The sequence below is a fragment of the Rhincodon typus genome, chromosome 1 (genome assembly GCF_021869965.1).
Source record: "Rhincodon typus isolate 14 chromosome 1, sRhiTyp1.1, whole genome shotgun sequence".
NCBI classification, from domain to species: domain Eukaryota; kingdom Metazoa; phylum Chordata; class Chondrichthyes; order Orectolobiformes; family Rhincodontidae; genus Rhincodon; species Rhincodon typus.
In genome coordinates this window covers 83,120,974-83,265,152 of record NC_063332.1, presented here as the reverse complement: position 1 = coordinate 83,265,152, position 144,179 = coordinate 83,120,974, and the positions used below count along the sequence as shown (strand labels likewise).

The 144,179-nt window shown below is 39.6% G+C and overlaps 1 protein-coding gene and 1 long non-coding RNA gene across 3 annotated transcripts; one reads left to right on the top strand and one right to left on the bottom strand.

Moving 5' to 3' along the window:
* Window positions 1-27,088: 27,088 nt before the first annotated feature.
* On the bottom strand, window positions 27,089-58,712 carry LOC125484816. The gene is made up of 3 exons (XR_007263643.1): window positions 58,649-58,712; window positions 48,745-48,832; window positions 27,089-27,836 (listed from the first exon to the last, which is right to left on the bottom strand). It is a non-coding gene; the product is annotated as an uncharacterized LOC125484816 (long non-coding RNA).
* Window positions 58,713-58,819: 107 nt separating this feature from the next.
* tmem33 (transmembrane protein 33) lies at window positions 58,820-90,581 on the top strand. 2 transcript variants are annotated; one of them, XM_020520864.2, is made up of 8 exons: window positions 58,820-58,935; window positions 63,273-63,326; window positions 70,595-70,689; window positions 74,571-74,758; window positions 76,649-76,716; window positions 80,695-80,828; window positions 80,986-81,069; window positions 89,263-90,581. In XM_020520864.2, exons 2-8 carry the CDS (start codon window positions 63,285-63,287, stop codon window positions 89,390-89,392), a joined length of 741 nt encoding a protein of 246 aa, XP_020376453.1. In that variant the 5' UTR covers window positions 58,820-58,935; window positions 63,273-63,284; the 3' UTR covers window positions 89,393-90,581. The 2 variants fall into 2 exon arrangements, with proteins under 2 accessions (XP_020376453.1, XP_048461036.1); XM_048605079.1 differs by lacking the exon at window positions 58,820-58,935 and adding an exon at window positions 59,531-59,919.
* The last annotated feature ends 53,598 nt before the right edge of the window (window positions 90,582-144,179 follow it).

The window sequence follows — 144,179 nt, the reverse complement described above, 5'->3', positions numbered from 1 at the left end:
AAGCACAGTACATCCATTGTCTCCACTTAACCCACAACATGTGACCTCTCCTCAAAAAACTCCTATTGTTTGGTCAAACATGATTTCACTTTCGCAGAACTGTGTTGACTCAATCTGATTGCCTTGAACTTTATCCAAGTGCCCTGCTGCAGCTTATTTAATAATAGCTTCTAACATTTTGCTTCTGACAGATGTTAAGTTAACTGAACTATGGTTTCTGCCTTTTGTCCCCTCGGACTTTAAACAAAGGAGTTACATTTGCTATCTTCCATTCCAATGGGACTGTCCCAAATCCAGGAGGTTTTGGAAAATTAAAATCAATACATCAATTATCTCAGTAGCCACTCCTTCCAAGAACATAGGAAGAAGGCCATCACAGTCTGAGAACCAATCAGTCTGCAGCTCCAACAGTTTTCTCAGTACCATTTCTGCGGATACTTGAGTCTTTCCCTCCCTTCCATTTCCTGTTTTATTGCTACTTCTGGAATATTAGTTCTATCTTCTATAGTGAAGGCAGATGAAAAATATCTATTAGACCATAACACATAGGAGCAGAATTAGGCCAATCAGGCAATAGGGTCTTCCCCATCATTCGATCATGGCTGATAGTTTCTCAGTCTCATTCTCCTGTCTTCTCCCTATAACCCTTTGATCTCTTTATCAATCAAGAAGTCATCCATCTCTGTCTTAGAGATGCTCAATGACTTGGCCTCCATAGCTCTCTGCAGCAATGAGTACACCCTGGCTGAAGAAATTCCTCCTCATCTCAGTTCTATAGGGTCCTCCCTTCACCCTGAGGCTGTGTCCTTGGATCCAGGCCTCTCCTAATAGTGGAACATCTTCAAGTGCACTCTTGTCATGTCTTTCAGGATTCTGTAAGTTTCAATCAGATTTCCCCTCATTTTTTCTTAACTCCATCGAGTACAGAGCAAGAGTACTCAACCACTCCTCATATGACAAGCCCTTCATCCCTGGGATCATTCTAGTAAAACTCCAATGTCAGCACATGCTTCCTTAGATACAGGGCCTGAAACTGCTCATAATATTCCAGATGTGGTCTGACCAGAGCCTCATACAGCCTCAGCAGTACAATCTGCTCTGGTATTCTAACTCTCTTGACATGAATGCTAACATTGCATTTCCCTTCCTGATTGCCAACTGAACCTGTATGTTAACCTTAAGAAAATCCTGAACTAGGACACCCAAATCCATTTGTGCTTCAGATTTCTGAAGGCTTTCTCCATTTACAAAATAGTCTAGGTATTATTCTTTCAACCAAAGTGCATGACTTCACACTTTCCCACATTGTATACCATCTGTCACTTTTTTTGCCAACTCTCCTAGCCTATCCAAATCTTTCTGCTACCTCCCTGCTTCCTCAACACTACCTGTCCCTCTACCTATCTTTCTGTGATCTGCAAACTTAGAAACAATGCCCTCAGTTCCTTCATCCAGATCATTAATGTATAGTGAATTGTTGTGGTCCCAACACAGATCCCTGTGGACCTCCACTAGTCACCAGCTGCCATCCTGAAAAAGACCCCTATATGCCCACTCTCAGCCTTTTGCTTGTCAGCCAGTCCTTTATCCATGCTAGTACCTTGCCCCTTACGTTATGGGTCTTATTTATTTAGCAGCCTCCCATGCAGCATCTTGTCAATGGCCTTTTTCAGTTCATCTGTAATTTCCTTATTTTCTAATATTAATTCTCCAGGTTCACCTTCGATAGTAGCAATGCGCACTTAGTTAACTTTTACTTCAAAACATTTACAGAAACTCGTACTATCTGTTCTTATGTTTCTGGCTTTTTTTTCTCATGCTTTATTTATTCCCTCTTTATTAATTGTTTGGTCATTCTTTGCTGATTTTTTTAAAAAAACATTTTATCCAATCTTCCGACCTGCCACCTGTTTTGCACAATTCTATGTTTTTTTTTCTTTCAGGCTGATACTATTTTTAACATTTCTAATTAACCACAGATGATGGATCCATCCCTTGGAATTTTTTCTTACCTGTTGGAATGCACCAACTTTGTATATTCTGAAATATCATCTTAAAGGTCTACCACCACATCGCTATTGACGTATTCTGTCACCAAATTTACTATTTCACTTTAGCCAGCTCTGTTTCCATCATAATTGCCCTTATTTAAATCTTAAAGTATAGTCTAATATCCACTCCTCCATCCCTCAAACTAATTGTAAAATTCAGTCATATTATGGATGCTGCTACTTGGGCATGCCTTCACTCTGGGTGAAGGATAATTCATTAATCCTATTTGTGACAATATTATGACTTTAAGAGGTGTATTTTGTCCCTTTTTTCACGAAGAGAGGTTGAGACAGAGAGCGGTCTGCTCCAAAGCCAATAAAATAAACAGCTTTTGAGGCCTTGTTTTTATTTGGAAATTGGAAGAAAAGAAGCAGCCTGAATGGGTGGGGTCAAGCTCCCACATAACCATGACTTTTTTATTTTAGTTTTAGCCTTCAGTTGCTGGGGTCTTGAAGCTGGAAGTGGAAGCTCTTATCCCTCTCTCTGTTACAGTTAAAATCCTGGGTTTTCTTCCTGTGGCTAGAATTGCATGTGAGTCAATCTATTTTACAGAATTTGCCTTTGCCAAGGGTGTGTTTATGGATGTTACGATATTGGAACTGTTAATTAGTAGTAGTATATATATGTATATTACTTTGTTAAGCATTTTGATTGAGTTAAAGTTAAGCCAATTCCTTTCTTTTATATTTAGTTTATCTTATTTTAATTATAGCGTATGAATAAAGTGTGTTTTGTTTCAAGTCTTGTAGTTTGAACAATCAATTGCAACCAAAACACAATGCCTTACATTATCTTTAAAATAAGAAAAGTTAGGATCTAGACTATCTTCTTAATATATTTTGAAGGGGTTTGGTCTGGTCCATAACAAATCACATTACGCAATACCAGGTCAAATATAGCCTACTGTCTGGTCACTTCCAGAATGTGCTGTTATAAGAAACTATAGTGAAAACTTCTCATAAAATATTCAGCTAGGTTACCTTTGCTTTTCTGACTTTTCCCGTTGATATGTGGATTAAAATCTCCATGGTTATTTTCGTGCTTCTTTGACAAGCTCTCATTATTTCTTCCTTGATGCCCCACCCTACTGTGTTGTCATTGTTAGGAAGCTAGAAAACCAGTCCTAAAATTGGCTTCTTGCCATTATCATTACTCATTTCTACCTAAACTGTTTCCCCTACTTGATTTCCTAACCTTAGGTCATACCTCTCGATTGTGCTAATACCATCATTAACTAACAGAGCCAGCCTTCCATTTTATCCTTGTTTCTTGTAATTTCTAAACGTTCTTTACACCTATTCCCACTTCTTGTTTCAGATCCAATCAATGTCATCCTGCAGCCATCTGCACTGGCTAACATACATATTTGTTTCTATTTGCACTCTCAGTTCATACATTTTGTTTTGCATACTATGTGCAATCAGATATGGAGCCGTTAGTGTTATTCTTTTACTCTCTTTGTAAATTCTAGATTTTTCTTCTGTTGGTTGCACACTAGATATGTATTCTCTATCCCTTCCTCTCATGTTTTATTTATCTTTTCACATATTAATACCTTTCTGTCTGGCATTAACTTCACTCTTTGATTTACCACATCTTCCTAAATTTGATTCCTTATTCCTATTATTTAAAATCCTTTCCAATTCCTAATTAAGCAGTTGGCAAGAAGACCAGTCACAGCACGGTTAAAATGGAAACCATCCCATTGGTATAGATTCAACTTTCTCCTGCACTGGTGCCAGTGCCCCATGAATTGAAACCCAAGTCTCCTACACCTGATGATGTGGTGAGGCTGATGTTTGCCAATACTGACCGGCAAGCTTTACCTAGTCTACATAAATTCACCACGTTGGTTTGGAATTGAGTATAAAACATCAATTAAAGTAAACCCAACATGCACCAACTTAGCTGTGGCCTGTAAAAATAAGTGGATATGGTGGCATTCAACATCCTACTCGATTAATTATTGTGTCCATTTGTTACATTTCAATGCCAATGTACATACTGATAACAGTGATAAGGTATAATTGGGGATTGCATGTTTGTGTTCAGCAGATATGTTGATGAACTACACATGACTTGCCCCTGAGACAATTACACTGCTTTAAGTGCAACGTAGTAACACTTCCATCTGTCTGACAGCGGCAATGTTGATCCTTGTGAATTGTTCAAACTCATCTTAATATAAGTGTTTTAACTTGGGTCCATAAACAACCTTTGTGGCTGGATGAGAAATATTGTTGGGGTTTGGTTGGGGAAGGGAACATTTAGATAAAGGTAATAAATACTTGCCAATCTCCTTAAGTAACCTATGTTATGAAGTCAGTGGAAATCCTGTAAAAAGTTGGACAATTGGTCATTCTGTTTGGGAGAACCCCTGTAGGAAATTACAAAATAGGCTTAATATCGCCATTAAAATAGAAAGCAATGTTTTATTACTGCAAGAATATATTTTCACTTCTTTAAAGTTTTAGTAAAGATTAATAGCTTAGGCTGTGGGAGAGGTTGTTCACTTGCTCGCCGAGCTGGCCTGTTTTAGTTCAGACGTTTCATCACCATGCTAGGTAACATCATCAGTGAGGCCTCCAATGAAGCGATGTTGTTCTACTCCACCTGGAGTTTATACTGTCTGATCCGTTATGGTGAGTTATGTCATTTCTGGTTCTGTTCTGTATGGGTTTGTATATGGGGTCCAAGTCTGTATGTTTGTTGATTGCATTATGGGATGAGAACCATGCCTCTAGGAATTTCCGTATGTGTCTATGTTTGGCTAGGGCTACAATGGTTATGCTGTCAGGGTTAAACTGATGGCCTTCATTGTCCGAGTGTACTGATATTAGGGAACATTTGTTGTGTTGTTTTGCTGCTAGCCAATGTTCGTGTATTCTGATGGCTAGTTTCCTTCCTGTCTGTCCGATGTAATGCTTGTGGCACTTGTTGCATGGTATTTTGTAAACTATGTTGGTTGTACACGTCATGGGTATGGGCTCTTTAATCCTTGTGAATGTTAGTCGTAGCGCGGCTGTGGGCTTGTGTACTAACATGTTTTGCACTGGCCGTAGGAGTCTCGTTGTCAGTTCTGATATGTTATTGATGTAGGGCAGTGTGGCCAGTGGGTTAGGGTGTACTGTGTCCTTTTGGTGTTGTCTGTTTAGTAGGCATTTGTGGATGACGTTGAGGGGCTATCCATTCATAGCAAAGATTTTGTATAGGCGTTCTTCCTCTTTCCTGCGTAGTTCTGGCGTGTTGCAGTGAGTAGTGGCCTGTTTAAATAGTGTCTTAACCACGGCTTTGTTTGTGGATGTTGAGGTGGTTGCTGTGGAAGTTAAGGATTCGGTCAGTGTGGAATGTTTTTCTATATACCAAGGTTTGGAACTCTCTGTTGGTCATATATTCAACCCTGACATCCAGAAACGGAAGCTGGTTGTTGTTTTATTCTTCACTTGTGAATTTAATTCCAGCGAATATGTTGTTGATGAGGTGGCGGGTCTCTTCTAGTTTGGTGCATTTAATAATGACAAATGTGTCGTCCGCGTACCAGATCCACAGTTTAGGTTGAATGAGGGGGAGGGTAGTGTGTTCTGGTCTTTGCATGACTATTTCTGTGATGAGTCAGTCTTGAGGTGGATGACCCCATGGGTGTGCCATTGATCTGTTTGTGTACTCGACCATTAAAGACAAAGTGTGTGGTGAGGCACAAGTGTAGTAGTTTGACTATGTTGTCATTGCCCATGGAGCTGCTGATCTGCATTCCTGCTTCCTCTAGTAATGTGGCCAGTGTTTCTTTGGCCAGTAGGATGTCAACTGACGTGAATGCTGTGAAGTCAAAGGATACCATAATTTTGTCGTCACTGATTTTTATGTTCTTGAGGATATTGAGGAATTCTTCGGTTGAGTGGATGAAATGGAGTGTACCATCAGCTAGGTGTTTCAGTCTCTGTTGTAGGTCATTAGCCAGTTTGTGTGAAGGTGTGCCTGGTAGGAAGACAATGGGTCTGAGGGGAATGTCTGGCTTGTGTACTTTAGGGAGTCCGTAGAAGTAGGTGCTGTTTGTGCCTTCTGGTTTCATTCTCATGTAGTCCATCTTGGTTATCTGTCATGCATCCTTTAGTCTCTTCAGTGTTTGGATGATCCTATTTCCTGGCTGCAGTGTTGGGTCAATCACGAGTTTCTCTCGTGCTTTTCTCTCTCATGTGTCCCATTCATTCCTCCGGCTTAGTGTGGGGATTATAGTTTGTCGGATGGCTTGTTGCATTTTGTCCGTGAGTCTGTTGTCTTGTAGTGTAGTTTCCAGGGCGGCCGTGAAGTCCGTTCTGTTCGCATCTTTGTGGTTATAGGTCAGTCCATGTAATAGGACAGCTTTCTCAGTTTCTGTGAGTCGTCTGCTGGATAGGTTTCTTATCCATGTGTCCAGTTTGTTGTTATCCTTGTCTTTGTGGTGGATCAACTTGGTAATTTTCTCCTGTAGCTTGTGTCTCTTCTTTATTTTGGTCCTGTATTGTTTGATGGTGATAGCCTGTTCTAGGGTGTAGTCCATTGCTGGTCCGTAGTGTTTAGGTACTGTGATTTTTGGTGCAAAGTTTCCCAATTGTACTTGTAGAGTTGGTTATGGGCATCATTACATTGGCTATAGACATTACATCAGACAGACAGGAGGGAAACTAGCCATCAGAATACATGAACATTGGATAGCAGCACAACAACACAAAGAAGTTTCCCTGATATCAGGACATCGAAGGCCATCAGTTTAACTGGGACAAGGTAACCATAGTAGCCCAAGCCAAACATAGAGACGTACGGGAATTCCTAGAGGCATAGTTCTCATCCCATAATGCAATCAACAAACGTACAGACTTGGACACCATATACAAACCCATACAGAACGAAACCGGAAATGACACAACTCACCATAATGGACCGGACAGTATAAATATCAAGCGGAGTAGAACAACATCGCTTCATCGGAGGCCTCACAGAAGATGTTACCTAGCATAGTGATGAAACGTATGAACGAAAGCAAGCCAGCTCGGTGGACAAGTCAACAATCTTATATTTTCACTTCATTTGCTGAAAAACAATAAACATGTTTGCTCAAACAGAAAGTAATAAACAATATTTGAATTCTAAAATTATAAAAATATTATCTGTGACTCAATATTTCCAGTCAACTCAAATTTTCAAACATATGAACACAAAGTCCAAAGTGGCATATGCATTTATAAGGAATCTCACACCAAATATGCAGGAGTAATATTCAGACATTAGGTTCTTTCTAGTAGAGTCATTAAAGAGCCCATGTGATTCAGATACAGACCAAAAGCAACATTCTTTGTAATTGAAAAATTAATATAAAATTTAAATTGCATAAGCAATATTGCAATCAATAAAATTATAATTTGCTGATTATTGTCAATGGCATTTAATAATTATTAATAGAAATTATATTGAAAAAGTTGTTCAGTATGCCATCTTTCTAAGTAGATAGTCACTTAGTGCTGGAATTAAGATGAAAGAATTAAAGAAAACGTGTCTTTGGGCTATCTAGACCACTGCATACTTATGTAAAAATCTATTATAAAGGAGCATAGCTTACTTTATAAATAAATAAATAGTTTCAGTTTCTAACTAGTGACACATGATGTTTACATTATATAAGTACAGGTTTTATGTATAAATTGATGCTTTGGCCAGCAGTAGGTTACATTCCAATTGTGTGCATATGTGCCTCAGCAGGTAACTGCATAGTAATTACGGTACAAATGAGTTCTGATCACCATCACTAATGTAAAATATTTATCATGCCTTGCTGCTCTCTTTCATGTATATCACCTCAATACCACTTTTGTCATGAGCCTATATTCTTGTAAAATTGCAGTTGTTGCACAATGACATAATGGAGATGTCCAGCTGCATTAGACCTACTGAAAAATGCATTGATAGAAATTTTGGAAGAGACAGTGTGTCTGTCTTTATTATAAACCATAATACTAAGACTTTAATTTATAAATGACTTTATAAAATGAAATAAAATAAAAAAGTTTTCATTCTTTGGGAATGCATTGCTGGTCACTATCTATTATCATTTTGTTACAACAAAAATAGAATCTTCCTTTTAAAAACTGATCAACTATCAGTCAATACCTAAGCTGAATGGATCTTTTCTAGTCATTAACATCCTGATACAGCATTAAATTGAAGCTGTCATAAAGATTTCTATTTTGAATGCCCTCAGTGATATATCTGTTTGTTTACTGTAAACCTGTTGGGTAAACTTTATCGGGATATTATTGAGTAGCACAGAGCTACCCTTTCTGTGAGCTTTCATATTTGTCTCCTTTCAATAATTTCACAAATGCTGCTAGCAAGAATATTCTTATCTTTAATTTAATATTGCTTTCCTGGTGTTTGTTTCTTCACCAGTATGTTCAGCCATGTTCCATTAAGATAAATCAAGTCTGCTTGGATGAAACAATTTCTGTCAAGAAAAGCACATTTGAACCAAAAAGAAATTACTTCCTTTGGACACAGTTTGTGAGCAGAACTCATTTCTGTTGTCTGCATGATCATTCCCAAGGCCATGGCATACTTCTATAGGATAAAGAGAGTGTATCCTATGAACATACAGTCTGCTCAAGAACATTGAGGGACATTGATTCAAAGGGTGTAACATTCTGTCACTATAGTGATCTTCCTATACGTAAGCAAATGTTTAACATTTTAAGAAAGCTGAAATAATTCTTCACTAGAAATGCAACATCTTTACCATATTGTTGTTTGAAATAATCTCAAATATAATTGCAGATGATGAAACATCTTTTTAACTAAGGCGGGTAGAGCTAGTATAAGATTACTGGATTGTCCATGGCTGATTGTTAAAAATTGTCAAAAAAAATCCCTTTGAAAAGTAATATCACAGCTTTACTTTCCTATATTTATGTCAGGCAAGGGATGATTTAGTTCATTGCTTTAGTATTTGACCCTGGATTTAACCCAAAAGTAAAACACAAAGTAGCCATCTCAATTCGGCTACTGTAAATACCAACATATGTTCTTAGTGTTGTTTCTAACATTGTTTGACATCTGAATTCACTTGAATTATTGGTAAATTGATTTTGCTTTTGTTAGAAGGAAAAGATTTTGTTAAGGAAAACATAGGTTCTTTGCATTCATCCACAAGACAACTGGGATAATTTGGACTGGCTTAATATTCCTGAAATGTTTTCAGAGGATACTGTCTGCAAATATTTCCTTAGCAAAGCTCCTGTTGATATTTGTATCTTATTACTTTCCTTATATAAGATTGACTGATAGATTCGAACAAAAAAAATCAGATTTCAGTATATTTTATTGAACAAAATTGAATATTGCAGACACTAGTTCAATCGTTTTCATCACAGTGGAAACAATAAAGATCCAACAGACTTCAATTCAGACACGTATCAAACAGCGGCATGCATTGTGAATCGAGGAAACAGGTAATTAAAGGAAAATTGTAAGATATTACCTTCATGACTGTATTAGTTGATAAATTTACTTTCTTTTCACTTCATATATTTTTAGCTAAGAGATCTTTAACAGAAGAAAATTACTGTAGGTGCAGTGGATTCCTGTACCCAAAAGCAATACTGTAGCAATCTGTTTGTTCTATTTTGTCAGTATGACAATAAAAAGCCTGTGATGTTGCCATAAAATATAGGAATGAATGGATCTATTATACATGTGAGGTAATCCTGTCCATGTGGCTTTTAGTGAAGGGCACAAAGAAATGTGATATTTGTTTTATTTTATATTGATTAAAGTAAGAAATTATTAAAGATGCTTTTGCATTTTTTTCCTGAGTAATAAATTTACTTTTACTTCAGTAGCACTGCTTATAGATTTTTATTAATCATAAGTCTTATTGTTGAGAAAATATGCATAGGAGATGCCCCAACATTTGAAGGATGGGTGCCAATACATAACTTACTTCGGCTTTGCATTCTCTTGTGTAGTTGTAGACTTTCTACTAATAATCACCTCCACTACATAGGCTGAAGTAACCCTTGATTTGCCAACTGACATTACCAAGAGAGTTAATAATGATTTTTGACATACCGCGTAAATTACAGGGCTCTCTCTCCCCCTTTCTCCAGAAAATGGAAGACATTATAACAAGCCAAAAAAAGAAATAATCAAATTTCTGGAAAGATTTTACAGCTTTGGAGGCTTCCAGTGAACGATGGGTGCTTTTATGGAGATGGACGATGAAAAGCAAAATAATATCTCCCAAGTCTGATTGTTCAAATATATTCTACAATGCAGAAAGCTCCAAGCAGGCTGGAGCAGGCATGGGGCAGGAAGGTTAAGTACAGAAGAAGGCACAATACTTCAGATTGGCAGCAGGCTGCAGCAAGAATAATCTAATCAAAACTAAATTCAATTATCTATTCCCAGGACAGGCTCCTGAGGCTGCTGCACTGAATACCAGGATAGCTCCTCCTAGACATCTTTTCCAGTCAAAGTTGCTTGATGAATGCAGATGAAATTTGAAATATGAAAATCCAAAATAATTTATGGAAGTTGTCAGAAATTTGGACTGCTGGTGGTATAATTTCCTCAGAGACAAGGCAGTCAGGCTCATTGCTTCCAGTTTTAAAGCAGGCCCTGGTCTTCCAATAGATGGATCAAACCTTCTAAAATGCTGTTTCAGACAAATTACAGCTCATTACAAACAGCCTTACACCATGCCATTATGTCACAGGAAATCTTTTTTCATTTGCACAAATTTGCCTGGAATATTTTTTTATTTATTTGAGTATCCATTATCGGATCTGAAATTGAATTACTCACAATTATTTTCTGAGAGGCGGATGTTTGTGTACATTCAATAAGTGGGCACAATGTGAGTGTAACATATTGCACTGTTCTTTTTAAATATTTAAACTGAGATTAAACACATACCCTATATAAACATTTTAAAGAATTGTGGTATGTGTAATATCAATCAACTGAGATAAAATTAAAAATTATTTTATTAGAAGACATATTTAGTGCTGTGAAAGGTTAAAGTACAAATAAATAATAGCCTTATATTACATTATATGAACGATAAATGAAGTAATACTAAATGTCTTTTGTGCACTATGTTTATATATATTGCACTAACATTTTGCAACAAGACAACAATAACTGAATGTGTATGTATATCTATATATTTATATATACACACAAGAGAATATCATTGAATCGTTGTTTGCATTCTGGAGTTAACATAATGCTGGACATAATGAACACTGAATATAGCTTATATTTGATGCTAATGAGAAGAATGCTGCTCCCAACTACATGGCCTCTCTAAGTGGGGGTTCAAATATACAAATAGGATGGTTTTGTACCTTCTCAGCAACCCACTAATGCAGGAAACTGTGTAATAGCACTTAAATAAATAGAGGCGCTGGGTAAGAGATTATTGCTTGTATTATGCTATTGTAGACATAGTTGCCCCATGGTCTGACATATCTGCATGAATGTGGGACAAGACAAATGCAATGTATGGCTGTGGGATAGTATTGAAGCATGACCCCATATCTGGAGGGTTGAAAGTTATGGATCTATTGATTGCTCCTGGAGTTTTGAAGTGTGTCTGCCAAGGTCTGCCTGCTGGTAGCTGGCTGGTCTGTCTGTCTGCTTGTTGGGCAACAAAGTATTTGAATGGAACCACAGGCAGCTTTTCTTCAAACATCCATGAAGTTGCGCTTTCTTTTATGATAACTGACCACAGAAAAAAAAAAAGTGGCCCCATCAGGAAAGAAGAAAAGAGTCATAGAAAGAATCTGGTTTGAAAAGCTTAAATAACCTTCTTCAACATTTAGGTTAGAAATTGTGTTTTTTATTGATGTGATGTTATGAGCACATTGTAAAATGAATGCATTCTAAACCTATATCATACAGTACACTCAAATATTGTGTTTTCTTTTTACTTTATTGTAGAAAAGATTCCAAAAATATAAATAGGAGTCTCACAAAGAAATAGTGATGAGACTAAAGCAGTTTGTTTTAACAAGAGTGTTTGTGCCTGCTTTCTCAAGTGAAGTCACAGCACAAATGAAAAGGAACATAATCTAAATCAAAGCATCCATTTCATTCCTTGCCTACAATGGAAAAGGACAAAACTACTTTAAATTCAACATTTAAAAAATCACCTTATTTGTTTTAAAAGCTTCCTGCACAAGGGCCTTTCATTAGTGTGAACCTAGATATCACAAGAACATAATTAAGTAAAAGAATGTTTAAGACCAAAATGCATATTTGAAATACATAAAGATGTGTTTTTAGTGTCATATCTATTTATCCTTGGCGGACTGCAGTTTCTATGAGGTTGAAACTGACTGTACTTGTTGAAACAGAGCCTTTAAATTTTAAAGTGGAATCGGTAGTTGTTTAGCAAATGAAAATATTAATGTAGTGTGAAACAAGCTGAAGGGGTAGAGGGTTTTGGGAAGCAAGTTAGTCCGAATGATTCATGTGGAGGAAAACACTAGCATAATGGACATGACTGATGTGACTTGTTTCAGAACTGTAAATTGTACAGTTGAAAAGTAATTCAGATTGGAGAATTGTAATACATTTTATTGTAATTCTATAATGTTAAATAATTCTACTGCATGATATTTGGAATTAGCCTTCTGCAGATCATATTGTTACAGATACGCAAAGATGAAAAGTGTGCTTTTTAAGAGTGGAAAATATATAGGGCCATTGGTTTTCCTTTTTTTCAGTTTTGTTTCAGCGACCAGCTTCTCAGGAACTTGCAACTATTTAAGACTTAAGATATTCTTAGAGCATCTGCTTAACAGGGAGTTGAATTTTGTAATACTTTCTAGCAGCTGATTAAACAATAGTATGTTTATATATGGAGACCCATAACGCATTATGGACTGGGTATAACATATGCACTTGCTGGGTGTGATTATGCTGGGGGCTTGCTGTATCAAAAATAGGGTAGATGCCCAGCATGTCACCTTCTGACACTTGAGCTTATTCCTATGACATGGAGGGTGGATTAATGTTGGAATTGGCAGCTCACTTAACAAATGTAGATAAAAGCTCAAGCGACCACGATAACATACTGACCATGCCCAAATATGCTGCTGTGGGTGTTTGGACAGGGAGTGGGCAGCCCATTTTTAAACACCTACATGTGAAAGGAAGGAGCAGTGCTTCATTGAAGGAGAGCCCTGCATGCAATAGGGGTACCCCAGAGATGCCACCCCACCGTTTCTTCCACAGCATCTTTGCTGCCTCTCTCACCTTCCTGGGCTTCAGGATATCTCCTCACTGTGAAAGCCTGAGACTTACCTTTCTGTGACAGCCCAGTTCCTCTTTGGACTTCTTCCTATATGACTGGCAGCACCCACAACTGAACTCTGGCACTGCTGGATGTGAAGGAGCTTCTGGCTATCAAACTCTTGAGTAAAGGGAAGTCCCATAGATTACCGATTTAGCTTATCCCCAGACCATTAAAATTCCAGCACAGGATTCCAATGAGTGAGTCAGCTTCCAGCCAATATCTCTTCCAGGTGGGCAAGCTCTCTATACCTTCTCCAAAAAAGCAAATAAAATTCTTCTCTATGTAAATGGACTATGTTGCCCATCCAATCTATTTTATTGTTCATATGAAAACAAAATACTAGAAATCTGAAGAAAAACACAGGACTCAGTATATCTTGCAAAATCTGTGGAGAAAGAAGTGTATTTTTTAGAATCAATTACCGTTAATCAGAACAGTGTAAGGCATTTGACTTGAGACATACACCCAGTTTCTCTCTCCACACATGCTGCAAATCCTGCTCAGTATTTCCAGTATGTTCAGTTTTTATTTCTTATGCTCTGTATTTAAACTATTCAGTTTCATTTTGGTTAAAAATCATGCCGTATGACAATTATTAAATATTCGCTGCATGTTAACATAATTTAATTCAATATCTGATAAAATTTTAACAAAGAAAATAAATTAATGACTATCCTATTTCTTAAACAGTAAGTAAAATCCGAACTACTAATCACATATTTGGTGTAATCTTTGTTGCAAGGTTTGGTACCAGTAAAAAAAACAGATGGTCTGTTTATTGTAGTGGTGCAGACTGGATTCAAACTATAGTAAATATTGTGACCATGTTACTGCGTTGAGAATGTATTAAAGCGAGTACAAAAAATACCAAGTTTGAATTATGATTGTTCTGTGAACCTGCAAGAATCTCGGTTATTTATATGTTTCACTTTTCTGTTTCAGCTCTAATTAGCTTCTAAGTATTTAAAACATAAAACTGGTGATATATTAGGCAACTGCTCCACATTGAAGAATTTAAAAATCTAGAAAACATGATCCCAGCAATATAATTCTGGTTAAATAAGTATCAAAGAATTTGGTGATGCACTTTCATGATTGAGGTAGTGCTGAGGTTTGCAATCTTTTTGCATAAATGGGCTACTCCGAGCTTCACAGACACAAACATTTAAATGCATAATCCCGTTTTTTTAGTTATTTCACAAGTTGGAGATACCAACAGATCTTGATGTTCTGATTAAGACATAGCCAACAGTGAGTCAATATGTTGAATGCAAGTGAATACTTGGAAAATTCTGACAGAATAAATTTTCAATTTTTCCTTTTAATACTATTAGCTGAAAAATTATTTGACATATTTATTGTTTGCAGCTTTCAGAAATAAAAGTAGTGATGCTATATTAGTGATTAACAGATCGGCGTGCTTTGTTTGCAAGTTCACTATAGACTCAGCTGTTGCTGTATTTTTTGGATAGATTTGACCCTATTATTGTCCCTTTTAACCACTGAGTGGTATTTGTTGTTATAAAGTAACTAATTTTGACAGAAATAAGTATCAAAGTCAATATGCATTCTTTTCAAGAAAGCTACAATCGGATTTTGTTTAGTTTTGTGAATAATGTGTATCAAGGTTGCTGTTGTACTCTATTAAACTAATATATAGCTACTAATTGAATATTATAGCTAGTAGCTACTGATGAAGCTTTTTATGCCTCCACGTACTCGGGTTAACAACATCAGTATGTAATATGCTGGAAATGTCTTGTTGAAATGTAATTCAGTCTCCACATAACACTTTATCAGGATTGTTTTATATTCCAAACATTCAGTCGAAAATAGCACTGCAGGACATTTCCTAACTGGATGGCCACAAATATTTTTTAAGACCTTTGAAGAATAATCACTGCACTTTCAAAACAAAGGCAACTAGAATTTATATTTAAAATATTCAGACAGGGATGAAATACAAATTCAGCAGCACTTTTCTACTGCCTTTCTGACCCTGACATTAGGAACAAACGTGAGTCCCAAGCCCACACTTGCTGACATTGAGACTGCAGAACAACCTTCCTTGAGGTAGCTCCCTCATTGACTTCCTTTGTGCAGGTTGAGCAGAATCTCAATGCTGCCAGTCCAATTAAAGGATCAGTAACTCCAGAGCTTTGGTAGATCTATGGGGGAAAAGTGGCACTAGAGAGGCAGGTCCATTGTATAAAGTAAAATGAATGATTCTGATGCATGAAGCCATTAAGCTTCTTGGAATTGACAGGGTACACCTCCTGATGGGAGGTTGAGCTTGTTTGTGTCTTATACACCTAGCAATGTTCCAATGCCAGCAAAATTTCTGGCATGGCCATAAAGTTGACCTTAATTGGTTATTAACTTTGTAATTGGCTTACTACCATTCTGGAGCAAGTAGCCAATCTGCTTCCCAAGTCAGGCCTGGGAAACATTCCCAATAGTAGGAATATCCCATAAATCTGTCCCTGAGAGCAATACCCTTATTTTCCCAGCCTGTCCCTCTCCCCGCCTCCAAGCTTGCCACTACCAGGCTGTAAAAATTCATCCTTTATGGTAGTCTAAATACCAAGTGATTATATTGGTTTGGACTTCACAGTTAGTGTCAAACAATAGGCACTCACTGCCAACCTCAAAGAAAGCTGCCCACAAAGAACTAGTGATCTTGGTGGCATGGAGAGTAAGTAGCCTATCAGAGTTACCGACAAATTACAGTGCGGTTTTCTCACAGAAGACAAACAGGAAGGAAAATGTGGTAATTATCTTTCACTTCAAGTTACATTTTACAGAAAAGGAAATAAATAATTGGGACTTGTATCTGGAATTATGTAGAAATTGATATATCAAAACCCAACTTAAAAAGAATCAAAATGATGTATTTTAAAATGATAATTTAGAATTTTGACATTCCATAATTCTGCAATTAGTTTTTCACAGCAAAGGGAGTCCTTCAACAATACTTATGAACTTACTCTGCTATTAGAAATGCAATCATAGCTCATTTAAAAATGTAACATTTTTCAAGAGTTTTTTACAGCAAGACTAACAGCATAAAAGGACAGTTAAAGCTAGTTTACTGATTTACATTTGACTGCAGTCTTTGGAGATTTCAACACTGCACTCTACAGAAAAGCATAGCATCACTCAGAGCAATCTCTGATTTCTACAATGAACTGCACATGTGGGGCTCCAGATGTTGCAGCCAGTTTCAGAGAAAAATGCTGCCAGCCCACCGTAGTTACTTTCACCGAAACCTGGGCCTAAGGTTTAAAGTTGAACACAAAGAATGTAAGGTGTTTCATTTTTGAATAAAACTTCACTAACCTTCTGGATTTTTTTTTTGTTTCTGACTGACAGTGAAGTGGGAAAAACACAGAATTTTTCTACAGGAAATTAAAAATGTTAAATTTTCCAACTCTACATAGGCAATAAAAGGAATAGATTCAAAAACAAAGTTGCTGGAAAAGCTCAGCAGGTCTGGCAGCATCTGTGAAAGAAAAACAGAGTTAACGTTTTGGGCCCGGTGACCCTTCCTCAGAACTGATGGTGGCTGGGAAAATATAGATAAATATAGATAGAAGGAATTGATTGATGGACAATGTGTTTTTTTCCATTTCATGTTTCTTGATGTTCTTAGCAAGCTCATGTTTTGAGAACTTTGTATATATTTGAAACATTCAATTTCAGGAAGTAAGATCTTAAGGGAATGTCTTTCTGACTCTGCACATGTTCAGCCCGTAGACATATGCCCACTAGGTTATGGAAAATCACCGGATGGTGCCCACTGGTTTACTCAAAGCCTTCATACTGTGGGCATTGCAATATGTTGTAGGTTTTAACACTGAATTCAGAATCACTGAGCTAAAGTTCATGCAGTTCATACAGTTGGAAGGTTGGGATAATTATTATTGATCCTTCAAATAGCCTTGGTGATATTTGGTTTTGACCTCAATGGGTGTATACAGAATAGTTTACTTCTTCCAAAAAAGTAAAAATTGTTTTGCTTGTCTTTCAAATCTCTTTTTTTAGTACAAGTTGAACACGTATATGGACAAACAATAGGAGTTTAGTGGTATTGTCACTGGATTAGTCATCGAGGTCCAGTGCTCTGAATCTCACCATGGCACGTGGTAAACTTTAAATTCCATTAATAAGTTTACAGTTCAAAGTTAGTCAAATGGAGTCAATGAAACCCTCACTGAGTGTTGTAAAACCACATCTGGTTCACAAAAATCTTCACCTGATCTGGAGCCTAAATCCACAGCAAAGTGCTTGATTAAATGCCCTCTGAATTGACCTAATAAGCCCCTCAGTTATATCTAACTGCCACACAATCTGATAAAAGTGACTAAACTGTACAGACCACCCAACATAAATCAAAGCACAGGAAATGGCAATGGCACAGATATGTCTGTTGACCCTACAAAGCCCTTCTTACTAATATCTGGGAGCGTTGTGCCAAAATTGGGAGAGCTGTCTCACAGGCTAGTCAAGCAACAACCTGAATCAAACCTCATAGACAATGTCCCAGACAATACCATTACAATCCCCAGATGTGCAACATCCCACAGAAGTGGTGGCATAGTGGTACACAACTGGAGGAGACTTGCCTAGGAATTCTCAATGCTGGCCCAGAAATTCCTAGTGAAAAATACGCACCTACTTTAGATTTCTTTTTATTCATTCACAAGATGTGGGTGTCACTGGCTAGGCTGGCATTTATTGACTATCCCTAATTGCCCATGGGACAGTTAGGAGTCATCCACATTGATGGCTTCTATGCTGGAACTTCCTGGAAAGGTGCATCCTGATCTGAACCAGTCCAAGAATCCTTGAATACAGCAGTGTAGAAGATCATTGTAGACAACTCTTTACAGCACTGAGTGCCATAATCTGTAGTGTAACTGTCTGTGTGATAGCTATCGTGAAAGCGTAAGAATGTGAGGAAAGTGAGGAGCAGGGTACCAGGTGAATAGGTTGCCAGGTGGGCAGGGTACCAGGTAACTGGATAAGTGCTTAGGTCAGGCTGTCAAATAAGGGTGGGTATCAGGTTGGGTCAGGAGGGTCAGGGCCAGTAGGAGGTGAGTGTCAAGTTAGGTTGGGGTCAGATCCAGCAGGGGTCAGTCAGGTTGAAGGGTGGCATTGGCTGGGTCAGGATATAGGGTTGGGTCAGTGTCAGACAGGTGAGTGTTGTATCTGGCAATGGTGTGTTAGGTTGAGGGGCTGTGTGAGGAAGGGGGTTTGGAATGTGTTGGTGGGATTTTGGGTCAGCTGGTTATCACATCGCGGGGATGCTGGGTTAGGCACAGGGGTGGGTGTGAAAATGTCACATTCAGCAGAGCTAGATCAGCTGGGTGGCAATCAGGTTGAGCAGTGATGAATGTCGAGACCAGGGGTTGTCAGGAGTTGTGGAGTTTAGGGTTGTGGACATTAGTGGTGAGTCAGGGTTCAGTTTAACAGTTACCCAGCAGTTGGAGTAGGTTTTTCAATTTCTGGTTAACTGTTGAACTTAAGTGAGTCAAATCCTTTGGAAATCATTGACAAGGGGTGTTCTTGAAGGGTTCCAGTTGCAGGGGAATTATACTTTGGTGTTTTTATTTGCCCAGCAAATTCCCTCAGTGTCAGCTGGGTCAGAGGTTCTGCATACTCCTGCTGTGCAACTCAGGTTTATGCTTTTCTAACGATTATTTGGCCAGTGGACTATCTGGGTCATTAAGTCTGAATTTCATGAAGCCTCACATCATCAGATCAAACATGGGCAAGGAAACGTCTTGCTGATTGCTACGTACCACACCCATCAGCTGATGAAGCTATGCTCCTTCACATTGAACAACACTCGGAGGTTGCATTGATGGCAACAAGTGCACAAACTTTACTCTGCATAAGGAACTTCAATACCCACCACCAAGACTGGCTTGGTAGCGCCACCATAGACCGAACTGGCCCTAACGGATATAGCAACAAGAGGGAAATTCTCAGTGATTTTGTCCTCACTAATACACCAATAGCAGATTCACCTGTCTATAGTAATATCAATGGGAGTGATCACTGCGCAGCCCTTGGGATAGATTTGCAAATATGTGGGTGTCCATGAAGTGCTGCAGGCCATCAACAACTGCAGAATTGTATTCAAACACAATCTATAATCTCATTGTTGACATATTCTTCACTATACCATTAGCCAGGGATCTACCCAGATTTAATGTAGAGTGCAGGAGGGCAGACCTAACAATGAGATGTTAAACTGGTGAGGTGACAATGTTTGACAAGTTGCACATCAAACAGAGGCAACGTTCAGAGCTGTCTCTAGGGTAACGAGCAGCAAGAGGAAAATCACACTGTATGAATCCACCCTGCTCAGCAAATAACACTCCCTAATGCAAAGGAGCTGCAGTCAGGCAGGCCCAAGTGATGAGGTGAGTCATTGATGACAAGCAAACGGGTTTTTCCGTAAGGGGGAGGTCCTTGCCATCCAGGGCACCCTCAGAGGGTCAGAGGGTGCCCAATTAGGAGGTTTCCCTCACATGCATGCCAAGTCCCATTCCTCCAACTACTGGCCCTTCTCCACACCTCCAATTCTCTAATGTTGCCTCACCCCTCACATCCTACCTCTACCCTTCCCCTTCCTTTAGGCTACTCTAAATTCCATTTCACTGTTTTGTCCTGAGGCCCAAAGATCCCGTCAACAGAATATAAACCGGCATTAGCATATTAAAATAGCATACCTTTCCAATAGTTAACCGAGGCCAATGCAAGACTTACATAGAAATATCAGTTTTTCTATTGATTGAGAACTTTGTCATCACAAATAATCTAAATCAGGGAAGGAGATGCTCTCATAGAATGAATGAATCCAATTTCTAACAAACAAGAACGTATTATTTTCTACTGTGAAGATTATCCTATGGTCAAAGTTTTCTGAGTTTCTCAGGCTTCGTAAGTACAAGATATTAGTACCACATAAAGATTTTGTGTTTTTTCTTTGTCATGTACTTGACCTATTGTTTTCCATTTTCATTAATAAAATCTTAGAGCTACAAATTTGTTTCAGGTGGTGGCACAAAATGGCTGGTATTTATTAGTTTAAGCCCAGATTTGTCAAGTTTCTGTGTACGCTGAAGTTGTGCATTGCGATATTATTTGCATCCAAATATAACATTGCCATAAAATGGTGCATATTTGTTTAAAATCTCTTAAATTATACACATTATTATACCACAGAGCATAGTCACAAAGTTTTAATGTCAATTCCAGGTAAACAAATGTTCCTGCTATGTAAAATATTATTTTGACAAAAGGTTTTTGAACTGTACCTCCTAGGCCGGTGCAATTCCCAATAAGTGTTTTTCCAACAATGGATCTTCAACTAAACAGGGAAGCATTTTCTATAACTTATTTTGGTCCACTTAATTATTTATTACAATTCAGACAGAGCTTGTAGTCAGAAGTTTGTACTACTCCAAAAAGTTATGTTCCCTGTCTAGTTATTGAAAATTCTGAGCAGTGACTTTGATTGCAATCAAAAGAGACTATTTTTTTAAATTATGGTGAACATCGGCATTTTTAGTCCAAGAGATGCAGTTCCATTGTGCATTCAAAATCTCATGGAAGTGTTGGCATCAGTTTTATTTATTTTCACTCTCGTTATCTTTTGCTTACTTCCCATTTCAGTCTACCACTTCAGTAGATGTATGTTTGAAAAGAAAATATTCAAACAGAGAGAGTGCAATAAAGATTTGCCAAACTGAATCCTAGGGTGAAAGAATTAGTGATTAATAAATTAAACCACCATTATTTGGAATAAAACAGAAAGTGCTGGAGAAACTCAGCAGGCTGATAGCATCTGTGGATGTGAAACTAAAGACTGAATCGTATGCTTTTTGGCTAAGTGCAAGTTGTGATGAGCTTGGTGGAATGGTTCTCACTGTGAAGCTGAATGGGTTTTTCCACTGTATCTTCCCAAAGATTGCATGAATTGGCATTTCAGCGCTTACAGCGAATATTATCGCCTACTTCTGCCCCATCTCACTGGAGATCCTAGAATTGATCAGTATCCCTGGCACCAGGACCATAGTTAAAGATTGTTATGCACCTAGACAAGTATTGAGTTGCCCTGCATGGATCCTGGGCATGGCAGGCAGGGGGAAACCAGCATCCACTATGCATGGCTCTTGTTGAATGTGGTGGTGCACAGGCAGGACTTTCTCTACACCAAGAAGCAGCATAAGGTCAACTACATCAAACTCTGCCATCCTGGTTCAAAGTTACTGACCAGGTCAATGCAATCTTAGCCATCTGGAGGAATGGCCCACAATGTAGGAAGAAAATCCTTCTCCACTTTGCCTGCATAAGTACCACTATCTTCTCCCTGATATCTCACACTCACTCTATCTCTGCTACTGGACTCAGCTCCCACCAAGGTTAATGCTCCACTACTCTCTTTACTGCCTGCAACTTCTTTCTCTTCTCTTTCACCTACCCCAATCCATGATACCAATAACCTTGCATGCCTCCTGCACCTCTTATTCAGAAAAACTCTTCACCTACACCACCAATAATAGATGGGCCACCCACTTTCACTTCCCATAATACCTGCTTCTCTCTCATTCCAGGAGCAAAAAAAGTTCCTAGTGCAGCAAGAGTCAAAGCGGGTAATGGGCTGCCCCTAGTTGCCCCTAGCATCTTCTCAGCAGAGGATTCTGACTCTGACACCCACCCAAACAGGGCATGGACTGGTATTGAGATTGCACTTGACTTACTGCACCAGGAATCCCTGAGAGAAAGTTATCGCCCTTGACTGAGGCTTTGTGTCAGCACTGAATGGCAAAGCCTGGTATGTTTGGTTGAGGTGATGATACGCTCAAAGCTAAGCCAAGGCCATGCAAGGCAGGGATGCTGTGAGCATCCTGTTAGGCTCAGTATGAGCATGTGCTATGACAGCAAGTAAAGAGCTTGATGAACCAGCCTGGTCCAGTTCATGAGCTGGGTTCATGGCCTTGAGTTCACAGTGTCCTTGCAGTAGCATTACATTAACAGTTTCTGATGTAGCCTGAGGTGCATCACCAAATTATAGAAGAATATGTAACTGGATGGGAGATGTGCCACAATAGTTCATAGCAGATGGCACATGGATGCCAATGTCCATGGATGTGGGGATAAAAAAAACTATTAGTTTGCCTGAGCTACCAGTCAGTTTTGTTTAATTTGCTGCTTGCAATAATTTCAGTTTCCTGATCACAGTTTATTTAGTAATTGCAAGAAATGCTGTAAAGTTATCTTTTTGTTCATAGCGCTTCATGACCCTACCTATCAAGACCAATATATCTATCATATCTACCAAAATAGATCAGTTACCAGTTTACACTAAAGACCATTTGTGTATTAAGCATGTCCTACAGCAAGGACGGAAAGTGAAGTTTTATACTGTGTTTTAATCAATTTAACTGGAATGTTACACTAGAATTTGTCCCGATAGAATTAGAAACTACTTTGAAGTTTTTTTTTGGACACTTCACGGGTCTCTGTGTATCCCATGCGCAAAACAATAAGCAAACCCTCAAATAAATGTAACCAGAATACCTATACGTTTCTTCACCATATTGAATTCATTCTTTCTTGACCAAGGTAGCAGAACTTCTGAGTGGATGCACCCTCCCATAGCAAAGTAGACACTTCCGTGTCCTTTTTCTTGCGCGGTTTAAGGGCGCTCATATTATTACACAAGAACACAGCACAAACCATTGTAAGTAACTGAGTTAAATCGTTATTTATCTATTCTGTGAACTTCACACTGTGTTTCTTCACAGGTTTGTTTCAACAGTTTTGTTACTAGCTTTCTATACATTTGAAAATTTTGTGAATCATTTACATCAATCGGGTTGTTTTACTGGGCAAAGCATTTTCTGGTTACATTGATAACACCTCAAATTGCAAGTGTGTTGGTTTTCCAAACAAACCCTATGACTCATTTTACAGAAGACGTCATATTTAGTACCAGTCAACTGTAGAACGCATTCATCTGTAGTGATGCAATTTGCTTATAGTAACATATCTGCGAACATTTTTGTTCCAACTAGGAAGGAGAAATTTTGTAGATTTCATCCCCTGGGATGCAGTAATATCGTGCCTAGCCTCCGAGTAATTCTAGGTACTACTACCAGACATAAGTACAGAAGTATTGCACCCATATACACAGAACTGTTACTGCCTCTTTTTCATTCCAGCCTTGCCGTGGATGAAATAAGCATTTTGGTCTCATGCTGGGTTCTCAGGCAGCTGGAAGACAAACCATGCACTTGTGTAGCTGGGGGAGGGACAGTATGTCTCAGCTCGCCCCTTTCACCCCAGTTACTTCCTCACCACTACTTTTCCTGTAGCAGACGGCTGGTGGTTCAATGCATAAGGATCATTAACTAACAACTGAGCATCTTCCCTCTCTGTTTAAGCTCTATGTAGTTGGGTAAGAGGCTTTGACTGAGTCCAACCCAAGTAGTATGCATCTATTATCAGGGCTTGTATTGGGCTTTATCTGGCGAGGGCTCAGCCTTGCCCTGGACTTCATCAATCATTTAGATCAGATCAGATCCCCTTTATACAATCACGCCTCATTAATCGCATCAGAACTAGGCTGTGCAGCTCGGAATACCTGTACACTTAATGCTTCAGTGCTTGAAGTTGCTGGCAATAGAAAAAAAGTCCTTAATAAAAAAAGTAATGAATAAATTAAAATCCAACGTCAAGATTTAACAATTTTATAATTTCAATCTTAAATAACACAAGTAATAAAACGTGTTTTTCATTATTACTTTATTTCTCCTCTCTAGCATATCCATTTTGATAATTTTCTTAAAGGTTGAGGTAAGTTATTACAGTAAATACTCAACAATACTGAAACACTGGGATGGTCTTGAACACTGCCATAAAGTAAGCCGCAGGCCGCTTCATATCTTTCTTTCCTCTTCTCGGAAATAAAGTCACGTTTGTTTTTAAATGATTCTCCTGTGAAGCCAAATGGCGACTGATTGTTCTAACTCTTATATGATCTTCAATGTACAAAGCTACATTGAGGCGGCTCACCTTTAAATAATTTGAAGCATCTTTATGAAGTTTACAAAATAGCAGCAAGGCTGCAAAAGCCAACTTCAGATCGCCATATTGTGAGAGCCTGTACTGACGTTTCAGTGAGCTGGTGAACTTCAAATCATCTGTTAACGCCCGGGATACAAAATGTTAGCTTATTCCCCTCCAGGACAATCTACTTTAATAGATGTTGAGCTGTTATTCCAAAATAAACTAACTGTCGAATCCTGATATGGTTATAATCTACGTTTTAATTGCAAGCTAATTTATATTCACAAAGATGATTCGTTCTTTCAAATACGTCTCTAAGTCCAAAGATTTTGGTTAAGTAGCGTGCAAAATTAAAGGAGAGGAAAAAGGGGAGCTGGGTCTCCACTTAAACGTTTTTAATAACGATTGTTTTCTGTGGAGCAAGCTCACACGAACTCCTGGAGGAATTAAAGATCTGATTAACGTTATATTTTCCACCAGACGGAATGGAGCAATAAAGCAAACAGCGCGGAAATGGGACTTCACCCATCAATTAGATATCTATTAGCAGCCAATGCAGGCTTCGCCACAGGAAATGTCACTTCACAGGAACATCCACTGCTTTCACTTTCTCGTCAAATTAAACAATTCTTCATGGTTCGAAATATAACCCAAACAACCCCTTTGTTTTTAGCACGGCACCTGCTTACGACGCCCTCCTTAAAAAAAATGCACGACAGTGCAGTACGATGAGGTTCCCCATGCACCTGCACAACAGATTTGCCTCTAATGCACCAAAGAAAATCATCTCATGCATCCTTTCTTTCCATTAATGTCGAAAAACCTAATTGCTTCACCATTTCCAACTGCAGCTCCTCTACTGTGATGTACAAAGTCTTGTGTATCCCACTACTGGCGGTCAATTTTATTATTTACTACTGTTTAATTGAAAATAAACCATTTACAACAGTCTAGATGTTGAGTAAGCAAATATCTTACCATACACGTGAGTGTCAAACCGTCTAAGGGCATTGGAGTAGCTTTATTAACTTCACAGCAAACTTTTTAACTAAGAAAAGAGAATCTTAAAATGAAATGCAATTACATTTAAATCACTCAACTGAAACTAACATTTCTTATGGTCAGTACTCACCTAAATTCTGTTTTGTTTGATGAAGTGAAATGCATTGGTTAAAACCTCTCAATCAAACTTCAAAGGGACGAGATGAAGCTGGCTCAGTTATATCTAACTGCTGCCGTCAGTGCTTTAAACCTTTGAAGAGCAAATGGCAACCTTTTTAAACTTTGAATTTGACAATAGCGTCTTTACACGAATACTGCACTAAAGATACTCACCTTTTGTTTGGTGTTCATTGAAAGTCTTTTTTCTCGCTCCATATAACTAAAATCAAGTACTTTTCACACAAAAAAATTCCCAACAACAGACGGAGATCATTTATCATCAACGATAGTTTGGCAGTATGACAACTGTGTCTCTGCTTTACAGTGACAAAGACCGAATCTGCGATAAACTAAGCAAAAAAAAATCAAGGAACTCGCGAAGCAGAAAAGTTTGTGTATAAAGAAAGTACTGTTGCTCTATTCAAGGCAGTGAATTGAAATGGATATTTACAAATAAAACCAGCTGAAGTCTCTGGTCAATGCATAAAAGCTGCAAAGCAGCTAAGATGGACATGCTCTGTGGTTAATATTATAATTTTCATAATGCTCTTTTATGTTGCGCTAGACTCCTCCGGTGAGGAGCCCGCAGAGCTGGTCAAAGAGTCTTTGAGAATGAGCAGAGGCGGGCAGCTCGGAGCTGCGAACCCCCCGCCGGAGTGAGTGGCACTAAGTGCCCCGACCGGGGCTGCTCTTCCTCTGCCTGCAGCACCTCGACTGCGGCAGGAGCCTCCTATTTAAAATGCGCATTTCCAAGTGCAATTCACCGCGACCGCAAACACCTCGCCACTGTTCCCCCTTCCTCTTTCTCTCTCCCCCTCTCCCCTCGGTACCTTGGCAATTATCAGTACCCTTTTCTCATTTTAATCTATTCATTTCTTTCTCCCTGTAGTGTGCACCCTTTGCTGTTTCCTTCCCTCTCCCAGTTCCCTCTGCTCCTTGTGCATCTCCAATGGTCGCCTTGTAGCTAATAATCTGATTTGCTTTTCTATGTATTATTTAATTCGTAGCCCATGAAATATTTCTTCTGTCAAACATTATGTAATCGTTTTTATCCCTTTCCCAGTTTGTTGTTGTTTATGCTATTTTAGTTTTTCACTGCTCAGCTTCCATGTGGATTCTTCGTGTTTTCATCTCTTGAACTCTGGTCCATTTTATTGTATGGTTTGCTGGTCACACTTCCCTCCCACGTGTTCTGGATCTTCCATTTCCTTTGCCTTCATACGTTGTGCCTAGTTTTGTTTCTGTAACATTATTAAGCATCGTTTTTCCATTCGGCACTTTCTTTCATACCTCTTTCCTTACAAGCTCACAGTAAAGCCATGTCAGATTCACAATCATATAATGTGTGACCTAGATCCTTAAAAAGACTTTGTAACTCTCAGAAAGTAAAGATCCAGTTTTGTGACTGGATGTGATTTATTGGTGTGATGCGCTCAGGCATTTTTCTTCTTAACTGCTTTGATAAGCTACAAGAATACAAACTTGGAGCTGGGATTACATTCATTGATACCGTGTTGCTATAGTGTGTCATTATCTATGGCAGCGTGGTAATCGTTTCAAACTTTGTAAAAGATGACCCCTTTATTCTAATTCATGTCCGGGCTTCTTTTGTCCTTTATTTTCTCGGAGATTTAAACACACATAAGATACAATTGAGTTGTTTCAAACGAAGAATGCCGGAATAACTAAAACTTTCGATGCAAAATGTCTAACAATTTTAAGAAGGATGCTTCAATGAAGTATTGTCATCTGGATCAGAACTGTTTAAAGTTGCAACACGTCCGCCCAGTGCACCTTCGCGGTTAAATCTTAATTACCTTAAACAAAATGAATAAAGTTTCCAACACGTAAGATTGGAGCGAGGCGCCTGGACTGGTCATTTAAACGCTTTCCTGGAGGCCAAACAGGGCACAAAGATCAGCATCAAAGGAATGTATATACATATACATATATAACGAGTATATCCATAATCAATGATAGTGAAACCAAACTAAAACTCTTGTTTTATTTGCCTGAAAGGCGCTCCATTTATCATTCACAAGACAGCTTCAATGATCTTTATCTGCTTTGCCCAGATTCTGACCCAAATTCAGCATTTTTATGGAAAATTGCAGTCAGTTTGATTGATGAAATCTAAAGGCGCCTAAAACGGCACTAAAGATCCCCAGCAGTGGAACTCCAACTGAGTGTATCAATGTTGGTATTGTCCCTGCAGAAAAAAAAAGTGGAAAACGGGTAAAAAGTTAGCGATTTTTTGTTAAAAATCCACAAACGTCAAGAGGAGATAACAAGCTTATTATTCATGTTCACGCGTGCACACAGGCATATAATCCCTGTGTGTATTCGAAATATATTTCTGCCTGCCCCGCATATAAACATATTTATACAATGTAACTGTTTTTGTGGAATCGACAACAATTTTCATTGGACTGTGACTATTCCCTTAAGGAAATGTCTGAGTGTATTGAAAAACATAATTGTTCGGTTCAATGATATTCTCCCCGTAATTGGTGATTACTGTTTCTCAAAGAGTACATAGAAACACCAAAAGGGTCGCCTTCAATGATAATAATTAAGCTTATTGTTTTTATATCGTCCATCGGTCGCTATATAAATAATGATGGACCGAGAATGTGCGTATTATTGCATGGTCTATAAGATACTATCGAAATTGTTGGTTGCTCTGGGATGCTGTAAAGTCGGAGTTGGACCTTACGGATCATTTGGTCAAAGTAATGTAAAACGCTAAAATTCGACTCTTGAGATCTGATTGTTTTATATAAATGTGGAAATTCGCTATCCTTCACTGAACGTCTCCCCAAACGCTAAACCAGCACTTTTATAAACAAACGAGCATAAAAATTCTGTAATAGTCATTTCAATTACTTAAAAATATCTAACATACTTTTAACTTGTTAATCACTTAAGAAAACGGTACCAAAGATAACCTGCGAACGTAACCTCTGTAGCTTCAGTGGGCTGCAAGTTGGGTTGTAGCAGTTAAAATAGATTTCTAACCTCTAGTATATTTGAGCTTCGAATCTGGAACAAAGCAGTCAGTATTCCTAGTGTATATCATGCAGATAAACTATTCGGCGACCCGGTAATGCACTGATTAACCGGATCGTTACCGTGCATGTCTTGTCTTGTTTGCTTTGATATATTGCTGCAGAATATTGACACCTGCCTAATGGTTCTAAATTGCTACCTCTTAATAAAGGGAACATAGCTCCCAGACAAGCTGATAGACTGCAAAGTTGATGAATGTAATCCTACCGCGGGGGGGGGGGGGGGGGAATTTGGAGGCTGTCTCTTGTCACATTACCAAAGGGGTTTCAATAAATCTTATTTAAGTTTTAACCAGTTCTGCCCTTCGACTGCTTCGGGCGGGGCGGGGGTTCTGTGTTAAGAGTAAGAGTGTGTTGGTGTGCCAATGTTCAGGAACAGCTGCTCCTAAATACAGACAAGCTCTTGTCAATTAAGGCATTGACAAGCAGGTCCACACCAGCCCTGGGGCATTGAGCAGCCAGCAGTGTGCAGCCCCTACAATTAGTATCAATTTTTACAGGGACCCTGAGGGCACAAATGCACAGCCAAGTAAGAAACAAAACAACAGGCAAAGCCAAACCCAGAAACTGCCGGAAACTCGAATGATGCTGAGCAGATTACGAGGGGCCATTTGTGAATGTGTTCTCTCCAGAGCTCATGCAAAGACTTTTCAGTGCATGTCCTCATTCGATCTGCCAGGCTCCTAGGCTGTGGCACGCACCATGTACCAGTGAAGAAGAATGAAGACATTATTTATCATCTACGAATAAATGTTCGCCCCTTCCCGCGTCCTTTGTGACCAGTGTCACCTCCAGCAGCTGGTGGCATGCAACTCTCCCATGGTCCTGGCCTTTGGCCCGAGAGGATTGGACAAGGGATACCGCTCTGAGGAGCACAACTGGGATGCCTCAGGTCAGAGAGGCCAAGCTTCCAGCAGGACTACAAATACACCAGGAACTGAACGAAACAAAACCCAGAGGGACACGGAGGCCTGGGGGATCATTAGTGAAGGTGTTTGTTTAACTAATTAGGGGAACTGGTAGTTGGGGGGGGGGGGGGGGGGGGGGGGGGGCAAGTGGCATGTTCGACATGATACCGCTGGGGGAAGGCAAGGTTCAGATTGCAAGAGAACAGGCAACATCACAACACTGACTAGGTGACCCTGTGAAGTTCAAGAACAGAACAAACAGCACATGCCAAAGGGAACAGCAGTCAACTGGAAGGCAACAAAGCGCATGACATTGAAAAAAAAAGATCCAGTATTAAATATGGGAAAGTTAGGTATGGGGCAGAGGTCAAGAAAAGTCAACAAGAGAGCAGGTTTAATGAATGAAGGAATTTAATATCAAAAATACATAAATCTTCAAATGAGGCCAACGACATTATGAACACAAAAAAGGACGAGTGTCCGAGTCAACACTGATTTGATAATAGCAGGGAAAAGGATTGCTCCACCTTGTTAACATGCGATGTAAAAAGTTAACAAGGGATAAAAAGCTTTGAGTAGTCTGAAGGATGACAGCATACAAATGCATGCACGTAAACTGTGCTTCATATAAAACAAACAGCAAAAGGCAATTTGAAAATAATACACAACTTATAAATTATTGTACCAAGAGAAATTATTGAGAAATCTGAAACAGATGAAACGAAAATCACCAATGAGTTTTCAACCCATCACAAACCGGTGGGGTGAAGATTTTTTAACAGTTTGACGCGTGCCACCGGACGCACCTGATCGAGTCAAGGCAATATTGAGGTTTGAATGAAAATAAGATAAAACACTGGTAGTGCTGTTAAAATATGCCTGTACTATTGAGGGGGGTGGGGGGTGGTGTGGTGGGAGCTGCGGCCGCAAGAGTTTGCTTAAGAAGTTTGAGTGTCCCTCATGGTTAGGAATGAAGTGAGTCCTGTTCAGTGAACGGCTCTAAACGGATCCGATTAAACGAGTTGTAAGAGCAACACATCTGTCTGTGTACACCTGCTGATGCTCGCTGCAGGGTCATGAATAGCCTCGCCTCTCTATTTGAAAAGCCATACAAGTTCCTGCTTCTATGACTTGATACACTGCCTCGGACACAGCGCACAATATTCCTATTTCCCAGTGTAATTCTGGGGTGCAATATCTGTTAAATACGGAAAGTTACAGATTAGATCATTTGGGTGGTATGTTCCATAGTGTGCTGAGGTCAGTGGCAGTCAGTCCATCCATTAGGAGACAGTAATTGCCTCAGGTCTGACAGAATGTCGTGCACTTCTGGAGGCGCCATCAATCTCCATCCAGTTATCCCATTGTGCACGGCTCACTAATCCAACTCATCAATTCAACATTTTACTTATATTTTGGCCTTATCATCAATAGCTGAGCAAGGATTTGTCTATACAACGCTAATGTTTTGTTTTCTTTTTTTCGTCTAAGCATAAAGTCACAACAATCCTGACTGTCTTTTCTTCTGGTGCGCTGTGTATCTGTCAGTTTTATTTACTCTGAATTGACTTTGCCGTATATAACCTTTTTCACTTGACTTTCCACCGTTTTCCCCGGGTTTTTCACCTCTTCAATTTATCTTTACCTTCCGTGTAATTTCCTTCTTCTTTTAAATGTTTTTCGGTATTTTAATCGGAGTACACCACATAACTTTTTAAACTTCCAGTCTCCACACATCTCACCATCTAGTTTCCCTTACCCCCTCAGTCTCCACATTTCCAACCATTTCTGTCTCCTTCGTTCTCTTGCTTCATATTTCTTCATAAAAATGTGATTATTAGAGAAACCCTTCCTTTTCTGACAATTTAATAGTACAAACTAATCATCTGCATGACATACTCCATTCATCTACCCAGGAACCGAAAACAAAGAACGGCTTTTCTTTATGAATGTCCAATTCCCTGTCTATTTTAGGACGAATTTTAGGTCAACAACTATATACAATGCACCCTTATGTGCCTAACTGATCATGTTTATGGACCAATGTTTCCTATGTATTAATGAGAGTTTATGCTGGTCTGGAACATGATGTAACCTGCGACCAAATAAGAAAGTGAACTGTTCACTCTTCCAACAATTTGTCAAATGCACTTATATAATGTATGGCTTCTTTACAATAAATATTTTACAGTAAAATCCCTCGTCTGTTACATACTCAAACTGTTTATGGTTTAATGATGGACTGTTAGTCAAACAGCTCAATTTAGCAGTGGTTTCAAGCGGTTCTTGAAGCATTTTTCCGAAGGGAATCGCCAGCATAGAATTATTCCAACGGGACTTCACCTCAAGGAACTCTCCAATAACGTCAATTCTTGCAACAGTCGATTACGGGATAATTTTTAATATATATGCAATAAATGTTCACTTTGTTACAATGAATGACAGAAAATAATATCGGCAAATCTTAATATACATCTATTACTGACAAATGATCTACACGCATGGTATATTTAACTTTGATTAATTTATTTGCAGATTATTTTTGATAAAGCAATAAGTATTACGATGAGCCTGACATTTGCTCTTCACTGGGGGCACATAGGCGAATATCTCTCATTAAAGTGAGATGATGAAGCTGTTTAAGCGTTATTAATAATTAATTGCTTGCAATTAATTTTCCACATTGCTTTGCAAAAAAGAAAAATAATCAATTTTTTATAGAGATTGACCAAACCCCAATGAAACCCAGGGAAATTGACAAGGAACATCTTTATTCACTACACATGCGGCTCTAAGTTTCTCCACCGTCTAATATAAACAATGAGTATGTTTATTTATAATATTGATATGTTTGAAAACACTTCAATGCAGCATTGCACACAGAGAAAATAAATGTATATAGACACACAGTTAGCAATCGGGACAAAGAATTCAAAGCGATAACATAAGCAGGGGCTAGGCACAGGACAAAAAGAAATAGCAGTCTCCACAGCAGAATCGGAGTGGGGAACTGAACACCTGCATTCCTGAGAAATCTGACTTCCGAACTTGAGATTGGAATCGGTTGATTTACGAGAAGGGGGTTAATGGGGCTGAGAGCATTTTCCGCGCCAAGTTCAATGCTGTACACGAACTAATGAGAAATGATGTCCATCGCATGAAACACAAATAAACACTGCAGCTTACTTTCTGACACACGTGTTTGACAAGTTGTCATGTGCTTCCATAATTTAGCAGAGACAATGCATGAAGGCGAGGGCTTATAATAAGTTTTCGGGATCCTCATTTGGTTAACGACTAGGTTCCGACCTTCACAGAACCTCCCTAATGTAATCTGAATGTCATAATTAGTAGATTGTTTTTAAATTCTAAATGAATGTTAATACGGTCTTGCAAAATAGGTGCAGATCAGGTCAAGGAGATACTAGGTTCAAAGAGACGGAAGACAATGGAATTCCCTGGAATTATTGACAGGTAAAAGTACAAGGTGCTGAATGCACCGTTTATGTGCACGCATTTCACTGAAGCCTTTTATCTGGATGTTGAGAGGTTGCAGGTTACCGCCATCTATCCACGCACGACAAAATATTACCTCCCATTGTGCTCTCTCACTGCCTTTTGTCACTTCTCGCTAGAAAAGCGGTTCGTTCCAATGGAGAACGCAATTCATATCTTTCTGGCAAATTTTGTTTCCACCGTTTTTGTCCACCTATGCTGTGGAATTATGGTGCCCCTACATTCCTAATTCCTGATTTAGTGAAATCCTCGCGCCTACTCTTTATTTTCCCGGTGGCATTCTACATTGTCTGTCATTGCATTGGACATTTTGCTTTCTGAGACACTTTACACCTGACTGATCGAGTAATACACTAACACTCAGTGCCCACAACACTGTCGTACCGCACGGGCAGGCGAACACCGCAAAATAACACTGATGAGATGCGACCTGCGATTGCACTGTTCAAAATGGTTCAATAGAGCGCGCTTCCCCTTTGTAACAGCAATCTAACGTCGGACATGGGAATGAATAACTAACATCCAGCTAGGTTTATCCAGCCAAAGGCACAGCATCGGGAAAGTAAAATATATACCTACATGAAGAACTCTGGCTGCCTTCAGCATTTAACCTGTCCCCCTTCCCTTGTTAATTTATGTTTTATCGACATATAATGGAAAATTTAATTCAAAGAGAGGTTCTGAATAAAGTTCTTTCCTGTTGTTTTGGCTGGATTTGGTGTGGATAAACAGTCCAGTAGATATACAGTTTAATTACGAAAATCTTGCATCTTCAATGATGTCTATTCAGTAACGATGCAGAATGATCAATCTGAAACCAAAACGGAACGTGTTATATCTTCACTCTGTGAAGCTCCTCCCTGCCCTAGGACTAACCCGACAGAATCCTGTCACATTATCGAACACATGCAGAGACTGGACAAAACCACTTCGCCTGAAAGAGGCAAATTTCTCTCCTCTTCCACCATTCACATGGCGTTCTCTTTATCCTCTCTTATCAAACACTACGGAGTAAAAGCATTGTGCAACTGCAACCAGGGTTAAAGACTAATAAAAGATAATGATGTCCATTGTATGTGCTGTTTGTTGGGTCGATGTATAACTGAAGTTGCAAATATTGAAAATCATAGGGAAAATCAATGGCAAATTAAAATAAATACGGGAAGAGAAGACGTCTATTGTTGGGTAACAATTTAAAATATTTTAGTGTTTAACAGGGAAACGACCATTGCTGCAGCGCAGTTCCAAATAAGGCGAAAATAATCACTAAACTCTTTGGATTCTATAATGAAATCGTTTTTACGGTCAGTTACGTGTTCTTTGATGCATTTGCCGATTATAGATAAGAAAGAGGAAGGATATCAATCCGATGCAATAAAGTGTATAATTCGATTAACATTAAGAAGACATGTTTGTATTAAACTTTGTCTATCTTGACATTTCCAATGGGGTTGCTGATCCTTTTTTTTTACTGCCACTGTATTCAGCTACAAAGGAAATGTATTCATATGAATGTTTCCTTTCCCCCTTTTTTCTCTTCTTTCTATTTTCTCGTTTGTGTTCTCTGGTCCTCTTTCTTCGCTCTGTTTGCTTTGGTGAACTTTTCTTTAAGCTGAGAAAAGAATCGGAGCCTTTTATTTTTCGATTTCATCTGAATTCCCATTTTTTTGTAGCTTTGATTCTCCCATTTACTGGCTTTGACTTCTCTTGTCAGTCGTGTCGGGCTGCATTCTTTTGTCTCCTCCCACATATTCTATAGGAAATTCTTGAGAAAACGCTTGGTACCCGGTGATGAATCAGCTTTAAAACGGAGCAAATGAAACGAATACTGAGGAAGTTGGTTTCCTTAGTAATTGCTCTTGTTTTGGTGAAAATGCATATATTCCCTTCATTGTTGGTGCATCATAACAGCAGGGGTTTTAAAATAAAGATTAGAGAGGGATGGTTATTTTGTGTTACTATTCGATTTTATTCATTCTGAAGTATCCGCAGGTTAAATCATTTTTAAAGAAAGAATGTTTTTAGTACAAAAACGGGTCCTTATCCTATATGATTATTCCCTAATGCACTATTAGAGGCCTTGTTAGAATTTCAAAACCACAACAAGGTGGCGGCTTACTAAGAAACAAAATAATGTTCTTTAAAGTTGCAAAATAATTCGCTTGTCTGAAAATTATATCACTGCAGCACTTAACCATTTTGCACTGTATTACACAGACCAAGTCAGCTCTCTCGCCACAAATTTACATCGGCACAAACAGAGCAATACATTTTCTAAGTACTTTTTATTATTTAACTTTACCAAAGGATATTATATTCTTTGCTATGTTTTCTCACATTTGACGTTTGACTTTATTGTTTTCAAGGTGATAAATAACATCAATCCGGCGCTACACTAGGATTTCATTTTTTTTGGAGCAAGAACATAAATTGATTGTGATTTTGTAAGATTACAGAAATCCATATACTGTAATGTTAATCAAAATATGTGGAGGAAATCTTCTGCAGAGTTTTTTTCGACACTGCTGTTATTGTAGCTATGTAATAACTCATACAGAAAGACTGGATCAGGTTAGATAATAAAGAGTAATGCATTCAGAATTAATCCCCTCCCCCATCTCACTTTAAAAGCATCGAGCACAAAATGTACATTCCACTCTTTCAAACGATACATTCCACACTTCCGAGGTAAAAGCATTCATTTGATTATAAACAACCCTACAATGTGGGGAAATTAATCTTTTTGACTCTGAAAAACCTGAATATTATTTTTATAAATTTTCATTAAAACTATAAGTTCAAAGAAAGCTGGAAAATTCACAAGAGAGATACATTAGAAGATTGAACGTTTTAAAATGTATATGTTACAAAACTTCAAGCCAAATCACCTTTATGGAGGGCTGTGTCTTCAAATAGACAATTAACACGGCCACTAACAATTCTGATAAACTGTTTCTCAATTCACACGCACAAACGCTAATAGGTTAGAAGTCTTCTGATAATAAAAATGAAACCTCATATCGACCTGTTTCCTAATTTAGTTTTTTGGATTTCCAAATAAATGCTTCAATAATCTATCCAGAACCATCAGAAGTAAAACAATCCGGAAGGACGAAAAGTATATCAAAAACATTTAGCTATTTGATTTCAGCGGGATTTTTTTTTTGGCGAAGCGAGTGAACAGTATACATACATTTTCATGCGCTTTCATTGGTTTACAGAAACACCACAAACTGATTTTTCTTTTTTTTTGAAAGTATAAATGTTGCATACTTCAGATAAAACACGCAAAGCAAATGATTCATCTCTAATGTTACCGATCCACATCGAGACAAACGCTAAGGCCACAATCGCGGTTTAAAACTACAATTATTCGAAAAAACCAAGCTGCTCCGAATCTAACTTAGGGTTGATGTTCAAGAATAAGTAAGAATCAAATAAGCTAAGTACTAATACTTACACAGTGAACAGGCAAACGTCCAGTTCGAAATTATTGCATTTTCTCCTTACAGAATATGTAACATATTTCTGTTACAAACCACACATAAACTAATGTGGGTTTTTTTTGCATCATACCGCACCATTTTATACATGATGAGCCATCAGTAATAGGATTATTAAACAAAAAACAGTCTCAGGCGCTGGCGTTAACCTTTTAAAATGGCTAATTAAGTTTTGAACTGAAAAATTAGATTCTACATTGCTTACCATTTTTGTTGATGGTTAAGCTATTTCCAGCCACATTGCATATTAACAGTACAAAAGCATTCCAGCCGTTCTAAAGTAACATGCAACTTTACATTTTAACACACGCTCAGTTTTTGCTATATTTGTTTCTTTAGAAATAAGTTGCGATTATTAACCAACTCTATGAGCTAACATTATACACATAAACTAATTAGAATCCGGAGCTGCCTCTGTCAATTACTTGAAAGGCAGAGATTCACGGCGCCCCCCTGTGGACACATGCTCCTTTAATGCCTCTCGAGCAATTGGATTATTTCCATCCTTGAAATTCCGAAGAAACAGGTTGACCTGGTCATTGTTTCAATCACAGCCTCTCCACGGCCGCATCGGAGGACATGTTTATACTGTACAAATTATTGAACAAATGTTTTCCTTTATAGTTTGACATTTACAGCTCGTGGCACCCGGAAACACAGGAGGAAATTAATCTTACTGAAATATCAAGAGATGTATTTCGTCCGCGACTGTTCTTCGCATTGCATCAATCTATTATTCATTGCAGTTCAAATAACTTTGATTATTTAAAAATCTAAATTATGCATATGGCGAGCAGTCAGCTTCCAGGCCTTGGCTGAATATTATGTCCTTGTTTCTAACAAACAAATAAGATGTTCTTTTTGTTAACAAGCAGCTCCAGATGTAGAGGAAACCTAACTAAACTCGGAAAACAAAGAGCTCATTGTTTGCTACACATATATATTTTTGAACAAATATTTCTAATTCTGTGTAAAATATTGAGGCGCCTTTCAAATGTGAAAGCGTCTATATCATATAGAAGGGAGATGAGGAAGAATTTCTTCCCTCAGGTCGGTGAATCTTCGGAATTCTTTATCCTAGTCAGCTGTGGAGACTCATTCGTTGAGCAGGCTCAAAATAGAAAGGCATTCTGAACTCGAATGACAGCGAGACTATGGAGATAGTGGGGAAAGATGACTCAGGGAGATTAGCCATTATCTAACAGAATGGGAAAGCAGGCTTGACGGGCTGAATGGCCTCTTCCGATCCTATTTCCATGAGCCTATGTGTAAGTAAGCCTGCAATATTCATTTTTACCTGTGACAAATTGGCACCTAGTTAAGTTTCTGATGATTCTTTATTGCATTGCGATATGCGGGATAGAATTCCAAACATATATTGTCGGCGCAGAATAAAAAAAAACAAGCCCGCAAACAACTATATGTTCGATTTCAGGGGAAGCAATGAGTCCATTAAACCTCGGCGGGATCATATAGTTTTCACTCTGACCTAGCAGCTCCGCAGATCCCAAAAGGAACCTCTTGGACTGGAACCGTCTGGTGTTCCACCGCGTCGCTACCCGCCAGAAATACTGGTAACACAGAGGGGTTCGCTTAAATGTTCTCACTCATCCCATTGGAAAACTATTGGCAAAATTCGTGAGATTGAAGGGACAGGATAGATTTCATTCTTGCTTTTCCAAACTCTAGCCTGCTGCGTGGCGAATTCGCGGCATTATCGCTAGTATTCAGGGCACTTTGCGTGTTTGTAGTAATTCCGCTAAACACACCACCGTTAAGATTATTTAAGCGAAATCACTCTTCTCTATCGCATGAACAAGGTAAACGTGAAACGCAATGATCCACTGTTCATGAAATCGACCTCAATTCTAGAACCAATTATTGTAAATGTAGAGGGTCATCGTGATATGAATGAATGTGATTGGTCGTGTCATCTGCATTCTGCATCTAGTGAAGTGGAAGAGGAGAATTGTATTTGCAACGTTCATCACACGCCCTAACTCTGCGTTAATATATGGGGCTGGCCACTTCTATTCCAGGGTATTCGAGAAATCTGACGTGTTACGTACCACGTGTAGAAATGGGTTACGTGCCGGTTGTTAGCCGTAACATTTAACCTTCTTTTGCTCTTTTGATGTGAACTTTAGGCTTTCCGGCGTTTGCCGCTTCCTAAAGTTGGAAAGCAGCGATGCAAATCAGCAGATTGGATGGCTCTGTGCTGAGCCAAGGAATTGTAGATATTTTCGTATGATACACATCTGAAGCAGGTAGGGATTTAAACCGGTTCTCCTGGCACAGAGGTAGAGACACTACTACAGTGCCCTAAGAGCCCAACTGAGGAATTGTCAGGCCATAGCTATTAACAGGACTCCCCCCGCTCGGGTTAGGTACCTGAAACGTGCGACCCCGTCTCAGTGTTAAGACATATTTGGAAAAATATACCCTCTGGCCACTATGAACTTATGGTAATTTTATGCTTGCTCTTTTCTAACAATTATCTCTCTCCATAAAAATTGAAAGGAAATCACATGCTGCCCCATAATTCCTCATAGCTTTAAACACCAGCCCCTTGAGAATTAGAACACACTACACATTTCAAAGTCAATGCATAGGGCTGCAGGAAGATACATCAAAGCATCATTCTAAGGGGGTTCACATTGAACTTTGTTGATCTACATCTAGTAGCTATTATATAATGGCTGCCTTAATATTAAATACCAATACCAAAACAATTGAAATAACCTTTGATTAAATGTGTCATTAGAAACAATATTTTCTCCTATTCTCTCATCTCCTTTCTTTCCCTCCTGTCTTCTCTTGATTAGGATATAGAATCAGTCCATTCTGATTTGTAATCGAAGCTGCTCCAGCTCTTTTGAGTCATTGTGCCATGAGATACATTGGAATGTGGCAGATAGATATCTCATTGTCTGGTTTCTGTTTCTTCCTGAGGCAATCCAAACCTCAAATTCATAAAGCATGACCACAAAGGTCAGCTGACATTTGGATTCTAAGTTTGAGGGTTTTTTTAGTTCAAATTATAAATGATTTTACAGCAGGGAAAAAAGTCACTTTTTCTTTAGGTAGTGACTTCCTAGAGAATTAGGTTAATATGTGAAAATGTGGTTATTGAGGTAATGAACCTCCAAAATCATGCATCCTCTGCATTTCCCAGGTTGGAGGCCAATTCCCTCCAATAAATCAATGTGCTGAAATTTATATAGAGACACACTCTTTAAATATAGCTTCAGAAAACTTAATGGTTACTGCATCCATATTGTTATTAGACAAACTATTGTATCAATTTCATTAGTGTTGATGTCTGCCATTTAATTTCTCAACAGTTTCTTTTTCTTTCAGGAAAAGAACACCACTGAACCTGCAATGAAGATCAATAACTATAGGAATTTTATATTAACATTTAATTAAACTAACAGTGATTTTAATTTTTGCCCAAGTACAAAACTATTTTAAAACATTAAAAACAATTACTGGTAAATTTACAATTATTTGTATTTTTGTTTGATTTTGCATCAATTTATTTCAAAAATTGTATTTTTCCCTCTAATATTTGGTTTGAAATCTTCCAATTGCTTTTATACTCACTCCAACTATATGTTGCTGTACGGATCCAATCCACACCATTCGTCCTACCAACTGAGCCAACTGGCCACATTACGTTAATCATTGGCATTTACTGGCAAAACACCTTTCCAGTGCCTTAGTGTATGGCAGCAATCCCTCATGAAGTCAATAAAGAGGGCTATACCCTACATTACATTAAAAAAAATCTAACGAAGAAGAAAGAATGGCCATGCCTGTGCCCAGAATGGAGTGGGGATGAATTCTGAACAACAGGCCACAAGCCTGAAAAGGGAATAGAACTGAAATGTTAATAGGAAAGCCAGTACTACTACAGACATGACAAGAAAGAAAGCAATGTGAACACAATGCATTTCGGAGGAACGTAGACACAATGTAAGGAACAATTCTTATGTGAGAGCCAAGAATAAAATGAGTAGAATTGTAGAAAAAAAGAGTGGAAGATTAGTTTCTTCAATCCCAAAAATTATAATTTGAAAAACAAAATTTTATTCTTATTTTCTTTTTCTTTGCATGAGTCAAACTTATGAGTCCAAAGGCCTAACTTTATGTTTTGGAGTAAGCAGTCAGCCACAACATCTATAATTAAAGGCAAATACTCTCTTACATTTACTTGTAACTTAATATCTTCATTCTCTAGCAAGCCAATATTGTAGAAGCTCGTATTAGAAAAGCAAGTTGGCAGGATGACCACCAAAATTCACCATGACACTAAGTCTTGTATTTCCTGATTTTAACTAAGTTGGTATAATGCTGATTAATATTCAGAATTTACTGTTCTCGAGTGTAATTGAAAAAATTATGTCATTAACTGGGGAAGCAAAGCTGAATTTTAGACTGCATCTAATTTCTTCAATAGCTAAATTAACTGCCAAATAGGCACTACCTGCATTATCCTGCTTTAATCTCTGATAATCAATTGTAGTATACTTGTGCAATAAGTTGCCATAATGATCAAAAGATTTTCACCTTACTTCTTAAGACATATTGTTCCATAGATCTTGGCAATTCCAACCTCACTACAGCCAATTACTGAATTTTCATTGGAAACAAGATATACGGGTAAATATTAGGATGTAACCTTTGACAAAATCTTGGCTAGTGAACAAAAAAAATGCTATGGATGCAAAATGTTGGAAATCTCAAGTCACTGAATCCCACATGACTGCCAACCTATCTCAGACTTTCTGAACTATTCATCACTTGCCCTCTTGTAATGATACTATGGCTTCAAGAGATGTATTTTGTCCCTTCTTTTTATGAAGAGAGGTTGAGACAGAGGTAACAAGCAGTCTGCTCTAAGCCAATAAAGTAAAAAGCTTGTGAAGCCTTGGGTTTTTTTTTAAAGTTGGAACAAAAGAAGCAGCACGAAGGGGTGGGGTCAAGCTCCCACAGAACCAGGATTTTAGTTTAACTTTCAGTAGCTGTTGGGGTTTGCAGGCTGCTATACATCTCTCTCTGCTACAGCACAATGCTTCAGTTTTTTCTCTCTCTCTCAGAGTTTTCTCTTGATGTGCTTTCCTCCTGGACTGGAGAAATGCATGTGAGACAATCTTACTGAATTTGCCTTTGTCAAGCGTGTGTTTACAGCATGTTTCTATATTGGAACAGTTGCTGTTTAGTAGTTAAATAATCTATTATTCTGTTAAGTTTTCCAATAGAGTTGTTATTCCAGTTCTTAATTCTTTTATTTGTATTTTAACTGTAGCGCAAGATAAAGTGTGTTTTGTTTCAGTCCTGGTAGTTTGACCAATTGAATTACACCTGGAACACAATGCCTTACACTTACCCTTAAAAATAAGAAAAGTTGGGTCTAGGATACCTTCTTAATATAGCTTGAGGTGGTTTGATCTGATCCATAACAAATAAACTGAATATGGATAGCTTAGGAATGAAACAATTCAAATCCATCGCATACCATCCAGAATTGCAGGGAGCATTAGAACGGTGACACCAAACTTTAAAGACCATTTTGAGGACTTATAGTTAAGACCATCCAGAGATTTGGGATAAAGGACATCCATTTGTACTTGTTTTTGTAATTATGGATGCACCTAATGAATCAACTAAATTTGCATGAGTTAGATATAGGAAATGCTATTCCAATTAAGCAACATCCCTCTCAACTCAACCTTCTAAAATTGGCACGGGTTCAAAAAGACTTTGAAAGTATGCTCAAAGACAATATAATTGTAGCGAGTTGCAGTGAATGGAGCTCACCCATACTAATGGTGCCAAAACAAGATGGTACCCAACAATTATGTGTGGACTATCGCAAAGTCAATGCAATAACAAAATCAGTCTCCTATCCTATTCCACATTTGGAAGACTGTATTGAGAAGCTAGGTCAAGCAACTTATATTTCTAATTTGGACTTTCTCAGAGCATACTGGCAGATACCTTTATCTGAAAGAGTGAAGGAAATTTTAGCTTTCATGACACCGAATGGACTGTATCAGTTTAAAGTCATGCCATTTGGTATGAAGAATGCACCAACTACACTTCAAAGACTAACCAATAAAGTCATTTTGAGATTACCTAAGTGTGTGGTGTACATAGATATCTGGTGATATTTAGTCACAAATGGAAGGAACATTTGGAACATCTATCAGAATTGTTCGATTGACTTCAGGAGGCGGGCTTGATGATAAACCTAGCTAAGAGTAAGGTTGCAAAAGCTCAAGTCACATTCCTGAGCCATGTTATTGGATATATGAAAACAAAGGTTATTAGGGAAGTACTACGATTCCTGGGACTGAGTAATTTTTACTGAAAATTTATTATCAAATTTATCAGTGTGGTTGCTCCACTAACTGCCCATTGAAAAAGTACAGAAAATTTCAGTGGACAGTTGAGTGTCAGAAGGCATTTGACAACTTGAAAGCTGTGTCAACCACTGCTTTTCTCTGCCTTTGTACTGGTTAAAACCTATTAGGTTTGCACAGTTGTCCTGAGAGATTAATCCTGTTCCTCTCTCCACAGATGATGTCCAACCAGTTCAGATTTAACAGCAATTTCTGTTTTGACTTTATGTTAGCAAGTAATTCCATTTTATATAATCATGCTAACATTGTAATTAGAGAATACTCCCAGTTATGCTTATTTAGAGTAATAGTCATACAGCATAGAAACAGACCCTTCAGCCCGACTTATCCATGCAGACCAGACTTCATCAGCAAGTGTGTAGAGGACTGCATGCCAAAGAAGTGGAAACCATGGATGAACCGGGAGATCCACTCCCTACTGATCCAGGTCTGAGGCATTTAGGTCAGGTGACCCTGATCTATACAGGGAATCTATGTACAGCCTTCGCAAAGCCATCAGGAATGCCAATAGAAAATACCCGACTAAGCTAGAGTCGCAGATTAACCAAACAAACACATGTTGACTGTAGCAAGGCTTACATGATATAATGGGCTACAAAATGAAGTAGAATTGCTGACAACAATGTGTACCTCCCCGATGAACTCAATGCATTCTATGCTCATTTTGAACAGAAGATCAGTGAAATTATGTCATCTGCCCTGACAGCCTTGGGTGAACCTGTACCCACAGTCACAGCTGCAAATGTCAGATTGGCCTTCTTGACAGTGAACACACGGAAAGCAACTGGATGGAATCCCTAGTCGTGCACTCAGATCTACATGGACCAGCTGAGGGGAATATTTGCAGACATCTTTAATCTCTCCTTACTACAGTGTGAGGTTCCCACCTGCTTCAGGGAGATCCCAACCAACCCTGTGCCGAAGAAAATCAGGCAGCGTACCTTAATGACAACCATCCAGGGGCTCTGAAATCCATCATTATGAAGTGCTTCAAGAGGTTAGTAACGGAACACATATATACGCCAGCCTTTCAGATTGCAGTGATCTGCTACAATTCGCTTACCATTGCAATAGGTCCACAGCAGATGCCATCTCCATGGCCCTACACTTATCTCTGGAACATCTGGACAATAAGGACACCTAAATCAGACTCCTATTTATTGACTTTAGGTCCACCTTCAACACCATAATTCCAGCCAATTCATCTCCAAACTTTAAGACCTTGGACTGTGCTCACCACCCCTCCCCCACACACCCACCCCAGGAACTGGATCCTTCACTTTCTGACTCACAGACTGTAAACAGTAAGGAAAGGCAACAACATCTCCTCCAGGATAACCCTCAACACTGGTGACCCTCAAGGCTGCGTACTAGCCCCTTAGTATACTCCTTATGTGTGGTCAAATTCTGCTCTAACTCCATTTACAGGCTTACTGATGGCACAACTGTAGTGGCTCAGATCTTAAACACTGATGAGACAGAATACAGGAAAGAGATAGAGATAGTGGCATGGTGTAAAGACAACAATCTCTCCCTCAATGTCAGCAAAATGAGGAAGTTGGTCATCAACTTCAAGAAGTGAATTGGAGGACATGCCCCTGTCTATATCAATGATGCTGAGGTGGAGATGGTCAAGAGCTTCAAGTTCCTAGGAGTAAATGTCACCAACAATCTGTCTTGGTCCATCCACATTGATGTTATGGTCAAGAAAGCACACCAATGCCTCTGCTTCCTCAGAAGGCTAAGGAAATTTGGTATGTCCATAATGACTCTTACCAATTTTTATAGATGCATCACAGAAAGCATCCTATATGGATGCATCACAGTGTGGTATGGCAACTGCTCTGCCCCAGACCTTAAGAAATTACAGAGAGCTGTGAACGCAGCCCAGTCCCTCATGCAAACCAGCCTTCCATCCATTGACTCCCCCTATAGTAGCTTATATAGGAAAGCTGCCAACAAAATCAAAGGCCCCTCCTATCCTGGTTATACTTTCTTCCACCCTCTTCATGAGGCAGAAGGTACAAGAATTTGAAAACACGTACCAACAGATTCAAGAACAGCTTCGTCACCGCTGTTATCAGGCTTTTGAATGAACCTCTCACATATTAAATTTGATCTTTCTATGCACCTTCTCTGTAGCTGTAACACTATATTCTGCATTCTGTTATATTACCCTGATGTATTTATGTAAGGTATGATTTGCCTGTATAGCACACAAAATAATACTTTTCACTGTATATCAGTACATGTGACAACAATAATAAAGCAAATCAATTATATCCTGATCCTGGGACAAACTAATCTCATATAATTGTAACCAAGATAATATTTATAGAGTCATAATCATACAGGACAGAAACAGACCCTTTGGACCAACTCATCCACAATGACCAGCCATGCCAATCTGATCTAGTCCCATTTGCCAGGTAAAAACCAAAAGAACTGTGGATGCTGTAAATCAGGAACAAATTCAGAAGTTGCTGGAAAAGCTCAGCAGATCTGGCAGCATCTGTGAAGGAAAAAGCAGAGTTAACATTTCGGGTCTGGTGACCCTTCCTCAGAACTGTCCTAAGGTAGGGTCACCGGACCTGAAACGTTCAATCTGATTTCTCTTTACAGATGCTGCCAGACCTGCTGAGCTTTTCCAGCAACTTCTGTTTTTGTTCCTGATTTACTGTATCCACAGTTCTTTTGGTTTTTATTTAGTACTTAACTCACTGTCACGTCTCCTCCAGGCATGCCCACCTTGAAGAAGTTCTGCTCCTCTCTCCGACGGGATTTCCGTTCCAATCTTTCTTCTTGTCCACCATCTTTAATTTAACTGTCAGTCCTGATGTTTGACCAAGAATTTGCTAAAGCTCATTTCCACAGCCATATCACAATCCTCAGTGACTGTCTCTGGCTCAGACTTACCCCACATGGATTCCAACTGAAGTTTCATCCCTCATGTGTTGAATCCTTCCAATATCATAGATATCTCCATGATGCTCAATGTTCCACAGACAGATGCTCTCTCCACATCCTAAAGATCTACACTCAGTGCCATGCAGCGTCACATGCACACCCTTGACTTTCTCTCCAACAGCATCGCAACACGCTGGCTCAGGGTTACACCACTCCACAGTTCCACTTCATCCTCCGGCTTATTTGTCATGCTAACAGGAAACTTTTTCTTTTCCTTTCAGGCATCAAGGCCCACAAGATGCAACAACTCAAAGATACCCATGGCCCTCTTGAACCTTCCTCTCCTTCCCTTTCCTCTGACTCCATCCCCTCTCCCAGCCCCACCTCCTGTCAGGTATTCACCATCCCTCCTAACCTTCCGCTCTCTGATGCTGAACATGCTGTACTCAGCAAAGGCCTCAGCTTTACTCCTCTGCATCCCCACCTTAACGAATGTTGGGCATGACATGACATTGAACTCTTCTTCTGCCATCTTTGCCTCCTGTTCCCATTTCTTTGGACAAGAGTCCTCTCTCAGTTCTGAGGAACAGTCACCGGACCCGAAACATTAACTCTGATTTTCTCTTCACAGATGCTGCCAGACCTGCTGAGTTTTGTCCAGCAACTTCTGTTTTTGTTCCCATTTGCCAGAATTTGGCTTATATCACGCTAAACCCTACTTATTCATATACCCATCCAGATGCCTTTTAAATGTTATCATTGTACCCACCTTCACCACTTACTCTGGCAACTCATTCCATACATGCACCACCCTCTGTTTGAAAAAGTTATGTTTCAGTTCCTGTTGAAATCTTTCCCCTCTCACCTGTGCCCTCTAGTTTTGGACTCCCCCACCCTAGGAAAAAGATCTTGGCTATTCACCCTATCCATGCCCCTCATGATTTTATAAACCTCTATAAGGTAACCGACGCTCTAGGGAAACAAAACCCAGCCTATTCAGCTTCTATCTATAGCTCAAACCTTCCAGACCCAGCACCATCCTTGTAAATCTTTTGTGCACCCTCTCAAGTTTAACAACATCCTTCCTACAGAAGGGCAACCAGAATTTTGAAATCACGTGTTTGTACTGTGATTACAGAATTCTTTTTAGATGGCATTGATATACAGTTACGGTGGAGATTCCATTAGCCAGAAAAAAATAAATAGAACTCACTAATATTTAGGAAATATGCCATTGTGTTGGTTGAAAAATTAGTTATGTCTTGTAAATGTTTGCTGTAAACCACGGAACAAGGTTCTTAGTAACTGAAATCTATCCAGGAGACTTAAAAAATACCGACACTATTGTAGCTACAATCTACCAAAAGTTTTATCCCATAACTTTCTGAATAAAAGAATAAAACATACATTGGGAACACCAATTACATGGTGACATTATTTATTAAAGCTTTGCGGAAAGCTTATAGTTTTTATGCTATTGACAAAACAGGAGGAAGAGCAAGCAAACAGAAGGTGCCCAAAGTAAAAGGCCAAGGGAGTGCTAATCATACTAGTAGAGAGTAGAACAGGTGTTAACAGTAGGTGTTAATAGCAGAAAATATGCAAGCTCTATCAAGAGTAGACCATGGAATCAAGAAAGGCAGATGGAGGGTTGATGGTGGCAGGGTTTTGGTGAAGAAACTGACTCTGATCACTTTTTGGGCTCCCTACTTAGCAAGGTCACATGTGCTATTGGCAAAATCTCTTGTGGCCTGGAAAAAGTTATTAGGCTTCATTGGATTCCTGCTGCACCAGATGAGTTGACGTTGAACCTGCTAGTCATAGAGCTATACAGTACAGAAACAGACCCTTCGGTCCAACTTGCCCTTGCCAACCAGATATCCCAAATTAATCTAGTCCCATTTGCCAGCATTTGGCTTATATCCCTCTAAACTCTTCCTATTCATATACCCATCCAAATGCCTTTTAAATGCTGTAATTGTACCCACCTCCACCACTTCTCTGGCAGTCTGTTCCATACAAACACCACCCTCTGTGTGAAAGTCTTTCCCCTCTCACCTTAAACCTATGCCCTCTAGTTAGCTTTAGTAATAAGTGCTTGGAGATGGGAAGGTGTCCGTAGTTGATACGTACCTTTCCAAATGTTCATATATGCGTCCCTCCAAAGATGCTTCCACAGACACGGAAACATTCAACTCATTGGCCAAAATCTTTCAGTACCTATATCAATTAAAACTGTAGTAGTTGGGAGATGTGGTCAGGACCACGTGGACGTCCTGGCACTCACACATTAATTGAAATTTCATGGGGACTTTAAACTTCTGATGGACTAATTCCACTGCTTGTGATCCTCTGCAACGTCTCTGAGCCTGAGTTCAGTGCCTGACATTTGGGCCAGATCTGTGGGGCTTAACTGGAAACTTACCAAGCAAATGTTGCATTGGTTAATACCTGGTGTATCTCAGTGATTTGACAGTGCAACTGAACTTGGAATCATGAGAGACCCCCTCCAATCACCATTCCCTACCCAACCTGATTCTCTTTCTAATCTGACCCAATTCAATATTGTCCCATCATATTCCCCTAATCTGTCCACCCCTTAGATGTAACCCTACTCTATGTTGCACCAGCTCTTTCCCAACCCAACCCAACTGCTTACTCACACACTCTGTCCCGTCTGATCCATTCACTCACACACCTCCTCATCCATTCGCTATCTGACTCAGAGACTTGAGACTTTTAAAAACTGACCAAAATACAGCATAATGTCATAAAAAGAGAGCATACCCTCTATTCACTGTCTTCTCCTGGACTTGTCAGCCTTCCATGAAGTTAGATCCACTCATCTACCACTGCTGTAACCAAAATCAAAGTCCTGGTAGAAAGATTTCAAAAGTTAGAGCACAGGATTATTCACAGGTACAGGCAATGTATTCAGCATTGGCGTTGACCACAAGATCTGGACCATTGTTGCCAGCAAATATATGTAACTCATTAATCTGTGGTTCATTTATGCATTGCCATTTAAGAAAACATTAGTCAGTCGGTCAACTTTATTTGGAATCTATCAGTGCTTAATAACAGAAAGTCAGGTTATGTTATACCAGATCCAGATAGTTCAATTAATCTTTTGGATAAAAATATCATCACACTATTGTGATACAAAATTTATTTCACAGCATATTAATAATGATCAGAATCACTGTTCCCTTCTTCAGTTTGAACTTGATATATTAAAATGATTCATAGAACACTGACAACATTGCACTTGAGTAACATTTATTTCTATTCAATTGTGAGAAAATTGGAAACACAATCAAAACTGCAATGTTTTATAGAGGTGTAGGTGCCAAATTTTCATGTTATCCCGAGTTGTGACTGGAACGAAGACCATTTTATGAAGGTACACAAACAGGAGGGTGGAAGAACACAGCAGGCTGAGCAGCATCTGGAAGAAAGGAGCAGTCAATATTTCGGGTATTACTTCGGATGTTACTTCATCCCTGTTATGGAGATCTTAAAATTAGGTTCAGTTTGAAGATTGAGAAAAAGGAGCAAAAATTAACCTCTCTTGGGTAATAAGGCAGGGCGAGTGACTGAAGTGATAATAGGGGAACACTTTGGGTCTAGTGATCATAATTCTATTTGTTTTAAGAAAGTTATGGAAAAAGATAAGCCTTCCATAAAAATGAAAGCTTTTAATTGGAGTAAGGTAAATACCAATGGTATGAAACAAGAACTTTCAAAAGTTGATTGGAGTAGACTGTTCGCTGAGACATGTGGTAAGTGGGAGGCTGTCAAAAGTGTGATAACGAGAATTCAGAGTCATTATGTTCCTGTTCGAGTGAAAGGTAAGGATAGTAGGATTAGGGAACAATGGATTAAAAAAGATATTGAGGTTCTGGTCAAGAATAAAAATTAATCATATATTAGACGTAGACAATTGGGTTCAAATGACTCTCTTGCAGAGCATAAGAGAATTGGGGCATTCTTAAGAGGGAGATCTGGAAGGCAAAGAGAAGATAATAAGATAGCGTTGGCAAATAAGGTTCAGGATAATCCAAAGAGATTCTACATTATAACAGCAAGACAGCAACTAGAGAGAGAGTAGGATCCCCTTAAAGATCAGAGAGGTCATCTTTGTGTTGAATCTCAGGAAATGGGAGAGATATTAAATGAATACTTTGCATTAGTTTTTACTGTGGAGAAAGAAATGGAGGCTAGAAAACTTAGGAAAATAAATGCTGATGTTTTGAAAACAGTTCACATTACAGAAGAGGAAGTGCTGGAGGTCTTAGGAAATATAAAGTTGGATAAATCTCCAGGATCTGATCCAGTATGTCCTAGGATGTTGTGGGAGGTTAGGAAGGAAATTGCGGAGTCCCTTGCAGAAATATTTGTGTTGTCTATGAGTACCGGTGAGGTGCCAGATGACTGGAGAGTGGCTAACGTTTTGCCTTTGTTTAAGAAGGGATGTAAGGAGATGCCTAGGAACTATAGACCGCTGTGTCTGACTTTGGTGGTGGATAAGCTGTTGATTCCGAAAGATAGGATTTATAGGCATTTGGAGAGGCGAGGAATGATCAAGAATAGTCAGCATTGTTTTGTGCAAGGAAAATTGTGTCTTACAAACTTGATTAAGTTTTTTGAGAAAGTAACCAAGAAGATTGATGAGGGCCGAATGGTAGACAGTATTTTACTTGGACTTTAGTAAAGTGTTTGACAAAGTTCCGCATAGGAGACTGATTATTAAAGTTAGATCACATAGGATTCAGGGTGAGCTTGCCAATTGGATGCAAAGGAGACAGCGAGTAGTGGTGGATGGTTGTTTTTCAGTCTGGAAGCCTATTACCATCTGTGTTCCACAGGTATTGGTGCTCAGAACACTTTTGTTTGCCATTTACATAAATGATTTAGATAAGAATGCAGAAGGCACAGTTAGTACGTTTGCAGATGACATCAAAATTGGCAGTATAGTGGACAGTAAAGAAGGTTATCTAGGATTACAAAGAGACCTTGATCAATTGGGTCAAAGGGTTGAGGAGTGGAAGATGGAGTTCAATTTAGATAAATGTAAGGTATTGCATTTTGGTAAAACAAACAAAGGCGGGACTTGTATAATTAAAAGTAGGGCATTGGATAGTGTTGTAGAACAGTGAGACCTAGGGGTTCAGGTGCATAATTCTTTGAAGTTTGCGTTACATGTAGATAGGGTGGTTAAGAAGGCATTTAGCATGCTTGCCTTTATTGCTCAGACCTTTCAGTATAGGAGTTGGGACATCTTGTTGAGATTGTACAGGACATTTTTGCGTTCTGGTCGCCCTGTTGTAGGAAGGAAATTATTAAGCTGGAGAGGGTTCAGATAAGATTTGCTAGGATGTTGCTAGGATGGAAGATTTGAGTTATAAGGAGAGGCTGGATAGGCTTGGACATTTTTCACTGGAGCGTAGGAGGTTGAGGGATGACCTTATAGAGGTTTATAAAATCATGAAGGATAAATTTGTTTACACATAGAGTTGTTTTAAAGCATTTTGATTTTATTCAACAGAGATAATTCCAGAAGTGTTTTTAAATTGCTCAACACACCAATAACTTCACTGCTCCCCTGCTGAATGTACACATTTGGTAAAGTGGGAGGGGCAATATTACTTAGGATGAATGTTAATTTCTTGCCCTTTACATCAGTACGCTTTCTTGATTTCACGTGTTTAGTTATGGCTTCCACAGTAGTCTGTACCTTGCTATGAAAGATTTGTTATCTATACAAAGCAAGAGTTTTCCTGCAAGCTTAGTGTTTGAGTCATACAGTCATACAGCATAGAAACAGACCCTTCAGTCCAACTTGTCCATGCTGACCAAGTTTCCCAAACTAAACTAGTCCCATGTGCCTGTGTTTGGCCATATCCCTCCAAACCTTTCCTATTCATGTAGCTGTCCAAATGTCTTTTAAATGTTGTGACAGCAACTACAACGACCACTTCCTCTGGCAGTTTATTCCAAATACAAACCACCCTCTGTGTGAAAACGTTGCCCCTCAGGTCCCTTTCAAATATGTGGTCTAGCTTTGAACTCCCCAACCCTAGAGAAAAGGCCTTTGCTATTCACCTGAATTTTTTTTTGAGACTGTTCTTTCTTCCATAGGGACCAAATGCAGTAGTTCAGGAGGGCTTGTTTTATGGCTTTTGAACTATTCAATCTTCATACAGCATCTTTGAATTGTAACCACAGAATTATTACAATGTAGATGGAGGCAATTCAGCCTATGCATTTGCATCTGCTCTCTGAGCAAGACATCTGAGCGACAATCTCCTGCTTTTTCTCCATAATCTTGAATGTTGTTTTGATTTAATAATCATCCAATGCCCTCTTGAACACCTCAATTGAACCTGCCTCCACCACACCTATGGGCAGTGCATTCCATAACCTAACTACCCACTGAGTGAAAAGGGTTCTTTCTCACCTCATATTTCCTTCTCTTGCAAAATACCTCAGAGCTGACCTCTTTGGCTTATGATCCTTTTGTAAGCAGGAACAGTTTCTTCCTATCTAATCTGTCTAAACCCCTCAGGAGTTTAAAAACTTTTATCAAATTTTTTCATTGCCCTCTCCTCTCCAAAGAAAACAGCCCCAACTTCTCCACTCTTTCCTCATGGCTGAAATGTCTCATTACTGAAATCATTCTTGTAAATCTCTTCTACACTCTCCAATGCATTCACAACCTTTCTATGGTGTAGTGCTCAGCACTATACAGAATATTCTAGTTGAGGTCCAACAGTATCTAAGTCCATCATAACCTTCATACTCTTGCAAACTATGTCACTGTTAATGAAGCCTAGAATATTGTATTCTTTATTAGTAGCTCTCCCTGCCTATCCTGCTACCTTTAATGACTTATGCGCATAAAGACCGTGATCTCTCTGCTCCTGCACATCCTTTATTTTCTACCACCTCTCCCTGTTGCTTATATTCAATTGTATCACCTCCCATTTCTCCACATTGAACTTCATTTGCCACCTATTCACCCACTCCATCAACTTGTCAATGTCCTTTTGAAATTCTACACTCTCCTCCACACAGTGCTAACAATGCTGTAAACTTTAAAATTATCCCTTCTAGATCATTTATATAGACCTGAAAAGTCAATGGCCCCAATAATGACCCCTGAAGAACTTCACTACAAGCAATCTTGCAACCAAAAAACTACCACTGTGCTCAGATTCCTATCCCTCAGCCAATTTTATATCAACATTACTACTGTCTCTTGAATTCCACTACCTATGTGTTTCCTCACAAGTCAATTGTGTGGCACTGTATCAAATGCCTGTGGAAGTCTATGGATCATCAGCCTTGCTCTTATCATTCCCACCTATACATTTCCAAAAAGCTCAAGCAAGTTAGAGATGACTTTCCCTTAACAAATCCTTGCTGATTCTTCCAAATCAATCCACACTTTTCCACATGACTATTAATTCTATACTGAACAACTGTTTCTAGAAGTTTCCCCACCGTTGAAGTTAAACTGACCGGTCTGTCTTTACAAACTGTTTTGGAAAAGGTATAATGTTTGCAAATTTCCAGTCCTGTATTACAACCCCTGAATCCAGGGAAGACTGAAAGATTGTTATTAATGCCTTTCAATTTTCATTCTCACTTCCTTCAATATCCTTAGATGCATCTCATTTGGTCCTGGTGCCTTCTCCACTTTAAGTACTGACAGCTTATCCAATGCCCCCTCCTTATCAATTTCAAATATTATAGTGACAGATGGCCGAGGCAACATCTGCCTAGGTAAGGACTGATGTAAAGTTTTCATTTAACATCTCAGCCATGCCTCTTGCTGCCATGTCTAAATCCTCTTTTTGCTCCCTAATGAGCCCAACTTCTCCTTTTATCACCCTGTTACTACTGATGTGTTTATATAAGAGTTTGGGATTTCCTTTTACATAAGCTGCCAGTCTTTTTGCATAATCTATCTTGTATATGCTGTATCACCTTGTTTCTAAATCCTCTGTATTCAGCTTGGTTCTCAGTTATATTTTCTAGTGATATCTGTTATAAGCACACTTTTTTCCTTAATTTCTATTTCCTTTGCCATCCTGGATAGGAAATGATTAGTAAAACAGATAGTGTTGCAGTACAGTTAGGAGTATTTATAATGAAAAATAAGAAAATACAGAAAAACTAAACACGTACTTCATGTCTGTCTTCAAAGAGAAAAAATATTTGAAATCTGAGAAATAATGGGTATCTAGGGACCAGTGTAAATCAGGAATGGCAAGATATTAAAAATAGTTAAATTAAAAGGTTGTAGTTGTTTACATGTCATGGAACTGATATTCTACATCCCAGAGTGTTGAGAGGGTTAATAGAAATGACAATCAGTAGTCATCTTTCAAAATTCTATAGACTTTGGAATTGTCCTGGCAGCTTGGAAGGTGAAAATGTACTCCAACTATTTAAGAAAATTTAGAGAGAGAAAATAGGGAACTGACAACAATTGTCAGAAAATACAAGAATCCTTAACATACGATGTCGTAGCAGGACACTAGAAAATAATGGTAGGAACATAGATTTATAAAATGGAAGTCATGTTTAACAAATCTGTTAGAGTTTTTTTGAGGATATAACTCACAACAGACAAGGAGGAATCACTGAGTGTGGTATATTTAGATGTTCAAAAAGCTTTCGATAAAGTTCCACACACAAGTTGGTAACAACATTAGAGTACATGGAATTAGAGTGAAGATACTGGCATTGTTTGAGAACTGTTTAATGGACAAAATGGAAGGCATCATCAACAGTGCTATCAAGCGACACTTGCTCAGCAATAACCTGCTCAGTGACGCCCAGTTTGGGTTCCGCCAGGGCCACTCAGCTCCTAATTTCATTACAGCCTTGGTTCAAACATGGACAAAAGTGCCAATTCCAGAGGTGAGGTGAGAGTGACAGCCCTTGACATCAAGGCTGCATTTGACCAAGTGTGGCATCAAGGACCCCTAGCAAAACTGGTATCATTGGGTATCAGTGACAAACTGTCTGGCAGTTGGAGTCATACCTGACACATAGGAAAATAGTCATGGTTGTCAAAGGTCAATCATCTCAGCTCCAGGACACCCTGCAGGGGTTCCTCAGGGTAGTGTCCTTGGCTTCAGCTGCTTCATCTTTGACCTTCCCTCCATCGTAAGGTCATAAGCGGGAATGTTCACCGATGATTGGACAATGTTCAGCGCAATTCATGACTCTTCAGATGCTGAAGCAGTCCATGTTCAAATGCAACAAGATTTGGACAATATCCAGGCTTGGGCTGACAAGTGGCAAGTGACATTCGTGCCATACAAATGCCAGACTATGACCATCACCAATAAGAGATAATCTAACTACCACCTCTTGACATTCAATGGTATTACCATTAATGAATCCCCACTATCAACATCCTGGGGGTTATCATTGACCAAAACTCAACTGTACACACCACATAAACACAGTGGCTACAAGAGCAGGTCAGAAGCTAGGAATACTGCGACAAGTAACTCACCTCCTGACTCCTCAAGAGCTTGTCCGCCAACTACAGGGCACAAGACAGGAGTGTGATCAAATACTCCCCACTTGCCTGGATGACTGCAGCCCCAACAACACTCAAGAAGCTTGTCATCATCCAGGAAAAAGCAGCCCGCTTGATTGGCACTACATCCACAAGCATCCACTCCCTCCGCCACCAATGCTCAACAGCAGCAGTGTGTACTATCTACAAGATGCACTGCAGAAATTCATCAAAGATCCTCAGACAGCACCTTCCAAACATATGACTACTTCCACCTAGAAGGACAAGGGCAGCAGATATATTGGAACACCACCACCTTCAAGTTCCCCTCCAAGGCACTCACCATCCTGACTTGGAAATATATCACCATTCCTTCACTGTCGCTGGGTCAATATCCTGGAATTCCCTCCAATGGCATTGCGGGTCAATCTACAGCTGGTAGACTGCAACAGTTCAAGAAGGCAGCTCACTACCACCTCCTCAAGGGCAACTTGGGATGGGCAAGAAATGCTGGCCAGCCTGCGACGCCCACATCCCACAAATGAATAGAAAAAAAAAGTGTATGGAAATACTTGGGTCATTTTTGGTTGGAAGCCTGTGATTAGTGAGGTATGACAAAAATCAATTAGGGGATTAAATGTAATATTTCCAAATTCACAGATGACAAAATTAGGTGGGAAATGAGAGTTGTGAGGAGGATGCACAGATATTTTAATGGGATAGGCTACATAAGTGAGCAAACAATTAGCATATGGAAGACAATTTGGAGAAATTTCAGATTATTCATCCTGCTAAGGAAAACAGAAATACAGAATTTTTCTTAAATAGTGAGAGATAGGGAAGTTCTGAACATCAATGGGACTTCGGCATCTTTGTTCCCAAATCATTGAAAGTTAACATGAAGGTACAGAAAGCAATTAAGATGACAAATTAATTTTTGACCATTATTACATTTGAGTATTGAAGCAAAAATGTGTCACTAACAGGGAGAAGTGAACTGAATTATCTCATCTGTCTCTAACAGAGATGGTTTCTCATTTCTTTCTTATTTCTTTTACTTCAAACATAGACAGGTGTTTCCTCAAACCTCTTTTTTGATGTCCAATTTAAAAATAACTCACAACAGAGCCTTTATGGTTAAAACAAAGTAGGATTTATTAATACATTCAAAATCCAGCAGTTTGGTTCACAAAACACATTGAAATACACAAAAACACAGGGATTAAAGAAGGCAAAGGAAGAAGATATAATTATACATTATTTAAAAATCAGAGATTGGCATTGTTTTATGTAAATTATAGCTAGCTTGTGAATGGAGGTCATTTGAAGCAAGCTAATCCTTTGTATTAAAAAATACACTGACTTTCCTGTGTCAAACAGTGCAAGAGTGGGTAACAGGAAGTAGTTCCCTCTTTTGAATGTGAACATAGGTGTTATGGTTAGTAAGTTTGCAGATGACACCAAAATTGCATGTGTAGTGGACAGTGTAGAAGGCTACCTCAGAGTACGGCATGACCCATGGCACATGGAGTTTAACTTAGATAAATGTGAGGTGCTGCATTTTGAAAAGGCAAATCAGGACAGAACTTGTACATTTAATGGTAAGGTCCTGGGGAGTGTTGTTGAACAAGGAGACTTCAGAGCGCTGGTTCATAGTTCCTTGAAATTGGAGTCCCAGGTTGACAGGATAGTGAAGGTGGTGTTTGATATGCTTGCCTTTATCAATCAGGGCATTGAATAATGGAGTTGGGAGCTCATGTTACAGCTGTAAACAACATTGCTTAGGCCACTTTTGGAATACTGCACGCAATTCTGGTGTCCCTGCCATAGGAAGAATATTGTGAAACTTGAAAGGGCTCAGAAAAGATTTACAAGGATGTCGCCAGGGTTGGAGAGTTTGAGCTATAGGGAGGGACTGAATAGGCCGGGGCTATTTTCGCCAGAGTGTCACTGGCTGAGGGGTGACCTTATAAAGGTTAATAAGTTCACGAGCGGGCACAGATAAGGTGAATAGCCAAGGTCTTTCTCCTCTCATCTTAAACCTGTGGCCTCTAGTTTTGGACTCCCCTACCCTGGGTATTCACATTATCATAGAATCCCTACAGTGTGGAAACAGGCCATTCTACCCATTGCATCCAGACTGACAGTCCAAAGAGCATCCCCCTCCACCCTATCCCTGTAACCCTGCATTCCCCATGGCTAACTCACCAAACCTACACATCCCTGATCACTATGGACAATTTAGCATGGCCAATACATCTAACCTACCCATCTTTGGACTGTGGGAGGAAACTGGTGCACCCAGAGAAAACCTACACAGACACGAGGAGAATGTGCGAGATCCACATGGTCGCAGAAGGTGGAATTCAACCCAGGTTCCAGGTGCTGTGAGGCAGCAGTCCTAGCCACTGAGCCCCCATGCCACTCTATCTACACCCCCTCATGATGATAAACCTCTTTAAGATCACCCTCAGCCTCTTACACTCTAGGGAAGACAGTCCCAGCATTTCTTCACAGAACTTGGAAAAAATCATTAAACACAGCCTGAAATCATTTGGCACATTAGCCTACAGGATCTGTGTATGATTCACTTTCTTTTGGACACAAACAATTTACTGTCAACTCTCAACTTACTATCAACTATCCCTTTGCTGACCCTTTCTCTCTCTCTGAGCTCCCTCTCCACCTTTTTGGTCACTCCTTCCCACAAACACCCATCATCAGCTTAGCTAGCTGCTTTTTCTAGCTGCTATCAGTTCTGAAGAAGGACTTGGACTCGAACCGTTAACTGTTTCTCTCTTCACAGACACAAAAACAGAAGTTGCTGGAAGAGCTCAGCAGGTCTGGCAGCAGCTGTGAAGAAAAAAAAATCAGAGTTAACCTTTCGGGTCCGGTGACCCTTCCTCAGAAACGTTAACTCTGATTTTTTCTTCACAGATGCTGTCAGACCTGGTGAATTTCTTCAACAATATATGTCTTCCAGTGTTATTCTAACGCTCATTACTTGGCCATAACATATCTCGTCTTTTTTTTTCCCTTACGAGACAACTACCACATTCTTTTCCATGCCAATCTTAACGTTGTACTTCTTCAAAGCTCGACGCAATTTTGCTGTTTTAAAAACGTGCCACCCTGTGCGCGGCGACTCACCAACATCAGGTTCGCTCTCCCTCGAGACAGATCAGTGAGTATCACTGCGGCTGCGCACAAGGCTCACGCCCAAGCTCCCTCCGGGAGCGCCTGCGCGGGATTTGGGAGGCTCGCGGGATTTGGACCGTATCTGTTTGTAGACTGGAAGCGTTGAGCGGCGCCGGTCTGCAGGCGGCGAGTGCTGAAGTGTCCGTGCGCCGGTGGCCGGATTTTCTCCATCCTACTGGCAGTGGTCCCTCGGTCCTCACTCGTCAGACACTCACCGTTTGCGGCCGGGCCACTTACAGGTGGGAGCGGCACCGGGCATGTTGCTGGGGGTAACGCCGCGTGACTCTATGGAACATTCTAGAGCCCCGGCGGCAGAGTGGAGGCGGGCATAGGCCAGAGGGTGGCGGCGAAGGGCAGGGCCGAGATCCCCCAGAGGGTAGTATCATAGGAGCAGAGAGGCTGACGTTTCGGGCCTAGACCCTTCATCAGAAAAGGGGGAGGGGAAGGGGGTTCCGAAATAAATAAGGAGAGAGTGGGAGGCGGATAGAAGATGGATAGAGGAGAGGATAGGTGGAGAGGAAACAAACAGGTCGAAGAGGCGGGGATGGAGCCAGTAAAAGTGAGTGTAGGTGGGGAGGTAGGGAGGGGATAGGTCAGTCCAGGGAGGACGGACAGGTCAAGGGGGCGGGATGAGGTTAGTAGGTAGGAGATGGGGGTGGGGATTGAGGTGGGAGGAGGGGATAGGTGGGAGGAAGAACAGGTTAGAGAGGCAGGGACGAGCTGGACTGGTTTTGGGATGCGGTAGGGGGAGGGGAGATTTTGAAACTTGTGAAATCCACATTGATACCATTGGGCTGCAGGGTTCCCAAGCGGAATATGAGTTGCTGTTCTGGCTCCATCCCCGCCTCTTCGACCTGTTTGTTTCCTCTCCTCTATCCCTCTTCTATCCGCCTCCCACTCTCTCCCTATTTATTTCGGAACCCCCTTCCCCTCCCCCTTTTCTGATGAAGGGTCTAGGCCCGAAACGTCAGCCTCTCTGCTCCTATGATGCTGCTTGGCCTGCTGTGTTCATCCAGCCCTGCACCTTGTTGTCTCGGATTCTCCAGCATCTGCAGTTCCTACTATCTCTCCCCCAGAGGGTGGCGGCGAGGGGGAGGGCCGAGATCCCCCAGAGGGTGCGGATGGCGGACTGGCTGTCTGACATCTCAAGATGGATTGGGCTGTCTACCCTGGGGAAGATGAGAGGAGCTGGGAATCTAGGTTTTTCCAGGCTCATGGACAGAGTGAGTAGAGAAAGTTCTTCCTTTGTACCAGGGCTGATAATCGGTTCAGGTGATTGCAGAAGAATTTTAAACGTTATGAGGTAAAAGTTAATGATGTAACAGGCGTTCAGGATTGGCTGGTAGAGACACATTTGCATTGGGCATTCAAAAAGGAATTGGATAAACACTTGGAAACAGGGAGAAAAATATCGCCAGGGCTAAGAGGGAATGACAGAAGGCTGCTAGCTGAGCTGCTTTTGCACAAGCAGTACAGCCCTGATGGCAGAACACCTACGCTCGGTTCGCACTAAACAACTGCACCTCCCAGTCGCGAACCATTTCAACTCCCCCTCCCGTTCCTCAGACGGCATGTCCATCCTCGGCCACCTGCAGTGCCACAACGATGCTACCCGAAGGTTGCAGGAAAGCAACTCATATTCCGCTAGGGAACCCTGCAGCCCAATGGTATCAATGTGGACTTCACAAGCTTCAAAATCTCCCCTCCCCGACCGCATCCCAAAACCAACCCAGCTCGTCCCCGCCTCCCTAACCTGTCCTTCCTCCCACCTATCCTCTCCTCCCACCTCAAGCCCCATCCCCATCTCCTACCTACTAACCTCATCCCGCCCCCTTGACCTGTCCGTCCTCCCTGGACTGACCTATTTCCTCCCTACCTCCCCACCTACACTCACCTTTACTAGCTCCATCCCCGCCTCTCTGACCTGTCTGTCTCCTCTCCACCTATCTTCTCCTCTATCCATCTTTTATCCGCCTCCCCCTCTCTCCCTATTTATTTCAGAACCCCCTTCCCTTCCCCCATTTCTGAAGAAGGGTCTAGGCCCGAAATGTCAGCCTTCCTGCTCCTCTGATGCTGCTTGGCCTGCTGTGTTCATCCAGCTGCACACCTTGTTATCTCAGATTCTCCACCATCTGCAGTTCCTACTATCTCGGACATAATAGCTGTTTTTTTTTGTTGTAACCATAGAATGATGGATGAAGAGTCAGCTTCTTAAGTGGCTCTCAGTTTTGTGTTGTGTGTGCATATGAAAATGCCTTAGTTCTCTGCCTTAGATGGCATTAATATAATTGATAACTGAAATTTTAAATTTTCCAGAACATGTCCTGCTTTACATCTCAAATGAACTAAAGTATATGGATAAAATTGCACAGCTTAGTGCCATCTTGAGCTAGATCATTTTGCATTTCCAGAAAAGCTGCTTGATTTGACGTATTATTTCTGAAATAATAAATTTCACCTATCGGTTAACTTCATTTCTCAAGTGAAATTTGTGCATCTGATGTTTTTTTTCAAATTTCACTGAGAAGGAAAATTATTTGAGCAGAATAGTAAAGATAAAATGTTTAATAATATTGTAATGTTTTGTATTTGTTTATGGCAAGTAGGTGTCAGTATTTATTGCCAATCCCTCAGGAAGGTCGTGGCAAGTTGCTGTTTTTGACTATTGCAGTTCAATCTGGGGAGGTACACCAATAATGCTTTAGGAAGGGAATGTCAAGATTTTGACTCTAACTGTGAAGAATAGTGGTATAGTTCCAAGTCAGGACTTGGCATGGAGTGGACCTCAACACAATAATAATCAATACCACTCAATGTAAACTAACTGTTCTATAGTTCAGTGAGATAGCAACAACTGCAGATGCTGGAGTCAGAGATAACAAATTTGAAGCTGGAGGAACACAGCAGGCCAGGCAGCATCAGAGGAACAGGAAAGCTGATATTTTGGGTTGGGACCCTTCAACATGAAACATCAGCTTTCCTGTTTCTCTGCTGCCTGGCCTGCTGAGTTCCTCCAGCTCCACACTTTATTATCTCTCGTTCTATAGTTCAGTTGTGTGATACTTAGTTTGTGCTGAGTAATATGAGGTAATAAGAAGAGATACTAAAAGAAGCAAGGAAAAATGCTAATTTGGGACTATATGCTGATTTGAACTGTGCCCTGGTGAGTTCTATATCTGACTTGGAACATAAGAACTAGGAGCAGGATTAGGCAATTCTGCCCCTTGAACTCACTCTGCTGTTTGATACAATCATGGCTGATTCACCTTGGCCTCCAATCCACTTTCCTGCCTGCTCTCCATAACAATTCAACTCATTACTAATTAAAAAGCTGTTGGTCTCCTCCTTAAATTTACTCAATGCCCTGGCATCCACTGCACTCGGTAATGAATGCCACAGATTCAGGACCTTTAGAGATTTGCATTTTCTCCTCATTACAGTTTTAAATCTGGAACCCTTTAACCTAAAACATGTTCTCCCCGTGTCTGCGTGGGTTTTCTCCGGGTGCTCCGGTTTCCTCCCACAGTCCAAAGATGTGCAGGCTAGGTAGATTGGCAACGCTAAACTGCCCATAGTGTTCAGGGATGTGTAGATTAGGGGAATGGGTCTGGGTGGGATGCTCTGGGGTCAGTGTGGACTTGTTGGGCCAAAGTGTCTACAGGTAAACAAGTATAATGCAGTCTCCACAACACCAAATCAAATAATTCTAATTTTATATTGAAATTTCTGGAGAATTTTTCAGTAATATGAACTAAGTTGTGTTTACAAAGTTTCCAGTGCATTGTATGTAAAAGAGACTTGGCAGGAGCAGGTGACATGGATTTCATGAAGCATGATTCACTATATTTTGCACCTCTTTTAAGATATAGCTAAACATCTTTGGCCAAAACTATATTAAAAGCCATTATCCTGATGCTCTGCCACAACTTCCTCCCTCAGTCGTTAAACTGTACAATCTGTTTTGTTCCATTAAACTATATGCTATGGATTAGTACATGACCAGAGGAATTCCTTCAGGAATATTCAGTTGGCACATTGTAATTTGCTTGTCAACCACTAAAAGCAGCTTTCATTTTGAATTGTAAACACAGTAGCTTCAATACCCTGGGGAATGAATCATTTTGTATTTCAAACAAAGTTGTGAAATGGTGAGTACTCCAACTCATCCCCTAAAATACACGGTAAAATCAGGTAACAGAAAGATCTACTTATACTATTGAGCCACATTAATTTTACAACAGGAATGTAATGTATCATGCCAAACTTTAGATACTTGTTTCACATTTTAAATGCCAAATTAAGATTTTACTTCGATAGTTACATTGATTCAGTAATTTCAATTAAATATTCTTTCTCAAAAAAAGCTTAACTATCAAAGTAAACAGTCCATGTCTAAAGATCAGATAATCATATACAGCTTTTTCTTGAAAAAGGAGTGCTTTAGCAGTTGTCTAGGAAAATAGTATAATCGTTTTGCACTGCTGTCTTCCTACAGATGGCAATGGGATGATTGGTCTCCAAGTATTTTTTTTCCTAGTTTATGATGCGTCTAATGAAAATTTTATTTTTCTTCCAGCACTATTCAAATATGGCTGATGCAACTCGAAATGGCCCTCAGGGTGGTATCTTGGTGAGTGCAGCAGAATATTCTCCTAGTTGGTGACTGATTATTGTTTCAGCCATAAATTGGTCAATTGTTTGATCTTTCATAAATCTCCTATAGTTATCTTTGAGCAAACTAACTATTTTCCATCTGCTAAGTTTTATCTTCTCACTTTCCCTTGATTAGAGCATCTAAGCTATATCCAGTAGTAGTTTACTGTTTTATTTTGTACTAATGGAGACCGTTTGATTTTTACCCTGCATTGCATCTAGAATATTTAAAAAAAAAGCTACAGTTATGTTCCTGGTGTCGTGGGTAAATCACCACAAGTAACCTTTAATTCGGCTACTTTCTAAGAAATCTCATAGACAGTTAAGTACTGAAACAATAATTCAAACTTTGTTGCATGTAGAAACCAAATGAAAGACCCCTCAAGTAAGCAAGTATAAGCCTGCGACCCAAATTAGCTATTGCCAATTAATGGTGAAATCTGGCCAGGACTTCAACTAACTGTGATCCGTCTCTGGAAGTTTCCAGGGTTAGGTCCTTTTGCACGTTGTTCTTTGAAGTTCTGTTGTTGAATTGTTCTGCTGATGGATTCTTATACAGATTTTTCACCTTCTGTCTCTGAGGTGATATACTGATGATTTCTTTTGGTGTTCTTCATCTGAGTAACTGCAAGACTGCAGCTGTCTTCGTTCTCAAAAATAATTTCTTCGTTCGAAGTCACAGCTTTCCTCTAGTTAACTCCTTAAATTCTTCTGCAGAGCAATTAGTTGTCCTTGTGGCAATAAAGTGTCCAGTTTATCAAGCAGGTGTCAAAGCAGTTTTGTTTGTGTAATCTTGCCAAGACATGGCTGGTTGCTTGAGTTTCTGTGTAGTAGCTTGTCTTTGTTCCTTAACAGATTATTACACACTCTGTGTGTAATAGTTTATCTTTTGTTGATTCATTCGGTCCATGAACAGTTATGAAAGTTCTGGAGTGTATAATATCATAGTCCCTCTTACTTGTTCGTTATTTTTAATTTGAACAAACACTAGTAATTGGCCATTTCCCACCATGTTGGTTTATAACCAAGTTGATTTGCTACACCATGCCCAATTTAAAATCTAACATTTCATTATGTGGTACAGATAGGTGAACTAATAACCAATAAATGAAGTACAGAATAATGATCAATAAATAAACCATAAGAGTATTAAACATGCACAAAAAAAATGGAGTAATAAGCATGCATTATGCTTCACTCATTGCAACTTTAAGATTATCATGTTTTAACAGGACAACAAGAAGATGTGAAACAATATGCACCCACGCAGGTTCCAATTCCAGATGTCATAGACCGAAAATGTTCTTTTATGTTTTTAATATCTGTCTTGATTCCCTGGCTATTTTGCTGAACCTTAAAATGTAACCTGTGTGCCCTTCTCAAAATTCCATGTATTTCTTCTAGGTGTTCCTGTTTTAGGGCAAAATGGACTTCATAGTTTTGCAGTTAAGACATAATCATTTCTGTAGCTGAATCAGTCACGTCAAAAATCATAGATTTTCTCCTATTTGTTAACCAATTCCATTGTTCCTATTCGTATGGACATTTAAGGGTGAATGCAAAATGTTGGATCAGTTATGAGACAAGTTGTGATAGTATTCTTCAAAGGTGTTATGATACAGTTTTCTTCTACTTGAAATTTCAAGAGTACAGTTAACTGTTTCATTACCTCTGGACTCAAAACTACGCGTGGCTTGTCCAGTTGTGTAAATTGGATAGGAACAAACAATAGTTTTATCAGTCTGGGATTCCTTAACTGTTCCTGATCTTGCTGTCACATCGACAGCATCGGCGGCACTGAATGAATAGAATAGAATAGGAATTTATTGTCATGTGTACTTTCCCAAGAAAAATGCAGTCAAAAGTTTATAAGCCGCCCCACCATAGTACCTATATTACTGATAGAAGTCATGCATAATAATAAGCATAAATAAACTTGAGACAAAGTTCATCACAGCTTCAGTTAATGGCTCCTGGGCTTGGGGAAAGCTGATTAAGGAACAATGGAATACCCTAGACACAGCCAGGATAAGACTGCTATTCCAGGGCAAGAACACCATGCCGGGCTGGAAACATCTGCCAAAGAAGACTGCCATGCCGAGCTGCCTGAAGCCACCTCATTGGTAGGCTGAGAGAAGCCATCTGATGCTCCTCTAGAAGCTGCTGCCAATCCGCTGTTCGTCCCTTTCATCCATGTTTCTGCTCCTTCACGTGCCTGGGCCTAGCTGAGGCGCTGGAGCCTCAGCCCAGACTGCTGGTCCGGGCCAGGGAGTCAGGCCAGAACTTGCTCCTCACTTGACGGGAGACCCCTGGGCTGCAGAAGAGCCATGTTCAACTTGCCTTGGCATTGCTGCCACTGCTGACAGAGGCCTCCTCCTTCACCTATCACTCTCCAATCTTTAAAGAAAACAAAGAGGAGAAATAAGAAAAAGAGCAAAAGTAAAAAGAAGAGGGAGAGACCCAGTGGGAGCACTTGATGACAATGTATGTTATCAAGATCATAAGATTAGAAGTTTAATAAGAAATTGTAAATTTGGACATGTGGTTGTGAATATGAGCAAGAGTTTTATATGCAGGTGGGGGATCAGGGGAGAGTAGGAGGGCAACAAAATTGCGAGAGAGCAAAGTGAGTTGAGACTGTGATTTGACATTGCTGAATACAGAGATTGGATGAGAAAGCATTAACTCTGAGCTTGGGATAGTGGGAAAGTATGAAGATTACAATGGAACAAAATAAAGAGGTGTGAGAAGGTAAGGGGGTTAGATCAGATGAATTTTGGCGATGAGGGTAATATTGCCATGACATTGGTTCAGGTGTTACAAGTGGTTTAGAAAAAGTAGAGAGCCTTCATTAAGAGGCAAGATGTTGCCACCTCTGACCCACAATTTCATCAGAGCCAGTTTATCATTGTGGTTGTCCACAAGAAAGTTGTGGGTAGCAAAGTGTCTCTAGCCCTCATTCCTCCTCTAACTCAGTTGAGTATTCTTCTCTGCCCTTTTCTGGTTTTATTTAATTCTGAATTCATTCCTAAGTTTCTGCTCTTCTACAAGACATTTTTTATCTAAAGCCTGTTTCATTACTCCAGTTTATTTGATTTACTTCAATTCATGAACCTGAATATATTTATTGTCAAAATTCACTTAAGGCAAGGCAGCAAATGTCATTTCATTTAATAAATGCTTTATTTCATTTAAATTCTCACTCCAGCTAAAATGTTAATTCATAGGAGTTCAGTGAGTTCCTCTGCCCATCTGAAAGCAGTAATTTTAGTTAATTGATTTCATTCAATTCCTCATTTGATTTCCTTCTTTTCTAATTCCCATTATGTTAAACCCAGATTTAAATTTATTGATAGAAAAACTTTGGCGATTCATTCCTTTGGGAGATTTGATTTCTGCTTCTCTTTTAGTTTATTACTTTCCCACAAGTCAACATTTATTTAACTAATTCATTTATTCAAGCACTTCATTTGATCAATTCATTACTAATTATATCTAATTCCTCACCCAAAAGACTAATGAGTGAGTAATCTCATAATATTTCTAACCCTTGTGCAGATTAATCAATTTAAACCAATACAGGTCTGAACTACCTGTACACAATGCTGCAGGCATCTTTTTTGCATATTGCATAAAATCTCTCCATTGGAGCTGCAGTTCTTGTGAGACTTGCATTTACTCTAATACTTTCTCAATCGCACTTTGTTTAGAAAATCTTCTGACTCAACAATGAAAACTCCACATGCAATCTAAATTTGAGTTTTTGTTTACATGTTCAAGTACCCATCTCAGCATATACATTGCGGCTTGGAAACCAGAAATCCTTCTAAGCACACAAGATTGACCTAAGTGAAGGAATTGTATAACTAATGAGAATCCAGATCACATCTGATTTCCATGTATTTATAATCACATTCTTAAAATCCACATTGAGGATGGATAAGGATCTGTAACTGGGTTATGAACGTGATCAATTGTCTGGTTTCAGGAGATGTGTACGGCTTGTTTGAGAATAAGCGGAGGTTTTCTGTCAGTTTTGCAAGGTGCACTCCCTACTCTGAAATTAAAGTAATTCACTAGCACACTATTCTAATCTAATTCCCCTTGGGCATTTTTTTTCACTGGTTCAAACAGTTATTATTCGCCTTTCCGAATGTAGGTAGATGTTTTGAGTATGTGTCCGCTACCATCGTTCAGATTGGTGTAAAGTGAGAATTCTGTTTCAGATGCATCAGAACTGGGACCACTGTTCATCTTTTGCAGATTTGGATGCAAGAATCAAAGTTTGAAAATTTGCAGATGACACCAAAATTGATAGGTAGTAAATATAGAGAAGAAATTTAGGAAGATACCAACAAACTTGCAGAATGAGAATTTGAGGAAACTTTACATTGAGAATTGAACTTCATTGTGGCTAGTTGAGTTTTCAGCTTTTCAAATGTTATCAGCCTTCCTTCTGTTTCTTTTCTTCGGTGAAACACCACGTTATGATTATTTGAACAGATTGACAATTGGAATTTTTTCTGTGCTCCCTATCTACGTTAGGAACTAGATGACTTTCTCTCTGATGCTGAAGTAGCCCATGTCCAAATGCAGCAAGACCTGGACCGTATCCAGGCTTGGGTTGACAAGTCACAAGTAATATTTGTGCCACACACATTTCCAATAACAGACAATTTAAGCACTACTCCTTGACAGTCAATGGTGTTGCCATTCCTGAATCCCCTCCTATCAACATTCTGCGTTACCATTGACCAGAAAATGAACTTACCCAGTTATATAAATACAGTAGCTACAAGAGCAGGTTAGAGGCTATGTATACTGCAGTGAGTAACTCACCACCTGACTTTGCAAAGTTTGTCCACCATCTACAAGGCACAAATTGAGAATGTGATGGACACCGTCACTTGTCTGGGTGAATGAAGCCCCAACAAAACTCGAAGTTCAACATAATCCACAATAAAGCAGCCGGCTTAATTGGCACTATATCAACAAACATTCACTCCCTCCATACCGACATTCAATAGCAGCAGTGTATGTTGCCTATGAGGTGCACTGCAGAAGTTCACCAAAGATCCTTAGACGGCACACTCTGAACCCATGAGCCAGTCATTGGTAAAGACAAAGGCAGCAGTATTTTTTTAATTCACTCGTGGAACGTGGGCATCACTAGCTGGCCAGCATTTATTGACTGTATGGAGTTGGCCTTGAGAAGGTGGCGGTGAGCTGCCTTCTTGAAACACTGCAGTCCGTGCGTTGAAGGTTGACCCACAATGCCCTTAGGGACGGAATTCCTGGATTTTGACCTAGGAATAGTGATATATTTCCAACTGAGGATGATGGGTAGTTCGGAGCGTGCATGCAGGTTATAGTATTCCGGTGTATCAGTTGTCCTTCTGCTATTTGTCCTTCTAGCTGTTTGAGTGCAATTTAACATTGTGCTATTCCAGTACAATATGATCAAAGTCTGTTGACAATCCTAAAATGTAGCACTAGACAAACCAGTACTGGAGTCGTTATGGCGCAGAAGGTGGTTATTGGGTCCATTGCGTCCATGCCAGTTTTCTGAAGAGCAGTCCAGTTAGTCCCTCTCCCTATGATGCTTTGCATTTGTAACCTCAAACTAGTTTCAACTGAAGCACGTAGAAATTTCTAATTTTCAATAGATCTTGAGAGAGTAGTCATTTTGAAAATGAGGCTGTTTGTTTGGCTGAACTAATTTGTCCAGGGATTGTTCTGTGCTTTCAAAGGTGATTTTTTTTTTTTTTTAAATATAATTTGTAGCTGTAATGTACTGTTGGTTGATTGAGTTACTCAGATAACTACTTATGTCAGGAATGGAGCAAAACTAGATTCCATTCATGTATTTTGGTTTCCAAAATGCAAGAAATAGCAAATCCATCAACATCAAAATGCCTTAGGAAAATGGGAACAAGGATAGGTTATTTAGCTGCTCAGTTGTGGCAGATCTGCGACATAACTCCATATATCTGCTTTCGTTCCATGTACTTTTCATGTCTTTGACTAGTAAAAATCTATCAAACGCTGAAGAATTTAACGAATAGACTACTCTTTAAGCATAGAATTATTTCTTAACTTCACTCCTGAAATCCTGGCTCCAATTTTTGGAGCTTGTCTCGTGCACCTGGATTCTTCAAAAAAAAATTATTTCTGCAGAGGTACAGGTAAGATAAATAATTGGGGCCAGTTAGCTCATTTGGCTGGACAACGTTTTTTTTTATGCAAAGTGATGCCAACGGCACAGGTTTAATTCGTGCTCTGGCAGAGGTTACCATAATGGACTCTCTTTCTCAAGATCTTCCTTTACCTGAGGTGTACCTTGGGTTAAACCACCATCAATCAGTCATTGTCTAATGAGGGAGCAACCTATGGTCTGGTAGGACTATGGTGATGTATATAATATCTTAAAAGTTTTGATCAAGTTAGCCCTTCAGCTTCTGAATTCAAGAGGATACGTGTTAAATTTTTGTAATCTCCTTAAAGGTGTTATGTAAATGTGAGTTGTTGCCTTACAGAAAAGGCTGGTATCTGAGTAGATCGTGATCTCCTTATAAATAAAAATATAAGTTAGTGTATGGATCAGTCCTGATTAAATATAAGCCTGAAGTATTAGCCATTTATTGCTTTTACAGGTGACGTTGAACCTTGCTCATTTATTTTACTGTTTGGAATTTGCAGTGTTTAATATTATAATGAATAATATGGCTAATTTATAGACACAGATAAAGGCAAAATACTGCAGATGCTGAAAATCTGAAACAAACACAACCACTGAAGAGTAATATGACACTCGAAACGTTAACTCTGTTTCTGTCTCCACAGTTGCTGCTGGACCTGCTGAGTTTCTCCAGCGTTTTTGTATGTTGCTCATTTGTAGAAGCTGTTTCGTCTGAAGTTATAACTTTATTCACATTCCTAAGTAGGAATATGATTTGATCCAAAGTTAATTCACACGTGGTACTTGACACAAATCGAAGTTTGATTTGACAGCTGTGGATATTTTCTTAATTCTGAGATTAGTCATTGTTGAGCTACTTAGATACTAATTCAGAGCTGTTTTCAGAAGATAGTGATTTGTGTGTGAATCTTGACCACCAATATGCTATTTTGGATGAATAAGTTTTTTCTTGTTCACTCGGGTAAATATTTATCGCAAAAATTTTGACATTGAATTATAGACCGTCAAAAGGACCTTCACATTTGTGAATCTATGTTCTGTTTCAGCAATTCATGATGACTAACAAACTAGAGGCCGCAATGTGGCTTTCTCGACTCTTCACAGTATACTGTTCCATCCTCTTTATATTTCCTTTCATGGGGTAAGTATGATTTAATACATGTTGGGTCGCCATTAACACTGAAGGCAAAAACAAGGTGTCCCTAAAGAAAATTAAAAACACTTAGATATTGGAAGTTTATATATTCGAAATGCATTTTATATTAGGCATGAGTACATTTTGGGATTGAGGTGATTTTATTAAATTAAGCCATACTTTCGCCTCTAAGCACATAATTTCATCTCCCACTTCTGGTATTGCCTTGTGTGTATTTAGACGGTGATTATGTCAGTTTATTTTATTTCTTATCTGATGAAATATTGCTTTTGATGGTCTTTTCAAAACTAAGATCTCAGTCCATTGTTCACCTGCCAATGCCACATAGCAGGTATCATCCAAGAACAGCTGCAGCATCATCTTATCTGCTCTTCGTGAACAATTCAGAGTCTGATCTGTATTTTTTTTTAACTTTTATCTTTTTGGACTCCTGGCTATCTATTTGACCTTGAACTGAAGTTCCAAGACCGTACTCTATCCATCTCCTCTATAAAATTGCCCAAGACAATTCAAGACAGATTAAGGCTCTGGAAGCGAACAAATGACTTTGGTAACAAGGTGTAGAGCTGGATGAACACAGCAGGCCAGCTGTGTTCATCCAGCTGTACACCTTGTTATCTCAGATTCTCCAGCATCTGCAGTTCTTACTATCTCAAATGACTTTGGTATGCAGGTTTGTGCCTGTACAATAATTTGAAAGTTGCCATTCCTTATTTCATTTTTGGGTGCTTGATCTTTGGGTTCTTAGTGGAGTTTTTGGTCACCTGTCCATGTATCTCTGTGGCTGAGTAAACAACTTGTTGATGAGGATTCTATGAACTATATTGGGAAATTTCATGGCATTAAATATTTGAAAGACAGAAACCATTGTTTTCTGTGCCGCCACGCATTTTGTTTCCCAACGTGATTTCATCCTCCCTGGCAATTGGTAAAGATTTGATCAGACTACAGTCTAGCTTGAGTTTGAAATGATCTTTTATATCTGGTCCATGAGCAAGATTGCCCATTACCACTTCTATACAAGTGTTCATCTGCTCCTGAAACCCTCTCTTGGGCCATTACCTCCAGAACCAACCATTACAGTGCACTCATGACCAGCCTTCTGCCATGTAAGACCATAAACCTGAGCTCAAGCAAATCTCTGACTTATGTTCTAGTTTGGCAGCACCTGGGTTTTTTTGAAGTACTCATGTTTCTTTACAAATCCCTCTGTGGCTTTTCCCTCATCCCTTTAGATTTCCGAGGTCTCTATGTCATTCCAATTCTAGCGTTTGGTGCACCACTAATTTTCATTGTCCCATCAATAGATGCCGAGGACTCTCAGCTTTTGAAATCCCTTCCCCAAACCTCTCCTCTAATTTAAAACGTGCCTCCCAAAGCAGGGTTTTGATGATCTACACAAATATCATCTTATGTGACGTGATATCAAGTATTGTTAAAACTCCTCTGAAGCACCTTTGGACATTTTACTACGTTACATGTATTACAATGACAGACCAGAATCTTGAACTTTGCAGTTCAACTGCCAGTGCTGCATTACTGGTGTCATCCAATAACAGGCACACCATCATCTTTTCTGCTCTGTGTGCAGAATTTAGAGTCTGATCCATATAGTGACCTTAAACTTTTATCCTTTTGGATTTAACTGTGTTTGTTTTGTGTTCATGTTTTTTCTTGTGTTTAGTAATTATTAAACAGGCTTTTTTTTTTCCGTTAATTCAAGAAAGCTTGGCTACTTTGTTGTTAAAAAATAAATTAATTTGCAGCTGGGAGAAAGCTATCCATAAGGGATTGGATCCTTTTTTAAATAAACCTTCTTGGGATTAATTCAGGGACTGGAGCCAGTTTGTTGCGCTCCCCATTTGGCATATCCTGTCTAGAATGGTCTCAAATTGAAGAACCTTGACCAAGGTCTGATGATAACATGTAACGAAGAGTTAAATGTTGCTTTACCCAGGCTCCAGCAAAAGTGTGGTTTCAGCAACTATGTGGGTAACCCACCAAACGTGTGTTTCAGCAACTGCAAATATGTTTCATAGACTCATAGAGGTCTACAGCGCAGAAAAAGGTTCTTCAACCCATCAAGTCTGCACCAGGCAAAAACAAGCCCCTAACTATTCTAATCCCATTTTCCAGTTCTTGCCCATAATCTTGGCTATCTTGCCATCGCAAGTGCACATCAAAATATTACTAAAATGTTGAGGGTTTCTGTCTCTGCCACCCAAATAGTGAGTTCCAGATTTCCACCAGACTTTTGGTGGGGAAAAAACATTTCCTCACTTACCCTCTAAATCTCCTGTCCTTTACATTAAATCTATGCCCCCCCCAGTCATTGATCCTTCCACCAAAGGGAAAAGCGCCTTTCTGTCCACACTATGTATGGCCCTCATAATTTTACATATTCCAGCCAAAAGCCAAACTGAAACTCAAAGTTGTTTTCAAGGGTGTTTCTACCTTCCATCAAAGGAAAAAAAAAAGTCAATCTCTGACCTTTTAAACTGAAGGTCCAATGCACAACTGTTATTTTGTTCACAAGTAAAATCTTTGGCAATGAAAACAAATTTCCATAAACCTCCACGAATATTCTATCATAGTTTGTTATAAAAATTTACTTCCAGAAACATTCTTACTAGTTAATCCCTTCAGGCACACAGACTGGAAGCTACATGCCACTAGGTTAAGTCCCAACTGAAATAAATATTAAAATATTGATGCATCTCACATCTTAAACACAAAATGTTGATTCAGTTATCAAAATAACCAATTAGCTTTGTTTTGTTCTACTATTAGAATAAAATAATGCATAAAATCCAGTAGTGTGAGACATGGAAAAAGAATCAGTACTCTACAGTTGAATCACATGTCAACATTCACTGTTAAGGTACACACAACAATAATGGAAGCAATGATAATGTTTGGATATAGCTTCTACTTGTGGTTCTGTAATCGTCCAAGACACTATCACATTCTGGAGAATATAAGATGCCACCCCAAACAGTTCCTCGATTAAAAGTGTTGGCAGGCATAATTTTCAGGGGTCTCTTGTGCACAAATGGAGATTTGTAGTTTGTCTACCTGTGAATGCTGAAAACCGGACCATTGACATTTTGTGGCCCACATTCCAATCTTCTGCTTTGGGTGTTAATTTTATTAGTTCAAAGCATATAACTTCAAATATGAAGCATCATAATTGTGGATTGGATGTTTCCTTTTAGTTAAAAGCAAAGTTTTAAGAAACAAAATCCTGAATTGTCTTGCATAATAGAATTTGGAGCCACAAAGACTAAAGCATTTATGGTTCAATTATTGGTTTTTAATGAGTTTTCTAATCCTAGTTGGTTTGGTGATACAGGCCGTCCAATTGGCATCAACATCCCTGAGTTAAGGGCAGTAAAGAATCTGTAGATGTTACCATACTTGAGTATTATTCAATTATTCCTGAAAGAGACTTATTTTTATGAAAATATGATGAGAGTGGTATTGTTCTCAGCTAATGTGGCCTCTACATCAAGCTCAGCTCCTGTAAGACGGTACAAGAATTAAGGTTGTCGATCTATAAAACTATATTAAGAGCTGATCACTTTTATAACACAATAATACAATATGATAAAGCACAGGAACAGGTCCTTTGGCCCATCATGCCTGTGCTGATTCCTGTTCCTTATTTAGACCTGCTACTTATTGCCCATGCAGTTTCTATCCCTCTATTTGCATGTAGAATTATTGTTATTATTTTGTGTAGAATTATGCATATGATAAATTACTGCCTTCAAGAAATGTAATATGAAGTTAACAAATCTTCGGTGCTTTCTTTTCAAAAATAACGCAAATGTTACTTACCTAAATGTGATCCTTTGTTTCCACAGATTATATGAAGCTGCCAACTTCTACCAACGTGCCCTGTTGGCAAATGCCCTTACCAGTGCACTTCGATTACACCAACGCTTACCTCACTTCCAGTTGAGTCGTGCTTTTCTGAGTCAAGCCCTGCTAGAAGATAGCTGTCATTATCTCCTTTACTCATTGATCTTTGTCAACTCCTATCCAGTTACCAGTATCCTTTAAACGTTGACTGCTTAATAGTGAAATTAACAGTCATACATGATAAAAATATTTTTCTAAATACATAAACAGTCCAAGACCGTTTCTAATTAGACTTCCATCAATTAAATAATTTAATAATCTTCTTTTGAGAGTACTTTGTTTTTTGTGTACATTTATGCATTTGTGCTTGTTTAGAAGGTAATCCTAAAGTAAGTTACTTTATATGTTAACCTATAGGAAATATTGTATGATGCTATATAAATACGAGCAAGGAGTAGAGGAACAGGCCATTCAGTCCCTTGAGCCTATTTGGCCATTCCATAAGATAATGACTGATCTGATTGTAACATCAAGTCCCCACATGGACTTATCCCAATAAACCTTAGATTCTTGTGAAGCGAGGATTACATCTCCATTCTGGCTTAAAAATATTCAAGGACTCTGATTCCACCACCTTTTCAAAAAGATTTTTTTTAAAAATATTGACTTCTAAGAGAAACAGAATTTACCTCCTCTTTGTCTTAATGACAGATCCCTTGTTCCAGATTCTCTCAGAAGACCCTTCCATGTCTACTGTGTAAAGATCCCTCAGGATCTTGTTTGTTTCAATCAAGTCTCTTCTTAATTTTGTAAATCCCAGCCTAGCCTAAGCAACGTTTTTCATATGCAACCCATCATGAACAGGTATTAGTCTGGTAAACCACCTCTGACACATTTAGGTATTTTCTAATCAACCTGCTTAGAGATGTTATTATATATCACTGGAGCAGATAGAACTTGAACTCCAGTCTTCTGGCTCAGAGATAGGGACTTTACCACTGCACCACAAGAGCCCCTCTGACACATTTGTATCCTTTATTAAATATGGTGACCAAAGCTGTGCACAGTAGTCTATAGTCTCACTTGTGACCTCCACACCTGAAGCATAACTTCCCTAATTGTGTATTTGATTATCCTTGTTTATAATTCTATTAACTTTCCTAATTACTAGCTTACCTGCATGGTAATCTTTCATGATTATCCAGATCCCTCTGCTTCTAGGAGTGTGCAATCTTTCACCATTAGATAATATGCTTTTTTATTCTTCCTGCCAAAATTGACTACTCCATACTTTCTAAAGTTTTATACTCCATTTGCCAAATCTTTTTTCCCCTCCTTTAACCTAACTAGTTCTCTTCATAAACGTTGTATGGTTGCCGAATTTTTTGATGATACATTCTGTCCCTTCATCCAAGTCATTTCTACATGTTGTAATCATTTGACGAGCCAGAACTGATCCTTGAGGCATACCACTACATCTTGCCAACCTGAAAATGACCCATCAATGTCTACTTTCTGTTTACTGTTAGCCAGTCAGAGCTACTTCTTGACCATAAGATTTTATTTTCCCCAATGACCTTTTGATCTGACAACTGTCAAATGCCTTCTGGAAATCTAAGTACAGTATGTCCACTTTTCCCCATTATTCACGTGAAACCTCCTCAACGAACTCCTGTTGCTTGGCCAAACATGATTTCCATTACTCAAAATCATGTTGACTCTGTCTAATTGCCTTGAACTTATCCATGCGCCCTGTTATGGTTTCTTAAATAGTAGCTTCTAGCATCTTTCTTCATTGATTCACTTTATCTGCTTTACACAGGACCTTATGTGGAAAGTGATTGTTTTACTCCTCAGTGTAACAACAGTGTCTTAGAGAAGTAATTCTCCAGTTCTAAAGTGCTTTCGGATTCCCTAAGGGCATCAAAAGGTTCTATAAAGTGGCAAATTTGCCTCCTCCATAGTGAAGGTTTAGAATACAGAATACTTCAAGTTTCATGATAATTTCTAACTTAAGTTCATTTTACTTTGTGGTTTTGATGCTATAGTGAATAGTATCTTTCTTAACTATCTACTTCAGTGAGTATTTTTCCAGTTTTCTTATTTTCTCTGCTGCATGCTACAGCCTACACAAAGAAAATTTTGGATGTGAGTATAGGTGTTTTTGAAAGATATTTTGGCTTGCAAATTGTGATGGTCTAAAGTTTGTCATTTTATTGCTGTGTACCATACTCTGCTTTTCAAATTTACAAGCTTCAAATCTGAATTTAAATGTAATTTTTGTAGTTTTCTTCATCAGATGAAAATAAATGCAGATGTATTCTGTGGCATCATTACATGCCTGCCTTGACACCAATCTAAAAATCTGGCAGGCTTACTTTTGTTCAGGAGAGACCCCCCATTGCAAGGTGTAGCAGTCAAAACAATAGCCTTTTTTTAATTACTGTTGATGTGAAAATCTTAGTTACCAACCTGTAAAAGAGAAGCAAAACACCCATACGCAGTATGGGCAAGATACATTATTGAAATGCCATTCCAGTTTTTCTGATGAAGGGGTAAATTTGTGTAAAACTACTTCCACAGATTAAAGATTGAGATTCACAATTAGAAAATCACATTGTGAAACTTGTGTTGTGCAGTATTAGTTCTCGAATAGACATTGTATTTAACTAAACAAATTTCAGTTTTAATTTGCTTTTGAGGCTTGGTCTGCATGCAGAATATACTGCTTTTAACTAGCAATGCTGTTAGCTCCCAAAAGCATAATTCTATATAACTGACAATTAGCCTTCAATATTTGTAAAACTGGTGAAGAGTTGCATCGTTTCACATTGTGCACCATTGACAGTGCAGACACGCACGGCCAGGCAGATGTACCTCATGCAAATAGGGTAGGAGTGCCAATTGTAATTGTTTTAGACACTCTGGCAAAATAGCTAGGATTAATGGGATTGGGGATAATACATGACTAAAGATGGAGTTTATTCCAACACCCTCTATATTCAAGGTATTTACTTGGCCCTAGAACTAGTTCTGAGGAAGGGTCAGTGGACCTGAAATGTTAACTCTGATTTTTTCTTCACAGATGCTGCCGGACCTGCTGAGCTTTTCTAGCAACTTTTTGTTCCTGATTTACAGCATCTGCAGTTCTTTCGGTTTTCAAAGTTCCTGCCTAAGACTATCAAAATTGGCCGAATCCAAATTTAGAACTTTAACTTGTGGACCATAACTATTCTTTTCCATAGCTATCTTAAAACTAATGGGATTATGATCACTGGTCCCAAAGTGCTCTGCCATCAACACTTCCGTCACTTGCCCTGCCTTATTTCCCAAAAGGAAGTCCAAGTTTTGCCCCTTCTCTAGTAGGGCCATGTGGTGTCACCAGCACCCTGTACAACTGTAACAAAGCTTCTACCAAAGTGAGCTCACATTGACTAATGTAATGCTCCATCTGCCTCATTTTGTCCACATTTACTTTATCTGTCTATCACCTTCCTGACTCTAGCTCCAATTAACAATTTACTTTTCTACCTGTTTTGGTGTCATTGGCAAATTTAGCTACCATTCACTTTCCTCAGTCAAATCATTGATACAGGTTGTAAATAGTTGATGATCCAACAGTGATTCGTGTGGCAGTCGACCAGTTACAGCTTCCCACCCTCAAAAAAGATGAATTTATGCCAATTCTCTGCTTCCTGTTAGCTAACAAAACCTTTATCTGTGATAATATCTTACCCCAAGCCATGTCCTTTTATTTTGTGCCACAATCTTTTGGCATCTTATCAAACGCCTTTTGGAAATCCAAGTACACAACATCTAGCTGGTCCATTTCTGTCTATTGTGAATGTTACTTCGCACAGTTTTCCTTTCACAAAGCTGTGTTGCAACATCCAACATGGTTTATGTCGACTGGCTATTGTGTGACACTGAGCAGACAAGGAAAAAGAAAGAGTCTAAGAAATTGTGAACGTAGATCTTGGTGTCTTCTTATTTGAAATACTAATGCACCGCAGCACCTCATTATCCCTTGGAACCCATTTTTTTGTAAGCAAATGTTTGAATGTGACTATATTTATTATTAGGATTATGGTAAGACACTTTGTTTTCAGCTGTTATTTGCTTTCTTCTTAACATTTTCGATGCTAATTAATGCATTTATTTTTCTTCCAATGCCAATACTGGCATCAGTAGATTAATAGATTACAATCAAACTGTGCTGTTTGGAGGAAGAGGGATGCTGTATAGATGAGGCTGCTTGGGAGATGTTTTTCACAACTATTATACCTGTGTTTGCACTTGGCACATGATTTATGTTAACAGCATATTTTGTTGCCAAAAAAACCTTGATCTGCAGCACTTGCACCTCTTAGATATTTGCATGACTTACTGTAATGTTGTTGTTGTCTTCTGAAGCACCCCAATTTCTTTACCTTGCTTTTGATGTGAATCATGTTTGTGATTTTAAGGTGGCATAACTGACTAAGGTGATGTTTTTGATGTTCCTACCCTCCCATGATAATAGGGATCTAATTTCACAAACTATTTATCACTTACGTCAGTTGCAGTGCTGTACCATTTTCTGCAAAGTGATTGCAGCTAATGTGCAGAATAAGACTGGCACATGTAGTAATGGTTAGGATTTGCTTGAAGCTTTGTTCCATATCCGCCAGATTTACTGAACTATTGGCCAAGGAGAATACACTGTGAGGCGTAATGAGGGGAAATATTCTCGAAATCACTTCATGCAGTGCTGTTATCATCAGCCAGAACATATTGGGTTGACTACTGGTGCATTTCACTTTCTATATTTTTTGTTGATTTATGCTGGTTCATTCTGTTCTGTTTGTTGCTGTTAGTCCCATGTCCCTACATATTTGGTAAATATCACTTGTTAGTTGTGATATATCTTGGAGTTCTCAACATCGTTGTTCCCCTATCTTGACACCCCTTCAATTGCCTTGCCCTGGTTAAATTTCCATTGCATGCAATTTCTGTTTCCAGCCCTTTTCATAGAATCCCTACAGTGTGGAAGCAGGCCATTTGGTTCATCGAGTCCACACCAACCCTCTGAAGAGCATCCCACCCAGACCCACCCCTCTACCCTAATAACTCTGCATTTCCCATGGCTAATCCACGTAACCTGCACATCCCTGGACACTATGGGCAATTTAGCATGGCCCACCCACCTAACCCGCACATGTTTGGACTGTGAGAGGAAACCCACGCAGACACGGGATGAATGTGCAGTCACCCAAGGCTAGAATTAAACCTGGGTCCCTAGCTCTGAGAGACAGATGCTAACCACTGAACCACCATGCTGCCCGATCTGCTTCTGTTGAAAACTACTCCCTTTCCTAGGAATGGCTGGTGAGGGCAGAGCCTTTGTAAAAACTGGGCCTGCCGCTGCTCTCCTTGTGGAACATGGATCTCTGCCTGCTGCAGATCTCTCTGTGCAACATAGTCCTCAGCCTGCTGCAGCTGCTGCTGCTTCTGCTTGATATGGCAGAACCTAGAAAAAGTTATTGCAATCATATTCTTTTGAAATTGTCCAAAACTTGCCGTTTTGTGATTTGGAAGGTCTGATGTTAGAGTGAGAGGTTTGGTTCCCTGGATTTCTAGGGCTAGATTTCCTTCTGAGTGGAATATATTTTTAACTGAAACAAAGGGAAGCAACAGAAGATTAACAGATATATTTAAGATTCTTTTTTAGAAGTTTAAATTGAAAGGCATCTATATTTTTTGAGGCTTCTTTGGTGTGGGAAGGAAGATTACCATCCTGGGGTTTGGCCTACATCTGACCCCAGACTTAGAGAATTGTGGTTACTTTTTAAGAGACTGAGTTCTTTCATCATCTGAAACATTGAGACTGTTCATATTTCCTCAAATCTTGTCAGGCCTACCGAGTATTCCCATTTTCTGTTTACTTCCAGATCTCCAGCTTCCATCGTGTTTAGTTCTTGTCCCAAATTTATGAAGGCTGCTTATATCAGACTTTGCTCTGTTTACACATCCTATAGATGTAGTTATTTCATGTTACGTGAATCTGTTTGCACATATCTATTTGTAGTCACCAGTAGTTGAACAGGCAGTTAGTATTCTTTCATTATTCTGTTTCTTTCCTTTCAGATTCTGGGTCCAACAAGTTTGGCCTTTCTGAGGTCAATCTTGGACAAAATATCAGCCAATCAGCAGAACATTTTGAAGTTCATTGCCTGCAATGAAATTTTTCTGATGCCAGCCACAGTCTTCATGCTTTTAAGGTAATGTATCCTTAGTAGGTCTACTTAAATACTTTGAGCTCCACAAATGTAATTTAACAATACATTTCCTATTTGATCAATCTAGTTATTTGCATATATGCTTAACAATACTGAAACAAGTACCAAGTAATCATTTCATATCCTTCTATTTCAAAAGTGGGACTGGAAGCTTGCTGCAGCCTTTCATTTACTACCGATTTCTTGTACTGCGATATTCCTCTCTCAGAAATCCCTACTGCCGGTAAGTATATTTTGTATGTTACAGATTTTTCAGTAATAGGAAAAGCAAATGGAATGATGTCCTTATTTCATGGAATGGATTATAAAAATAGTTTTGCTCACGCAATACAAGGCATTAGTTAGACCTAGAATACTGCAAACAGTTTTGTGCCTCTTCTCTAACAAAAGAATACTTTTGTGGCCGTCCTGAGAAGGTTTAGTAGGATGATCCTGGAGGGATATCCTTACTGGAAGGAGTTGAGCAGGTTGGGCCTTTAAAAGAATGAGAGGTGACCTTCTTGAAATATAAAAGATTCTCGGGGGCTTGTCAAGGTAAGTGCAAAAAGGTTGTTTTCCCTTGTGGGAGAGTCTAGACAATAGGCATAATCTCAGAAACAAGGGATTGCCCAGTTAGGACACAGGTGAGGAATTTCTTGTTTCTTTTGGTAGTGGAATCCGTGGAATTCTTTACTGCACACAGCCTGTAGAGGCTGGGTTATTAAGTATATTCAAGGCTGCTGAGATGTACAGATTTCTAATCGGTAAGGGACTCCAGGATTATGAGAAAAAGGCAAACAGGTGGTGGATGAATGCAATGTGGGAAAGCATGAGGTTATGTACTTTAGCAGGAAGAATAGTCTATGCTTCTATTTGGGAGTCCTACTTCAGAATTCTCTTAAGGTTAACATGCAGCTTCAGCTGGCAGTTAGGGAAGCAAATGCAGTGTCAGCATTCATTTCAAGATGGCTAGAATACAAAAGCAGAGATGTACTGCTAAGGCTGTGGTCAGACCACATTTCGAATATTGTGACACTTTTGAGCTGTCTGTCTAAGGTAGGATATGCTGGCCTAGGAGGGGGGGTTCAAAGGAGGTTTACAAGAATGATCCCAGGGATGAAGAGTTTGTCATATGAAGAGTAGTTGAGGACTCTGGGTCTGTACTTGATGGAGTTTAGAAGGATGAGGGGGGATCTGACTGAAACTTGCAGAATACTGAGAGACCTGGATAGAGTGGATGTGGAGAAGATGTTTCCACTAGGTCCCCAATTCACAGCCTCCGAGTGAAGAGGCGATCTTTTAGAACTGAGATGAGTGATTTCTTCAGCCAGAGGGTGTTGAATCTGTGGAATTCATTGCCGTAGAGGACTGCGGAGGCCAAGTCATTGAATATATTTAAGATAGGTTCCTGATTAGTAAGGGAATCAAGGGTTACAGAGAGAAGGCAGGAGAATGGAATTGAGAAACATATCAGCCATGATCAAATGGTGGAGCAGATCCGATGGGCCAAATGGCCTAATTCTGCTCTTATATCTTATGCTCCAAACTGCAATTCTGTTAGAAAAATATGAATTTTTAGAAATATTGATTTTGCTGTTAATATTTTTCCGTAGGCCACAGTACTTGGTCCTTGCTTTTCATAGTACATTTCAATTATTAAATTGTCATGGTGCAGAAAAGGTATTGAGCTGTTCAGGTCTGCACCAGTTCTGAGCATTTTTATTTAGTGCTATTTCCTACCTTCTCACTGAAACCTTTGCATTTCCTCTCTTTAATTATCTAATTCCCTCTTAAATGTTTCAACTGAAAATGCCTCCAGTGCACTGAAGGGCACTCCAGATCCTAACTACTCATTTTATAGAAAAGTTTTTTCTCGTCTTACTTTTGCAAAACCATTTAAAATTGTTCCCTCTAGTCCTCAATTCCTTTAGAGTAGGAACAGCTCCTTCCTATCTGCCCTGTTCAGATCTCTCATGATTTCAGAAGAAAATCTATCTGAGCTCCCCTTAGCCTTCTCTACAAGGAAAACAGCCCCAATCTCTCCTACCAGTACTCGTAACTGAAGCTTTTCTTGAACTGGAACCATTCCTGTAAACATTTTTTTGCACTGTCTAATGCTTTCAGATCCTTCCTAAAGTGAGATCCAGAACTGTATACTAGCATCCAGCTAAGGTCTAATTAACTGTCCTTTGTAAGTTCAGCATAACCTCCATGCTCTTGTACTCTATCCCTGTATTAATAGAAGCCTAGTATGCTGCATGCTTTATTGACAGCATTCTTGAACTGCCCTGCTACCTTTTAATGACCCTAATGCACGTATACACCTAGGTATGTCTACTCCTACACGCTGTTTAGAATAGAGCCATTTGTCTCTTTTGTACCAAAATGTAAGACAATATATCACCTCATTTCTTGTCATTGAACTTTATCTCTCACTTATTCTCCCATGCTATCAACTTGTCAGCGTCTTTTTCAAAGGTCCACAGCAGACTTCTCTTAGTTTATAATGTCATCGAGTTTTGTCTCGTCCACAAACTTTTGAAATTGTCTCCTGCACATTAAGATCTGGAAAGCAAGTAATAAAGATCCCATAAACCTTAAGATATAGGAGTAGAATTAGGCCATTTGGCCCATTGGGTCTACTCCACCATTCGATCATGGCTGATATATTTCTCAACCCTATTCTCTTGCCTTGGAGTCTTGGAGTCGTAGAGTTGTATAGCACGGAAACAGACCCTTTGGTCCAACTTGTCTGTGCCGACTAAATATTCTAAATTAATCTGGTCCCATTTGCCAGCATTTGGCCCACATTTCTGTAAACCCTTCCTATTCATATACTTTAAATGTTATAACCAGCCTCCATCACCACCTCTGGCAGCTCATTCCATACACGCACCACTGTCAGCGTGAATAAGTTGCCCCGTAGGTCCCTTCAAATCTTCGCCCTCTCTCACCTTAAACTTATGCCCTCTAGTTTTGGATTTGCCTGGGGTAAAAAACTTGACTGTTCACCCTATGCATGCCCGTCATGATTTTGTAAGCTTCTATAAGATCTCTTCTCACCCTCTGAAGCTTCAGAGAAAATAGCCCCAGTCTATTCAGCCTCTCCCTGTAGCTCAGACCCTCCAACCGTGGCAACATCTTTGTAAATCTTTTATGAATCCTTTCAAGTTTCATGTGTTTCCTCTGGCGGGAAGATCAGAATTGAATGCAGTGTTCCAAAAATGGCCTAACCAATGTTGTGTACAGCTGCAACAGGAACTCCCAACTCAATGCACTGACCAATAAAGGCAAGCATACCAATTGACTTCTTCTCTACCCTGTCTACCTGTGACTCCACTTTTAAGGAACTATGAACTTGCATACCAAGGTCTCTTTGTTCGTGAACACTCCCCAGGACTTTACCGCAAGTGTACAAGTCCTGCCCAGATTTGCCTTTCCAAAATGCAGCACCTCACATTTATCTAAATGAAACTCCATATGCCACTCTCTGATCATTTGCCAATCTGATCAAGGTCCTATTGTACTGAGGTAACCTTCTTCCTACCCGCTATACCACCAATTTTGGTGTCATCTGCAAACGTAGTAACCATACCTCCTACACTCGCATCCAAATCATTTATATAAATGGCAAAAAGGAACGGACCCAGCACTGATCCTTGCGGCACACTTCTGGTCACAGACGTACAATTCAAAAAGCAACCCTCCACCACCGCCCTCTATCTCCTGCTTTCAAGACAATTTTGTATCCAAATGGTTGGTTCTCCCTGGACTCCATGTGATCTAACCTTACTAACCAGTGTACCATGCAGAGCCTTCTCCAATGCCTTACTAAAGTTCATGTTGACAAGGTCCACCACGCTGCCTTCATCAATCTTCTTTGTCACTTCTTCAAAAATCACAGTCACGTTAGACACGATTTCCCACGCACAAAGCAATGTTGACTATCCCTAACCAGTCTTTGCCTTTTCAAATACATGCGAATGCTCTCTATAACCCTTGATCCCCTTACTGATCAAGAAGCGTTCTATCTCTGTTTTAAATACACTCAATGATTTGTGCTCCAGAATTTGCCGCTCCCCTAGCCAAGCTGTTCCAGTACAGTTACAACACTGGTATCTACCTGACAATGTGGAAAATTGCCAAGTATGTCATCTACACAAATCTAACCCGGTCAATTACTGCCCCAACAGTCTACTCTCAATCATCAGTACAGTGATGGAAGGTGTCATCAACAGTGCTTTCAAGCAGCACCTGCTCAGTGACGCCCAGTTTGGGTTCCACAAGGGCCACTCAGCTCCTGATCTCATTACAGCCTTGGTTCAAACATGGACAAAAGAGCTGAATTCCAGAGGTGAGGTGAAGAGTGACAGCCCATGATATCAAGGCTGCATTCGACAGAGTGTGGCATCAAGGAGTCCTAGCAAAACTGGAATCAATTGGTATCAGGGGGCAAACGCTCCGGTGGTTGGAGTCATACCTGACGCGTAGGAAGATGGTCGTGGTTGTGGGAGGTCAATCATCTCAGCTCCAGGACATCTCTGTAGGAGTTCCTCAGGGTAGTGTCCTAGGCCCAACCATCTTCAGCTGCTTCATCAATGACCTTCCCTCCATCATAAGGTCAGAAGTGGGGATGTTTGCCGATGATTGCACAATGTTCGGCACCATTCGTGACTCCTCAGATACTGAAGCAGTCCATGTTCACATGCAACAAGATCTGGACAATATCCAGGCTTGGGCTGACAATCGGCAAGTGACATTCACCCCACACAAATGCCAGGCTGTGACCATCACTAATAAGACACAATCTAACCACCGCCCCTTGACATTCAATGGGGTTACCATTGACCAGAAACTCAACTGGATTCACCACATTAACAGAGTGGCTACAAGAGCAGGTCAGAAGCTGGGAATATTGTGGCGAGTAACTCACCTCCTGACTTCTCAAAGCCTGTCCACCATCTACAAGGCACAAATCAGGAGTGTGATGGAATATGCCCCACTTGCCTGGATGAGTGCAGCCCCATCAACACTCAAGAAGCTTGACACCATCCAGGACAAAGCAGCCCGCTTGATTGGCACCACATCCACAAGCATTCACTTCCTCCACCACCGACTTTCAGTAACAGCAGTGTGTACTGTCTACAAGATGCACTGCAGAAATTCACCAAAGATCCTGAGACAGCACCATCCAAACCAACGACCACTTCCATCTGGAAGGATGGGCAGCAGATATATGGGAACACCACCACCTCCAAGTCACCCACCATCCTGACTTGGAAATATATTGCTGTTCCTTCACTATCGCTAGGTCAAAATCCTGGAATTCCCTCCCTAATAACCCACAGCGGGAGGACTGCAGCGGTTCAAGAAGGCAGCTCACCAGTACCCTTTCAAGGGCAACTAGGAATGGGCAAGAAATGCTGGCCAGCCAGTGATGCCCTCATCCCACAAATGGAAAAAGAAATTTGGCTTCTGCAGCAATGAGTTCCACAGATTAACTGCCCTCTCACTGAAGGAATTCGTCCTCCTCTCAGTTCTAAAGGATCGTCCCTTCACTCTGAGGGTGTGACCTGAGGTCCAGTCCCTCCAACTAGCAGAAACATCATCTCCACTTTCACCCTGTCCAGGCCTGTCAGTATTCTGTAAGTTTCAATGAGATCCTCCTTCATCCTTCTGAACTCCATCAAACACAGACCGAGGGTCCTCAACTGCTCCTCGTGGCACGTCCTTCATCTCTGGGATCATTCTTGTAAACCACCTCTGCACCCAGTCCAATGCCAGCACATCTTTCTCAGATACTGGGCCCATAGCTGCTCACTATATTCATATGCAGTGTGACTAGAGCCTTGTATAGCCTCAGCAGTACATCTCTGTCTTTGTATTGTAGCCCTCTTAAAATGAATGCTAACATTACATTTGCCTTCCTAATTGCAAACTGAACCTGCATGTTAACCTTGAGAGAATCCTGAACCAGGACTCCCAAGTTCCTTGTTCTTCAGATTTCTGAAGCCTTTTCCCATTTAGAAACGCGTTCTTCCTACTAAAGTGCTTAACCTTACACTTTTCTACATTGTATTCATTTACTTTTTTTTTTGCCCACTCTTCTAGTCTGACTATTGCTTCTGCAGCCTCCAGCTTCCTCAACACTCTGTCTGTCCAACTATCTTTGTGTCACCTGCAAACATATCAACAATGCTCTCAGTTCCATCGTTCAGGTAGTTATTGTATAATGTGAATAGTTGTGGTTCCAACACTGACCCCTGTGTAATTCCACTAGTCAGCAGCTGCCATCCTTTGTTTAACTTGCTCATCACCTCGTCAAAGAATTCTAACAGATTTGTCAGGCATGACCTCCCTTCGAAGCTGTGCTGAATCAGTCCTATTTTGCCATTCACATTCAAGTATTCTGCAGTCTCATCTTTCATAATGGATTCTAAACTCTTAACAACAACAGAAGTCAGCTTAGCCAGCCTGTAGTTTTCTGTCACAAAACAGTAATTGCAGAAAATGTTTAGCAGGTCTGGCAGCATCTTTGGAGAGAAATCAGAGTTAATGTTTTGGGTTTGGTGATCCTTCTTCAGAACTGATGGTAGCTAGAAAAATGTTGGTTTTTATGCAGAAGATTGAGTGGGAGGAGGGTGTAGGGAGCTGAGGGGTAGATGGAGATAGAGCCCAAAGAGAGAGAAGAACAGTTGGGTAGACAAATGAGTGGATAATGATCTGGCTAGGGTATGAATAGCTATTAATGGGAATTGTTAGTGGGTAACAATGGGTTGTGTGTAATAGCAGACTGTATGATAACAAGGTGTGTGGGTGGAGGGGCAAGTACATGGGAGAGTTCAAGCCTGAAAGTTATTGAACTCTATATTGAGTCCAGATAGCTGCAGGATCCCCGAACATAAAATGAAGTGTTGTTCTTCCAGCTTAAATGGTTCTTCGCTTCCTGTCTTCTATTTCCTTCCCTCCCTCCCTTAAACAAGGTGCTACATTACCTATTTTCCAGTTTATTAGCTGAGGCAGAGTATAAGAGCAGGTTATGCCAAAGTAACAATTTAACAATCAACAGCTAGAACACTGTGCAGAGTTCTGATGATTGCATTAACAGGAAGGAAAAGATTACACTTGCACAAGTAGAGGGGTTTTTTGCCAGGGTGGGAGAATTTTAGGTAAAGAGGATATGCTCAGCTCATGTTGAGGAGGTTAAGGGGTGTTTTACTTGTGGTCTGTAAAATTTGAGGATCATGGATGGTTTGATAGGAAGAATAATATTCCATTAAGAAAGGTGAAGATCTAGGGATGCAGATTTAAATTAATGGCAGAATGGTGAGAGCAGGTTTGAGAGCATGCGTCGGAGAGGCCATGGCCTCGTGATATTATCACTGGACTGTTAATTCAGAGACCCAGATAATGTTCTGAGGACCTGGGTTCAAATCCTGCCACGGCAGGTGGTGGAAATTGAATTCAATAAATATCTGGAATTAAGAGTCTAATGATGACCAATAAAAGTCTATTGCCAATTGTCAGGAAAAATCCATCTGGTTCACTAATATCCTTTAAGGACGGAAACTGCCATCCATACCTGGTCTGGCCTGCATGTGACTCCAGACCCACAGCAATGTGGTTGACTCTTAACTGCCCTCTGGGAAATTAGGGATGGGAAATATATGCTGCCTAGCCAGCGACGCCCTGATCCCATTAATAAATTTTTCTCCCAGAGGTTCTCATTGGAACTCGAGTACAAGAGTGGTATAGGCAAAAACCCTTTTATGTATTAAAACGTACAGATATGTGTTTGAAATGGTGTGTCTGAAAGGCTGTGAACCAAGAACTGGAAAATGAGTAGGATACTCTCATTTCGCCAGTGTGGACATAAAGTGCAGAATGGCCTCCTTTTTTTCCATAAATTTGTATCATTTCAATGAGTAATGATTATTTGTCTTACGTCTGAAGTTTCTGAGTAATGTATCTGTTTCATAATTGAAGGTTGAATTATTTTAATTTTATTTGATGTATTTTAGAAAGTTAGTATCTTGAAAATCTTGTATTGACATTAGTTACTTTGAAATGGCCAACTTGGTTTATATTTTTGAATATGATTGAGGAAGATTCTGTCTTATTTTCCCTATACCCGTTGTATCCTTTCCTAAATAAATTCAGCCTTTGTATGTGAATATCTGGCTGCCATTTGTTTTTATTATCAAATGGTGAAGTATATCTCTTCAGTCTATCATTGTAATGTACTTTTTTTGTTTCCTGTAAGTGTCAAATATTCTAGCAGAGCAATGTCTGTTAAAATTGGAGGAGCCTATTATTGATCATTTCTTTTCTAGCCCTTTGCTTGCAGGTGAATTTTGTTGCTTATTATAAACTTAAGAGTTTAAAAATAATCCTGAATAACATATTACTAACTTTCTTAATTGTGTTTGCTATGCAGGACTCTCTTTTCGGAGCTGAAAATGCTATTACAGCATTTAATCATGAAACCCGCTTGCCCTGGATTTTTGCGAAACATGTGTCTTAACTGTATTTCTTTTATAAGCCGATTGGCTCCCACTGCAAATTGAAGTGAACTGGAACAACAAATCCTCTGTGAATGAACGAGTATGCTGAGCAAGCAGTCTCCATGTTAGTTGCTGTCAATCCCAAATAAATTCCAGAAGTCTCTGTATTTTTGTAAGACCCCTTTCATATGAAATTTTATCTTGTAGACTGAAATTCAGTTCTAAAAGTTTTCAGTTAAATTTCTTAACTAAAATTTTCAGCTGAGATATTGAACAGTTAAAATGTTAGTATTGGCTTTTATATAAAAAAAAGACTTGATTAGGTAATGAAGGTCAAATCAATATTTACTTTTAGTCAACATAATGGAAGAGGAAAGGTGGTATAACAGGTCTTTTTGTGCACCTGTTGAATGGTCTTCTATTTTGTTATCTGTATTCTACCTTTATTTTGTACTAGCATGTCCTCAGGTACTGGTACCTGGTTAGCATAGAAGCTATCTATTTGACAGTGTCTGAGTTACGGGTGAGAGGCCCTCCACATCCTGAAATGCTATATGTAAAATCAAGCACTGGTAAATTAACAATGGATGCACTGAACATGGATGTCTGTTTGTCAGTCAAGCAGAATACCCATTAGTTATTCTTATCAGAATGAGTTTGGGGTGACATGAATTTGGAGTCTGATTATGATAATCTGAAATAAGTATGACTAGAGTATGAACTATAATTTGTGCTGGGATCTTTGTGGAATAAAATATGTAATATAAACCAGGTATTGTACACTTCCAGGCTCTCAGAATGTATTCTGAACTGTTAGGCAAAGCATTTAGCATTTTCTTTCTAAAATGGTCTGACATTGATTTTTCACAGGTTTTCAACATTGGAATGAATGAATATTGTCTTTAATGCATGTAATTTTGACCTAGTAATTGCACTGAAATAATTCCTTTATGGTTGTAAACATTTTCATCTTTCCTCTGAGAAAATGTATTGCTACAGAATGTTCACAATAATGAAGTTTGAGCTAATTTAGCTCGTAAAGTTAAAAATAAACTCTTTGTAAAATATTATGTTTAAAGTTTCATACCTTAAAAACCAAATATTTATGGAACCAATTTTCACCCCTATGAATGCAAATTGACTGATACTGTACTGTGGTTTTTTTTTAGATTTGTTGTCCATGCTCTGGAATTGTATTGTAGGACATTTTATTGACTGGAAGTTACTATACCTAATAAAGCTTGACACTGAAGTGCTGTATTCTTATCTACAATACAAATACCACTTTTTTTGCAATTTCCTTTTTAGTCATGTCAATTTTCTTGTCTTATATTAGGAGTTTAATTATCAAAATGTTCCCTACTGAGATGATACCTACTAAATTTGATGCAACATCACCAGTTATTGGATATTAAATCTCAAATTAGAATATATCCAATATAATACTATGATTTTTAAAACATTATTGATTGTTTGGCGACTTTGCAAGTTTTGAGCATAAAACAGCTTTCAGGCCTGAGGAAGGGTCACCGGACCCGCAACGTTAACTCTGTTTTCTCCTCCACAGATGCTGCCAGACCTGCTGAGCTTTTCCAGCAACTTTGTTTTTGTTTCAGGCCTGCTGTTGTTTAAATCTCTTTTTGTATTGAGTTGTTTGGCTACCTTCAGTTTCATACAATTATAGGCTTCTCATCAATAAAATTCAAGTTATTTACAAGACTTAGGGCTGAATCTTAGGCTTTTTTGATGAAGTGCAAGTTGTGCTGAATTTAGTGAATTGATTTTAGCCATGAGGCGAGTGAGATTTTGCAAGGTATCTTACTAGACTCACCACATTAATTGGCATTTCAGCCCTTATGGTGCGCATCACCTATGAAATTCGCCCTGCCTCGCCATGCACTGTTCCCAGAGCAACTAGCTACTAACCGGATATCGTGGAATTGACCGGCATCTCTGGTGTTGGTACCTATTTAAGACGCCATTGTGCACTGAGACCAACATTGTCAGCCTGGATTCTGAGAGGTTCCTGACATTTTTCTTAGACATGGCAGACGAGGAGAACAACCTGCTTGTGGGCATCGTTCTGGAGATCTTGCTAGGTAGATTGGTGCAAAGGCAGTTTTTTTCCTCTTGCCCTAGAATCCGCAAACACCAGACCATGCCACCCTGATCTGAAACTGTCATCCTGATTAGAGCAGTCTCAGCCAATCTGAAAGAATACCCAGCAATGTAGGAAGCAGATTAACCTCCTTCTGCACTCCCAACAGTGTAAGTGCCACCTCTTCTCTCAAATCTCACACACATTCTTAACTCTGCTACTGTGCCCACCTCCCCCAAAGTTCATGCTGTACAACTCACTAATGGATGCAACCCACATCTTCCCTACTCTCATACCATTCTGCAGGACCACAAACCCTGCACAGCCCCTGTGCTGACTATTCACCGACTGGAAACTTACACACTGTATCAAAAGTAGTTGCTATGCTACCAGTTTTCATCTTTTGTAAAGCCTGCCTCATCCAAAGAGCAAAATAGGGCAGACATAGTCAAGGTGGTGTGCTGCCTTTTATTCTACTCACCCCTTATGAGTTGAGGATTCTGACTGTTCCGAGCACAACCTGGACTGATTGGAGTCTGCCCTGATTCCTTTGCTGGGATCCCTTGAGCAAGGCAATCGCCACCCACCCCCAAACTTGATTGAGGACTGCTAACTTCTTTGGCAAGCTTCTTGGTTTTGTGTCTATGCAAAACAGCAAGGCAAGACAGCAATAAGATGAGCTTGGTATCTCTGGCTGAGGAAGGCAACGTGCAAAAAGGCACGGTAAAGATGATACTAGCATCCAGGTAGGTGCAGTGAGTGACCACTAATAGTGTGAGCAGAAAGTACAGTGATGCAACCTGGTCTAGTCCATGATGTAGGTGCGTGACCCTGAGTGCAAAGTGTACTTGCTGTAGCATTGAAATGCACAGATATCCTGTAAGTGAATCAGATATGCCAGGAGGGCTCATAGAGGCTGGTAGATGTTGGATGCCAATGTGTGGATTTGGATGGGTGTGGCCCATAATGTGTGCTTGACATTTTGCTGCCTGATGTCCTGGTCTTTTGGAACAAACTGAGTTGAACCCACCAAGAACCTTCTTTGGCCTCCCTGTTGAGATTTCCTGATGGCTAATTTGTATTATGAGCTTGATAAGATCATTGTCTGTGATGTTTAAGGATGTTAATGAGGCATTTTACAAACAATAATGAATATCAATTGGGAACTTGCCACTGCCTTGCAAAATCTTGCAATGCTGCTTGAGAAAGGCATGCAAAATGGTCTTGAGATGGTGATCACAGAACATCTCGACAAATTCTCCTACTTGTCTCACTGTAGCCCCATACTGTTCGGAGCCTGATAAGATTATCCATTCTCCAGGTTACGTAGCCAAACATTTTAGTCTAGATTTTCCAACTGGAGTTGTCTTAAAATGATGCCCACCAAAGTGTTTACAAGTTACTGATGCATGATGAAATTATGTTGCTAAAACACTCATTTTTAATGTAATTGCGGGTGTGGTTGGCTAGGGCAGCATTTATTGCCCAGCCCTGATTTCCCTTAAGAAGGTTCTGGCTAGTTGAGGTTGTTGACTTGCTCGCCGAGCTGGCTTGTTTTTGTTCAGACGTTTCATCACCATGCTATGTGACACCATCAGTGGAGCCTCCGATGAAGTGATGTTATTCTACTCCACTTGGAATTTATACTGTCCAGTCCATTATGGTGAGTACTGTAATTTCTGGTTTTGATCTGTATGGGTTTATATATGGGGTCCAATTCTATATGTTTGTTGATTTGAAGTGTGGGTGGAGAACCATGCCTCTGGGAATTCCTGTGCATGTCTGGTGAGTTACCTTGAACTGTACATTCCATTTTGAGTAGGTCCACCCACAATGCTGTTTGGGAGAGAGTTTGCAAGATTTTGATTTGTAGACACTAAAGGAACAGTGATATTTATCCAGGTCAAGAGGATGTATCTTGGAGTGGATTTTGTAGATAGTGACGTTTCGATGTGTTTGCTGCCCTTGTATTTCTAGATGATGGTGATCACTGGTTTGGAAGGCAGTATCTAAGGTGCCTTATTGAATTTTTGCAGTGTATCTTGTATTCTGTGCTGGAGTTGGACGTAGGAAATGTTTATAGATGTGGTGTCAAACAAGCAGGCTGCTTTGTCCTGGATAGTGTCAATATTCTTGAGTATTAGAGCTGCACTCATCCAGGCAAGTAGGGAATATTCAGTCATACTCCTGACTTGTGCCTTGTCGGTGGCAGTCAGGCTTTGGGGAGTTAGGAGGTCAGTTACTCGCTGCAGGATTCTTAGCCTTAGACCTGCAAGGGCTCTTGCATCCACAGTTTTTTTTTATAGTTAGTCCTGTTCAATTTCTGGTCAAAGGTAATCAATGGCATGTGTATAGTAGATGATTCAGTAATGGTATTGCAATTGCAATACCAAGGGTAATGATTAAATTCTTTCTCACTGGACATTGCCTGGCACTTGTGTGGCATGGGTGTTACTTTTCATTTATCATCCCAAGCCTGGGTATTATCTAGGTCTTGCTGTATGGATATAAATGACTTCAGTCTCTTGAGAGTTGCAAATGTGCGGAACATTACACAATCATTAGCAAACATCCTCACTTCTAACACTACAATGGTGAGAAGGTCATCAGTGAAGCAGCTGAATGTAGAAACATAAAAAAAAGGAGCAGCAATAGGCCATTAGGCCCTTTGAACTTGCTACACCATTTATGACCATAGTTGATCATCCAGCTCAATAGTCTATTCCCACTTTTCCCCATATCCTTTGATCACTAGCCTCAAGTGCTACATCCAACTCCTCCCTGAAATGTGCTTGGAACTAGAACACTGCCTTTATTTAATTCTTTCAGAGATTCCTGTAGCTGAGATGAGTGACTTCCAACAGCCATAAGAATCTTCCTATTGTGCCAAATATGATTGGTGGATTGTAATTTGGTTCATGGGCTATCAAACAGCCTTGTTGGTACTGGTCTGGATTTGGAATATCTGCTTTGGATCACCCAGTCTTCTGCTGATGTCATAAAGAAGTTGCAACATTGCAAGAAAATTCCTTAGGCACAAATCTTTAGACCTCAGTTCATGGCCTCAAAATTTACTGATTCAAATGCTCAGGTCATTGAATGCAGCAAAGTGTTTGTTATGGTGTTCTCAATTGTTTTCTTCATTTTGGCATTTCTTTCAAAACTACCCCAAGGAGAACAACCTTGTCTCCACTAATCTATCCACATAATTTAAGTTGCTTATCCCCTGGACCAGCAATTGGCTGATATGATATCCAGGAGCATGAGCTGAACAACGGTCAATAGTAATTGGGTGTGGAAATGAAAACCTGCTGCTGGTTGGAGTCTTATTCAGCACAAAAGCTGTCCTGAAGTTAAAGGCACTCAAGCCGACCTTACCGTGGAGTTACCATAAGATGTAGGAGCAAAGGTAGGCCATTTGAGCCATCGAGTCTTCTCTACTATTTAATGAGATCATGGCTGATCTGAAAATCCTCAACTCCACTTTCTTGCCTTTTTCTTGTAATTCTTGATTCTCTTGCTGATTTAAAAAAAACTCTCATCCTTGAATAAACAACGAACCAGCTTTGACAGTCTGCTGCAGTAAAGAATTCCCCAGATTTACTATCCTGAAAGAAGAACTGTCTTAAATATGTCAACCCTTTTTCTAAGATTATGCTCTCTGGTCCTAGACTCACCCACAAGGGGGGAGAAAAAAAACCTTTCTCTGTCTACCCTGTCAAGCTGCTAAAAATTATGTATGTTTCAATAAGGTCACCTCTGCCTCTCATCCTTCTGAATTCCAATGAATACAGTCCCAACCTAATCAACCTCCTAAAAACTGTGCTCCATACCTGATCTCACCTAGCAAAGCTCCTTTGGACTACCTCCAATGCTAGTATATCTTTCCTTCCAAAAGGGGCCCAAAACTGTTCACAATATTCAAGCTGTTGCTTGGCTAATGCCTTGTATAGTTTCAGCAGTATCTTTCTATTTTTATATTCCATTCTCTTGAATTAAAGGCCAATATTGTATTGGCTTTCCCTGTTAACCTGCTGAACTTGAATGCTAGCTTTGTGATTCATGGGTGAGGAGTCCCAAATATCTCTGTTCTATAGCTTTCTCCATCTAAATAATATTCAGTTCCTCTTCTTCCGGTTAAAGTGCACTGCCTCATATTTTCCCACATTAAATTCCATCTGCCAAGTTTTGCATGCTCGCTAAACCTGTCTATATCCCTGTGCAGTCTCCTTGTGTCATCCTCACTACATACCTTCCTACATTTGTGTCATTCCAAAAACTTGACTATAGTACTTACTTCAAAGAATTAAATAATCTATCATAAATAATCATGGCCCTGATCTTTGTGACACTCCAGTAGTTACAGGTTACCATGCTTAAAATTCCCACAATTATCCAAGCTCCCTGTCCTCTAATAGTTAGACAATCCTTTATTCATTTAACATACTACTTCCAACACCATGGGTTCTTATTTATTAAGTACTATTTGTTAAGTATTTTCTTAATAATCAAACATCTTCTGAAAATGCAAATTATATGACATCCACTGCTTCTCCTTTATTGATATTGCTTGTTACCTCTTCAAAGCATTCTAGCTAATTTGTCAGGCATATGATTTCCCCTTCATGAAGCCACGCAGACTCTGTGTTGCATTATGTATTTCTAAATGCTCATTTTATTACATCCTTCAGAATAGACTCTAACATTTTCCCAATATCAAACGTTAAGCTAACTGGCCAATATTTTTTTTTTTTTTTTAATCTTTCCTAGTGACAATTTTACATTGTCAATCTGCTGGTACTTTTGCAGAATTTAAGGATTCTTGAAAGAAGGAGGGAGTTCAGTGGGCTGGCTGGCTGTTTGTAACATAGACTGAACCTGGAGGCTTTAAACTAATGGAGGGTGGGGGAAGTGGTGAGAACCAAAACGATAGTGAAAAAAGGCTGAGGCTGGTACAATAGATAGGGAGGGCAAGTCAATAGTCAAGGCAGACAAGAGCTTGGCAGAGAATAAAGTAAGACTGATAAATTAAACTGCATTCACTTCAATGCAAGAGGCCTGCTGGGTAAGGCAGATGAATGAAGGGCATGGTTGGGAACATGGGACTGGGGTATCATAGCTATTACAGCAAAGTGGCTCAGGGATGGATAGGATTGGCAGCTTAATGTTATGGGTATAGATGCTATAGGAAGGATAAAAAGAGAGGAGGGGGAGTGGTGTTTTTGGTTAGGGATAACATTATGGCAGTACTTAGGGAGGATATTCCTAGGAGATTGTCCAGTGAAGTTATGTGGGTAGAACTGAGAAAAATGAAAGGGATGATCATCTTAATGGGATTGATTTGTAGGCCCCCAACAGTCAGCAGGATATTGAGGAACAAATAAGTAAAAAGATCTCAGATATCTGTAAGAGTAATACAGTTGTAATGGTAGGGGATTTTCACTTTCCACACATAGACTAGGACAGTTATAGTGTTTAGGGCTTGGATGGAGAGGAATTTGTTAAGTGCGTACAAGGAAACTTTCTTATTCAATATGTGGATGTACCTACTAGAGAAGGTGCAAAACTTGACCTTCTGTTGGAAAATAAGGCGGGGCAAATGACTGAAGTATCAGTGGGGGAGCACTGGGGAAAGAGATCATAATTCTATTAGTTTTAAAACACTTATGGGGAAGGATACAACTGATCAAAATGTTAAATTTCTAAATTGGAATAAGGCCAATTTTGACAGTATTAGACAGGAATTTGCAAACGTTGGGTGGGGGCAGATGTTCACAGGTAAAGGGACAGTTGGAAAAGTAGGAGGCCTTTAAAAATGAGATAACGAGTTCAGAGAAAGTATGTTTCTGCTAATTCAAAGGGCAAGGCTGATAGGGAATTCTGGATGTCTAGAGAAATTGGGGCTGTGGTCAAGAAAAAGGAAGTATATGTCACATATAGACAGCTGGGATTGAGTGAATCCCTAGAGGAGTTTAAGGGCAGTAGGAGTATACTTAAGAGGGAAATCAAGAGGGCAAAAAGTGAACATGGGATAGCTTTGGCAAATTGAGTTAAGGAGAATCCAAAGAGATTGTGTAAGTATATTCAGGGCAAAAGAGTAACAATGAGTGCAACCACAGGAGATGGGTGAGATACTGAAACGAATATTTAGCATCAGTATTTACTGTGGAGAAGAAGACAGAAGTTAGGGAACTCATGGAAATAAATAGCAATGTCTTGCAAAGATTTCATATTACAGGAGTGGAGGTGCTGGAGGTCTTAAAACGCATAAAGATACATAAATCCCCAGGATCTGATTAGGTGTTTCCCAGAACTTTGAGGGAAGCTTGGGGAGAGATTGACAGGCCCCTGCTGACATATTTGCATCAGCGATAGCTACAGGTGAGGTGCCAGAAGACTAGAGGTTGGCAAATGTGGTGCCACTATTTAAGAATAGTTGTAAGGAAAACCCATTGAACTATAGACCAGTGAGACTTATGTTAGTCGGGGGTAAGTTGGAGCGGATTCTGAAATACTGGATTTACATGCATTTGGAAAGGAAAGGACTGATTAGGGATAGTCAATGGTTTTATGCATGGGAAATTGTGTCTCACTAACTTGATTGAGTTTTTTGAAGAGGTGACAAAGAAGATTGATGTAGGCAGAGCAGCAGATGTTCTCTATATGGACTACAGCAAAGTGTTTGACAAGGTTCCACGTGGTTGACTGGTTAGTAAGGTTCAATCACATGGGATCCAGGGAGAGCTAGCCAATTGGATACAAAATTGGCTTGAATATAGGAGACAGAAGGTGGTGGTAGAGGGTTGCTTTTAGGACTGGAGGCCTGTGACCAGTGGTATGCCACAAGGATTGGTAGTGGATCCACTGATTTTCATCAATTATATAAATGATTTGGACATGAATATAGGAGCCATGGTCAATAAGTTTGCAGATGACACCTCAGTAGATGGTATAGTGGACAATGAAGAAGATTATCTCAGAGCGCAAAGGGACCTTGGTCAGATGGGTCAATAGGCTGAGGATTGGCAGATGGAGTTTAATTTATGTGAAGTGTTGCATTTTGGAAAGGCAAATCAGGGCAGGACTTACACAATTAACGGTAGGGTCCCAGGGAGTGCTGCCGAATAAAGAAACCTAGGGGTGCAGGTGGATAGTACCTTGAAAGTGGAGTCGCAAGTAGGCAGGGTGGTGAAGAAGGCGTTTGGCACACTTGCCTTCATTGGTCAGTGCGTTGAATGTAGGAGTTGGGGTATCACATTACTGCTGTACAGGACATTGGTGAGGCCACTTTTAGAATATTGTGTACTATTCTGGTCACCCTCCTTATAGGAAGGATGTTGCGAAACTCGAGAGGGTGCAGAAAAGATTTACAAGGATGTTGCCAGGGTGAAGGATTTGAGTTATAGGGAGAGGGATAATAAGCTGGGATTTTTCCCTGGAGCGTTGGAGGCTGAGAGTTACCTTGTAGAGACGCATAAAATGATGAGGGGGTGAACCGCCCTAGTTTTTTTTCCTGGTGTGGGGGAGTCTAAAACTAGAGGGCATAGGTTTAAGCGGAGAGGGAAAAGATTTAAAAGGGAACTGAGGGATAACTTTTTCACACAGAGGGTGGTGTGTGTATGGAATGAGCTGCTGGAGGAAGTGGTGGAGGTGGGTACAATTATAACATTTAAAAAGCATCTGGGTGGGTATATGAATAGGAAGGGTTTAGAGGAATATTAACTAAATACTGGCAAATGGGACTATGTCAGATTGGGATGTCTGATGCAAATGAGTTGGACTGACAGTTCTGTTTCCGTGTTGTATGACTGTATAACTCTAGGACTATTCACTGTACATGATTGGACATATGCAGTCTCTGGGCTCTGACTGGGTAATTGGGAGCTGGACAACTGTTAGTGAAACTGCAATACAGGACTATATGCATTGCCAAATAGCAGAGAGAGAATTCTATAGACAGCTTTACAGCCTCATAACCAATGGATCAGATCTGCAGTCCTGCCACAACCAATCATGAATGGTAGTGGACAACTGGAATAACCAATGGAAGGACGAATCTCCATGAACTTCCCATTTCTCAATGTTAGTGAAAACAAAAACATAAGTGCAACGGAAAAGGCTGAAGCATTTTCGACTGTCTTTAGCTGGAGCTCCCCACCGTTACAGATACGAGTCTTCCGGCAATTTGATTCTTTCCACGTGAAATCAATGAATGACTTAGTGCACTGAATACAATAAAGGATACAGATCCAGCGGTAATGTCAAAGAATTATGCCCCAGAATTAGTTGTGCCCTTAGCCAATTTGTCCTAGTATAGCTACAAAACTAACATTCACATGACAATGTGGGCAATTGCCCAGATATGTCCTGTGCCTGAAAAGTGGGAAAAATCTAAACCATCCAATTACAGTCCCACCAGTCTATTCTTGAAAATTAGCAAAGTGATTGAAGCAGTTTTTAACAGTACTGTCATTACACTTACACAGCAATAAATTCAAGAGATGGGGTGAATGACTGACTTTGACATACAAGAAGCTTTTGACTGAGTGGTATCAAGGAACCCCTAGTAAAGTTAAACTCTGAGGGAATGAGGGAAAACCTGGCAACAGGCTGAGGTCATATCTGATCAAAGATAGATAATCGGGGAGGTGATGGCCTAATCGTATTATCATTGGAATGTTAATCCAGAGACCCAGATAACGTTCTGGGGACCTGGGGTTTGAATCCCATCATGGCAGCTGGTGGAATTTGAATTCAATAAATATCTAGAATTAAGAACCTAATGATGACCATGAATCCAGTGTTGATTGTCAGGAAAAACCCATCAGGTTCACTAATGTCCTTTAGGGAAGGATACTGCCAATCTTACCTGGTCTGGCCTATATGTGACTCCAGACCCACAGCAGTGTGGTTGACTCTTAACTGCCTCTGGACAATGAATGCTGCCTAGCCAGCGATGCTCTCATCTTATGAATGAATAAAGAAAAAAAAATTGATATTGCTAGAGGCCAATCAACTCAGCCCTAGAACAGCAGGGTGGTGTATAGACCCAACAACATTCATCAATATCTATCCCTCCATCATGCGGTCAGAGATGTTTGCTGTTCATTGCAAAAATATTCAATTCCATTTGCAGTTCCTCAGATACTAAGGCAATCTGTGTCAGGTACAACAAACTTGGGCAAATTTCTGGCTTGGACTGATAAGTAGCATGAATAATTTGTTCTACAAGTTGACAGTCAATGACCATTTGCAAGACAAGAGAATCCAATCAATCCCCCTTCACATTCAATCACATTACCATTGTTGAATTCCCACTATCAGCATTCTTCATGTTACCATTGACCAGAAACTAAATTGGACTAACCATATAATTACTGTGACTACAAAAGCATGTTGGAGGCTGGGTATTCTCTGATGTGTGACTGACATTATGATTCTCCAAAGATTGTCCACCCTTTACAAGGCAAGAGTCAGGAGTGTAATTAAATATTCTCCACTTGCCTGAATGAACGTCACTTCAACGAAGCTCAAGAAGTTCAACACCATTCAGGCGATGCAGCCAACTTGATTGGTACCCCAATAGTTAGTCCCTTCACCACCAATGCTCAGTCTTTGCAATGTGTACCATCTGTAAGAAAATCTGCAACAACATGTCAAAGTTTTTGTGACTACATCTCCCAAATCTACAACCTCTACTACCTACAAGAACAAGGGCAGCAGTGACATTTAACAGTTCCACCCTTAAGTTCCACTCCAAATCCCAGAACGTGCTGACTCTGAATATGTCAGCATTCTCTCATTGTCACTGAGTTGAAATCCTAAAATTTCCTGTCAAATGTCTTTAGGAGATTACTTAGAGCAACAGTTCAAGAAGGACTTTCTTAAGGACAATTCGGCATGGGAAGCAAATGCAGTGATGCCCACGTTTCATGAATGAATAACTAAAGAACTCCTCAACTTCTTGCAGCCCTCCCATCCACAAAAAGTCTTATTCTCCTGTGGAATCCCACTTCCATTTATCCATCATTGGTGCTCTGACCTTCAACTGGTTTGGAATTTAAAGTATAATCCCACCCATCCCTCCCACCCACTCCCACTCCCCCTAATGCTGCCTACATTTCTGTCAGACCAGACTACTGTTTCATCAATTAGGGTGAATTTGAGCACAGGTCCCAAAGACATAATGACATTGTCTAACCCACTGCACTACCCAATTCTTTAGCATTTAACTTATTATTTGTTTCAAACTCTCAAAGCTGAGCTACATATTTTAATAACATATCCATAAGAATATATTTCAGTCACAGCAGAAAAGAAAATATATCTCATGGGAACACTATCAACATATGAAGGCATTTATGAGAAGGAAATTTGGATAGGTAGGGAATATTGTCTGACAGATGGAATTCAACTCTGTGGATGAATGATGGAATGACTTATGTAATCAACTGATTTATATTAGAACAGGGTGGTGTTTGTTGAAGAGGAAAGATGATAAGGTCTAACAGACAGTAACATGAGTAAAATATATCTTACAGTTTACAGCATCATAGTCCATTAATATACAACAGGTTCTCAGATAAACTGTTTGATTGATGAATATGCAATAAATATAATGCATTTGTTATGTTATTCACCATTTTGTTTAAAATGTCATGATTGATGTTTGTCATTATGCCCTTATGTCTACAGGAATATGTAACTGGCTATTTGTAAAGCAGCTGCTGGTTCAGTCATGGCAGCTGTCCTGCATTACAAGGCACTTTATAGTGCACATCATTAAATGCAAAAAAATCTTACTCTGCTTTTAACCTGAACAGAAAATTACATAGTGTGGCAGCAGGTTTAAAACAGATGTGAATCTCAGTTATTGGGTTCAAGTCAATGGAATCTATTTGATTTGACCTTCTATTTGGCACTTCTGTCTGTAACTTCTGGTTGCTAACTTCATGTGGCAGAGGAAACAAGGTTGCCAATAATATGATTCAACCACAAATTTGAAAGGCAGAACTGTGTATCTAAGGTCTGTATAAATTCAAATTTATCACAATCTTTTGTTTGAATGATTGCAACTTTATAATTAGAATACAGTACAAGATATGGGTTATGCTTCTTTTAAGGTTCTTTCCACTAGAAATGCACTTTATGTGGACATTTCTGTACTTGTTCAGTGACAAGTTAAATCGACTTATATCAAACATTTACAATAATTGTAAAAATAATAAAAACCTGTTCAAGTAATTTGTATAAATTATTAACACCACCAACACTACAATTTCTGGCATGAGCAATCGATTGAAAAAAAATTAAGTAATAAAATCATTCATGATGGTGCAATATATAAATGGGATTATCAAATCACCCATCAAAGAAACAAAATCTGTTTTTCGTATAAACAACACTTTTGTAACAATCAGCTGCAACTATGAAGGAAATCAATTTCAATGCATTATTTTTCTTTAAACCTAACAAACTGGTTCATTGAAATAGATTCAGATTTTAAGCAGCAACACTGGATTCTGTCCTGAAAACATTATGGCCTCTTGTGCATCCTAAATTTTAATTGCTATACCATGCCTTTAGCTTTCTGCATTCTTAACTCTTAACATAGAACGTAGAACTGTACAGCACAGTACAGGCCCTTCGGCCCACAATGTTGTGCCGAAATTTTACCCTAAACCTTAGGTCTATCAAACTTCCACCCCTAAATTCTCTACCTAACTCTCTTTGAGACCCTACCTATCTCCCCTTCAAAACCTACCCCTTTGCCTAATATTTGGCATTCCGTTCTAATATTTCCTTATATGGATTGATGTCAAATTTTGTTTGGAAATATTATTGTGGAGTTCCTTGGGTTATTTAGTTTTGTGAAAGGAGCTATAGAAATGTGAATTGTTCTTGACATCACTTCTGTTATACTGATGTGAGGTGAATGTGCAACAATGAAGACTTCCATCAGATGAATGGCGCTAAAATATTGAATGCTGTAAACAAAATGAGTAACTTTTGCCAACAGTATGACTCATATCTTTGATTAAATATCGTTCAGGCCTATATTTAACAGACTTAAAAACAGAATACATGAAAAAGGGCAGATTAAACTATACTTAAACTAATTCAACTAAAAGCCAACATGTTCCTATACTTCATTATATGGTGTCTGCCAAAAAGTTGGTATAATCTGGTCAAAGAAATAATTCCATTATTAAACACTATCAGCTTTTTATACTTCGAGTAACAATCACTGCTGCCTACCAGTGCTGTCATATAAAACAATGCTTCATTCATTGATTACATTGATGTCAGAAAAATAATGTTTATTCAGCCAAATGTATAACAGCCAAGAAGCCTTTGAAAACGTAGGGCCAAGTTAATATTCCAACCTGTTTTTAGTTTAGAAATAATCCAGACATTTTCAGGAATGGAGAAGAAAAATAAATGTACTAATAGTGGAAGGGGTTGGGGAAAGAAATATGTAAATAAATGAGAAAAGTGAGTGAAAAAGTAGAATAATAATCATGGCAGATTCAGCTTTCCTGATATTCATTGGATTTAAAAAGTATTTAAAGGGAATAAGGAAATGCAGTCTCTACTATAGGCACTGGATTCCTTTTAAACCCAAAATCTAAAAAAGGCCAACAGGGGAAGATTCACTATTCAATCCGGGAATGAAGCAGAACAGATAAAAGAAGTAAATATAGGAGAATATTTAGAGATTAGTGACAATAATACACTTTCAGGTGATAATAAGAACTTAAGTATAATAAACCTCTGCGGAATTCTTTTGCACCATTCACAACTTCCCACATAATTTTTTCTTTCTTTATTCATTCATGGGATGAGGGTGTCGCTGGCTAAGTCAGCATTTATTGCCCATCCCTAATTGCCCAGAGGGCAGTTATGAGTCAACCACGTTGCTGTGGGTCTGGAGTCACATGTAGGTCAGACCAGGTAAAGATGGCAGTTTCCTTCCCTAAAGGACATTAGTGACATAATGAAGCAGTCCATGTCCAAATACAGTTAGACCTGGACAATATCCAGGCTTGGGCTGTTAATTGACAAGTAACAGTCACACCATGTAAATGTCGGGCAATGGCCATTTGTAACAAGGGAAAATTGATCCATCGCCCTTTGACATTACCATCACAGATCACAGAATCCCTCACTATCAACATGGGGGTATTACCATTGACCAGAAAATCAACTGAAGCAGCTGTATAAATACTGTGGTTACAAGATCAAGTTAGCGGCTGAGAATTCTGCAGCAAATAACTTAACTCCTTACTCCCCAAAGATTGTGCACCATCTATAAGGCAGAAGTCAGGAGTGTGATGGAATACTCTTAACTTTGACGCAATCCAAAACCAAACAGCTCGCTTGGTTGGCCCCTCACCTGATTCCTCAGCAACTTCCTCCACCATCAATGTACAGTGACACTTGAGGGAATTAGCTACAAGATGTGCTCCAGTAACTTGACAAATTCTTGACAGTGCCTTACAAACCCAACAACCTGACTTTCTAGGAGGACAAGTGTCGTACAGCAGATGTATGGAAATACCACTATTTGCAGAAGCCTCTCCAATCCACACATTATTCTGACGTGGTATATATTAACATTCCTCCATTTTCTGGGTGAAATTCCTGCAACTCCCTGACAGCATTGCGTGTACCTTAACCGCATGGACTGTAGCAATTCAAGACCACCTCCTCATGGGCAATTAGGGATCAGTAATAAATACTATCACCGCCAGTATCCCTATTACTGTAACTATAAATAAATCACGGTGGTTTGGAGTAACTGAGAATATAAGTTTGGGTATAATACACCAAAATAATGACCAACATTATTTATAACTATTCATAAGTAATTTATAACTCATGAAGGTTTATGTATTTTGTACATGTACCTTGCCACTAACCTCTCAGTAACCGACACAATTAAGTTGTAATATCTTTGCTTTTTTTTGATTCTTCATGTGACTGTCAGACTCCTGACATGGCCATTTTTCCCACCACTGTCCTTCTCAGCTGACAATCCTGATAAGAAAGAACTCATTGATCTGAGACCTGTGAGGCAGCTGGCCTTAGTCATAGTCATTCATAGATTTAACAGTCATAGTCATTCATGTCCTGTCAGAGATTGCATCCTGAGATTAAGGAATGTCACAGTGCTTTTAGAATGGCCTTGAAATGTACCTTCTTTTCTGCTTCACACTGCCAGTGTGAGTAGCCAAGTCCTACTTGGTTTCTTTCACTTATGTAGCTAATAAAAATGCTGGCCTTTTTATCTAGAGGACTGGAGTATGAGGATGCAGAAGTTATGCTGCAGCTAAACCCCACTTGGATACTGTGAAGAGTTCTGGGCACAAACCTTAGAAAGGATATATTGGCCCTGGAAGGAGTACAACATAAATTTACGTGAATGATACTTGGACTTTGGAGATTAAGCTATGATTATACAAATTAGGCCTGTTTTCTCTGGAATTTAGAAGGTTACAGGATGATCTATTTGAAGTGTTGAAAATGCTGACAGGAACAGACAGGGTAGGTAAAGATAAGCAATTTCCACTGACTGGGGATTCTAGAACTAGTGGGCATAGTCTGAGAATTAGGGCCAGACCATTTGGGAGAGATGTTAGGAAGCACTTCCGCACACAAAGGGTAGTAGAGGTCTGGAACTCTCTTCCACAAATGGAATGGATGCTAGATCAGTTATTAATTTTAATGAGATAGATAAATTTTTGTTAAGCAAGATATTAAGGTATACGGGCCACAGATCAGCCATGGTCTCATTGAATGATGGATCAGGCTCAAGGGACTGAATGGCCTACTCCTGTTCCTATGTTCCTTTAAGGGGGTGCTAGAATACTGCAGAGATGCTGTCATCAAAAGGCACAATATCATCAATTGCTTGCTTCTTCTGACAGCCTATATGTTTATTCCTACTGTATTTTCTCTCTGTTAGCCAGTCCTCAAACAATGCAATATGCTTCTGTAAATTTAATGAACCCAAATTTTTTTGCAGTAACCTCTTCTGCGGCACCTGTTCAAATATATTTTTAAAATCCAAAACATTACATCCACTGGTCCACCCTTAATTATCTTACTAGCATTATCCTGAAGAAAACTCTAACAGGTACATCAAACGTGATTTCCAATTCATAAATTTGAATTGAGTCAGCTTAATCATGTTGTGATTGGTTAAGTATTCTATTGCCACATTCTTCAGAATAAATTCTAGCATTTTGCCTACTCCTGATGTTAGGCTAATAGGTATACAGGTCCCCATTTATCCTTCTTCTTCATTTTTTAACACTCAAAACATTGGACGTGATTCCAAAATTGGCTACTCCTTCCATTAAAGTTGTAACAATAAAACTTGGTAGTTAACGTCAGTTATCATCTAACTGGTGCATTCTCCATGGCAATGTCTGAAACACTCCTAGTCCACTTACTAAACAATCATCAGTCTCTTCTAGTACGGTATAAAAATGTTATTCCCATTCACATTGTTTTCCTGTGAATGGCTTGATGAGTGCAAGATGTAATTAAACAAAATAGTTATACTTTTGGGGTGGCTCCAGGAGGAGTGCGGCTTGACATCCAGTCCACTCTTTTCGTTAGAGTCGTAACAACAAATCTTAGCAATTAACTGACAGCCAATATCCAACTGGATATAATGTCCATGTCAATGCTTCTACCAATCAAGGTCTACTTGACACCAATAAGTAATGTCTTCTCACACAATATAAAAATGTTCTTTCCCTTCACATTGGTATTCTTGTGAATGCCCTGATGAGCACAAGACATAAAGCTCAACAAAATGTGTCTTGTTGTTTAACAATACTGTACTCAAGTTCTGTACTATCTGGACAAAATGACCAAGTGACTACTTGAACCAAATGTCTTCGTTTAGAGTGACCACTGCTCTATAATTTGAGATCATTAGACCAGTAATGGAGAAGAGCAAGGAGCAATCTAAAGTTGTATTTCTAAATGGGAAGAGGGGAAAATTTAATCAAATGAGAGGGGATCTAGCTCGGAACCAAACTCAGTGGAAAAATTTGCAAAGGAACAAATACTGTTTTAATAGCAGACAATTTGAAAATGCATTTTGTGTTTCATGGAACTTAAGATGTCAACTAAGTTATAAATGATCACGTTTATCACAGAGATAAATCAGGTTTTTGTTTTAATGTGAGAATGATAGACTGTCTGAAAACATGCTTTAAATAAATAGCTGAAAATGTGAAAGAGCTGAAACTGTTCACACAGTTAAGCAGAGATATAACAAATATATTTGGTAAATATTAACTCATGCTGATAAAACAGTTTTGAAATTAAATTGTAAGGGAGCCAAACAAAGGGAGTAAATTTTAATTGCTCTCTTTTTAACAGCAAGTGTCTGAAGTGCTAACTACACACAACAGGGAAAGTATCACAGTGTAAAAACACACCAAGATTAATGCTTATAAGAATAAAACAGAAAATATAGCAAACATAATTATTTTAAAATTTATTATAATTGCTTGTATTTTTCCATACTATATTGGCAGGATTCTGTCTAATGAAACATTTTTGCGATATTGTAGTTGACTACTATATTTCCATGTTGTATTTAGCAGCCATGTATGGACAGACTATTGTCACTTCCCATTTTGCACCAGTTGAAATAGGATCTATTCAGTCTACCCGGAATAAGATTAAGATTGGTTTCAGAAGATTTAACCCACAGACAGGTTTTTTAAAGGTGCCTTAAATTTACTTACATTGAGACTGCCATTTCAGTAAACTCTTACTCACAATTCCTTTCACATTTTTTTCTGAATTTGTGAATTTGGCTTCGCAAGTGAAATTGTTTATCATCATCAAATGAAAGAATGAAGTAGGAATTTTATAATAGACTAATAATATAAATAATCCTTAAAAGATAAAGAAAAAGATAAAGAAAATTCTTGAAATACCTTTAAAGACTGATGTCTTTACATCCTTAAAACTGCATTCAGAAATAATGTGGGATGGAAAGGACATTATATAACATCAATGGTGAATTGAAAAGAAATTGAGTTGAAAGAGCAGTTGCAGGCATGTACACAAACACATATGTACATGCAAAGAAACACATGCACTGAAGTTCTTGCAGCGCAAAATGGAGAAACATATGCATATATACACACATTAGACAAAGATAGACAACAGAAAAACATGACAACCATGTACATACCCAAACATACATAAATTGATAAACACAAACACATATCAATACACATACCTGCAAACAAGCACAAATGTATACAAACATGCACAGATGCACATACTAACATGCACAAGCACACCAGTTGCCATCATCAAAAACAAGCCTGTGTTTATATGAAATGTTTCTCCAAAGGCATTTCATGGAAGAACAACAGAAGCTGAGTAGTAAAAAAAGAAACATAGCAACAGAATATGGAAGAATTACATTTTGAGGATACTTTTAATGGTGGGGAAAGAGTTAATAAGGTGGCAAAACTTCTGGAGAGAACTCTGGTGATAAGGCCAGGATGCTAACATCCATCCACATATTTGATTCTAATTTATTTTTAATTAAGCAACTACAAATACATGAATATTATCATAAAACACAAATATGATTTCCATCCTCCAGAGAGAATTTACTATAATTTTTTAAATCTTGTTTTACTTCATGTCCAAACCTAGTCCTACACATTAGTTTTCTCTGGAGAATAATAAAAATCATGATATTTCTGCTGGTTAAATGTCATTAAAAAAACGTGATACTTCTTTAACTTTAAAATTAAAGCTACACCATAATATGTCAGATAAACACTTGTTTTACAAAATTAGGGCCCAATTTTGAGACAGACCCATACCTTATTAAAAAAAAGTAATTAATATACTGGACACAAGCAGTATAATTTCTTTAAAAATATATAAAATTCCTATGACAACATCGTGACTGAAGACTCTATGACTACACTCGTACAATAATGCAACTTTTGGTGTTGTGATAAGTCTCATGAACCTGGGGATTGTGTGTGCAATGCTTAGAATACAGACTTTGAAATCTGATTAGCAACATACGTGCTTAAGGCCAATTTTTGAGTATATAGTAGACAGTGTCAGATAATAACCCAATCAGGAGGCCTCTTGTAAGGATTTAAATTTTGGACTGCCTGGCCTACAAGTACACTTCACCTGAGAAAGGAGCAGCGCTCCAAAAGCTTGTGATTTCAAATAAACCTGTCGACTATACCTGGTGTCATGTGACTTCTGACATTGTCCACCCCAGTCCAACACTGGCACTTCCACATCATGGACTGCAAGTGCCAGCACTAAAGTAAGCCTGAGGGGAGGAGTGTTAAACTCAAAAGGGAAGGGGAGAGGAGTCATTTTTAAACTGGCATTCATTCTATGAATACTATAATGTTAAGAGGAGTTCTGTCAACCAGAATTTTGAACAGAGTAAATGCACAGCCTGCCCCACACATCGCTGCAGAATTTGAGCACTGGGCATTAAATATATTCAAGGCTGAGATAGACAGATTTTAAATCCTTTGGGGAATCAAGGATTATGGGAAAAAGGCAGGAAAGTGAATTTGAAATATATCAGAACTGCCATGGTTTCATTAATGGTGGAGCAGACCGAATGGGCTGAATGGCCTTCTTCTGCTCATAAATTCTATGATCTCATTCACAAGATGTAGGTGTTGTTGGCTCAGTCACATTTATTCCAGATCCCTAAATCACTTTTTTCCAAATAATTGATTTTATAAGACCTATTTCTGCTTCATTAGTTCATGCAAAAATATATTAAATTTATTTCAGGGTATTAAAAGTCTCTTAAGCAATATTTGATCCACATTAATTTTTATATTGTTTATTAGAGTACAAGGCTTAAGATATGAATCTCATCCTTCAGTTCTTTCTGTCAGTCACTGTGAATATGAAATTGATTGTTTTCTTCAGTTATCAGTCTCTACGGAGATTGGAGTTCTATACTATTATATCTAATCGACACACGGCATTACATTACATAGAAATTTCAACATGGAAAGTTGCCATTTGGCCTTCCAAACTTCGTTGGTCTTTCTTGCTCCATTCAATCAGTAATCCAAACTTTAAATGCTTGTCCCCTTTTAACATATTCTTTCCTACCTTTCCATTAATCATCTGTCTAACCTATTCTTAAATGTTGGCATGGGTTCTGGGTTTCAATAATCAACTCCATTCCACACCTCAATCCTTCTAACATATTAAAAAAAAACTTGCACTCTGTCCTAAATTACACAAACTTTAGTTTATATCAAAGGTCCTTCATTCCCTGGAAACAGTCTGGGAGTAATTTTACCATCCCCAGTGTGATAAACTGCTAGACAGATTCTGTGATTGAGTCCTACTACTGGAAAAGTTTCCAGTTCATCTGTCCATTGACTACTTGCCTCTATTCAATTTGAAGTGCTCCTGGCTGGAGCTGTCATCATCCATCTGTGAAGGCTACGCTACCAGTTGCATGAAAGCAGCACACATGTGACTCCCCAGTGGGGAGGCTCCATGGTCCAGGGAGTGGGTCACCGCTAGCAAAGGATTGTGTCCTAGAGCTATTGAATCTATACTGTCTATCTAATTTGGAAGACAGAGGCTTGGGTTAACACCTCATCCAAAAGCTGGCATGTCCGATAGGGCAGCACTCCCCCAGTACTGCACTGGAGTGTCAGCTTTGAGTTTTGCACTCAGGACCTGGAGTGGAAATTAACCCAGAGCATTATGAATCACAGCTGTCAGGACAATAATTGAAAGCTACATATACAATTGTAAAATGTGAGGTTGTAGACATTCTTGCCAAGCTGGTGGATTTGGTTGCAAATGTTTCATCACCCTGCTAGGTAACATCGTCAGTGCGCCTCCAGTGAAGCATCGGTGTTCTGTCCCGTTTGTTATTTATATGCCTTGGTTTGCTGGGGTGGTTGATATTACTTCTGGTTCTGTTTCTCAGTGGTTTGTACACAGGGTCTAATTCAACGTGTTTATTGATGGAGTTCCGGTTAGAATACCAGGCTTCCAGGAATTCTCTGGCTTGTCTCTGTTTGGCTTGTGCAATTATCGATGTACTGTCCCAGTCGAATTTGTGTCCCTTGTTGTCAGTGTGTAGTGAGACAAGTGACAATCGATCATGTCTCTTGGTGGCTAGTTGGTGTTCATGCATCCATATTGCCAGTTTTCTTCTGGTTTGGTCTGTGTAATGTTTCTCACAGTCCTTGCATGGTATTTTGTATATTACCCTGGTTTTGCTGGTTTTGCGTATGGGATCCTTTACGTTCTTCAGTAGCTGTCATGGGGTGGTTGTTGGTTTATGGGCTACTCTGATACCTAGGAGTCTGAGCAGTCTTGTGGTCATCTCTGAAATGTCCTTGATGTGTGGCAGGGTGATGAGTGAGTCTGGTCGTGTTGTGTCTTCCTGTTGTTGTCTGTCAAGCAGGTAACGGCGGATCGTGCTTTTCAGGTATCCATTTCTTTTGAAGACTTCATATAGGTGGTCCTGTTCTGCTTTGTGTAGTTCTGGGTTGCTGCAATGTGTTGTGGGTCATTTAAATAGTGGCCTGATGCAGCTCTATTTGTGGGCATTGGGGTGGTTGCTTGTATAATTGGGTATCTGGTCCGTATGTGTGGTCTTTCTACATATACTAGTCTGAAGTTCCCTATTGTTTTTGCATTCTACCATTATGTCCAGAAAGGGTAGTTGGCTGTTGTTCTCTTCTTTTGTGAATTTTATTCTGGTGAGGATGTCGTTGATGTGTTGGTGGGTTTCTTCTAGTTTTGTGCCTTTAATAATCGTGAAGGTGTCATCTACATATTGGACCCAAAGTTTGGATTGTATAGTGGGAAGTGGTGTCCGTTCTAACCTTTGCATTACTGCTTCTGCAATCAGTCCTGATATCGGGGATCCCACTGGTATTCCGTTGATTTGTTTGTTAATTCTGTCATTGACGACGAAGTGGGTTGTGAGACACAGATCTAGTAGTTTCATGGTGGTGTCCATATTGATGTTGTTGGTCCATATCCAAAACCAGCAAAACCGGTGTAATATATAAAATACCATGCAAGGACTGTGAGAAACATTACATAGGCCAAACTGGAAGAAAACTGACAATACAAATACACAAACACCAACTAGCCACCAAGATACACAACTAATAGTCACTTGTCTCATGACACACGGAAAACAAGGGACATGAATTCGACTGGGACAACACATCGATAATTGCACAAGCCAAACAGAGACACGCCAGGGAATTCCTGGAGGCCTGGTATTCTAACTGGAACTCCATCGACAACACATTGAATTAGACCTTGTGTACAAGCCACTGAGAAACAGAACCGGAAGTAATATCAACCACCCCAGCAAACCGAGGCAAAGAATGACAAGCGGGACAGAACAATGATGCTTCACCAGAGGCGCACTGACGATGTTACCTAGCAGGGTGATGAAACATCTGCAACCAAGCCCACCATCTCGGCGAGGATGTTTACAACCTCATCCACAACCCGAGCTTCAAATCTCCTTGAAAAATTTATATGTGAAATATCATTTAGCAAGATTTAAAATCTTTTCTCTGAAGAATCGAAGTGAATTGTGCTGTACTATATTCTTAATAATAGCTGAATAAACATCTCAGCAAGAATGTAACTGAGAATTAAAAGATTAAGTACAGTACCTTGTGGAATTTGAATGATTCCTAGCACTGTTGGTACAATGAAAATAATAAATGAAGCTTGCATTATGTAACATCCCAACATGCCAAACCATATCAAAGAGTTTTGCACAATTAATTGCCTCTGGCAATAGCAACTAATGTAATATGTACAGAAGCAGCAGTCATGCTGCACCAACAAAGCCTCGTAAGAAGTAAAGATACAAAATCTGCTTTTAGGCACATTGGTTGAGGAATGAATGTAGATGAGACCCTCTTCTCCATTTGAATAGTGTCTAGAATGCTTAATCCCAACCTGAAACAATGCAAAGGACTACAATTCAGCATTCCTTCACTTTACATATCAGCCCCTTTTTCTGATGCAGAGTCAAGAATTGTACCAACTTAAGCCAAGCAGACATAGGTGTACTTGTTATTGCTGGAAAACTTGAATGATGGAAGAATTGCTACCTTTATGGGTAGGTTTGGGAGGTGCGGTCAAGGAGCCTTGACAGGTTGTTGCAGTGTATTTTAAAGATGATTGACCTTGTAGCCACTGTGCACTGGTGATGGAAAGACATTAAACTGTGGATGGATGCCAATATGTGGACTGCTTTAATGAGGTTTGTGTCAAACCTATAGTGTGCACTTTTCCAGGAAAATGGACAGTATTTCCACTCCTGCTCTCTGCCCTATAGTTGTGCAAAGGATCTGAGGAGCCAGGAAATGTGTCACTTGCTGCAAATTTCCAAGCTTCCAAAATTGACTCATTGTCACAACATTTGTGTAGTTGCTCCAATTGAGGTTCTGGTCAGTGATGACATCCAGAATGTTAATGTTTGGTTAGTTGTAATGATCATGCCATAAAAAGGCAAGGGGATATCATTAGCCTTACCCTGTTGGAGATAGTTATTGCTTGGCATTTATGTGGTATGAATATCACTTGCTATTTATTAGCTTTAGTCTGAATGTTCCTAACATGTTGCTGCATATGCCTCATTATCTCAGGAGTTGCGAATGGAAGCAGAGCACTATGCAATCAACGAGAACATCTCCATTCTGATCTTATTGTGAAAGCTTATTGCTGAAACAACTAAGGCTGATAGCCGCTTGGGCTCTGCTTTGAAAACCTCAAGCAACCATATCTTTTGTTTTACATGATTGAGTGGATGATTCAGCTCAGCGTCCTTCAGAGGCACCTGGCATCATAGATGCCAGTCCTTAGCCAATTCAATTTATTCCATGTGACTTCAAGAAATGGATGAATTCACTGGATACCACAAAGACCACAAGTTCTGACAGCATTATGGCAGTTTTCTATGAAAAACTTGGGCTGAGAAGTTATCATACCCCTAGCTGAGCTGTTCCAGTACAACTACAACACTGACATCTACCCAACAATGTGGAAAGTTTCCCGGGTATGTCCAATGCATGACAAATTCAAACCAAAAACACCACCTTACCAGCCTACTTTTTCAAATGAACAATAACAATTTAAATAGTCCCTTGTGGGACACTGTGACAAACAGTCAAGAGATCAATGGAAACTTTAAAGAGGAAACTTATTAAAATTAAGTCAAAATATTATTCTGATGCACTCCAGTTTCTGTGGCATCTCCAGTCCCTAAAAGGCCTCTGTTATGCAGGTAGATTCCACATTTTCTATCTCCATGGACTCTCAAGTATAGACATAACAATGGAGGAGGTGCAGACAGTAAGACAGAACTATATATAGCCTTGTACGCAGTGAACCAGCTCAAATGTCTATTGCATGAAGCTGCCACATGTAACAGTCTCTTTCCTGGATGCTTGCTAGAACCCTATCAGCCTACTCTCAATCATCAATAAAGTGATGGAAGGTGGCATCAACAGTGCTTTCAAGCAGCACCTGCTCAGCAATAAACTGCTCAGTGACGCCCAGTTTGGGTTCCGCCAGGGCCACTCAGCTCCTGACCTCATTAGCCTTGGTTCAAAGAACAAAAGAACTGAATTCTAGAGGGGAGTTGAGAGTAACAGCCCTTGACATCAAGGCTGTATTCAACCAAAAGCAACATCACAGAGCCCTAGCCAAACTGGAGTCAATGTTCCACAATTCACTTGGATAGCATATTGGGAATCAAGCCTTGCTATTCCCAGAGTTGTCACAAAAGTGACAGGTTTTAAATTAAGTACACAAAATTTCCCTAAATTTATCTGATTTCCAGACCTAGATTGACTAAGAAAAAAACAGACTAGGTTTCTGTATTTGACAAGAATTACTATTTGTTATGAGTAATTAAACTCTAACTACAGGTAAACAGATATAAACCATCAGCACATAACAATAATATGTCAATCTCCTTACACACACACACACCTTGTTCACAAGATTTGTTGGGTTGGTCCTTTCTGATCAGAAGACTTCTTCTCATCCTTCTTTTTCCAAATGCTTCCATTGCTTTGTAATTGGTACAGGATGATTGCTTCACTTAATAAGACTTCTGACTTATCAATTAAAAGTCAGAGCACATTGCAATTGTCGAAAGCTAGAAAACTTTTTATTTCAGGTTTAAGTGGGTTTTGACTGCAGAGAACAGAAAAACAGAGCTGTTGGAGATCTGATCACATCTCTGCCTCTTATTCCTTGCCCCAAGCTGTTCAGTTACCTAACAACCAATCACATGTTGGCAGGCAAAAGGCCTTTGTCATCTATGACTTGTTACTAGTCCATAGATTAATCAACTTCTTGTTGCCAACAAAATCTCCATCTGAATACAATCCCTTGACTTCAATTTATCCACAACCAAAACTTCAATTACTGCTTCTTTAAACAGTTGTTTAAACAATGCTTGCCCTGAGTGTCAGGCTACTTGCTTTCAAAATGTGCAGCAATCCTTGCAAAATAATAGTTTTAAAAGCCATTCTATCTCATTAGCCTGCTTTTTTAACTAGCACAAAATTTAAAAAAGCATGGTCCTTCCAAACTGGAATCAGAGAAAAACTCGTTTCTGTTGGGGTCATGCTTAGTACAAAGGAAGTTGGTTGAGTTTGTTGGAGGTCAGTCTTTCCAGCTCCAAGACAACTTTGCAGGAGTTCTTCAGGTTTGTGTGCGAGGCTCAACTTCTTCAGCTGCTTCATCAATGACCTTCCCTCCATCATAATTTAGAAGTGGGAATGTTCATTGATGATTGCACAATGTTCAGCACCATTTGCAATTACTCATATACTGAAGCAGGCTATATCCGAATATGATAAGACCTGCACAATATCCAGTCTTGGGCTGGCAAGTGCCAAATAATGTTTGCACCACATAAGTGCCAAGCAGCACCCATCTCCAACAAGAAAGAATCTAATCATTGTCCTTTGATATTCAATAACATTATCATCACTGAATCCCTCATTATCAATATCCTGGGATTACTATTGACCAGAAAATGAACTATACTCTCCATATAAATACAATGTTTACAACAACAGGTCAGAGGCTAGGAATACTGCTGTGAGTGACTCATCTCTGACTTCCCAAAGCCTGTCCACCATCTAGAAGGCATAAGTCAGGAGTGTGATGGAATACTCCCCACTTGCTTAGATGGGTGCTACTCCAATAAAAGTCATGAAGCTCAACACCATCTAGGACAAAGCAGCCCACTTGATTGGCACCACATTCACAAATATCCACTCCCTCCACAACTGACATTCAGTAGCAGCAGTGCCTACAAATATGCACTGCAGAAATTCACCAAGACTCCCGAGACAGCACCTTCCAAGCCCATAACTGCTACCATCTAGAAGGACAAGAGTAGAAGGCACATGGGAACACCACCATGGGAGCACCATATGTTCCCTCCCAATCACTCACCATCCAGACTTGGAAATATATCAACATTCCTTCAGTGTTACTGTGTCAAAATCCTGGAATTCTCTCCCTAACAGCATTGTGGGTACACTTACACAAAGTGGATTTCAGAGATTCAAGAAGGCAGATCACCAACATTTTCTCAAGAGCAACTAGGAGAGACGATAAATGTTGGCATAGCCAGTGATGCCCACATCCCATGAATGAAAACCATAGAAAGAACTTGCCTCCAGAAACCACAAGCAGCTTCTATTGTGCTTGGGAAGACTCCAACTAAATTATATGTTTCTCTCTGGTTCTAATTGACTTGAATTTTAAGCAGTCTACATACGTCACACTTGTTCAAATGTTCCTTTAGTGTCAAGGGCAGTACTCTCACCTTTGTAATTAAGCTCTGTTGTTCTAGTTTGGACCAAGGCTGGAATGAGATCAAAATGAAATATCATTGAGCTGGTTGTTAGTAAGTAAATGCTGTTTGATAGCACTGTTGTTTTCTTTCTGGTGCTTTGCTGATGATTGAGAGCAGGTTGATGGGGCAGCAACTGGCTGTGTTGGACTTGTCATGATTTTTGTGGACTGCATGTGTTTGGACAATTTTCCACATTGTTGGTTCCATTACTATGTTGTAGTCAGACTAGAACTAGTTCTGGAACTCAAGTCTTCAGTATTACTGCAGGGATATTGTCAGGATCTGCAGCCTATTCTGCATCCAATGTTCTCAACGGTTCATTGCTATCCTGTGGAATGATAAATTGGTTCAAGACTTGCTGCTGTATCTTAAAAATAAGTCAAGATGGATATTCACTGAAAATTTCTGGCTGAAGATAGTTGCTTCAGCCTTGTCTTCTATTTACTGTAGTACAGAAGGATGAACTTCATGGGATGAACAGCCTTTTCTAATATTATGCTTTTTCACAGTCTCACAAATGCAGAAAATAAAACTAGCTTGCATGTTTTGGTATCCACAGATATTGTGGCTTGACAATGATGCTCGGAACTTGCTTTCCGGTTTCCTCAATAACTAAAGCAACAAGATAGAGTCAGTTTTTTAAACTAAATATTTTTTATTGTAACCCAACCTTATTGAAATTGAACAATACTTACCACATGACTTCACACATCTGAAACAGACATTCTCATTTCAAGTGTTATCAAAGACCTCAACCCTCCCTTTTACAAAATAGTTCATGAAAATATGTAAATTTACTCAATATTAGAGTCTGAAATTCATGAAATGTCACTTTATGTGTATAAATTTACTAAGCCCTATGTGTTATGTGACTATTTTGTGATTAGCACATAAAGAAATAACCCCTACCTCCAAAGGAAAAAAACACTCAAAACTTTTGTATTCAGTAAATAGAATTCTGCTCTTCTAGATCAAAGAAGTCAGACTTCATAAAATAACTATGGCTTGGGATTTCAAATATCCAATTACGTTCAACCTGGAATTGAAAAATTACTTTGGTTTATCTACTGTTATGGTGCAGAAATGCTAATGCGGGCCTTAGAGGGCAAGTATATTTCCCCTGCTCATTTGACAAAATGTGAAAGCCATTCAGTAAAATCCAATAAATGCAATAATCACAGTCTGCTGACACTAAAGAAAAAGGACTTTATTTGCTGTTTCTTTTATGCAGCAATTACAGGTCCCCATAGATTTCCAAATTGGATCAGCACAGTGAATTAGACTTGCCATTACCTGTGAATGTGAGCCTTTGGATCCATATTTGTTTTAGGTTCTGCTTAAATCAGCAAGAATGATAAATCTGATGGTGTAAAATTGGAAATGTCAAGGGCATTCTGCAATGGCAGCTGTAATTTATTGTGACCCATCTTTGTACATGCATTTTATTGCAAAATATGAGACAATGTTTGTTTCAATTTAAATTAAATTATCCTTTTCATTTTTTGTCCCTATTGCTGTCACCACTGTCAGATTTTTATATAATTTTTATTTTAGAATTCCCAATTTGTTCATTGTTTATATACCTTGTTCAAAAACACATACATTATTTAACAGTTTATTCCTCTACTGGCCAAAATGTATAAAATCTTTCATCACTATTTGAGGTAATCACTGAGCAAGAATTAGATTTCATCTTAGATAATTGTGAAATTATTTGTTCAATAAATTAAATGAGCAAATCAGTACTTTAATAAATAAAACACTGCATCTCAAACTTGTGCATTTAAGATTGTTCAAGTCTTAACATTAACAATACATTTTCAGCTTCATACCTGAGAGGCCCTCTCAAAAAGTGGTGTGAAATGAAGTCAGATATATCAGAGTGATGCATGGGGTAGTTCAAGAAGCAGTGCCTTAGTGTGGAATGCAATGAAGAACTGAACATGGACAGTGCACATTAAGGATCATTAACCCATGACGTGCTTAAAAACATGGAATACTACTAATTCTCGCACAACAAATACAGTGATTGATATTTGTATAATTAAAAGGCTACACAGTACTGATGACCCTGTTAATAAAGCAGCATCATTATTATAAACTTTTTAAGAAAATAACAAAAATCTCATCATTAGGATTTGGAATCTAGTTTGCAAGAGTATTTTTAGGACCAAATGTGGTTGTGGAAGGAGCAGAATTGGTCATTGGCACCTATTCAATGTCGTCATGAATAGTATGTTGGATAGCAGAAGAACAAAGTCAAAAAGCTGAAATTTTTGGACAGTTTATTTCATATACATTTAACGATAAATAGCTCTTCTTAACTGCCAAATCGTTTGAATAACAAATGCATTTTCCCACTTCATTCTTCAATGACCATGAAATAATTGCAGTGAGTTTCAAAAGAATTCAATTGGAGTATTTTGACATTTCAATAGAGGTGGACTGGGACTCAAAATATCGGATCGGCTGTATCAGTTTCTTGAAGCTGTTCCTGAGACTGACCATCTTAGTGGAGGTAGGTTTGGGAACTGCAGGTATACATATTCACATGACAGACAGCCAATTACAGGCACATTAAGATTAGGTTTGTTAAGGCTGTTAATACTAAAGCATGTTTAATGGCTCCCCACAGACTGTTATATCAGAAGTAGAGGTGAACAACTATGGCAAGCCAACCACTAAGAGCAATTGCATTTCACAAAAAGCTTCCTTTTTGTACCTTGATGGCTTGCATGGATACTTCAACATTGTTATCCTCATCTCTTTGGTGATAACAATGCTATTTCATTTCTACAAGGTGCCACCTTAAGTTAATACTTCCTCTCAGAATCACAGAATTGTTACAATGTAGAAGGAACCATGATTTGGCCCATCATGCCTGTACTGGTTCTATTACCTAGTGCCATTTCCTGTTTTATCCCCATATCCCTGCACACCATTTCTATCCACTCATCCATCTCTATGTACCCCATATACTCTTCTAGAAACACGTGTGACCTTGATGATTTCAGACCATCCTTTCATCGTTCTTTCCTTCAGCGCTCGGAAAGTTGCCAAACTGTCACATTCATGCCTGTTCTAAGTTGATGACTTAGAAACATAGGAACAGGAGTAGGCCATTCAGCCCCATGAGCCTGTTCTGTCATTCAATGAGATCAAAACTGATCTGTGGCCTAAATCCATATAACTGCCCTTGCCCAGTACACCTTATTACCTTCATTTAACAATAATGTATCTATCTCAGATTTAAAATTAACAACTGATTTAATATCAACTGCCATTTGAGGAAGAGAGTTCCAAGCCTCTATCACGCATTAAGTGAGGACGTGCTTCCTAACAACTCTCCTGAATGGTCCGGTTTGCTCTATAGTTCTAGAATCTCAAAACCAGTGGAAATAGTTTATCTTTATCTACCCTGTTTTTTTCCTGTTAATATCTTGTAGACTTCCACCAGATTGCTCTTTGACCTTCTAAATTCGAGACAAAACAGGCCTAATTTGTATAATCTCTCCTTGAGCTGTTCCTTTTTATTGAATCGAGAAGATTTCACACTCTGTTGTAGCATGCTCAAATTTCTTCATAGAGAATGCTGCTCTTGACAGCATTTTGGCAATGTACAACATTTTCCCTTGCTCGTATGTCAGATCTAGATGATGACCATTCTTTGCAGACACTTTGGAGCAGGTAGAACCAGTTTGAAGAAGTTGGTTTGAAGTAGCTTGAAGTTAGGTTACACTGTCAAGTTGTCTCTCCCAAACATCAATTGATTAAAATGCACACAAGCAAAGACAATACCCAAAGTTTCATTTCTAATCTCAAATATAGCTGTTTGACTTTGTTGTATAAGACATGCTTTAAGTTTTGTCTTGCTGGCATCACATTGTTCGGTGACTTCATCATTGGCAGACTAATAGCTCAGTACAAGCATTGTCATCATTATTTCTTTGAGTCTAGTGAAAGCTGCTCCTTCTTCTATGGCCCAATACTACTGCACATTCTTAGCAGTGAGTTTGTGTAGTGGTTCACAGTCTGATGACAAAATAAACTAGAACCATGCTAAAAATCCAACAAATAATGATACCATTTTCACACCTTTGATCGCTGCCTCTGAATAACATTTCTTATCTGTTCCACTGTTCAGTGAGGTCATGGTTAATCTAAACATAACCATTTTTGTCTTATATACCGTGGATTAACAAAAAATCTTAATTTAAAATTATCAGTTGATTTAACATCAGTGGATTTGGCTGTTACCAAAGAGGAACCAAATTTCTTTCAGCTTTTGTGTAAAAGTACTTCTTTAGTCACCAGTCATCCCTTTGTGTCATTAGTAACCAGAAATTTATCAATTTCTATCTTGAACTTCATGACTGAACTTCCACAACCCACTGAGGTAGAGAATTCTAAAGACTTTCTGGTAAAGCTAAGGGGTAGCAAGTTTCCTGATCCGGATAGATTTTGTCCTTCAGTCTTATAAGGATTGGCTAATGAGGCAGCAGATTCATTGGTGATCATTTTTCAAGATTCATTAGATTCAGGAAAGGCTGGAAAGTAGCAGATATAATCCCTCTATTCAATAACGGAGGGGGGCAGAGACAGGAATCTATATAAAAACCAAAAGAACTGTAGATGCTGTAAATCAGAAACAAAAACAGAAGTTGCTAGAAAAGCTCAATGGACCCGAAACATTCACACATACTGCCAGACCTGCTGAGCTTTTCCAGCAACTTCTGTTTTTGACAGAATACTATATGCCAGTTAACTTGACATTAGCTCTAGGGAAATGTTGAAATCGATCCCTGAAGAGGTCACCGCTGGACATTAAGAAAATCTCAAAATAATTGGGGAGAACAAGCATGGTTTGTAAGCAATATCATGTTTAATTAGTTTTTTTAGAATTATTTGAAGGAGTAACATATGCTATAGGTAAAGGGGAGCCTGTAGAAAGTACTTGGATTTCCAGAAGGCATGTGCTAAAAAAAAATATTTTAACCGGACCTCTCCCAATTTTGAAAACTTCTATCTGATCTCCTCTCAGCCTTCTCTTCATGTGGAATAGTCAAAACATTTCCAACTTATCCTCAGAACTGAAGGTTCAAAAACCTTGCACCATTCTTGTAAATCCCTTCTGCACCCTTTCTAATGTATTCACATCCTTAAAATTGTGTACTACCCAGAACTGTTCACAACACTCTAGCTGAGGTCTGAATAGTGTCCTTTATAAGTTCAGCATAGCCTCCTTGCTTTTGCTTTTTACACTGTCTATGTGTCTCATAATGTTGTATGCCTTAGTCAGATATTCCCCCCACCTCCCACCAACCCCCTCCACCCCAAGCCTTCTCTGCTTCAAGGAAGCCAAACCCAGCTTATCCAGTCTCCCCTCATAATTGAGACTTTTTCCCCAGGCAATATCCAACTCTGCACTCTCTCCAGTACAATCATGATAATGTGATGACCAGAACCAGATACAATATTCCACCTGTGGTCTAACCAATATTTTATAAAGTTGTAACAAGACATTCTTATATCTATCCATATTCTACCACCCAGCAAATGAAGGTAAGCATTATGTGTGTTTTCTTCATCACTCTGTTTAGCTGTGCTGACACCTTCAGGGATCTATGGACTTGTTCACCAAGGTCCCTTTGTTCCTCAGTACTCCCTAAGGACCATTCATTGTGTATGTCTTTCCATTATTCGACCCCAAAATGCATCACCTTGAACTTAGCAGGATTAAATTCCATTTGCCATTGCTCAGCCCAATTTTTGACAGGCTTCCAATTATAACAACAACCCAACACCATCACTTTTTGTCTCCTATTTGTAAGCCAATTTTGGATCCAGTTATAGAGTCATAGAGAGTCATAGATTTGTTCAGCATGGAAACAGACCCTTTAGTTCGACTTGTCCATGCCCACCAGATATCCTAAATTAATCTAGACCCATTTGCCAGCATTTGGCCCATATCTATCTAAATCCTTCCTATTCATATACCCATCCAAATGCCTTTTAAATGTTGTAATTGTACCAGCCTGTACCACTTCCTCTGGCAGCTCATTCCCGACATGCACCTCCCTCTGTGTGAAAAAGTTGCCCCTCATGTCCATTTTAATTCTTTCCCCTCTTACCTTCAATCTATGCCTTCAAGTTTATGACTCCTCTACCCTGGGAAAAAGACATTGGCTATTTGTCCTATCCATGCCCCTCATGATTTTATAAATGTCTTTAAGGTCACCCCTCAGCCTCTGATCTTCAGGGAAAATAGCCCCAGCCTATTCAACCTTTCCTTATAGCTCAAATTTTCCAATCCCAGAAACATCTAGGGAAATAAGAATTCTTCCTTGAAGAATTCAGGAAAATTGCAATCACCAGAGAAGTGGTACTAAGTGAATTGTTGGAACTGTGGACTGACAAGTGCCTGGCCACTGATGGACTTCAGCACGGTCTTACAACAAGCAATTAGCAAGATAATTGATACGTTAGTTTTAATTTTTCATAAGTTACTCAGTTCAGTGAAATTACAGGCAAGTTAGATTAACATCTCTCACAGGGAAATTGTTAGAATTTAACACAAAAGAAGTTATAGCAGAGCACTTGGATACGTTCAAGGTAATCAGGAAGAGTCAACAGTGGAAGGATGCTTTTTGGAATGGAGGGCTGTGACTGGTGGTGTTCCACTGGGTTCAGTGCTGGGACCTCTGTTATTCATGATCTATATAAATGATTTGGAGGAAAACGTAGCTGGTCTAATTAGTAAGTTGGTGGACAATACAAAGATTGTTACAGTTGCAGATAGTGAGGAGATTGTCAGGGGTTACAGGAGGATACAAATCAGTTAGAGGCATGGGCAGAAAAATGGTAGATGGAGTTTAATCTGGACAAATGTGAGGTGATGCATTTTGAAGGTCAAGTACAGATGGAAATTATACAGTGAATGGCAGAACCCTTAGGAATATTGATATGTAGAGGGATCTGGGTGTGCAGATCCACAGACCACTAAAGGTGGCATTGCAGGTAGATAAGGTAGTAAAAAAGGCTTATAGAATGCTTGCCTTCATTGGAAGGGGCATTGAATATAAGGATAGACAAGTTACGCTGCAGCTTGATAGAACTTTAGTTAGGCCACATTTGGAATATGGCGTACAGTTCTAGTCATCCCACTATCAGAAGGATGTGGATGCTTTGGAGAGTTTACAGAAAAGGTTTAACAGGATGTTGCCTGGTATGGGGGATTTTAGCTATGGTTGGCTAGACTGGGTTTGTGTTCACTGGAACACAGGAGGTTCAGGGGTGACTTCATAGAAGTTTATAAGATTGTGAATGGCATGGATAGAATGGAAAGTATAAGGCTTTTTCCCAGGGTAGAGGGGTCAATTTATAGGCGACACAGGCTTAAGGTGCAAAGAGGCAAGTTTGTAAGAGATGTGCAAGGCAAGTTTTTCACACAAAGGGTGGTGAGTGCCTGGAACACGTTGCCAGAGCAGGTGGTGGAAGCAGATACAATATGAATAGGAAGGGAATAGAGCGATATGGATCCTGTAAGTGAAGACAGTTTTAGTATGGAAGGGCAAAATATGGCTGTGCAGGCTTGAAGGGCAGAATGGCCTGTTCCTGTGCTGTATTGTTATTTGTTCTCTGTTTGGCAGTACTACCCACTTGGCAATACTGGTAATTCACCCATCCAAGACTTAGGATCACTGAATGATTCAGGCCACAGATGAGTGATAGTGAATCAGGGGTCTAGGATGGATAGCGGGGAGTGGAGAGGCATTGGCAGCAGTTGGAGGAGGATGCCACTCACCATGCCACTCTGTTCCAATGCAAGAGCCCTTCGTCAGGTATTGAGAGCCTGAAATGAGGACACCCCCAGGGAGTCAACCAATAAACTTGAAAGGGTTTGTTTTTGAGATCCCTGTGAAGAGTCTCCCACCTGCCATTGGGTAGATATGTTTGTTGGCAGGATGAGTCTCTGAATTGATTCCCCATTCACCACTCTTCCATCCAATTTAAATGGCCCTCTGCCATCAAAGGTACCTGGGGAGAGTATATTAAATTCCTCACCAAGTGTAACTTAGTCCCAGCACTACTGGCTGGTCTGGCCAAGACCTGAAGGGTATATCTACCATGCTGCACCTGCAACAAGTGATAAGGAAATCAATAAGAGAAAGAACCATTTGAGCTCTTCCTCCTCAATCTATTGTCACAGATGGATATGTGCATGGCAACATCGGTAGGGGTAACAACTGCATGACCCTTATCGAGACCAAGTCTCACATTCAGACTGTGGATGCCACCTATCGTGTTGCATTGCACCCTTACCATGCTAAATGAGACAGATATAGAACTGTAGGCATTCATGAAGCACTATGGGCCATCAGCAGCAACATAATTTATTCAACCACTATTTATAACATCATGATCTGCATAACTCCACTCTATCATCCAACCAAGGCAATCAATCTTAGTTCAGTGAAGAATGCAGCATAGCAACAGGCAAAACTAAAATGTGGTACCAATCTAGTGAAGGTACAACACAAAGCTGTATGCATGCTAAAGAGCTTACGCGTAATGCAATAGAGAAAGCCAAATGATTACCCAACCAATGGATTAGATCAAAGTTCTGTAGTCATGATACAGTATTACCATTGCTGAATCTCTGCCATCAAAATCCCAGGTATCAACATTAATCAGATTGAGCAGCCACATTAATATTGTGGCTAGAATAGCAGGTCAGAGACTGTGAATTTTATGATGAGTAACTCATCTCCTGACTCCCCAAAGTCTATCCATGTATTACCAGGCACAAGTGGGAAGGTGATGGCCTTGTGGTATTAGCGCTAGACTATTAATCCAGAAACTCAGATAACATTCTGGGAACCCAGGTTCAAATGCCAGCATGGCAGATGGTGGAATTTGAATTCAATAAAGAATCTGGAATTAAGAGTCTAATGCTGACCATGAACCTGTCGTCAATTGTCAGAAAAAACCATCTGGATTTACCAATGTCCTCTAGGGAAGAAAATCTGGCGTACATGTGTCTCAGACTCACAATAATGTGGTTGACTCTTAACTGCCCTCTGAGCTACTACGGAGAGCAATAAACGCTGCCCTAGCCAGAGATGCCCACATCCTTTGAATGGATAAAAAAAGGTCAGGAGTATGTTGGAATATTCTCCGTATACCTGAATTGTTGCGGCTCCAAAAACACTCATGAAGCTCAACACCATCCAAAACAAAGCAATCTACTTGATCAGTACCCATTCAATCTCCTTCAATATTCACTCCCTTCACCATTGGTACCCAGTGCCATTTATAAAATGCATTACAGCAGCTTGTCAAGCCACAGGGTTAGGTGATGGCCTAGTGGTATTATTGCTAACCTATTAATCCAGAGACCCAGGTAATGCTCTGGGGACCTGGGTTTGAATCCCACCATGACAGATGGTGGAATTTGATTCAATATCAATTTGGAAATAAGAGTTTCATGATGACCAAGAAACCATCGCCAATTGTCGGAAAAACCGTCTGGTTCACTTATTTCCTTCAGGGAAGGGAACATATCAACCGTACCTAGTCTGGACTGCATGTGACTCTAGACCCACAGCAATGTGGTTCGCTCTTAACTACCCTCTAGATGGGCAATAAATGCTGGCCTAGCCAGCCATTCCGTCTCCCATGAACAAATTTTAAAAAGCCCTATGTCAGCACCTTCCAAATGCATGTTCTTCCATACAGGACAGGGGCTAGAGATACTTGAGACTATAACTAAATTTTCTCCAGAACACACACCATCCTGACTTGGAACCATCTTGCCATTCCTTTATTGTCACTAGATCAAAGTCCTGGAACTTCCTTCCTAACTATGGTATCTCTACACTAGATGGACTGCAGCAGTTCAAGAAGATAGCTCCTCACTATTTTCAAAAGGTAATTAGAAATGGGCTTCCAGCAATATTAACATACCGTGAAAGACTAAAAGAAATTAATTTGTAATGGGAGGTACTTTATTTTCAATGACTTTATTACAAATATTATCGGCTTTAAAACTACAGGTATGGGAAGACATTATTTTCAAGAACTATGTTAAATTAGATATTATTGGTTTTAAAATTACATGGAGGCACGAGAGACATCAATATAAAGCATGTTTATCTGTGAGTATTTTCTCTGCTATTTTGGCAGAGGTGTTAACCACTCGTCATAAATTGGTTAATGTCTCCATTAAAAGCACCGAGGAACTTCAGATAAATTTATTAAACACTCATGCCTTTATTCTGCAATGTAACTTCAAAACATTGATCCTAGCTATAGATTTTTCTTACTTCCATTAACAAAAGAGCGTAACTGGTGCATTTCACCACATATGTAGTAATTGAGGAATAGAGTCTAATGAGAACACTTAAGAGTGCTGCTAAGAGTGACGGATTTCCAGAGGGACTGTTATAATTGGAGGCCAGACAGGGAGAAAAGATAGTGATATTTTGGAGAGACAGTTGTCCAGATGGAGTGTTAATCATGAAGTGCACTTATGGGCTGCATTATCCAGCTTGTTTTAATCTGAAAATGGAACATTTTAGTACTTACGCAGTTTTATAGATTGTGCCTGCATTGGTCAGATCATAAGACAGCAGAATAGAAGAAGGCCATTCAGCCCATGACGTCTGCTCCATCATTCAATTAGCTAATGGCTAATTTGATAACTCTTAATTCCACCATCCTGCCTTTTCCCCATAACCCTAGTTTCCCTTAACTGATTAAAAATCTGACTATCCCACCTTGAATAAACTTAACAACCCAGCCTCAACAGCCTCTGTGGTAAACAATTCTACAGATTCACCGCCTTCTGACAGAAGTTCCTCCTCATTTCTGTTTTGTATATGCAGCTGCCAATTCTGAGATTATGCCCTCTGGTCCTAGACTGTCCCACAGGGAGAAACACCCTTTCTGCACCTACCCTGTCAAGTCCCTAAGAATCTTGTATGTTTCAGATAAGATCATTTCTCATTCTTCTAAATTCTAATGAATACAGGCCCAACCTCGTCAACATCCCCTTGTAAGATAATCTTTCTATGCCCAGTATCAGCCTTCTGTGATCTGCCTCCAATGCCAGAATATCTTTCCTTAGATAAGGAACCAAAACTGTTCAGTGTTCCAGCTGTGGCCTAACTAGTGCCTTCTATAGTTTTAGCAAAACCTCCCCATTTTTATACTCTATTTGCTTTCAAAGCAAACATTCCATTTGCTTTACCTCTTACCTGCTGAAATTGGATGCTAGTTCTTTGTGATTCATTCATGAGGACTCTCAAATCCCATTTGTTCTGAAGCTTATATTAATCTTTCTTCATTTAAATAATATTCAGTTCCTCTATTCTTCCACCATAACCCGACATTTTTCCACATGGTAATCCATCAATCAAGTTTTTGCCACCGGCTTAACCTGTCTAAACCCTTCAATAGACTCTTTATGTCATCTTCCCCACATCTCTATCTTCTATCACTTAAATCAATCCATGCTTATCTGTGGTAATATACTACCTCCAATGCTGTGGCTCTTATCTTAAGTAGCCAAATGTGTGGCTTATCAAACTTCTAAAACTCCAAACATATAACATTCACTGCTTCCCCTCGATCTATTCTGCTTTATTATAATAGTCATACTAACCTATATCACCTCCAACGATAATGCTGAAAATTAATTATTTTAACTTGGGAATGTCAGATTGGAGGACAATGTCAATAAGTTGATTACTTGTTTTTTCTATTAGTTTAAGACACTAATATGTGATTTTTCTTACTTTTATTCTGATACATTAAAGTACCCTAAGTATGACATAATATTGGGTATTTAATTTTGTTATAAAGGAGTGCTTTCATCCATCTGAACAGCAGATAGCAAACAAGCTTAAATTGAAAAGTGGGTGAAAACACTGGCAATTTATATTTTAGCATAGTTTTAGATATTCTAACGGCATGGAAAGGTAGTCATTAATGTGTGCAGGTAACCTTACAACTGGCCTCAAATCCTTTTTGAAATCCAAATCTACAGCAGGCAAACAGAACTGTTCTTCTCTTAGATCTGTTGGGAGATTTATACATTTAAATGAAATAGGGTGAGTTTTATGAATGCAAAGAAAGGAATCCCAGACTTCTGAAAAAGTTCCTTTCATGCTGCTGGATTAAACCCTGAAATTCCCTTCCTAACAAATCTTTGGATCTCCCGACACTCCAGGGACTGCACTGTTTCAAGACTATGGCTTGCCGCTATCTTCTTCAGGGTGATTAGGAATGGGCAATAAATACTGGTCTGGCTAGCAATGCTCACACCCCTGAATGTTTTAAAAATGTCCAATGCAGGGCTGTATCATTTAGAAGCTTAAACTGGCACAGGCATTAGTGAATCCAATAGACAATTATGTCCTTAAAGTTAATGGATGAATTTTGCCTGGGGAATTAATTGCTGTGCAGAGTTTCCTGACATGCATTTCTGCAAAGACATAAAATCTATCCTTACTTAAATATAACAACTTGCATTTATAAAGTAGTTTTAATGCAGCAACATGCCATGAAATGGGAAATGAATGAACCTGACCAGTGTTCAGAGAAGTTCGGGAATGTAATTGAAGTCATGCTCAGTGAGTTAAATTTTGAATGGGGTTGAATAGCTGGCAAGGTAACAGTGTGAAGTTAGAATTCAGAGATCAGGCGTGACGAGGCCATGGAGGATTTGATAGATGCTGATAATGATTTTAAGATTAACTTTGGGAGATATGGAGCCAATAGAGATCAGCAGCAAGAGGTATGCAGGAATTGGCATAATCTGTTTGGTTGGCAAGTTTGAACAAGTTGGAATTTATGGAAGGTGGAGAATAGGAGATGAGGAAAGAAGACATTGTGTGGAAGTGACTCTTATTCCGTGGCAGCAGTAAGGGGACTCATGGCTGGCCACCAGACCCATGACCCATGTGGAACATTTAACAAGAAGGACTCTAAAGTTGAACACAATTTCTTTTCTTCTTTATTTTTCTGTATTTGTGTTATATGTTTTGATTTGTCTTTTCTGTGTTATAAGATGGCACCGGAGAATTCAGACACTATACAAAACTTTTCGGTATATATTGTAACAAAATACACATGATAATAAAAAAATAAAGGGCCTAATTGTGGTAAGCTAAGGCTGAAAGCAGGCAATGTAATAGGAATGAAGGAAGTCTTGTTGAAGAATATGATGTGGGTTTGAAGCTCAACTCTGTATTAAACAGGACAGCAGAGTTTTGCACAATCCAGTTCAACCCAAATGAGTGACCACAGAGTGGATGGAGGGGATTGTTAGTAAGTCAGCATATTTTCTGCAGGCACCAAAAACTTAAATTTTTCTTTCCAATGTGCACAATGTGCAGTTGGAGAAATGGACCCAGTGATCCAGGAATCTAAAGCCCTTCTTCCTGGATCAACTCTTCAAACACACATTCACCTGTTCTATTCACCCATTCCTACACTCACCAGCACATGGACAACATCAGGGATAACCTCAAAATTAAGAGCTGCTATACAAGCTCAATTCACACTGTGGTTTTCAATGATACATTTTAAAATAGTTCTGCTCTGCACGTTTAGCACAAATGTATTTGCAGTCTGACTGAGACTACCAATGCCATCTTGTGGTGACATTAAATAAAATCATTAGAAGCACTGAATTTGTTCAAAGCCTCTGTTGGTAAAAGCAAAATGTACAGAAATCAAAACAGATCAAAAATTTGCAAAGCTGTGCACACTATTATTTGGAATAAGTAGCTGGCGTTACTGGTCTTTTAAAGTTTCAATCATAAACCACAAGCGCAAAGTTTCAAAATGTTTATAATTTACATGGTGATCTGGTATGTTTTATAGAAAGAATCGTTGACAGTTATTCGTGAGTATGGTTGTCCACCTAGGAAATTCCATATCACTGGTCATGTGTTCTGTTGATCCTTGATGAGCTGATGAATACAATCCTACAGCCACATCTCCAACATTACATTTGTGGAATTGGTCCTTGGCCTCAAGCTCATTGGCATTCCTTTCTCAGGTTTCATTACCGTCTTCCTGACAAGTGTTAGTAAAGAATTGTGGCCCCTCACAAAGGAAGTTCCTCCAAGGTGGCTTCTTCTGAACTAGGCCTCCCAGGTTTTGACATTTATGTAGCATTTCTTCAGGTAAGCCTTCAGGAAGAGTCTGAAGTAAGTGATCCTAAGTACACGGAGGCTCAGCAGAGTTGGTTTTGGATGATCATAACCTCGATGATGGTACTGTTAGCTGCTTTAAGGATACTGATGTTAGAATGCCTGAGCTCCCAGCTGATGTGCAGAATCTGTCTCAATTAGCATTGATGGTACTTCTCAAGGGTCTTGAGGTGGTGTCCATGCATAGTACAGGTTTCAGAGCCATATAGAAGAGTTGAAGGGCTGATTAACTTATACAAAATTATTTGGTATCTGTATGGATGTCTTGGTTGTAAAGACTCTCATTCTTAGGTGCCGAAGGTGGTGCTTGCAGACGGGATGTGCTGTTGGATCGAGGTCAGCCTGAAGTGAGAGGTGGCTCCTCAGGAAGGGGAAATATTCCATATTTGGGAGGATTTCTCCATTTATCTGAATGGAGGGATAGACTGGAACTTGGCCTGGGTCGGGTTGGTAAAGGACTTGCGTGTTCTTGAGGTTGAGGCGGAGACAAATTCTTCAGTATGCTTCCGCAAAGGCATTAAGTGAGGCTTGAAGATTGTCTTCTGAGGGAGCAGAGATGGCATTGTCATTCACATTCTGAAGCTCCACAAACAAGGTCAGTGTCGTTTACTTCTTGGATTTCAACTGGTTGGAGTTGAAACATTTTCCATCCATCCTTTAGCCGGTGTCTGTACCACTGGGAAGCTTGTTCTCGACAAGATGAAGAATGGTGGCCATGAAAATGGAGAAAAAGATGGGGGTGATGACACATTCCTGCTTGACTCCTATCTTGACCACAAAGGATTCTGTTATATTACTGTCACTGCGGACCTTTGCCGACGTCCTGTTGTGGAGGAGAAGGAGGCTGTTGATGAATTTCTCTGGAAGCCCGCCTTTGACAAGGTCTTCCACAGCACTTCTTGATTGACTGAGTCAAAAGCGTTGGTCAGATCGATGAAGGCCATGTAGAGTGGTTGGGGTTGTGCCTGGCAATTTTCCTTGGAGTTGTCAAGCAGTGACATTTTGGGCAGGTGCCTCATTTAAATGGAACCAAGTTACTAAATAATCAAAGGATGTATTATTTCACAGTCCTTTGAACTTAACACCTGAGGCCTACCCAGCAATGTAATAGGTACCACGTTGCTGATAAATTAAAGTTGACTATCATATTATCATCCTACAGCATCACAAGCTCTGTCTCAAGTTCTTGGAAGAAATGGCAAGGGGCCAAACAACAGATTTAAGCTTGTTTCTAAACTTGGTATGAATTTATATTTATAAAAATGCCTGCCAATAGGCGATGCATTCCAATCTAGAAGGTGCTGCAAGTTTTAATAACATAGAAACATATGAAATAGGAGCAAGAGGAACACATTTGGCTGCTTGAGCCTGCTCTGCCATTTAATGTGGCTAAGGTTGATCTGATCACAGATTCAACTCCAGCTTCCTGCCTGTGGCTGTACCCTCAACCTATAATCATAGATCCCTTTGTCGAGCAATTTCTATCTAACTCAGAACTGGATGTATTCAATGCTCTAAAGCAAAATACACCTCAAATGACGACCCTTACCAAGAACCTATAACACGTAAAGAACATTTTTCCACTTTGGCAGTTGTGGCACAGGCCAGAAATGCATTTTGAGAAATTATGCACTGATTATGATTTTCTGCCTAATCACTTTAATCAGAAATTTTGGGGCTTGAAAATGCACTCTTCCCTGAAATATATTTTTGTCTAAGTGGACCATTTCACTTGTAGTTACACAATCTCCACTTGTAACAGGTATTCTGTATTTGTGCAGCAGTAAAACAGTTCCAGTTTGAAGGATTCAAACTTTAAAAAAAAACAGTTCTTATCTTTACTATGTTTGGAACAAATTAAGTTTTTGCTCTTTAATTTTCATCAATATTGGTTCCAAATGCTTATTTTGTTTGTCCTGGTCTATTAAATATATCAGGATTCAATTAAAATTGATTCAATTTACTTATAATAAACATTGAAGTAGAAAAAGAAATCAGAAATTATGGATTTATTCTGGTAATAGCAGCGTCAGATCATAAACAGAGGCAAAGAATATTTGGGACACAAAATATGTGATGTAGAAATCTGCTGTAATCCTTTGGCAGAATTTGGCTAGCACCTGATCGATGTGGGCAATGGCATGTCAGTTGCAAAAATATGACAAGAATGGAAAATAAGATTATTGACTTGAAGAAATAATGTCTAGAGAGGAGAATTTTGCTGGTGAGTGATAAGGGGTCTAGTTTCATGCCTTAATATTTCATCATTATCCAAACCCACCTCACTTATGTGTAGTTTTCTACTTTCCCAAGCAATGGACAGAAACCAAATAGCAGCAATTCCCAATGTAAAAATCTGAGCAGGTAGTGGTGGCTGCAGCTTACCAGCATTCTCTCTAGGTATCCATCTTGTCCAGAATTCCCCAAGATCTCAGGGAACACTCCATGGGCAGCAGCTGCCTAAATCCTATATCTGCAGAGCTGGCACTGAACATGCACCAGCATTGCCACATCATCATGGCACATCTCTGACCCACTTATAAAAGATCACCACTTCAAAACTGCACCTTGCAGCTCACCAAACCTTAAATTGCAATGTTGCTGCCAGGACAATTGGCACACAGGAACAGGTATCCATATAATGCATTGGAACTCTGTGTCTACTACTATACCCACCTCTCTGCAAGGTTCATGATCTACCACTCTCACAATTTTATGTAGTGATTTTCCACACATATTCCGACTCACATCAGACCCATACGTTATTAACCCTGCATGACTAATGCATTGCCTACTCATTTACTCAGCACACCTCAATGCTCTTCCTGCAGCTGGACCAACACTAACAGCTGTACCACTCATTTTTCTCTCACGCTACCCCCAATTGCCCTCATTCCAGGAGAAAACAACCATAACAAGGCTGAAAGGGCTCAGACGTATGGTGGGGGTGCTCAATACTTGTTTCCTTTTCCTGAAGTGAGTCACTATGAGAAGACGATCATGGCCCTGAACAGAGAAGACAAGGACCGAACTTGTGGAAATGTTGTAAGATCAATGAGCTGGCAACCAAATAAGAAGCATTGTCCAATGCTGTACTACTCCCCCATTAGTTCCACTAGGCACCTAATCTTAACATGCCACAACTTCTACCCCTATTTCACAACATTCTCCCTTTTGTGGCTTGCACGTAAGAATGGCAGGTACAGCCCACCACCTCCCCTCCAACTCACCCCACCCTATCCTTCATCTCCACCAGCCCAGGTACTGGCACCTTAGTGGGTATTTAGCTAGACTGAGTTGGGAACACTAGCTCAGCCCCAGGCAGGAGAGAACCCCATGGTCATATAAAATAAACAACTACAGATGCTGAAGATCTTAAACACACAAGAACAGAAAGTGCTTTAGAAACTCAGTTGGTCTGGCAGCATCTGTGGAGAGATGTCAAATGGTGTCGTTTTTTGAAGGGCCTTACATTGCACAGACTTGCTGTGACTTCCATCTCAGCACAAAGCATTGCCATGCCAATTCTGGATGCCACTTTCATCTCCGTTGAGTGCTTTTGTGATTGACAGGATGATGAAAAGCAACAGCAGCTGCTCCACCTTCAGTTCTGAAAAAGAGTCATAACAGACTTGAAGTATTAACTTTGTTTCTCTCTCCACAGATGCTGTCAGACCTGCAGAGTTTCTCCATCATTTTCTGTTTTGATTACCACCTTTCATTGACTTCCTAGCCATTTTAGTTAGTATTGGAATGCAGCATGATAACACGGGCCAGCTGTTTAAATTTGTCTAAGACTGCTTCCACTTCTAAGGTAGATTCACACACTTTTCCTTGTTTCCAACCAGAAGTTAACATCAAAATTGTAATGTAATTTTCTTCTATATTAAATAGGACAATACAATTTAGATTATTGAAAACATTTAATGACTTTTGTGTCTATAAAGTTTCTAATTACTGGCAGTGAATACCATTTAGAGTCACAGTCATGGAGATGTACAGCACGGAAACAGACCCTTCAGTCCAACTCATCCAAGCCGACCAGATAGCCTAAATTAATCTAGTCCCATCTGCCAGTATTTGGCCCATATTCCTCTTAACCCTTCCTATTCATGTACCCATCCAGATGCCTTTTAAATGTTGTAATTGTACCAGCCTCCACCACCGCCTCTGGCAGCTCATTCCATACACGCACTACTCTATGCATGGAAAGGTTGCCCTTTAGGTCCCTTTTAAGTCTTTCCCCTCTCGCCTTAAACCAATGGTCTCTAGTTTTGGACTCTCCTACCCTAGGGAAAAGACCTTGACTATTCACCTTAGCCATGGCCTGTCCATTTGCTCAAACACTTTGTGTAATCCTTAATGCTTACTCCTAAAATGTTTTTTCTTTTCCAAAAGTACGTTAATGAAGAATTTTTTTGTGTATCTTTGTTGCTCCTGTCTTCATCTCTTTAGCAAGAAAACACTACTTTACTCATTTTTTTGAGCACCACATCCTCAAATGGCTGTTGTTTTGGGTAACATCAGTAAAGTTTTCGACAAGGTTTCACATGGTAAGTTGGTTAGTAAGGTTAGATCACTTGCGAGCCAGGGGAGCTAACCAATTGGTTACAAAATTGGCTCGAAGGTGGTACACAGAGGGTGCTGGTGGAGGGAATTTTTTTTTTTGGGCTGGAGGCCTGCGACCAGTGGTGTGCCACAAGGATCAGTGGTGGGCCGCTGCTTTTTGTCATATATATAAATGATTGGATGTGAATATAGGAGGTATGGTTAGTAAGTTTGCAAATGACACCAAAATTGGCGGTGAGCTGACGGTGAGGAAGATTATCTTAGAGTACAACAGGACCATGGTCAAATGAGCTAATAGGCTGAGGAGTGGCAGATACAGTTGAATTTAGATAAATGTGAGGTGTTGCATTTTAGTAAGGCAAACCAGGGCAGAACTTCTACAGTAAATGGTAAGGCCCTGGGGAGTGTTGCTGAACAAAGGGATCAGGGGTGCAGGTGCATAGTTCCCTGAGAGTGGAGTTGCAGGTAGACAAGGTGGTAAAGAAAGCATTTGGTGTACTTACCTTCATTGGTCATAATATTGTGTATAGGAGTTGGGATGTCATGTTGAGGCTATACAGGACGTTGTTGAGGCCAGGTTTGGAATACTGCATACAATTCTGGTTGCCCTTCTTTGGAAGGATGGTGTTAAGTTTGAGAGGGCTCAGAAAAGACTTACAAGGATGCTGCCGGGATGGGGTTTTGAGCTGCATGGCAAGGCTGAATAGGCTGGGATATTTTTCCCTGGAGCATCGGAGCCTGAGGGAAGACCTTTTAAAGGTTTACAAAATCATGAGTGGCATAGATAGGTGAATAGCCAAGGTCTTTTACCTAGTGCGAGGGGAGTTCAAAACTGGAGGACATAGGTTTAAGGTGAGAGGTGAAAGATTTCAAAAGGACCTGAGGGGTAACTTTTTCAAGCAGAGGATGTGCCTGGAACAAGCTGCCAGAGGAAGTGGTGGAGTCTGCAACAATTGCAACAGTTAAGAGGCATCTGGGTGGGTATATGAATAGGAAGGGTTTAGAGGATATGGGCCAAATGCTGGCAAATGGGACTAGGTCAGATCGGGATGTCAGATCGGTGTGGATGAATTGAACAGTAGATTTTGTTTCTGTGCTGTATGACTCTATGACTCGAAAACTGGTAATGTATTTTCCACTGGTTAATTTAAAACAATTCACTGAACTCAGTTTTAAGCATTTATTATCTTTGATGTGGATGGTAAAACTCCAAATATTTATTTAATGAATATTTAAGGTGAAGGTGTTTAGGATTCATTTTCTGCCTTTTAATTGAAGTTTTACTAGAGGTTTCCAAGTCATCCCAAGACTATTTAAAAAGATTTTTCCATTTAATTAAGTTCTTTGAAATTGGTGATCAATCTTGTTGCTCTCTTTCATAAGACAAAATAAATGTTTTTTTTATGCTTCAGTGGCCAGAATTGCACATATTACCCAAGTCATGCCCTTACCAGATCGTTGTTCAGCTTCAGCATAGCTATTTTGTTGGTAACTTCTTTGATCCCATGCTCCCATGAATAGAGGTAGGATAATAATGTTACAGCATGATTCTGTGAAAAGCACACGCTTCAAATGTGGTATCTAGCTAGGAGTGTAGTTTTGATGAGTTTTCTCAATATTTATTGATTTGGCAGTACAGTTGTGTAGGTTTGAATGTCATTAGCAGAATATAGCTAACATAGATATTCTGGGTATGTGAAGTTAGCTGAAGTTAGGATATCTAAACTGTCATATATCTTAGTTGACAAAAACTGATCATTGACAACGGAGACAGTCAACAAGAGAATTTTACTGGATAGTAGAAAATGGTGTTAGTTATTTTACCCCTCTCCACTTGTGGAGATTTTTTTCTAACTTTGGTCACCCTGTTTTAGGAAGGAAGTTAGTCAACTGGAAAGGATGCAGAAAGGGATTTACAGGGATGTTACAGAGACTGGAAAGTTTGCTTATAAGGAGAAATTGGATAGGCTGGGACTTGCTTTCTCTGAAGTGTAAGAGGCTGAGAGGTGAACTTATAGAGGTTTATAAAATCATGAGGGGCATAGATAAAGTGAATAGCCAAGACTTTTTCCCCAGAGTAGGGGAGTCCAAAACTAGAGGGCTTAGGTTTAAGATGAGAAGAGAACAATTTAAAAGGGACGTAAGGGGCAACTTTTTCACACACTTTTTCCAAGCTATATGACTGTATGGTCTTGGCCCATGCTTGGCCAAACTCCTCCCAAAATTTGTATTATCCCAATTCCCTTTTTGTCATAGAGTCTTGGAGATGTACAGCATGGCAACAAACCTTTCAGTCCAGCTCATCCATGCCAACCAGATATCCTAAATTAATCTAGGCCCATTCGCCAGCATTTGGCCCACATCCCTCTAACCTTTCCTATTCGTACCTGTCCAGATGCTTTTTAAATGTTGTAAGCCTCCACCGCCTCCTCTGGCAGCTCATTCCATACACGCACCACCCTCTGCATGAAAACATTGTCCTCTAGGTCCCTTTTAAATCTTTCCCCTCTCACCTTAAACCTATGCCCTCTAGTTTTGGACTCCACTATGTTGTGAAAGTCAATTATATGTGTGTCAAACCTCACTTCAGGCCTGACATTTGTCAATCCAAAATTGGTATTGTGAAGCGGATCATTGTGTTTGCACTGTCAGAGGTCTGTATGGTTAAAATTTAGACAACAAGAAATGGCCAAGGAATGAAAATGGCCCAAAGACAAAAATGATGATGGTAGCTATCTATCATACTCTATGGTGCTGTAACCCTGCACAGCCAGGAGGGACTGGCAGATTCAAGCTACAGTGATAGGAGAAGTTAATGACAATGTTCTTCTATTACCAGGGTAGATTAGCAGAGCAACAGGGTTGGGTGCAACAGACAGTGTGCGCGTTTGTGTGTGAGTGTGTGTGTGAGACAGAATGAGAATCAGCACCCCCTGTCTACGTGGGAGGGCTCTTGCTGACAGGGACTTGCTCCTCCAATACATCTTGGCAGAAGCATCAGAATGACTGCCTTCATAATGGGGTTGTCTCTGTCTCTGGCTAGGGTGCTAGCCTTAGGACACTTTCTTGGTGGACTGCTTCAGGGCTGCTGCACACCAAGGCCTGCCTCTTTTGGCTGGAATTGGTGGGGCCAGCGCCGAAGGTTGAGGTCTCAGGAGGGACAGAAGGGTTGGTGCAGGATCTTGGCCTGGATCAGTAACTGGGGCTGGTCTTGGAACAGGATCGGGAATTTGGATTGGGCCTAGATCAACGACTGGTCCGTGATCTGAATCAGGACTCAGGTTAGGGTCCGTTTCCTCTTGTTCTCCTAGAAGCACATGGAGATGATGGCTGTTGCTTTGGACTTCATAAGCCTTTAATTGATTAATGTGGTACCACCCAGTTTTTTCTTGTATCTAGTACAATTCTGTACACAGATAGTTGACCTTGTCCACCACCGAGTATGGACCTGAATATGTGGGGGACAGGAACATACCTGATTGGAAAATTTGTAACATCACTCACTGCCCTACCTTGTACTCTATCAGGTTCAACTTCCCATCAAAGCATGTCTTACTCCGCTTTTTCCTTTTCGCCATGCTGATGGCCGCTGGTTTGTGTGCAGCCTATTCATTTTCTAATAGAATTTTCACAGTTTTCATATGGCAGTGAGCATTGACTTTGAGCTCTGTCAAGTCCAGTCATATTAAGGGTTTGATACCTCTCATGGGGTGTCAAGTCATCAGAACATGGCAAATGAATCCAGTTGAACTAGAGGGGGAAAGGCCACTGGACCTGAAATGTTAACTCTGATGTTTTCTTCACAGATGCTGCCAGACCTGCTGAGCTTTTCCAGCAACTTCTGTTTTTAAACTAGAGGGAGAGTTCATTATAAGCATGGAGGACAAGGGGTAAAACATTCCAGTTTGAGATGCTTTGCTTGATGACTTTTCTCATCATGCCTTTGAGGGAAGGATTCATCCTCTCTACAATCCCATTGGATTTAGGATGGTAGGCAATGTGGAAGTTTTGGCTGACATCAAATATATTCATCACTGCCTGCATTACTTGGGCTAAGAAATGGGTTCCCTGGTCCAAAACTTTACTGTAGGTAAGATCCCATCTAGTGAAAATGTGCTGAATTAAGATGTCTGCTGCAACTTTAGTGACATTCATTTGAGTGGGGACGCCTCGACCCATTTCCTAAAAATGTCCATGATGGCCAGGATATACTGATATCCCACTTTACAAGGTGGTGGGGTCTGATGTAGTCCATTTATGTTAGCGCATGGTCCGGCTACTGTCCTTCTATGTCTTAACTCTCCCTAATTGGCATTATTGAATCTATGTTGTTAATGTACCCTAGGTTATTTAAATATTCATGCTATAATGTGAATTGTCCCTGGCCATGGACATTTATTCTTATATCCCTATCTTCATGTATTCCATTTGAAAGCTTTGCTGAATGGGTATGAATGGAGAAAAAAAAATCTTTTTTGTAAATACCCTATATTGAAATCAGCACAGCACAAAGGATTGTATTTACAGGGTGCTGTATTCCTGGAACTCACCAAATAGTTGGTCATCAACCCGTCAACCTGAAACCTAGATGCTCTTTATCAATGTTATGTGGGAGCACCCTCAATTGTTTCAAAGAGTCAGCCTTCATCCATCAATAAAACAATCATTGATTACCCTCAAGTGCTTTCTTGATAATCCTCCCAAACTGTCAGAAACAACAAACATAATCAAACACCTATCTAATTGCAAAGCTCCAGGAGCTATTACTGTTCCAGCTGAGATCAACAAGCCTGGAGGTCAGTGCCTGATCAAGAAGCACACTGCATTCATTGTGTCGATAAGGGAACAAGGAACCTGCCTACAAGAAACAAATATGGCTCCATTGTCCACTTGTATTTGATTTGATTTAATTTGATTTGATTTATTATTGTCATATGTACCTAGGTGCAATGAAAAGTTTTGTTTTGCGTGCACTCCAGGCAGATCCTAACGTACAAAGATTATAGGGTGATAGAACAGAGCCAGGAATACAAAATCATGGCTGCAATGAAGGTGCACAAAAAGCAAGATCAACATTAGATTTGAAATTTGAGAAGTCCATTCAGAGTTCTAATAACAGTGGGGAAGAAGCTTTTCTTGAATCTGTTGATCTGTGTGTTTCCTCTGCCTATTGAAAGATGTCAGAAGAGATTATAACCAGGGTGGGAGGCATCTTTCATGATGTTGGCTGCCTTTCTGAGGCAGCAAGAAGTGTGGATGGAGTCAATAGATGGAAGGTTGGCTTGCATAATGGACTGGACTGTGTTAACAACTCTGTAGTTTCTTACAGTGCTGGGCAGAGCAGTTGATGTACCAAGCCATGGGGTATCCAGATAGAATGGGGTATCCTATGGTGCATCTCTAAAAGTTGGTGAGAGTCTTTACGGACATGCCAAATTTCTTTCGCCTCCTGAGGAAGAAGAGGCATTGTTGTGCTTTCTTGACTGTCGCATCAACATGGATGGTCCAGGACTGATTGTGGTGATTGTCACACTTGGGAACTTGATGCTATCGGCCATCTCCACATCAGCTCCATTGATGTAGATAGGGGCATGCCCTCTTCATTGCTTCCTAAAGTCGATGATCAGCTGTATAGTTTTGCTGACATTGAGGGATAGACTGTTATGTTTACACCATGCCACTAAGCATTCTATCTCTTTCCTGTATTCAGTCTCATCGTTGTTTGATATCCGGCCTACAACGATGGTGTTGGCAGCAAACCTGAAGGACAGATTTTGGCCATACAGTCATGGGTACATAGTGAGTACAGCAAGGGGCTGAGTACCCATCCTTGTGGGGCACTTGTTTTGAAGATTGTCGTTTGAAGGTGCTGTTGCTTATCTTCACTGATTGTGGTGTGTTGTTCAGGAAGTCGAGGATCCAGGTGCGGAGGGTGACCTAGGTCTTGGCGTTTGGAGTTAGTTTTGTTGGGATTATAGTGTTGAAGACAGAACTGTAGTTAATAAGTAGAAGCCTGACATATGTATCTTTATTATCTAGATGTTCCAGGGATGAGTGTAGGGCTAGAAAAATGGTATCTGCTGTGGACAGTGTAGAGTGGAAATCTCCAATCTTACAACAATCACAGGGAAATCTCACTCCTCTCAATTGCCAGAAAAATCCTCAAGCAATATCTCGAACATGAGCTGCTACCCAGAGTGAGTTAAATTTCTGAAAAAGTTGAGGAACTACTGAAATTGTGTTTGCAACTAAACAGCTGCAAGAGATTTCCCAGGAACAGAAAATGGTCCTCACCTGCACAATCCCCTCATCAAAAAAAACAACTGAATGTTTAACAACCTCTTTGAGCTGTCAATCAAATTGTGAACTCATAGCCCACCACTGAGGTAACAACCATTTGTGGAAAGCAATAAAGCAATAATAATGCTATAATGATACCACCTAGAACAGTGTTTACCAAATCTTTTCCCACTGTGGCCTCGTTTCAAGGTTTGAAAATTGTTCCGTCTCCTCTGTGATAAGTGTGAGACCAGCAAGAAAGGATGAAGCTTGCAAGTATGACAGTAAAGAACAGGGAACATAAAACCTGTGAGGGTGGGGAGGAAAGGGCAGAACTACACAGTAGCCATTGCTGTTTCTAAGCTTGCATCCCCAAAATGTCAGCTTCACGTTTTATTGGCGTTCCAATCCTACTTTAGGAAGCTCTCACTTAGGGTTATATCAATAAACATTCATGGAAATTTCCAGAACAGATTGTTCTGTATGACCATATTAACTGGGAGCAGGAGTAGGCCATACAGCCCATCAAGCCTGCTTAGCCATTCAAGGTCATGGCCATTCTGATGCAATTGCAAATCCACAGTGTTGCCTACTGCTGATAACGTCGCACCCCCTTGCTTAACAAGAATTTATCTACTGCTGCCTTCGAAATATTTAAGGGCACTGTTTACACCACCTTTTTAGGAAGAGAGTTCACAAATCTCAGAGAAACAAAAATTATCTAATCCATTTTAAAATAGTGACCCAAAGTTTTAAATTCTCCAATAAGAGGAAATATCCTCACTACATCTACCCTGTGAAGACAATTAGGATCTTATATGTTTCAATCAAGGCACCTCTTACTTTTCTAAACACCAGCGGATAGAAGCTTATCATGTCCAATCTTTCCTCACTGACACAGGCAAGCAGTTTTCTTCAAGTTTTAAGAGCAGATAATTTTTTTCAAAAAGAGCAGAAAGTAACGGAGAAATTCAGCAACTTTGTCAGAATCAAAGGGGAGAAATTGAGTTATCATTTCGAATGAATTCCAAAGCAGAATCATTGGACTCAAAATGTTAACACTGTTTCTCTCTCCATGGATGCTGCCCAGCTTGCTGAGTTTCACTGACACTTTGTTTTTATTCCAGTTTTCCAGCATCTGCAGAATTTTGCTTTTATTTAGGGACACCTACTGTAAAAACTTGTTCCCCTTGTACTGTTAGTCAGGTCCTTGCTGCAATGAAAATTAAGTATGTTTGAACTGAGTAATGGGCACTATTGAGTTTGGATTTCCCGTGAGTCACATCTGCCCCTCATTCCCACTCCACTTTCCGCCGAAAATGGTCTCTGTCAGGTTTGGGGACAGGACTTCTGGATCTGGTGTCTGTTAATCATTTTGAATACTCTTCATGGCTCCATAGCCTTGAGCTTAATGGAAGCATTAAAAGCAAACTTTGAAGGCTTCCTTTAGGGGTATATCAATTTTGAGTCCTGGGAGAAGTTTGGTCAGGATTTTTGCATGTGCTACAAAAGTAAGCACATATCAGAGACGGAAAAAAATGCAAAGTGTGGAAATCTCAATCCAGAAAGATGTCCAAAATTGAATTTTCTGTGCTTTCATGTTCCATTTAGAGTACTATCAACCTTCACAGTCATCTACATATGCATGTGAACACTACCCAACACCGCAGCTGGTGAACATGATTGTCCTCACCTCTTACATCAAATGAGGGCAGCAGCCATTGTTGATTGCCACATAAGTCC

What these genes read in the sequence shown, in the direction of transcription:
- tmem33 (XM_048605079.1), top strand. Translation starts at nt 59,641, where the DNA reads ATGAAGGGTCTAGGCCCGAAACGTCAGCCTCTCTGCTCCTATGATGCT. An exon ending in TTTCCAGGCTCATGGACAGA is followed by an intron (nt 59,920 to 63,272) that starts GTGAGTAGAGAA and finishes TTTTTCTTCCAG; the next exon opens with CACTATTCAAATATGGCTGA. An exon ending in ACACAAAGAAAATTTTGGAT is followed by an intron (nt 76,717 to 80,694) that starts GTGAGTATAGGT and finishes CTTTCCTTTCAG; the next exon opens with ATTCTGGGTCCAACAAGTTT.